This window comes from Euleptes europaea, chromosome 7 (assembly GCF_029931775.1).
Source record: "Euleptes europaea isolate rEulEur1 chromosome 7, rEulEur1.hap1, whole genome shotgun sequence".
In the NCBI taxonomy this organism is placed as follows: Eukaryota; Metazoa; Chordata; class Lepidosauria; order Squamata; family Sphaerodactylidae; genus Euleptes; species Euleptes europaea.
Window position 1 is genome coordinate 86,804,630 of NC_079318.1, and position 140,624 is coordinate 86,945,253.

The window sequence follows — 140,624 nt, forward strand, 5'->3', positions numbered from 1 at the left end:
TTCACACAGTGAAGATACTTGTTTTGTGGTGGCAGCTGCTGCCAAAGCAATTTTTTTAAAATGTGAACTGCCAATCAAATCTTCAACAGCCATTCAGAAGCCTTGCTAGGCAAAAGCCCCACCTGGCCCCACCCACTTTCTAAAAGCGTTTGGCAAGCAGCAGGAAAAGTGTGGGCAGGTGCCAAGCCAAACACAGGCACCACATTGGGGACCCCTGGGTCACATTGTTGGACTATGGTCCAAGAGGCCCAGGTTCAAATCCCCACTCTGCCATGAAAGCTTGTTGGGTGTTCTTGGGCCAGTCACACACTCAGCCTAACCTACCTCACAGGGTTGTTGTAAGGATAAAATCAAGGAACTGCTTTGGGCCCCACTGGGGAGAAAGGCAAAATATTAATGAAGTAAATAAAGTTGGTATCTAGCTATCATTACACTCCCATGCGCCATATTTTTACCAGCCTTTCCTCCAAGGCACCGAGACAGCACATGTGGTTCATTCTCCAAGTATATCTATCGACAACCTTGTAAAGGAGAGAGTGAGGGACCCTCAGCTATCCAAAGTGCTTCCTGGTGGCTAAGTGAGGATTAAGTCGCAGCCGACTTATGGCGACCCCTTTTGGGGTTTTCATGGCAAGAGACTAAAAGAGGTGGCTTGCCAGTGCCTTCCTCTGCACAGCAACCCTGGTATTCCTTGTTGGTCTCCCATCCAAATACTAACCAGGGCTGACCCTGCTTAGCTTCTGAGACGTGATGTGACGAGATCAGGCTAGCCTGGGCCACCCAGGTCAGGGCCTAATTCTAGTACCATATAACTTACTATCTGCTTTTCTAACAAGAAACCTTGCAGTTGTGGAGAAGTTTACATCGGGACCACAAAACACAGCATACAAATAAGGATAAAAGAACATGAAAGATACTGCAGACTTGGCCAACCTGAGAAATCAGCAGTGGCTGAACATGGACTGACACAAACAGGACACAAGGTCTTATTCCAAGACACTGAAAGACTGGACAATTCTACCAACTATTTTGTCAGATTGCACAGAGAAGCCATTGAAATTCATAAACATCAGCACAACTTTAACAGAAAAGAAGAGAGTTTAAGAATGAATAAGGCTTGGCTTCCTGTCCTGAAAACCTCCAGACTAACAAAGACTACAGTCCACAATAGCCATGCAGATTAGCTTTGGATTTCACACATTAACAGATCACTTCAGGATAAAATGGCTCCATATTAACATACCACACCCTCATTAGCACATTATCTTGATACTTACAGGACAACGATTAGCACATTACCTTTGATACTTTTTGCAGGACAGTGATTCAGCTCAAACCCAGCCCCTTTCTGACTATATATTACTCTTCCTACACACTTGACACTGAGAGACACTGTCCTTCAGTGTTACTCCTCCGAAGATGCCGGCCACAGCTGCTGGCGAAACGTCAGGAAAGAAAATACCAAGACCACGGTCGCACAGCCCGGATAACCTACAAGAACCAAACCTGATAGTGCTTGAGGTACCTTAAAACTGTTATTTTAAAATCTCCGCACGCATCCTGTTTTTGACGCAAGAAGCCTTAAAAAGAGAGAGAGAGAACCTATAAATATACTTCCCTCCAGGATGGGGCGTTGCGAGCATCCAGCTCCTTGGCCTCAGCAGGAAGCGGAACGTTAGTGCCGGGGACTGCAGAACGCGGAGGGGACCCTTTTAAAGGACACCGTGCGCGGTCGGCTTTATGCTCCCCCATCGTTCAACCACTTTACCCTGCGCAGGCGCAGAAAGAAAGAAAAAAGGAACGGGGGAACGGATGCTTTCCCCGTTTCTCTCCCCCGGGCCAGCATGTCTGCTCTGTGCGATCCCGCGGGGGTTGTTGGTCCTACAGGGTCTGCCCCCAGCCCGAAACCGGCAGCCCCCCCTCCGTCGCTCAGGTATTCCTGCCAATAGGGAACTGGGACCCCACCCGCTCAGACTCGGGCTGAAACGGTCCGCAGGGTGGAACTTCACATCAGTGTATGAGGTTGGGGTGTGTGTGGGATCGGTGGTGCTTGAGATGCCACAGGTTGGGAGTGAGGAATGGCTAGCAGTGAGTCTTCTTGAGCCTGGGAGAAGCAGGCAAGACCCAGACGTGGGTGACGTGATGCTACTGTTGTTGTTTCGGTAGGGTGGCAATTTTTGAGTTCCACCGAATACTTTGTGCAGAGGTCAAAACAGAAGTATCTAAGACCTGCTTTGGTTCTTGTAGGTTATCCGGGCTGTGTGACCGTGTTATTTTCTTTCCTGACGTTTCGCCAGCAGCTGTGGCAGGCGTCTTCAGAGGAGTAACACTGAAGGACAGTTACTCCTCTGAAGATGCCTGCCACAGCTGCTGGCGAAACGTCAGGAAAGAAAATACCAAGACCACGGTCACACAGCCCAGATAACCTACAAGAACCAATGAACTCTGACCGTGAAAGCCTTCGACAACATTAAGACCTTCTTGTTTTGAAATCCAGTATTCTACCTGTGAGGCTGTGTCAACATGCCATTTGCTGGTGGTTTCTCCCCTTCCGTTTCAGTGTCAAAGGTGATTCTTTCACAGGACAACGTGCCTTAAAGACTTTTCCATGTTGTTCTCTTGTGACCAAGGTTTTTGCAAAGATAACTGTATAGTCCATTTATAGCTCACCTTCTAGCCCAGTCTCATCAGATTTCAGAAGCTAACCATGGTCAGCTCTGGGTAGTACTTGGATGGGAGAACACCAGGGAAGTCCACGGTTGTTACACAGAAGCAGGCAATGGCAACCACCCCTGTTCGTTTCTTGGAGTTGCTATAAGTCAGCTGCGATTTGATGGCACTTTCCATATATGTGGAAGTAGATTATTTTTAAAAAAGGAATAGAGTTGGAAGGAGCCATACAGGCCATCTAGGCCAAGCACATTCTCAGAATCGGTGTGCAAACTTTTGAGCTGCACAGAACTCATGTTTAGACTACATTTATTTTATTAAAATAATATAAAAATTGGAAAAGGTCAAAAATGTTTCTATGGGAGGATGTTCTATTTAGTTCCATCTACAACTCCCCCTCACCCCAGTTTTAATATAACCATGAAGACTTCTAAAGTAACAAAGTTACTTGTGCAACATACCTCTGGTTGTACAGACATGCTTAGAGATTCTCTCTTTGGACAATAGCAATTACTCAACTGGATTAGAACTCACAAACCCCTTGGAAAGTTGAGTGAGAACCAAAGTAAAAAGGATTATTTGCATTAGCAGATTTACACTACCACTCCAAGAACACTTTCCTGGGAGCAAGCCCCATTGAATATCATGGGACTTGTTTCTGAATAGACCTGTTTAGGGTTGCTCCCTTATTTTTGTAAGCGGCCCAGAACTGGATTAATTCTTAATCTGACTTCATCGGGCACCTTTGTAAGGAAACTGTGGGGGGGAAACAGGGAAAACTCACAAAAACCTTTCCTCTCAGGAAGCACTGGTTTTGTCAGCTCAAGACTGATGTTGTTTCCTTCTGCTTCAACAGTTCCCAGGAGCTGGCCCAGGAGATCAAAGCCTTCCTTAGCGGCGTAGACCCCGTACATGGTAACAAGCTCACCATCAAGGAGCATGCCCGATGTGCCATTCTGCTGCTGCGCAGCCTCCCGCCTGCTCGCAGCGCTGTTCTGGACCACCTTCGGGGTGTCTTTGATGAGTATGTGTGCACCTACTTGCTGGAACTGGAAAACAGCGAAGGCAGGCCAAGTTGCGTCCGCTCCCAGGGTCCCAACCTGGACGACGTGGTCCAAGAGATCCTGGCTGTGCTGTCAGAGTTCATCCGCATGAACCCCAAGGCGTGGGCAGCCTTGGTCTCAGCCTGGTCTATCGACCTGATGGGGCAGCTGAGCAGCAAGTATGCCGGACGCCACGGCGTGCCCCACGCCAGCAGCCTCAATGAGTTGCTGCAGCTGTGGATGTCTTGCAAGGCAACGCGGACTCTGATGGAGATCTACACCCAGTGCCTCTCGTCTATGATCAGCACCTGTCCGGATGCTTGCGTGGATGCCCTCCTGGACACTTCTGTTCAACACTCGCCGCATTTCGACTGGGTAGTGGCTCACATTGGGTCATCTTTCCCCAACACAATAATCAATCGGGTGCTCTCCTGTGGCCTCAAAGATTTCTGCATGCACGGGACAGCCTCGGCCGACCTCCTTCTCTTCCCAAGCACCACCGCTGCTGACAAGAGGGTTCCCAAGATTGCCTCCGTGGTGGGCATCCTGGGCCACTTGGCCTCTCGCCATTCGGAGAGCATCAAGCAGGAGCTGCTGAGGATGTTCCACGGGAGCCTGGGCCCTGCACGGGACCAGCAGCAGAAGGCCACCGTGCCCTTCTTGCTGCAGCTGGCTGTCATGTCCCCCACTCTCCTGGGCACCATCTCGGCGGAACTCGTGGACTCCCTCAAGCCTGGCGTGCTCAACCAACTCCACCAACACTTTGCTTCGCTGCCTCGGGAGGATCTGGAGAACATGGTGAGCATTGTGGTCCACCTCATCTGCCAGACGTCAGGAGGTGCCTACCGTACCCTCCAGTTCCTCATCAACACAGCCATGCCGGCTTCTGTCATCACCATCCCAGGCTTGGCCGTCCACGACAATGTGCGAGAAGCTTGTGACCGCGTCATCCAGCTTCTGCTCCTCAACCTTCAGAAGCTGGTGTACAACCGAGGGTTGGCCAGCTTGGCGGAGGCTCCTCCCCGGCCTGTGCCTTTCCTGGACGAGCTGAAGGGCCACGTGCAAGAGCTTTGCGTGGAGACGCTGCGGCTGGAGAGGAAGCGCTTCCTGTGGCAGCACCAGCTGCTCGTCCTGCTGTCGGTGTACTGTACCCCGAGCTGCGGCAGCGAGGCCCTCTTCCACTTACTGACTCTGGCCAAGAGCCAGGAGGAACTGAGTCTAGCGACGCAACTCTACACTGTGCTCAGCTCTTGCATGAGCAACCTTTTACCTGCCACAGTCAAAAAATGTGTTTGCCAGATCCATGCTGGCAGCCTGTCTGAACAGCACACAACTCAGCTGTTCCAAAATCTGGCCTTGATCATGCAGTGGGAGGATGAGGGTCCTGCCTCCATGGGTCACCAGCTGGGCCAGGTGGTCTCGTCGTACCTCTCTGACTTTGGCCAGCTCCTGCTCCATCATAACCCCGAGGTCGCCCAGGCAGCTTCCTTGCTGCTTTCCGTTTGTCCCATGCCCAAAGCCATCCACCCGGCTCACCTGCTGTTCCTCATCCGCTCAGCCGTGCACCATTTTTTCCTGGTGTTGCGCTACAAGTGCCCCACAGGCATCAGCTATGGGAGCCGCCTCCTCTGTTGCCTGAGCGGGGCCTCGCCCACGGCTGGCAAAGCCATTCTCCAGTACTTGGTGGAGGGAGCCCTGCACCCGGGCAATGCTGAGCTCTTTGGCGGAGTGGCCGAGCCACCTGCCGCCGGGAGCAGTGCAGGCTTGGAAGGCGCCATGGTCTCACTGCTAGACATCAACAGGCGCTTTATGACCACCATGAACTTCTCGGGCAGCATATGGTCGGTGTTCCACGTTGGGGTGATCGGGAAGGGGTTGAAGCCGCCCCACACTCCCTACCATCGGGAACCAGAAGAGATCGCCCACAACGTTCAGACCTTCCTAAGCTTGCTGCTGCGGTGCTGTGGGGCGGGGAGGTGCAGCTCGGAGCCCTCACAGCGTACAGTGGCAGCCATCAGTCCCGAGGCAGCCAAGACGGTGGCAGTGGTCTTGGTGGAGAGCGTCTGCCCGGATGTCACCAACAGTGAGCTGGCGTGGCCTCCTGAAGAGCACACCCGCAACACCGTGGAGCGGGACATCCAGATAGGGCGGTGCTTCCACGACAACCCCCTGCTCTTCCAGCTTTTGAACTTGGTTGCGGCAGGGAGGCCTGCTTTGTGTTACTGCTCGGTCTTGCTCCGGGGCCTCATGGCAACACTCATGGCCCATTGGGAGGCCTCGCGGGAGAATGATACAGTCAGCTCTCCCTGGCACTTGCAGGCCTCCTGTGCCCTGGTGGCCTGCATGGGGGAAGGCCACCTCCTGCCCCCCGTTCTCAGCAACATGCACGAGATCTTTGACCAGCTGGCCCCTTTTGAGGTCCACCTCTTGCTCCTCAGCGTCTGGGACTACATGCGCGATAACAGCCCACTGCCCCAGAAGTTCACCTTCGATGCCGGAACAGGGCTGTTCTTTCGGGACTTTTCCAGAGACACTGATGTCGGCAAATACCTCTGTGTTTTACACAACGTCCTGCACAAGAACATTGACCGGCTGGGCCTGCTTTCTGTGCGATTCCAGAATTAGCTGCTGCCTTAAGACTCTGCCTTAGCTTGGCATGCGGTTGTGTTTTAGGGGTTGGCGGGGGAAGCTTTCCAGCTTGTCTAAAACCCTGCTTGTAAATGAACGGAGAGCTATAGCAAAATTGTCCAGCTGGGCATCAGATGGAAGGGTAGGGTTTTTTTAGGGGGGGGATGTAGCAGGCGATGTTGGCACTCTTTCCCAAACCCTGGTAAATCCAACATTGCCTGAAAAATTACCCCAGCTGTCTGTAGTTTAGTTCATAGAAGGTGGCTTTTCCTCCTTAAATAAAGAAGGATGAAGGTGTGCTCATGCTTTGGCTATAGCCAGTCAGTGATAGTCAGGCCTGATCTACGCTGCTGTGTGTCATGTGTCAGCTGACATAGCTACATCTACATAGCCTGGTGTGATGTAAGCTGAAGCTTCTGGGGTTCTCTTCCTAGTTGGTTCAGGCCACAAAACAAGAGACATCTGTTGTTTCTACTGACTGAACATGAGCAGCTTTTGATTGTCTTGCCATCAAATCCAGATCACAGCAATTCAATTGAGGATCTAAGAAAACCTATAAGGGTTGTGCAGAAATGTGTTCCCCAGTGTACAAAAAGGAGTATGTGTGTGAAATATTGTGATCACTCTCGCTGTATTTAAAAAACAAAACAAATCGGACAAGAGGTCTGTTCAGTTTTGTTGAAAACTAGATGAAGTAATAACCACTTATTTGCACTGATCTCTGTTGGTGTGCGTGTGTCCGTAGCTTTCTGGATCCCTCTGAACTCGTGATGTTTTGCTTTGCTGAAGAGAGATGTGTGAGTTGGGAAGTTTGCACATCACCAGGTTATACAGATCTCATTAAGGAGACACAAGCTACATCAGCTCTGAAATAAGGCCACCCTTCTTCTATAGTGCAAAGATTTCTAAATGATGTTACCTTGCCTACTATGGCTTATTTTTCTAGGACCCATTTCTTTCTTGGACTAAGGATTTGCTAATGTGTTCTGCCTAGGGTTGCCAGACCCCTGCCAGAGGCAGGGGATCCCCCACTTTGGGCCACTTCTCCCTGGTGCCATGGGTGGGGGATTTTTTACCAGGCTTAAAATGAGGCCTAGGCCTTGACATCACCATTGTGATGATGTCACTTCCAGAAAGCGACAATGTGGGAAACGCTCTGCTTTTTGAGCAAAAACCTATGGTGAAAACAGCTTCTACCGCAGGGTTTTTGTCCAAATACCAGAACGTCTCCCACGTTGTCAGGGACATGATGACCTCACTTCCTGAAGTGACATAATCATGCAGGTGACGACGAGGCCTAGGCCTCATTTTAAGCTTGGTAAGATCCCTCCACCCACCCCTCCCCCGCTGGTAGCCGGAGGGGGGGACCTGGCAACCCTAGCCCTCCCCTGACGTGAGATAGCAGCTCCCTCTTTGGTTGGTTCTTGTAGGTTATCCGGGCTTTGTAACCATGGTCTTGGTATTTTCTTTCCTGACGTTTCGCCAGCAGCTGTGGCAGGCATCTTCAGAGGAGTAACACTGAAGGACAGTGTCTCTCAGTGTCAAGTGTGTAGGAAGAGTAATATATAGTCAGAAAGGGGTTGGGTTGAGCTGAATCATTGTCCTGCAAAAAGTATCAAAGGTAATGTGCTAATACTTTTTGATACTTTTTGCAGGACAATGGTTCAGCTCAAACCCAACCCCTTTCTGACTATATATTACTTTTCCTACACACTTGACACTGAGAGACACTGTCCTTCAGTGTTACTCCTCTGAAGATGCCTGCCACAGCTGCTGGCGAAACGTCAGGAAAGAAAATACCAAGACCACGGTCACACAGCCCGGATAACCTACAAGAACCAATGAACTCTGACCGTGAAAGCCTTCGACAATATCCCTCTTTGGTATTTGTTAAAGTGGATCTGAGCAGATCATCACCTCACAGTAGCATTCTTGAATTTGTGGTGTTCTAATTTGGCATTACAGGTGTAGAATCAGTTTACTTCCCCCCCCCCGCATTTTTGCACCCACACAAATGCAGCAGGGGGGGGGTTAGCAGTGGAGTCACACCTCAGGAGTCACCTGTCTTTGTCACTGGCTTGTCACTCCTGATGAAGAGAGCCGTGAGAGGGCTCTTTGTGATTCTGCTGAACAGCTAGATTTGAGTCCAGTAGCACCTTAGAGACCAACAAGATTTTCGGGATATCAAAGAGAGTCAAAGCTCCCTTCATCAGATACCTTCATCAGGTATTGTGATGAAGGAAACTTTTACTCTTAAAAGCTCATACCCTGAAAATCTTGCTGGTCTCTAAGGTGCTACCAGACTCTAATATAGCTGTTCTACCGCGGGCCAACATGGCTACCCTCTGAAATTGATAATCCCGAGTGCCCTTTAGCCCAGATGGCCTCTGGGCCGCTCCTGCTTTTCTCTCAGGGCTGACCCAAGTACTCAAATTATTACTTGGCCGAAGCAGCAAAGCAGGCACTGGTGTGCAAGTCCTCAGCCCCAGCCAGCCTGAGCAACACTAGAGAGTTGCTGGCATTTCTTTCTTTTTACATTGTTAAAGCCTAGTGTGAATGGGGTGGTGGTGGGTTAGTTTTTTTCTAAATTAAAAAAAATAAGAAAGAAGGAACTTGTATCTTGTGGCTTTCATTTACGAATTGAGGGCTGATAGTCAACTATATTTCCAGTTATAAGCTGGATGGAGAAAGGAGTGGATGTACAGAATGATCCAGCACATAATGTTCCTGATATTAGAAAGGGGGAAAAATAAGCAGTACTCCTCTGCAGCTAAGCTTGGCACACTAGTGATGTGGGTTTTGCGGCATAGACTGTTCAGACACAACATTCCAGGGACTTCTAGAGCCAAAGCCCTTTTTCCAAGTACTTGATGCCCTTAATAGAGGAAACATAAATAGACATGTGGGGGGACTGTAAAAAGTTTATGAGGAGTCCGTAGGAACACTGCAGTTGTGGTTGATTTTATGAGTTACATTTTTATCCCACTTTCTGTGATTTGGGAAGTTAAGGCAGCATGGAGAGGCTCTCTGCCAGTCAGATTGCTAACTGGAACAGCTTGCCTAGATTGCTGGATAAGGTGCCTTCAGACCACATCTTGCCTCTGTTGGATGGTGGGGGGCTGAGAAGGGGGAGAAAATCAACCTGTAAGAGTAACACTGCAATTGCACTGTAAATTATCTATACCTATGTAATTATTTCAACACCAGTCTTGTGTGGGGGTGGTCTTTCCTGCTGACTTGCACCACAGGTTTTGTCCCGGAATCTCTGCTGTTCTTCTGCAGCTAATCCCTCACCAGTGGCGCTAGGGGGATCTCTGTCCATTTCACTTGTTTTCTGTAGGAAACCAGGTGAAATTTACAAAAGGCTTTCCTTAAAAACCTATTTTGGGGAAGATGTGATTCAGTAGCAGGGATTCCCAGCCCCCGAACAGTAAACTGATGTGGTATTGTAAATGTAACATATTTGCTCTTGCCTGAGACTCTTTTATATATAACCTCGGTAAAGGCACCTCTCTGTAAGTTCTGAGGTGACAAGTGTGATGCTGCCTTCCTGCCTTTCTTAGGGTCTCCGACTTAGATTTGCTGCCACCAAAGGCTTTGGCCTTAGAATTCTTAACTGGACCCAAAGAATGGATGGCTTAGTCGTACATGGCAGACCTGTCAGTGCGTTGGTGTGACTGTGTGGTAAAGGGGATTCTTTACCTCAGTTGTTTTCACGTAAACTTAATAAACAGTTGTGTTCACTTAAGCAGTAATAGTTTATTTAGAAGTGAAACAGAGTAACAGTTTCAGATAGGTGCATCAGCATAATGGTTTCAGATAGGAATAGTTCTCCTTTTTCTAAAGTTCCTTAAACAGACCTAGCCAAAGATCTTGTTACTCTCTTGTCATGCTAATATAGCTTAATACTGATCAGGGCTGACCCTGCTTAGCTTCTGAGATCTGGTGAGATCGGGCTAGCTTAGACCATATATAAGAACAGAAGAAAAGCCCTGCTGGATCAGACCGAGACCCATCACGTCCAGCAGTCTGTTCCCACAGTGGCCAAGCAGGTGCCTCTAGTGCCAGACAAAGAGTCCAGTAGCACCTTAAAGACTAACAAAAATATTTTCTGGTAGGGTATGAGCTTTCGTGAGCCACAGCTCACTTCTTCAGATACAGCTAGAATGTGAATTCATCTGTCTTTAAGTAGAGGAGAGTGAATTCAGACAAGCATTAGTATGTCTGTCTGTACCTGTGCAAGTTTCTTCACAAGGTTGATGAATTTCCATTCTGTACGGCTAAATGTGGTGCCTTCCATTAAGACAATTCACAGTGGGTAGCCCTCTCCTCCAGGAACATGTCCACTCCCCTCTTAAAGCCTTCCAAGTTGGCAGCCATCCATCACATCCAGGGGCAGGGAGTTCCACAATTTAACTAAGTTTTGAAAGAGAAAGGACAATTGTGGACCTGATAGTGAGATGTGGTCATGCTGCTTCAGACAGTGCTGGCTTCGAGTTACAGCCAGCTCTTTCAGGCATCAGGCAGTAAATAAATTACATTCCACCGACATTGACTAATCCCAACGAGTGCCTCTAATTACTCTTTACACCAGAGGAGACTCAAAAATCCCTTTTCAGCAAGGAACCTCACAAAACGTTTGCCAGACTTCATCCTAACCGAAGAGATAAATTTAAGATGTTGCCTCCTGACCGGAAGTCCCAGCTTCGACCCTCCCCCCCCCCGCCTTCCTCGGTAAAGAACCCCGGAGTCCGAGCAGGTCGCCCCCCTCATCCCCGCCCGAGCCAGAAGGAACGCCCCCTCATGAATAATTACGCCCTCCCGGGGGCACGCCTCTCGCCGCGCCATTGGAGGAGCGGGGCAGGCGGAGCCGACCCGGAGGAGCCAATGAAGCCGCCGCGCTCCGGCAGGGGAGGAGCCGGCCTGCATCCAAGATGGCGGCAGCGGGAGGGCGGTGAGTGCGGGGCCCGCCTGGGAGGCGGCGGGCGGCGGGGAGGAAGCGCCGGGACCGCCGCCCTGCCCGAGATCAGGGACCCCCCCCCTGCCCTTTGTATCCAGCCCGTCCGCCAGCCCCGCCACGCCCCCGCCCCACGTGGCCCCCGCCCGCAAGATCCCCCTGCCCTGCCTGGCCCGCATCCTGTCCTGCCAGCCTGATATCCCCACCCCACCCCCGCCACGTGCTCTTTACTGTCTCCCTGTTGCTGCTCCCTGGGCTTCTCCCGGTGGGTCTGCAGTAGTAGAAAAGGGCAAGAGTCCAGTAGCACCTTAAAGACTAACCAAAATATTTTCTGGCAGGGTAGGAGCTTTCGTGAGCCGCAGCTCACTTCTTCAGATACAGCTAGAATGTGAATCCATCTGTCTTGAATACCACACCTAATCCCATCACGCCTGCTGTTCACATTTACATACTGTTAACATTTACATACTGATGCTTGTCTGAATTCACTCTCCTCTACTTAAAGACAGATGGATTCACATTCTAGCTGTATCTGAAGAAGTGAGCTGTGGCTCACAAAAGCTCATACCCTGCCAGAAAATATTCTTGTTAGTCTTTAAGGTGCTACTGGACTCTTGCCCTTTTCTACTACTGGGCTTCTCCCAGGTTCACAATCCCCGCATGCACGCTGGTTCCCCATCACCTCCCCAAAGCCTGTCGTTTCTAGCCCTTCCCCAGCTCTCTTCCTTCCCACTCCCAGGGTGTTCCCCTAGGCTCCCTTCCTAAATCCCTGCCGAGTTCCGGATCCCTAGCCCTTTTCTTTCTCAGTTGCTTGATTCTCGTTTGCTTGTCCAAAGTATTTTTTTCCCCTTCCTCCTGTCTCTTCTCCTACCCACCAAGTCCCATAAATCATGTTGTTTGCTGAATTCATTGCTGTGGCTCACGAAAGCTCATATCCTGCCAGAAAATATTTTGGTTAGTCTTTAAGGTGCTGCTGGACTCTTGCCCTTTTCTATTACTCTTTGTTCGTCTTTGCAATAGCTCTGTTGAAAGGCTTGCCTTAGGCCATCTAAGTGGGTTCCCGAGAGAATTGAGATTTCTAAATCTCTTGCTTGCTGCTTTGTCTGGCACTTTTTGTAGATCTCTATTATATTCGTGTTTTAAATTATTTGTTTGCATTCGCTAGGGCTAGGTTCTCTCAGCAGCAGTTGAGATTCACAAAGACTGTGTCTCAGGTGTTGTTGCTTTTGAACCATGTTCATTCTTTGAAGTGGACCTGCACGTTTCTGTTGTTATAGTTCTCTGAATAAAAGGACTTTCACCCTTTGGCAAGAATTCTGACCACATCTTGCCTTAACTACTACAGCAGCGTCAACGGTGCACGCACCATTGTATTTTTTGACATTTTCATAGAATCATAGAGTTGGAAAGGACCACCAGGGTCATCTAGTCCAACCCGCTGCACAATGCAGGAAATTCACAACTAGCTCCCTCCACACCCCCACTGACCGCTACTCCATGCCCAGAAGGTAGCCAAGATGCCCCCTCTCTCATGATCTGCCTAAGAATCAACATTGCTGACAGATGGCCATCTAGCCTCTGCTTAAAAACCTCCAGGGAAGGAGCACTTACCACCTCCCGAGGTAGCCTGTTCCACTGAGGAACTGCTCTAACTGTTAGAAAATTCTTCCTAATGTCTAGACAGAAACTCTTTTGATTTAATTTCAACCCATTGGTTCTTGGCCGACCTTCTGGGGCAACAGAAAACAACTCCACACTATCCTCTATACGACAGCCCTTCAAGTACTTGAAGATGGATATCATATCACTTCTCAGTTTTCTCCTCTTCAGGCTAAACATAACCAGTTCCTTCAACCTTTCCTCATAGGACTTGGTCTCCAGACCCCTCACTGCCTTTTGTTAGTCCTTAGCTTTGCTTCTCTGTCTACTTTGGTGTCGAAACAACATCCTCTGTACTTCATAAAATAACTGAGAAAATCCTACCCACAAGAGTGTGCTATCTGCATTATAGAATCATAGAATCATAGAGTTGGAAGGGACCACCAGGGCCATCAAGTCCAACCCCCTGCACAATGCAGGATATTCACAACTACCTCCCCCCTCCACACCCCTAGTCACCAGAAGATGGCCAAGATGCCCTCCCTCTCATCATCTGCCTAAGGTCACAGAATCAGCATTGTTGACAGATGGCCATCTAGCCTCTTCTTAAAAACCTTTAGGGAAGGAGAGCTTACCACCTCCCGAGGAAGCCTTTGGCACAACTCTCCTGTAATGTCTTATTACAATGGGGGAGACAACAGAAGTGAGGGCCTTCTCAATCATCGTTGTTTAGCACCATAAATGTGCACAGTGTTTTATAGCAAAGTCATAAGACATTGCAGGAGAGTTGTGCCAAAGTTTTTGCAACAAAAAAAGATGTTTCAGAAAGAACTTGAAGGAAGTGAGGTGACATCATGCAAGGGTTCCCAAGAGGTCATCAGAAGTATATAGGGCAGCAAGGGCAGAACTTTGAAGAAATGAGGGTGGTGGAACCGGAGGAGAGACAGTTGCAGACTGGGGTGTGTGGGGGACATAAGTGCAAAGTATACCTATTCTCTCCAGGATCAGAGGAGCACGCCTATTATATTAGGTACTGTGGAACACAGGCAGGATAATGCTGCTGCAATTGTTTTGTTTGGGCTTCCTAGAGGCACCTGGTTGGCCACTGTGTGAACAGACTGCTGGACTTGATGGACCTTGGTTTGATCTAGCATGGCCTTTCTTATGTTCTTAAGTGCAAAGTTTTAGGAAAAGCTGTAGACGTCTTGGAAGGTAAAGATACTTCTCCTGGTTCTGGGAGCAGACAGGAAGCTTCTGGTGGGCTTTAAGGATGGGCATTGCGGGAGTTAATGGCTTTGCGGCTAGAGTACAGGGGAGAGATGAGGGGACTGGCATATGACAACAGAAGAGCAGAGAGGCTGCAATCTTATTTGCTCTGTGTGGAATGAGGAAGTGAAATGGCAACTTCCCGGATGTGAGGAATGAGGGGGAGAGGAGAATCTAAAATGTGGCTAAAGCTTCATATCTGTTCTGTGGCACTATAGACAAGTATGGGGGAGTATAGAAGGAGAGGGACACATAGGAAAGATGGGGAGCTCGGTCTCGGAGAAACTGGTTTTTGAGACAATAGAAATCTGAGACTGTTGTGGTGGAGAGGGGAACCTTCTGGGACAAGAGGCGGAGCTGGGTGCCAACAGCAGAAGAGGATGGAAAGGTTTCCAGAACCTGATATTTCCAAGTGACAGGCCCTGGGCAGGCTGTTTCTATCCCTGGCACGTGGCACCCACTTTGTGTCTACAAACTGCTGGTTGTGGCCTGTGTGGAGTTTGGATCCGGCCTTTGCACTTTCAGCAGGTTTGCTTTTCTCTTTGGCACTTAGTTCTGGTGTCTGCCTTGGGCTAGAAGCTATGCTGGACTTTGGAATAAAGCAGCACATGGCTCCGGTACATCCTGGAGTACTTAAAATATGAGACTCCGTTCTCCAGAGACGGAAGGAGAGACCTCCGAAGCTGACTTCTGGCGGCGAGCTTATGAGTCGGCCCTGTCTTTAAAATCCTTGCTTGTAGTAGTGTTTGGCCCTCTAGAAATCGTTAAAGGGCTTGTGAAAAATCTTGGGGGAACATGATGGAAATGTTCCAGATGCACAGACACAAACATGCTCTCTCTCTCTCTCTGGGTTTCCAAAGCTCTCAGGAGCTTGAACGGACACATTTCTCTAAAAAAAAACCTTACAGCTGGTGGTTTGTTGCTTTCAGCAATCTGTCCCTTCTGCAGCATTTGTCTGTTCTCACCTGGCCTTGTTTTGTTCCCTCTTGGTTAACCTGTAAAATAATATCTTTCTGCATACCTGGGGAGCTGCTCAAATATAAACAGGCCCTTGCCTTGTTTGTGGGTAGCGCTGTTGTGTGGCTTTTGCTATCAACCTAGGGCCTAGACAGTTTATTAGACTATTAGACAGAGTGATCATTCTTATCCCCACTGTTACTGGTCTCTTGGTAGCTCTGGCTAAGCAGAGCGGCTATAGTGAGTCAGCCTGGTGGCCCCCCGTTTGAAATTGTTGTAATCCTCGCAATCCCTCCAAAAGCAGGATTTTGGGGGAGCCATTTCTGGCTGCCACAGGAAAGGGGAGGTGCTGCAAAAGTCTTGTTTTCCACTCGCAGAAACTTGGCATTGGATCTACCCCATTTACTTCTCCCCAGTGGGGACCTAAAGCGGTTTACATTGTTGTCTTTTCCATTTTTTCCTCACAAGAACCCTGTGAGGTAGGTTAAGCTGAGAGTGTGTGACTAGCCCAGGATCCGTCAATGGCAGAGCAGAAGTTCAAGCCTGAGAGGGTTTAAAAAACAACAACTTTTCCCTTATCATACTGCATTGGAAAGTTTGGTATGGGGAGAACTGGGGTTTGGGAATGGATGTCTCATGGCATTCATCCCACCTATCCCGTTTTCCCTCTCCAGGGCCCTGTTAAAAGGGCTCAATCAGACTAATTTCCCATCCCCCTTTGTACATCTCCCCCCCCCCCCCAGTAATTGGTGCTCAATTGCCCTCAACATTCCCTCCAGCAAGCAAGGTCAGTTCTCATCAGACTGGTGGGATTGTTTTTGTTGGGAGGTTGGGTCATCTTTTGTTCCGTTTTAAAACTAATATATTTCCCCAAGCTGAGGAAGACCCTATGCAGAAAACCGTTCTTTGTGGGCGGACCCACCAAATTTGTTGTTGACAGAAGTGATATTACAGAGAGAGTGACTCTTAGTAAATTGATGGCAGACTTGATAAATCAGGTTGGAGGTTTCCTTATTTGTCTCCAAGTCACCACATTCTGATGGTGTTATTGTTTATTCGGGGGGGGGATGGGGGTTAGAGCTCACCAGCATCCCCAGTGCATTGCTTATCTTAAAAAAATACACTCCCTGGTTTTAAACTGTGCTTTGCAAATACAAATTCTTAATCTGTATATCTTTTAAACATACGGACACTATTAAAAAAAAAATCATTTGAATTCCACATTTTGGTATGTCGGGATTTTTCCTGCCCTGTTTGTGTCACCTTTGGTGATAAAGGTCAGAAATCCAAACAGATAAATTGGGGTGTGTGTTTAGTGCCGTCGCTTCTGACTTATAGCGACCCTATGAATTAATGTCCTCAAAAACAACCTATTATTAACCGTTCACTCAGGTCTTGCAATCTGAAGGCCGTGGCTTCCTTGATTGAATCAGTCCATCTTATAGCCATCTCAGTTGCGGGGGAGGGGGTAATTTTTCTCCTTAATTTTGTCCTTTGGGCCTGTTCTTGGGTGGGGTGGGGGTCAAACAAAGTCCAGTTGTGTGTGTGGCCTTGATTGTGATATGGGATTCGATGCCGTGTCATCAGCCCTCCTGCCTGTTTTCCTCCAAAGCATGTGAGAATTGCTTTGCTGGATTGTACCAAAGTGATGCCTCACCTGGCAGAGTCCCGCCAGATGCCAGAAGCGTTCTGCGAAAGGTGGTGGCTCTCCTTTCCTGCCAGCAACTGGTGCTCTAAGGTATCCTACCTTTGCACATGGGAGGAGCCACAGCTGTTAGCTGTCAGTAGACTTCTCCATGTCCTTGCCCCATCCTTTCTTAAGAGCCCCTTCAGATGGTGCGCCCCGTTGCCGCTTCCTGTGACAATGAATCCCATAAACTAGCAATGCATTGTGTAAAGAAGCGCTTCCTTCATATGGAGAGTCAGTGTGGTGTAGTGGTTAGAGTGTCAGACCAGGAGCTGGGAGAACCAGGTTCGAATCCCCGCTTTGCCCATGGGAACTTGCTGGGTGATCTTGGGCCACTTGGTCTTAGCCTAGCCTACCTCACAGGGTTGTTGTGCTTTGGGTCCCCGCTGGGGAGAAAGGCCGGGTATAAATGAAGTAGGTGCATTTTTAATAAAGGGACTTATTTCTTTGTCCTCTTTCCCACCAGCTCCATGATGGTGGCTGTTGCTTGCTTAGCGCTTTTGTTGGGGGTGGCTTGCGCCGTGGACAGAAGCAACTTCAAGACCTGTGACCAGAGCTCCTTTTGCAAGTAAGTGGGGGGGGGGCTGTCAGCTGAGGAGGAAGAAGCGGCGGAAGGACCAGTTCATTTCCAGAGCAAGGTTCCTAATTCCTAAGGAAGCCTCTTTTTTTAGTTAATATAAGGCTACCATGTGTTTCTTTACTACTGCTCCCTGTCTTACAAGGGGCTTATAGGTTCCAGTTAATGCTAGAGGAGAACCAAGTTACTGCTAGCTTTTACGTTCTCCAAGGCAGAGCCTCGCTGTTGCTTGCTTTTCTGTCTCGGCATTTCTGGGTGTAGTTTGAAACCACTTTTTACAGGCTAAGCTAATTAAGTATGCAATACCTGTGGAACTCAAAAACTTGTCCACTAATCTTTGATGGTGTAGCTGGTCCTAATTAAAGGTACTGTGTAGCTACTTTTGGATGTCTTCTATTCTAATGGACCCACTTGGGGCTGCCTTCAGTTTTTTAACTCAGGCGTAAGGAGGCGATGAAAGAGAGCCATTCTTTGGCATGAACTGAGCCCGAAACTTTCCCCCGGTGGCCAATGGTATGAAGACAAACAAGCTGCTGCTCTCCTGAGGCAGGGAGGATGGTGCTGCTTCTTTTTTTGTGTCTGTGTGCCTAACCTTTATTTGCCTTTTCAGGCGCCAGAGAAATGTGAAGGCCGGACACTCGCCTTACAGGGCCTTGCTGGGTTCGTTGCAGCTCAGCCAGGATTCCATGAAGATACAGCTTGTCAATGAAGCCAACAAGGTAAACCGAAGGGCAGAGCTGAAGGGGGGAGATGAACAAGTCACACGTGCACACATGCAGCCTACCGCAGAGGGTTGTTGCGCAGATAAAACGAGAGAGTGTCCCTACTCCTCCGCCTTGAGCTCTGTGGAAGATAGGTGAGATAAATTATGTAATTATAAATATGTTGAGAGCTGTGTACTTCAGAAAATCTTAGACTTTGCTCAGACAATCTGTGGGCCAGGTGGTAAATTCTGGGTCTGGAGCGTATCGCTTCAAACTAATATGGTAGAAGGCTACCTTGTATGAAACACCCCCAGAGAGAAAAGTAGATGTCTAGGTGAAGGGTTCAAATGAAGCCTTCTTTCTGATGTGCTAATTTTCTTGGTGCATGGTATCCCACCCCCCCACACACATACACACACACACACACACACACACACACATTCAAACCATGCAATTTCCCCAACTTCACACATTTACCACCTCTTCCTGCTGCTCTTGTGAACTAGGTCTGAGCACTTTGCTGGACCATTGTGTGGAAAGCTATTATAACCAATCGTTTCCAATAATAATTTCTCAAAATCTGACAATATGGTGGGGGGGGGAGAAGAAGAGTTGATTTTTTATATGCCGACTTTCTCTGCCACTTAAGGGAGAGTCAGACTGGCTTAGAATCACCTTACCTTCCCCTCCCCACAACAGACACCCTGTGAGGTAGGTGGGGCTGAGAGAGTGACTTGCCTAAGGTCACCCAGCTGGCTTCATGTGTAGGAGTGGGGAAACAAATCCAGTTCACCAGATTAGCCTCTGCTGCTCATGTGGAGGAGTGAGGAATCAAACCTGGTTCTCCAGGTCAGACTCTGCTCTTAACCACTACACCACACTGGGGGACGTGTTGAAGGTTAAAACTGAACCCTGAGCCCTTGGCAGAAGAAGATTTGCCTTGTTCTCCCTCTCTAGGTGCCTCTCCTGCTTGAAATCTATGGCTTGAAAGGGAACATGACCCGTATCCGGATCAACGAGTTGAACCCCCTCAAACCCCGCTACGAGGTACCGGATGTGTTAGTTGGGGACCCACCCACTACCAGGTATGCCCATGCAACAGGGCTCACTCATTGAATTGCGGGGGAGGGGGTAGAAGAAAGAATTGCGAGACAGCTGCTGCATTTGGTTGATGGGATTTTTAGTCTGGTTTTTCCCCCAGCTGTTTTGGGCACCAGTCTTCAGCTAATCAGCACTTCAGTGCAAACTGAACTGTAGTGGGAAATACTTCTTAAGGAGTGGAGATTCTACCTCCACCTGAATGTAGGTATGATGGAAAGATGAGTGGGGACACGACTGCTCTCTTTAAGTATTTGAAAGGCTGTCAGTTAGAGGAGGGCAGAGAGCGGTTCCTGGTGGCAGCAGAGATAAATCTCACAATGGATATAAATTAAGGCCAGCTGGATAGTAAGATTTTTTTTTTTAACAATAAGAGTAATTCAGCAGTAGAATTGGCTGCCTAGGGAGGAGGTGAGCTCCCCCTCACTGGCGGTCTTTAAGCAGCAGCTGGACGAACACTTGTCAAGGATGCTTTAGGCTGATCCTGCATTGAGCAGGAGGTTGAACTAGATGGCCTCCATGGCCCCTTCCAATTCCATGATCCTGTGGCTGCTGCCTGCCTCTTTGCAATTGAGGGGTTGGCCTATTGAGGGGATCCAGCACACCCTTGTTTGCCTTTTTTCTGTGCTAAGTGGCTCAGCATGTGGGGAGGGGAGAAAACATTGCCCTGTGGTGCAGAGCCAAGCAATCACATGTGGGTATATCGCAGATTGAGCACTGCTGTAGAGAGGGATAACCGATGCCGGGCGGATATTGCTGAACACTGTAGAGACTCACGGTACGTTGCTTCCTCCATCTGTATTTTACAAGCAGCAGCTGTTTGGGGGTGCTGGGAGATCAGTTGTGTGTGCTACTCTGGTCTCGTCTTAGCCCTGTGTGCAAAGTGTTTGATCTGCATACAGAAGATCTCTGGCTCAGTCTTTAGAACCTCTGCTGGCGGAGCTGGAGATGTCTGCCTGCAGTTCTGGAGAACTTCTGCCTGTCAGGGTAAACCGTATTGTGATGGGGGGAATTGTTGGTTCAGTTTTCAACGGCTCCTTCTGTAACGGGAGAGGAAAGGCAGGAGATTGTCTTGCCTGCAGGCACGCGGAGCTATCTTACGCAGCATCAGACTTTTTGGTCTGTCGCAGTTGGTTTTGTCTACTTTGACTGGCAGCAGGTTTCAGGTTGAGGGCTTTTTAACTGGAGGTGCCACTGCTTGAACCTGGGGCTTCTGCATGCAAAGTAGTTGCTCTGCCTCTGAGCCACGGCCCCTAGGATCAGACCCAGCAGGTAGACTTCATTTGCTTTAATGATGGATTGACAGGAGAGAGAGGGGGGGTGTTTGGAAGGCCGCTCTTCTAAGAAAGGTTGAAGTTGAAGACTTGGGTGATGGTGGACCCTGGTCCTCTTGGTGGAAGAAGTTTCTTCTGCAGTAAGTCTAATAGTCCATGGGTGTCAAATATACAGCCCATGGGCCGGCCCCTTAAGAGTTCCATAAGCCAACCAAGGCAGCCATACACACTGATCTGTGCTGGTGAGCCTAGTGCGGGCTTGCCAGCTGAGGCAGCCACCCCCAGTCCCAAGGTGTCAATTATCAAAGACTGTTAAATAAAAGAAACTACTGTAAGAATGTTACTTCTTTAAGCATGTTTGCATTTTAAATAAACAAGAAAGTCAAAAAGTAATGAATGGGCTTCGCCTGGGTCTTCTATAAAGTTTACATCTCCAATACCTGGCATGAATATTTATGGTACACATGACTCGGCCCGGCCAAGTGACATTTGTTTCATATCCGACCCTCGTAACAAAAGAGGTCGACTCCCACGTAAGCCAAATCACAGTCAGCTCAGATGGAGAATTAAGAGTCTCCTCTGGGAAGAGAATGCCCAGATGGCAAAACAGGTAGCCAAATTTTGTGCGATAGCGTATAAAGTTCGACCCCTAATGTTGGGGCATTGCAATTAGGTTAAATCATAATTTGGTCCATTTTAGTCTGTTATGAATTATTTGGAAATTTTAATTAGGAATGTTTTTGGCTGAACTGCTATAACTTTGTACCTTTTGTATAAACAACGCATGTGTTTTACTGGCTTATGCTGTATGAATAATAAATCTGACGCCCGTCTTTAAGGGGCCACCAGTCTCTTTGTTCTCTCCCCTACTGCTGGAGCTTCTGTTCGCTCATCCCAGCCCTGGCCGTTCTTTTCTCCCGCTCCCAAGGTTATCGGTCATGGGCCGGGACGACAACAGCGTGGAGCTGTCCCTGGGTGAAGGGAGCCACAAGCTCATCCTGACGGCCAAACCGTTCCGCATGGACCTGCTGGAGGGGCGGGAGCTGGTGCTGAGCGTCAACTCCCGGGGGCTGCTGGTCTTTGAGCACCTGCGCCTAAAGAAGGAATCGTGAGTACCCGGGCAGCGTGCTTCGGGATGGGGCGGCTCTTCATGGTCACAGCTAGTTACCCATCTTCCTCCAGGCTGAACTTGAGACACTCTTAGGGTGGGGGGGGAGAGGCCACTGGTGGTTGTCCACCTTCCCTCGTTAAGTTGGAGGGGAGCCTGCCTGCTAGCGTGGGGCAGTCTTAAGACATTTGGGTTAGCATTCATGGCTTTTAGCCTTCTGGAGAAGATGGCTGACCGAGCCTCTGTAATCCGCACAGTTAAATTGTGGAACTCCCTGCCCCAGGAAGTGGTGATGGCTGCCAACTTGGAAGGTTTTAAGAGGGGAGTGGACATTGTTCATGGAGGAGAGGGGTATTCATGGCTACTAGTAAAAATGGGTGCTAGTCATGATGCATACCTATTCTCTCCAGGATCAGAGGAGCATGCCTATTATATCAGGTGCTGTGGAACACAGGCAGGACAATGCAGCTGCAGTCGTCTTGTTTGTGGGCTTCCTAAAGGCAGCTGGTTGGCCATTGTGTGAACAGGCTGCTGGACTTGACGGACCTTGGTCTGATCCAGCATGACCTTTCTTATGTTCCGCTTACTGTCCCCATGGAGGCCAGCCTTGCTGTTCCAGAAGGGAGGGTATTTTATGTAAGGATCACCAGGGTTTGGGAAGGGGGGCAGTCCCCTTTTTCTCCAGCAGAGTTCTGCTGAGAGCGCTACTCTCAGTGAAGCACTTAGCTTCTTTGTCCCATGCAAAGGGGCAGTGCTGAAAAGTCCTTGCCCATGGGAATATCAATGAGGCCTCGAAGCAGGGGGTAACTTTAACAAAGCCTTTGGGGGAGTCCTCTCCCACCAACAAGCGGCATCATAGTATCAAGTCTGAATTTAGGTAAGAGCAAGCAATTGGACCGGCCAACAGTCCCCTTTAAGCTTTTTACCTTTGGACATTGGGTTGGGCTTTGTTTTCCAGGGGTGAGAGCTTTAGGAAAGCAGCAGGCTATCCACAGAGGAGTGGGGGTGGGTTGGTCTGCTTATCCTGCCATCCTTCTGCCCTATTTCCCCCCCCCCCCCAGTTCACATGGTGCCGGGCAGGAACAGGGCTGGCGGGTTCTCAGCGTCTCTACGATTCCGCACACTGACTCTCGTTGTTGTTTTCTGTTTTTGTTGGTTTGTGCCTCCCCCACCCGCTCACCCCCCCAGTTTCTCGGATAAAGTTAGTAGCACGGTCGTTAGCATGTGGGATAGGATCAAGAACCTTTTCTCTAGGTAAATCTGCAGCTTCTGCTACTGTTTCTGAATCCTTCCCCCCTCCCTTTCCCTTGTGCCTAGACAGCGATTCCATCCTTCCCTACCTACTCAAATAGCTTGGGAGGTTTACTTTCTCGCCCTGTGTCCGGATTTAGGCGCTCCAGGGTTATCCTTTGTTTTTGTTTTGCTGCCTTCCGGATCCCTGGGGGGGAGGTGATCTTGAAATCTTATGTCTCCTAGATCGACCCAATCTTTGTGGGTCTATCTATGTAGGCTAATGGGGGAAATAATTCCTTGAGGCCCAACAATGCAAGCAGAGGCGCTCTGGGGAGCAGCCAAGTGAAAACAGTGTTTGTATAAAAAAAAAAAAGTTTGGCCATGATCCAGCCACAGGGAAGAATTCTGTGCATCACGCTGATATCAAGAACAGTTAATGAACTCTTCTGGGTTGAAAAGATGGCACGTAGCACGGGCTGGATTGTGTCCATTTGTCCACTTGATCTGTGTCTCTGTGGTGGAGGGTATTCAGTAATTGCTTGACTGTGGGCCGTTCAACAAAGTGGATTGAATCCTGTGGATTGGATCCAATCCTTGAACAGTGGTGCCTTTCCCCAATGTAAGAGGTGTGTCTTGCATGATGGAAGGGCTCTGCTGTTAGAGGATACGATCTACAGGATTCAACTCATTGCATTTTTCTTGTTGAGCATATAAGTGTGTTTCTGCGATTTTAAAGTATTCACCAAGAATGTGTGAATGCGAATAAGAAAAGTGTACTATACAGTCAAGAGAACCAGGATTGGCTCCAGTTCCACAGAGCATTTACTCTCAGGGACACAACAATGTCTATTGGCATATAATGTGTAGGAAGGCCTTGTGATTGAGGCCACACAGGATGTAGTAATCTTAAGGTTCTTAACAATGGCTCATTTCTGGCAATAATGGTTTGCATTATTCATGGAGCTGGTTTAAACCATGGTTTGATGCTACCTAATTAAACCTGGGGAATTCTTGAGCTGACATGCCACCCCCTTGCTCATAGTCAGATAATAAATTATCACAATTGGCCATTCCACTTGCAAACCAGGCAGGGTTTTGATGCTGGAATCTTGATTTGTGTGAAGCACCCAAACAATAGTTCACCCATTTGGCTACAATAAGGAAAGTCTATGTCTTACATTGAAGTACTGCATTAACTAGCCATACTGGAGGAGGGAGTTGAACCATACATGCCCAAGGATACCCCTGGTTGATTTGCTTAATTTGAGTCACAATTTGGAGCCTAAACCATGGTTTGAGCTTCCAGATGTAGACCAGGCAAACCCTGGTTTTGAGCTGCTTGTTTGCCCTAAGCTCAGCTTTCCCTATTTCTGCAAAGCTGCAGCCTGTGGAGGCAGAACCGTGTCCACGACTGTGGTTTGTTAATACAGTTAGCATATGGTTTCTGGACTCTGCTCGCCAGCAGTAAAGGCTGGCTTCTTGATTTGGACGAGTCGCACCAAGCCACAGTTAAGCTGCATTCAAGCTATGGTTTGACGTGATGCATGAACTGATCCTTCAGAAGGCATTGAGAACCAGAACCAAACCCTGCACATGTAACAGACAAAGACTTATTGGGCATCTTGATCGCCTGGTGCATTTCCAGGTTTAAAATGTTGGGGTTTTCTAGTCCAGCTTTATGGTTACACCCAAAGCAAGTGGGTATTGAGAAGGTGGAATAGATTATTTCTCAACCATGCGCTTTTGAGGCCCGGTGGATCTCAGCTTGGTGGTGGGGGCTGTGTGGGAATGGCATGCCCCATGCAGGAGGGCAGCGGGCACGAGCTATCTTTTCACCCTCTTGCGGGAAATACTCAAACTGGTGGGCTGCTGGCTACGGTTTCCACTTTCTCTGTCACGCAACCCTAGGGCTAGAGGAGAGCTGGCATCCTTCCAATTCCCTGTTAAACCATGCAGCACATCTGCTTTCTCCAGTTATCTTAATTATGGCCAGGGCTCTGTGGATTTTCCACCAGGAAAGCAGCAGAATTCACCATCTTGAGAATGTGTTGCAGTTGCACATTTCTAGCCCTTACAACAGAAGCTTTAAAATTATGCTGTGTAGTTCATGGTGACGTCTCTGAAGCCACAAGTGGGGCTCAGAAGAGCTTTGTTGCCCTTTGTGATACCTTGCTGCAAGCAACAGAAGCAGAACGAACGACACACAGCCAGCAAATTTGATGCTACATAATTCAACCAGGGGAATTCTTGAGCTCTTTCAAAGAGGCAGGCACCAATGGCAGATGTAAATTTCTGTCAACTGGGAATTTGCTTTCCTGTGGTTTTATTTGACATACGCAGAACCCTGACAGGTTGTAGCAGAGTGACAGGCACCACTGAGATTCCCTCTCTGCCAGTGTTGGATGCTCAAAGCCCCATAGTTTCCAGATTATCTTCTGAGGACCATAAGAGGAGAAGATGGTTTCTTACTGGGGGAGGGGGGGCTGCAACATGGAGTCAGTAAACTGGAGCAAGGAGCATTCGCTGAACGCACAAGGATCTTTACCCAGCGAAAATGCTGCTGCTAGCGAAGCTGACCTGCAGTTAGATTCAAGATATGAAAAAAATAGAATTTTAATTTGTTTCCATTTTTTAATCAAATGCAGGACACAAGTACAGATTGCTTTAGTATGCTGAGCCCAAATTCATTCATGATGATGAAGTTAATGTCTAAGCCTAATATTTATTGAGTTCATTGTGCTTTAATGAAAAGGCCTTATCAGACACATTGATGTTTACATGGTGGTTATAAGAAAGAATTGATATTTCAGATCAACATAGAAAGTCCCCTCTCTTCATAAAATGCCTTTCAGGTCATTCACACATTTCAGCTTCTTCCTTTCAACTCACTGTATGATCCTAGCTGTGAAAAGAAAATTGTTAATCGCATCTAGGATCTCAATATAATTTCTTTTTAATGGTTGTTGGATTAAAACGGTGCCCTTGATTGATCAGGCAGCAGATTTAAAAAGTGCAGGCCTGATCAGAAGAGGCTTTTTCCCTCTTCTTTCCCTCACGGGGAGGGAATACCTCTTCTGAGAAACTGGATATCCCCTGAGGCCCAGGTGGCTGGCATTAGGCTCCCAGCATGAACTCAGCTCTTGCTCCCAGAATCCTTTGGAACACCACATGGATTCTGTGGCAGATGAGCAGTGGGTTCCTCCACAGTCATTTGATTCAGCAATGGTTCCCGTGGTGAGCCTATATAGGAAGCTTTTTTAAAAAGGTTTCCATCCAGAGGCATCAAGAAGGTGTGCACCTACCTCTCAGGTGAGGGAACGCCTGGTCAGGGTTTCCTTTCTGTTCCCAGAGGCCCAGCAGGGACTCCCCTCCCCTTTCTTCTTGGGGCCCAAGAAGCTGTGGCGGCCGTTTTGTGTGGGCATTCACTTTCTTCATGATGAAGCCGCAGTGGCATTTCCAGATTAAAAGATCAATTTCCCCCCAGAAGCTTTCCCCCCTCACACACACATGCGCACAATTGGGGAACGCCACAGCCAGCCCTTGTGCTGTTCATTTGCCCCACAGCTGCCCCTCCCCTTCCCCTCGCTCTGCTAACTGGCTGGGCTGTGAGCTGGTGTGTGCCGCTTGTAGTGACTAATGGGTCCTGCTGTTGGTTGGGGTGGGTGGGTGAGGGAGAAGGCCTACGTTCCCTTTTCTTGTGTGTGAATGGGGCAGGGGGGGATCCGGGGCTGAGTCTTCCTTTTCTCCCTCCTTTTCTTCCAGAGAGGTGACGAAGGAGCCAGCGTCCGAAGGGGAAGGGGTCGCTGAGGCCTCGGAATCCTCTTTGCCAACGGAGCAGGAATCCGCCGAGAGTGAGAAGGTGAGGGTGACGGCGCCCCTGCAGCCAGTGAGCAAAGGGGGCAAATGAAGGCGAGCTAAGGGGCCTGACCCGCTGTTCCCATCTAGGGATGCAATTATGCATGGGAGGCCTCGGTATTTGTACGGCACTTGTTTTTCAAGGGTTCAAAGCCGGTTAAGTGAAGCATTAAAAAAAGGTAAAGGTCCCCTGTGCAAGCACCGGGCCTTTCCTGACCCATGGGGTGACGTCACATCCGACGTTTACTAGGCAGACTTTGTTTTACGGGGTGGTTTGCCAGCCAATGCCTTCCCCAGTCATCTTCCCTTTACCCCCAGCAAGCTGGGTACTCATTTGACTGACCTCGGAAGGATGGAAGGTTGAGTCAACCTTGAGCCGGCTACCTGAAACCGACTTCTGTCGGGATCGAACTCAGGTCATGAGCAGAGCTTTTGACTGCAGTACTGCAGCTGACTACTCTGCGCCACAGGGCTCATATAAAGTGAAGCATAGTGGCTGAGAAAATGATCTGTGATGGCGGTTGGGAGGTCCCCTGGTTCAAATCATGCCTCAACTACAGATTAGGTGGATGGTCTTGGGCAAGCCACTGTGACTCAGCTTCAGTTTAGTATCTGTAATACGTGGGTATTACCAGCCTGTTTTAAAGGGCTGTTGCAAAGGATATGGAGGGGTAACATTGTGTGAAACAAGTTGGTTACAGTTTTCCCAAGTCCATGTAAGGTCAGGCCATAGAAAGCAGTTGAGGCCTGGAGAGTAGCCTTTTCCTCAGTCTCGGTGTTGGTCTGTCCAGTTCAGTATTGTCTGCTCAGATTGGCAGCAGCTCTCCGGCAATTATGAGCAGAGAAAGGTCTTTCCCAGCACCGGTTCAACCCCCGCATCTTGAACATGTGAACACAGGAAGCTGCCTTATACTGAACCAAACCCTTGGTCCATCAAAGTCAGTATTGTCTACTCAGACCAGCAGCAGCTCTCCAGGGTCTCAGGTAAAGGTGTTTCGCATCACCTACTTGCCTAGTCCTTTAACTGGAGATTCCGGGGATTGAACCTGGGACCTTCTGCATGCCAAGCAGATGCTCTACCACTGAGCCACAGCCCTTTCCAGCCAAAGGATCTCTGGCAGCCAGTGCTGGGGAAAGCCTTTCTCAGTCTGACACCCTAATGAGCTGCTACCAGAGAATGCCGAGATAGATGGACCAATGGTCTTAGTCGGCACAAGGCAGCTTCACTTGTTCCCCCAGTGAGTAAAGGGCTCAGCTGTGATTCGAACTGTGGGCCCTGTGACATAGATACAGTTTTCTCTGACTTGGTACTTTTTGTCCTTGAAGTCTGAGGAGGCTTTCAAAGAGGCAGATGAGGCTGAGGAGGAACCGGGATCATGGGAAGAAACATTCAAGACCCACACAGATAGCAAGGTTCATGGTAAGACCCTTGGAGGAATCGGATGTCCATTGAGCAAATTTTCAAAGCATCTAGACAAATGCCTTACTGAGACCCTGAAGGAAAGACATAGGTTGTCTAAAGTATGTGGATTTAAAATTTAATAAACCAAAACTCATTGTTAAAAAGCAGCAGGCAACCTTGATAGTTTTTCATCGGTTTGAAAAACTCAGTCATGGAATACTCCTATTATGATATGCTGCTTAGTGAAAATGCGATGCAAACAAGTTCAGAGTCCATCAGTATAACGGGAGGTCCAGCTTTCGGCATAGCTGGCTTCAGCGGGCAATGGAGGGAGAGATGGGTGCTTGGCGGGGGTCTGCACTGGAGATAGGTATTGCCAGCAGTGGTTTAAGAACAGGGGCTTGGTGCGTCGTGTTGAACCGTTTTCCCATTCCCATATCTGATTTTTCTGTTTCTTCTCTTTCCACCCAGGACCAACATCAGTGGGGCTAGACTTCTCACTCCCAGGTGTGGAGAATGTGTACGGCATCCCGGAACATGCAGAAAACCTCCGGCTACCGACGACTGAGTAAGCAAGGGGGGTGCCTGCAGTTTGGACTCTCTTTCAGTTGAACTTGTGGTGTTGGATGCACGTGTATCTTCTCCTTGCCCTCGCCTCAATTATAGCTAGAAGGATAATTTCTCCCAGTATGAACTCCCATCTTTGATTAGATTCCTTTGGTGCCATCCCAGTTGCCTTCAGAGGGTGTTACATGAGCCCCTTCTTCACTCTCCAAGGCCTTCTAAGTCCATAAACGAATTTTTATGAATCGGCTTACCCTGGAAGCACACCATTTCTGACTATTTTTACGAAAGCCTGTAAAAACCCTCCTCCCCTTTTCTTAAGAGGGCTTTCGGTCGAGGTGGCTGTGTCTGGTACATTATGCAGTGGACGTTAGTTGAGGCTGAAAAGAGTCTGTTAATCCGGGCTTTCTTTCTGGATTAGTTGTTTGGCTTTCATTTTGGTTCCCTGGTTTGGCGTTTTGTTGGCTGCCTTGAGTCCGTGTTGAAGAGTCATGACATAAGCCTGGGTTACAAACCTTTTTCCGCCTGTGGGCGCCCTGACAAAATGGCTGTTGCAGGAGGTGGCGCCAACCACAAAATGGCTACCTCAGGAGGTGGGGCCACAAACACAAAGGAAGCCCAAGTGCAGGGGAGATGAGGGGTAATTTTTTTAAAATACACTGGAAAAGAGAGAATAAGACTAACACTGTGCTGGCAGCTGTCGTCAAAATAACTTAATTTTAATCTGCACTTCAATCAGATTTCCAGTGGCCCATTAGCAGCCCTGCTAGGTAAGGCCCCCACATGGCTCCACCTACTTTTTAAAAAACCTAGACGGGGCACCAGGAATGGTGTTGGCGGGCACCACGGGACCCCTGAGTTAAGGGATGGGTGGTGTGGAAGTGCTGCTGGTAAAAAGGACTTCTTCCTCCTGGCGTTCCTAACTTGCAAAACCTTGGCAGGGGAGGAGACCCCTACCGCCTCTACAACTTGGACGTCTTCCAGTATGAGCTCTTTAATCCCATGGCCCTCTACGGCTCGGTTCCTGTCCTCCTGGCCCACAATGCCCAGCGCACCCTGGGGATCTTTTGGCTGAATGCTGCGGAGACCTGGGTGGACGTCACCTCCAACACAGCTGGCAAGGTATTGGTGCGGGATGGGATGTTGTTACGGCGGAGCTGGGTGAGAATCTTGGCATGTACAGAGGAGGGACGTGCGCCCTCCCTTTCCTCTGTGCAGTCATGGGCGGTCGGGGACGTGGTCTAGTGGGTGTCTCTGGAACACCTTGGGAAGAAGGGGCGATGGGGAAATTACAAATTGCTAGCCGAGTTCAGAGAAGGGGTCCAAATCACTGCTGGCCACTGGAGTAGAAACTCCTTTTCTTTATTGATTGATTGTGATCAAGGGAAGCATCTGCTCCTAAGAGTTCAAGCTGCTGACAACTTTACAGGGAAAAGCATCAGCATGTATAGAGGAAGAAGAAGAAGAATAGTTGGTTTTTATACGCTGAGTTTCTCTCCCACTTACGGAAAAATCAAAGCGGCTTACAATCACCTTCCCTTCCCCTCCCCATAACAGGCACCCTGTGAGGTAGGTGGGGCTAAGGGAGTGTGGCTGGCCCAAGATCACCCAGCTGGCTTCATGTGTAGGAGTGGGGAAACCAACCCGGTTCACCAGATCAGAGCCCACCGGAATCCAGACTGACATCAGGTTACACGAATTGCACAATGACAACTCAATATCGCACAACATTGTAACCAGTAGAAAAGCAATCTGTATTTCCTTCTCAACATACCTTTAGGAATACTGCTGCGATATCTCACTCTACTAGCATAAGGAGAATTGCTGACTGCTATACATGTTAAAGGTTATTTTGCTGTATGAGGTGAGGAATGCAGACTTCTGGAGGCTTCTGCCGAAAGCACAGATAACAGTGCTGGATCAGCACTAGGTCAGACGTTCCCCTCAATTCTTTTCTTGGCCTTCACTGACATGGCTACACTACGGTTCATTCACATTTCACCTTTTTCCTTCAGGGGCATCACATGTTCCCATGTTAACAAGTGAAAGAAAGCCGTAGCGGAGGGCAGCCCATTGAGATGGGTGTGTGTGTTTTTACTGGATTTCTTGGTGTAAAACTTGTGGGGGCAATTAATTGCTTCGTATTCACCCTGTAATGGGCAAGAGACTGAGCTACAGATCAAACCCAAATTCTGTGTGATGATATCACCGATGTGCTCCCTGAACTAATGAAGCTTATCTATGGAACTCCTGTGCTTTTGCAGACGCTGTTTGGAAAGATGCTGGACTACATGCAAGGCGGAGGCGAGACCCCTCAGACGGACGTCCGCTGGATGTCGGAGAGCGGAATCATTGACGCATTCCTCTTGCTGGGGCCATCCCCCAAGGATATTTTCAGGCAGTATGCGTCCCTCACAGGTGAGTGCGGCGGAGAGGAGGTTTACGTTACTCTGCTTCTGGGAGAATGAGCAATGAGCGTGTTTGTGACACCTGCTTATTTGCCTTAATTCTGCTGCTGCCAGCCCCAAGTTTAGAACCCAAGGTGTGTGTGCTTCATCACCAGCCTGTTGGGCACGCTACAATTAAAATGTTTTATTTGGCGTGCCCCCAATTACTGTTGTTGTCTCTCCCTGGTTTTGGTGTTGTGTATTTATGTGTTTTTATTGAATTATTTTATGTATTTTAAAAAATATTTTTTATTGATTTTTTAAATGTAGTATAAGAAAATTTAAAAAGGGATATTGGGGGGAAGAGAGTAAAAAAATCATAAACATAAGCAAGGTAAAACAATCACCTGAAGCATTATAAGAATCCCTGCTATATTTACTACTAGGATATTTTCTATCAATGTTAAAGATTATTACTAAACAAAAACATAAATTCCATTTTATACCAGTTACTGTATTAGTTTAAACTTTAAATACAGTATCACATTGCTATTATTTTTTTAAACAGTTCTACCTTTCTGCCCCCAATTACTGTTGTTGTCTCTTCCTGGTTTTGGTGTTGTGTATGTGTGTGTTTTTATTGAATTATTTTATGTATGTTTGATTTTAAAGGGTCTAATGTTTATTTCCAAAATTAATACCCTGCCTTTCTGCCCTCATAAGAGTTCCCAAGCTGGCTGACAATTTCAAACATACATGCTCAGACCAAACCACATTTTCAAACCATTAGAATCAACCCCCCAAAAGCACACATCATTAAAACAATTTTAAAAACAGAGTTAAAATACGTGTGTGTGTGTGTGTGTGTGTGTGTGTGTGTGTGTCAAGTGCCATCAAGTCGTTTCCGACTCATGGCGACCCTATGTATCAATGTCCTCCATAGTGTCCTATCCTTAACAGTCTTGCTCAGATCTTGCAAATTGAGGGCCGTGGTTTCCTTTATAGAGTCAATCCATCTCTTGTTGGGTCTTCTTCTTTTCCTGCTGCCTTCAACTTTTCCTAGCATGATTGTCTTTTCCGGTGACTCTTGTCTTCTCATATGTCCAAAGTACAACAGCCTCAGTTTAGTCATTTTAGCTTCTAGGGTCAGTTCCGGCTTGATTTGATCTAAAACCCACTGATTTGTTTTTTTGGCGGTCCAGGGTATCCGTAACACTCTCCTCCAACACCACATTTCAAAAGAATCTACTTCCTTCTTATTAGCTTTCTTCATTGTCCAGCTCTCACACCCATACGTAGTAATAGGGAATATGATGGCATGAATAAACCTGATCTTGGTTGGCAGTGACACGTTCTTATACTTCAGAATCTTTTCTAGCTCCTTCATGGCTGCCCTTCCCCGTCTCAATCTCCTTCTGATTTCTTGGCTGCAGTCTCCCTTTTGGTTGATGCTGGAACCAAGAAATAGAAAGTCTTCAACAGTTTCAATTTCCTCATTGTCAACCTTTGTCAAAGTTGTGTAACCTTAAAGTTGTGTAATGTAGTCATTACAGGAGAATTACACAACTTTTACATGACTAGTTTCCATTTTGAGCATTTTAAGATGGGAATGGACTTGTTCATGGAGGAGAGGGCTAGCCATGGCTACTAGTCAAAATGGACACTAATAATGATGCATACCTGTTCTCTCCAGAATCAGAGGAGCATGCCTATTATATTAGGTGCTGTGGAACACAGGCAAGAGAATGCTGCTGCAGTTGCCTTGATTGGGGGCTTCCTGGAGGCATCTGGTTGGCCACTGTGTGAACAGACTGCTGGACTTGATGGGCCTTGGTCTGATCCAGCAGGGCTTTTCTTATGTTCTTATGACCCATCTCGTTACCCTCCTCATGAGCAGCTGCAGAAAAGTAGCTTGTGTGGATCCAGAAAATGCACGCAAATTAGCTGTTGCGGTGCAGAATTTTGGAATGTGCTAAGCCCAGAGCAGGTGAGGTGGATACTGTCTGAAGTCCGATCTGATCTCCGCTTGCTCAGGCACCCAGGCCCTCCCTCCGCTCTTTGCCCTGGCTTATCACCAAAGCCGCTGGAACTACAACGATGAAGATGATGTGAACGCCGTGGACAGCGGCTTCGACGAGCACGACATCCCCTACGATGTCATCTGGCTGGACATTGAGCATGCTGACGGGAAGCGCTACTTCACGTGGGATCCAAACAAGTTCCCCCATCCCCGGGAAATGCTTCAGCGGCTGGCAGCCAAGAGGCGCAAGGTAGGAATATATGAAGCTGCTCTGTGCTGGGTCTGCCCATTTAGAATGGGTGTGGTTACCTCTGACTGACAGGAGCTTCCCAGAATCCTGGGCAGAGAACGGTCTTTTCCCACCTCCTAAGATCCTTTTTCAATACACGCCATCATCTTTCAGATCACCGTTCTGTCTGTTCTAGTGATACCAACTCTGATTGGTGTTGCTTTCCAGGGGGAAGAGAGATATCTCAATGGTAGAGTATCTGCTTTTGTGTGCAGAGGGTCCCCGGTTCAATTCCCGACACCTGCAGTTTGAGCATCTTAGATAGCCGATTTTAAGAAAGGCCCTTCCCTGCTGAAGAGCCGCTACCAGACACTGAGCGGACAAATGCTGAGCTAATGAGTCTTTATGAACGCATGAGGCTGCCTTCTGCTGAGCCAGACTCTTGGCCTATCAAGGTCATTGTTGTCTGTCTCGATGGGCAGCAGCTCTCCAGGGCCTCCGGAAAGAGGTATTTCTCATTGCCTGTTACTTGATCCTTTCTTACTGGAGATGCTGGGATTGAACCTGAGCCAATATGCAAATAAAGCAGGTACCTCTACCACTGAGCCACAGCCCCTCCCAGCGTGGTGTAGTGGTTAAGAGCGGTGGTTTGGAGCGATGGACTCTAATGTGGAGAACTGGGTTTGATTCCCCACTCCTACACGTGAAGCCAGCTGGGTGACCTTGGGCTAGTCACGGCTCTCTTTGAGCTCTCTCAGTCCCCCCTACCTCACAGGGTGTCGGATGTGGGGAGGGGAGGGAAAGGTGATTGTAAGCCAGTTAGAATCTCCCTTAAGTGGTAGAGAAAGTCGGCATATAAAAACCAACTCTTCTTCTTCTTCCCCATATAATAAAGCTTCATATATACAGGTTGAGTATCCTTTATCCAGAGTGCTTGGGACCAGAAGTGGTCTGTATTTTGGGTCTTTCTGTATTTTGGAATATTTTGGAATTTTTGCATATACATAATGAGATTGCTTGGGGATGGGCAGCCGAGTCTAAACACAAAATTCATTTATGTTTTATATATGCTTTATACACATAGCCTAACTGTAATTGTAAACAATATTTTTAATTTGAGTACATTGAACCATCAATGGCACCGCTGAGGGCCTGTAATATGCCAGCTCAAAAGGTTTGGCTTTCGGATCAGTCCAGATAAGGGATACTCAACCTGAAATATGTATGTGTCTTAGGCAGAAATGCTGGAGATGTATATGCGAAAAGCATATGCTGTGCTGCTGAGCTTATAGCCCTTCCCCAATAACACATGAACCTGCCTGTCTCCTCCAGTACTGCCTCTTCCAGGCAACGGGTATCCAAAGACTTGAACGGAGAAAGGTATTTCTTAGTCTTGCTAATTCAGAACTGGCACCGTCTGCTTGCAAATCAAGTGTTCTACCATTGAGCGATTTGTGTAAATAGTTATGTTACTTCATTTATACCCTTCGTTCCTTTCATACGGGGACTCAAAGTCGCTCACATCATTCCCCTCGCCTCCATTTTACCCTCACAACAACCCTGTGAGGAAGGTTAGGCTGACTGGACCAAGCTCACCCAGCAAGCTTCTATGGCAGAGCAGGGATTTGAACCTGGTTCTCCCAGATTCTAGTCTGACGCTCTACCCACAGCACCACGCTGGCTTATTCTGGGCTCTAGGAGCTTCTTCGATGACCTTCAGACCACAGAGCTGGCAGAGTATAAACTGGGTTATGATAATCCCTGCACAGAAAGAACCGAGTATGAAGCACAATCCATGGCGTGAACTTCCATCTGTGTTTTTCCAGGCAGAGCTCAGACGCAGGCAAGATAAACCCAAGTTACTACACACTGACATAGGTGCAGATATGCTTGGCAGCGCAAACTTTCTTGTTTACATTGTAAGCTGCCTTCAACTCCCGTAAGTTGGAAAGGTGGCTAATAAATGTTTTAAATAAGTAGCCGTGAAGGCAACTTCTGCTAAAATCTCAGAAAGGAGGGGGGGCGTTGGCTGTGGTTGGAGGCCAGGGTTTTTGTGCTCTGCATAACCTATAGCTCTTCCTGCTTGGTTATTAGAACCAGAATGAATTGGACAAAGTAAGAAGTCAGAGGTAGACATAGCTAATTTGCTCAGTCTGGTCTTAGGGGAAAGGGGTGTGCCTCCACATTACCTCTCTGTCCCCTAACCCCGCACATTTTGTGCTTCCTTCCTTGACCCAGATGGTGAGCATCGTGGACCCTCACATCAAAGTGGACAGTGGCTACCGCGTCCACAATGAGATCCGCTCTCGCGACTTTTACGTCAAAACCAAGGACGGGAGCGACTACGAAGGCTGGTGCTGGCCAGGTGAGGGAAAGCAGCTGTGTTAGGCCGGGATTTGGGAACTTCTGTGGTTGTTGGGTTTGATGACTGGGGCTGACCTTGCCGTAAATATACGAAGTCACCTTAGGCCATTGGTCCTCCTAGCTCAGAATGGACTGCTTTGACCATTAGCAGTCTTCCCCAACAACTCCTACCTAAGAACCTTTAACCAGAGATAGCGGGTACTGGACGTGGGCTCTTCTGCATGCCAAGCAAGTTGTCTGCCACTCAGCCACAGCACCCTGGGGAATGAGAGGCAGCAAACTTTGGACATCGTTAAAGGGCAGGGAATTACTCTGTTTAGAAAAGCCATCCCATGTGTGTGTAGCCCGACCCAAGGTCCTGCGAAATGGCAATGGGCTGGATTCTGTAGATCTGGTCCAGTTAACGGCACTTTCCTTCCGCGCAGTGGGCTCATCTAGGTGTCCCATTAGAGCAGTGGTTCCCAAACTTTTCGGGCCACCGCCCCCTTGGTTCCACAAACTCAACCCCAACGCCCCCTACCCTATTCTATAAAGAGCATTATTCAAAATAGAGGCTTGCATAACACACTAAAGAAGATAATAACAATAAAATTTCAAAATCAGTACCAATTAATTGCACATCTATTCAAAACAAATTAAAACTTTTTACTTGAAATGTATTCAACAAAACTGATGAACTTGATCCAGTGGTACCAGCTCTTCAAAGTCTGGGGGAAAATTCTCATAGTTTCCACCCAATTTGCCATCATGATGCCATGATCTATTGTAAATTAGTGAACAACACAGTGGAAGGGGCCCACCTCTAGCACCCCCCTGCTGCCCCCTTGCCTCTTAGTGCCCCCCTAGGTAATCCCCCCCCCAGGGGGTGGTACTGTCCACTTTGGGAACCACTGCATTAGAGAAACAGATCTGCAAGAGCCAGTCCAAAGATTTGAATGTTTCAGTTCCTCCCAAAATGCCTGTCCTTTCCATCACTGCACATCTCCAAGGCAACTTTTTAGAGCTGGCGTGGCTTAGTGGTTAGGGTGTTGGCCTGGGGAGATCCAGGTTCCCCTCGCCATTCCAGTCTGACATGATAACCGCTAGACCATACTGGCTGGCTGCTCCCAAGCTACAACAGAGAAGCAAGAGAAGGAGGAGAGAGATGCACAGGACCACGTGTAGTGACTCCTAACTGATAATAACTGTTCAGGATCCTTGGTGTACATGGCAATTCATGGGGTAAGATAAGCCAAAGGTCTCTGCCCCAAGGAGCCTCCTCTCTAGCCTGAGACTTGAGAGAGGACAGACCTGGGTATGAGCTAGTGCAGAAACCCATCGGCAGCGGGGCCTAAGGAGTTAAGCCCAAGGTTTCATGGAAGTGTCAGCCCACATCCCTAATCTGTGCTTCCCTTTCCTTCTCTCTCCCCCTCCCCAGGCTCTGCAGGGTACCCTGACTTCACCAACCCCGAGATGCGGGCCTGGTGGTCCAGCATGTTTGCCTACGACCAGTATGAGGTAGGGCGATGGCTGGTCCCCTTGGGGAGGGGGGACCTTCTTTTGGGCTGTGGGGTGACCCTCGCGCTCCCCCCCATAGGCTCTACTCATGCGAGGGCCTTGCTTCCTTCACTCCAGGGCTCCATGGAGAACCTCTACACCTGGAACGATATGAACGAGCCCTCCGTTTTCAACGGCCCGGAGGTGACCATGCACAAGGATGCGGTACACAAAGGGGGCTGGGAGCACCGCGATGTCCACAACCTGTACGGATTCTACGTGGTGAGTCTGTCTTTCCTCTGTGCCCAGGAATTTGGGGTTCTGGGGCCCCAAATCCTGTCTCCAAATAAACTAGTAAGGTTTGAAGCTGCAGCGTTGTCGGACTTAAGCAGGTGGAAGGCTTGGTCTGGATGGGAGACTCTTGTGGGCAGGATATTGGTACAATCCAACTGTTTTTCTAAAATTGTACATGATGCCTGTAACTTCTCTTTATTGTTTGTCCAGAGCCTGGGTGGTGTAGTTGTTAAGAGCAGTGGTTTGGAGCAGTGGACTCTGATCTGGAGAACTGGGTTTGATTCCTCACTCCTCCACATGAGCGGCGGAGGCTAATCTGGTGAACCGGGTTGGTTTCCCCACTCTTACACATGAAGCCAGCTGGGTGACCTTGGGCTAGTCACAGCTCTCTCAGCCTCACCTACCTCACAGGGAGTCTGTTGTGGGGAGGGGAAGGGAAGGTGATTTTAAGCCGGTTTGATTCCTCCTTAAGTGGTAGAGAAAGTCAGCATATAAAAACCAACTCTTCTTCTTCCTTCTGAAACATGCATAACTTTATACAGTTTACTGTTAATCACAGGGAGAAGTTAAAAAGGAAGGGCAATGTAACCAGCTAGGCCTGGGGCGGGATTCTGTGGTTCCATTCCCAGCTTGGCCTCAAAGTTAACTAGGTAACTTTGGACCAGACCGATGCACTCAATCTGGGCTGCCTCACAGGGTTGTTTGCATGAGTCGAAGAGGGTGGGTGGGAGAGGGAGGTTTCTTTTGCCACCCCGACCCCTTTTAGAGGAAAAAAACTCTGCCAGGCATTGAAATCCCATCCCTTGACTTCTGGAAATAACTAGTTGCTGATTCTTTTAGTTTCTGAGATTTCCACAGGCACAGCTTGCACCCATCCAAGCATGCCTTGAGGACTAGAAACATGTTTATTTAGAAAAAATAATAATGCAAGCTGATCTTCTCAGGAAGCTGATCCATGGACCTCACACGCTGTACTTTTTTTCTGCGATCCTCTGAGATGACAGAAGTAAAAAAGAGGGGAACGAAACCCAACCTAGAAAACAGAAGCTGGGTACCCAAGGTTGGGTGGAATAAATACAATATATAAATAATGAAAATATAATTTATTTAAAGAGCTATATCAAGATAAAAATTATTTAAAAACACAAAAACAGCACAATGGCATTTCCTAATATCAACCTTGGGAAATGCCATTGTGCTGTTTTAACGTTTTTTAAATAATTTTTTTCTTGAGATAGAGTTTAAAATAAATTATATTTTGTTTGTTGATTTGTTACGGCCAATAGCCAGCGTAAAATTAGAAAACAGTACAGGTGCGTGTGTGTGTGTGTATATATATATATATATGTATGTATACATACAAACACACCGATAACTGGTGATAGAAAGTTGAATAAAATATCCTAAAATGGGCAAGTTAAAATACATTTGTCAGCATATTAAAATACAAAAGAAAAAAGAGAAAAAATACATTATACCATGCTTTACCCATCACTCATCATCTGGTGCATTGCAAAAAGTGTAACCCTTTTTATTTTGAGCGTTCCTTTTAGTAATGGCCTTCCAGCAAAATTTAGCTACATCGTAAGATATAGCGGGATTTTTATCCTCGAGCAGAAATTGAATGATTGAACTCTCATTGGTTATAGATTGATCTAAAAGGCCAAATTGTTGTAACCAGGGGTCGATTATAGTTCTTCTAAATTCCAGGTAAAATTCACAGTGTAATAAAATGCCAGGGATTCTTCCTCTCCCGCTGTACATAAACATTTTCTCAGCTCTCTAGGTTGATTTACAAATCTACCTAGGAGAACAACCGAGGGGAGGGCATCAAATCTATATATTTTATTTATCTCACCCAACCTTGGGTACCCATCATCCTCTGAAATGTCAACAGAGACCCAGCCCTGTGTACAAACTCTATTCAGGGAGAAGGAAGGAACAGGAGAAGTACAAAGAAGGGGGCTGCTGATGCTCACTCTTGACTCTCTCCTTAGCTAAGATCTCTTTTCTCTCTTCCTCCATCAGCAAATGGCAACGGCGCTCGGGCAGGTGCAGCGGTCAGGCGGTGTGGAGCGGCCTTTCGTGTTGACTCGCGCTTTCTTTGCCGGCTCACAGCGTTTCGGTCAGTTGGCCAGGTTGCCCGTCAGCGTGCGAGAGAACAAGGAGATTTTTCAGCAGGAGGAGAGGGGAGGGCTATAGCTCCGTGGTGGGTTTCCTGCCAGCCTCAGTCCCCTGAGTCATGTTCCAAATGTACCAAAAACGGTGCCAAAGAGGAGCACAGAGTATAGAACTAAATGGGGGGGGGGTACGACAAAGTACCGCACTGTGTAATCACAATGGACTAGATATTTCTCTATTAACGTATGTTCTTAAAAGCAGTGATTCTTAAGGAAATGATTATTAGTGGAACAAAATTACATTCACATGGACTTAGACAGAGCTAGATTTGAGTCTAGGGGTACCTTAGAAGTCCACAAGATTTTGGAGATACGAGCTTTCAAGAGTCAAACCTCCCTTCATTAGACTTTGACTCCCTTTGTCAGAGTTTTGACTTGAAAGCTCATACCCCCAAAATCTTGTTGGTCTCTAAGGTCCTGACCTGGTTAGCCCGAGACTAGCCTGATCTCATTAGATCCCAGAAGCTAAGCAGGGTTGGTCCTGGTTAGTATATGCGTGGGAGACCTCCAAGGAACACCACGGGTCGTGACATGGAGGCTGGCAATGGCAAGCCACCTCTGAACATCTCTTGCCTTGAAAACCCTACGGGGTCGCTATAAGTCAGCTGTGACTTGACAGCACCAAAAAAAAAAGGTGCCGCTGGACTCAAATCTAGCTCTTCTACTGCAGACCAGCAAAGCTGTCCTCTGAAACTGTGTGCTAGATGCATATTCAAAAACAGTCCATCGCTACTGTCCATACCGTATATTGTCCTGTTTTGAAATTGATCTTTGTCAGGAGAATGCAGGATGCGATACCATATATTGGATTTTCAAGCTACAGATCTCCTACATAACTGAAACAAGTAATACACATGGCAGTCTTCAAGCAGCGGCTGAAACGAACACTTGTCAGGGATGCTCTAGGCTGATCCTGCATTGAGCAGGAGGTTGGCCTGGATGGCCCCTTCCAACTCTATGGTTCTATGGTTTTCTGTGGTTCTGCATCTTTAATAGGTCACATATCCTATCCAATTACGATTATAAAGTGTGGTGCTCTGTAGTACTTTTTCATTCTGCTTCAGTCATCAGCAGCTCCAGTTCAAGCATCCCAGGTGCTGGAGAAGACCGTTCTCTACCCGGGACTACTGCCAGTCAAAAGAGAGAGCCCTGGGCAAAAACAGACCCTCTAGCTTGACTGTGTAAGGCAGGTTCACGTGCTCTGTGTTAGCAGTAAGGTATAAAATGGCTGTCTGCACACTGTTCCTTCACCACCTCACCATCTTCCTGTTCCTTCTCTGCAGGAGCCGCTTGGACAGGGGACAACGCAGCTGAGTGGGATCATTTGAGGATCTCCATTCCCATGTGTCTAAGCATGAGTCTTGTGGGCATCTCTTTCTGTGGAGGTAAGCGCTGCTGGGGAACAGCCTGCTCCAAACAGGTTAGGCCTCCCGTGCTTGTGGGTGTGAGTCTAGTAAAGGAACTGCAAAAGGAGTATTAGAAGCAGTTGCCACCCTGCCTTCTCATGAAGTGGTTAAGTGTGGTAGTGTAGAGTGGTGGACTCTGATCTGGAGAACCGGGTTTGATTCCCCACTCCTCCACATGAGCGGTGGAGGCTGATCTAGTGAACTGTATTTATTTCTCCACTCCTACACACAAAGCCAGCTGAATGACCTTTGGCGAATCACATTCTCTTAGCCCCGCCAACCTCACAGAGTGTCTGTTGTGGGGAGGGGAAGGGAAGGTGATTGTAAGCCGGTTTGATTCTTCCTTAAGAAGAAGAAGAGTTGGTTTTTATATGCCGACTTTCTCTACCACTTAAGGCAGATTCAAACCGGCTTACAATCACCTTCCCCTCCCCACAACAGAGACCTTGTGAGGTAGGTGGGGCTGAGAGAGTGTGACTCGCCTAAGGTCACCCAGCTGGCTTTGTGTGTAGGAGCGGGGAAACAAATCCAGTTCACCAGATTAGCCTCCGCCAGGCATGTGGCAGAGTGGGGAATCAAACCCGGTTCTCCAGATCAGACTCCACCGCTCCAAACCACCGCTCTTAACCACCACACCACACTGGCTTAAGTGATAGAGAAAGTCAGCATATAAAAACCAACTCTTCTTCTTCTCTCAACCCACTTCCAGCCGACGTGGGTGGCTTCTTCAAAAACCCAGAGCCAGAGCTGCTGGTGCGCTGGTACCAAGTGGGAGCTTATCAGCCCTTCTTCCGGGCGCATGCCCATGTGGACACCGTCCGCCGGGAGCCCTGGCTGTTCGGCGAGGAGAACAAAGCACTGATCCGGGACGCCATCCGTGAGCGCTATGCCCTGCTGCCCTTCTGGTACACTGTCTTCTACCACAGTTATCGTACGGGCCAGCCTGTCATGAGGTGAGCAAACTGGACTCTCCACAGAAAGGTACAAAATAGTTTCAGTAACCCAACTGTCAAGTAAGTGTAGGATGGAGAAATGGAGCACTTTGTGAAAAAATTGAGAATTTTTGTTTGTTTCCACAAGGGCTAGAAACTTATTTTTCCGCTTATGAAATCTGAAATTCATCAGATATCAAATTTCTGCACTTAACCTTAAAATTCTCATGGGTGGGGTGCGGCAGGACTATGTGGGCAAGGGAGCCAGTTTTGAGGAAGCTTTTCTCCCTCATAATACCAGATTGCGGGGTCATCTGCTGAAGCTGGAGGGTGAGAGATTCAAAACAGATAAAAGGAAGTATTTCTTCACACAACATATAGTTAAATTGTGGAACTCCCTGCCCCAGGGTGTGGTGATGGCTGCCAACTTGGAAGGCTTTAAGAGGGGAGTGGACATGTTCATGGAGGAGAGGGGTATCCATGGCTACTAGTCACAATGCATCCCTATTCTCTCCAGGATCAGAGGAGCATGCCTGTTACATGAGGTGCTGTGAAACACAGGCAGGAAGCTGCATCAGTTGTCTTGTTGGTGGGCTTCCTAGAGGCACCTGATTGGCCACCATGTGGTCCACAGTCATAGCTTATAGTTTTCAATTCAGACATCCTGCCCAACCGTGGTTTCTGATTCATAGTTCTATTCAGACACCATATTAAATTTAATTTCCCCACTACGGGTTGGTGTGATGTTTGAACTGAGCCTCTGAAACACTTCGCACAAAATGCAAGGTGGCACCACAGGAATGATCTGGTGCTCTCCTGTGCCCTCTGCCCTCTTGCGTGTTGTCAGAAGCCCTCGTTTGGCACAAGCTGGCAAACTGTAGCTCGCGCTTCCTTTCGGATTCAGGATTTTCCAAGCCAACTTTGAACCGGTGCTTTTCAATCCTGGCTTGCAAGGGAAATACAAGCCACAATCACCGGTTTGGATGTACCAGCAGAATCCACATTGGATCCTGTGGATCAGTTTTCCTAACAGCACTTTTTGCAAAAGGCTCAAGGCAGTTTTGGCCAAAGCAGGAGTCAGTAACTACATAAGGGCGGGGCTCGTTCAGCCACTGCCAAGCATGGTTCGACGTTACGTGTGAACCAACTCACTGTGTAGGGAATTGTGTTTCCTCTTCTGTCTCCCTGTTATCAATCCCCTCTCTGTTTTCTCCTACAGACCCCTCTGGGTGGAATATCCCCAGGACTCTACCGCATTCAGCATTGACGACCAGTATCTTCTTGGTGAGTTCGATGTATTGCATTGGTGGAGAGGCCAAAATATCATTGTCTTGCTCTCTACCCTCCTTAATCTGTTATCTGCTGTCTCTCATGTTTCCTGAGCTTTTGGCTGAGAATTTAATAGCATGGTTAAATTTTGAAGCCATTTAGGTTCTGGTCTATAATAAAGGAATGAAATGGCAAATGCCCTGTCTAACATGCATGTGCCTAGTATCTCCAGTCCTTTTATGGTTGCTTCGGTAGGTATTGAAATTGAACTGTTAATCATTTGAGAGAGAGCATCAAATTAAATTTCTTTGATCAAATCTTCTAGTGAAATGAGAGAGTGATATCCTTAAAGCCTTAGCCCCAGATAACATACCACAAGGTTGTATGCCAGTGTGGTGTAGTGGTTAAGAATGGTGGACTCTAATCTGGAGAACTAGGTTTGATTCCCTGCTCCTCCACATGAGCAGCGGACTCTTTGTCTGGGGAACTGAACCCAGTTCTCCTCCGCATGAAGCCTTATGGATGACCTTGGGCTAGTCACAGTTCTCTCAGAACTCTCTCAGCCCCATCTCAGCCTCACAAGGTGCCTGTTGTGGGGAGAGGAAGGGAATGTGATTTTAAGCCGGTTTGAGTCTCCTTAAAAGGTAGAGAAAATTAGCGTGTAAAAACCAGCTCTTCTTTTTCTATACGTGCTTTTTGGTTCCACAGAGTTCTCTTTTCCAGCTGGACATTAAAAAAGCCCAAAAAATGCTGTTTTAAGATGGAGCAGAAGCACAATGCTGTGTTAATTAGGTTAGACTGAGCTGGGTCGGAAATTAAAAAAGATATTAAGTTGCCCCCAAGACAAGTGAAAAAGGCACAGTTGCTGCTGTTCCTTTGAAAACTTAAACACCAGCATTAATTTGTGTCAGTTTCCAGGAACTAATCAGAGATCTTAAGGATTGTTACAGACTCTGAGCCATGCCCCGCAACTTCTTTTCTGCGCCATTAGCTCTTGATGAAGAGTTCTGTGGCTCTCAAAACCTTTCTCACTGCTTGGTGGTGTTTTTTTCTTGGTTCTAAAAAAAAAAAACCTATGTCCCTTCTGTTGCTTTAAATTATTTTTTTCAAAATGGACTAGCCCAGCTGCCTGCAGTGATCCATTGTGTGTGTAAAGTGCCGTCAAGATGCTTCTGACTCATGGCGACCCTATGAATGAAAGTCCTCCAAAATGTCCTATCTTTGACAGCCTTGCTCAGATCTTGCAAATTGAAGGCTGTGGCTTCCTTTATTGAGTCAATCCATCTCTGCCCTCAACTTTTCCTAGCATGAGTGATCCATTATATTGTTCCAAAATGCTGTCGATTTCTTCTGGAATGATAAATGGACGCCCGTGTGCCTTGAGAGCCAGCGAGGTGTAGTGGTGAAGAGCGGTGGACTCTAATCTGGAGAACCGGGTTTGATTCCCCACTCCTATGCATGAAGCCAGCTGGGTGACCTTGGGCTAGTCACAGTTCTCTTCGAGCTCTCTCAGCCCCACCTACCTCACAAGGTGTCTGTTGTGGGGAGTGGAAGGAGATTGTAAGATGGTTTGATTCTCCTTAAAAGGTAGAGAAAGTCGGCATATATAAACCAACTCTTCTTCTTGCCAAAACCAGTGTAATGTATTTTTGGATGGTGTGTGCTTGCATGATTACATGGTTAAAAAACATTATTTAATTGCTCATTGGCTCCAGCACTGCAAAAATCATCAATGTTAACTTTTCAGTCCATTAACTGAGGGGTAAAAAAATTTTTTTAAAGCGTTTCTTCACTGTCCCCTGACATCAAGCCAAGTTCAAGACCCACTGCTCATACGCTGCTTTCTCCCTCGTAGGTGACTCGTTGTTGGTTCACCCAGTAACGGCCCAAGGGGCCCGGGGCGTGCAGGTCTACTTGCCTGGCAAAGGAGAGGTGAGCGGGGCAGGGAGGATGAGGCACAAACAGAAGCAAAGGCTTGATACAGACAGGATGCTCCCAAACATCACTGGTGCTGACTGTGACTTAGAACCTGGACCGTGGTTTGTGCTTCCAGGTGTGCAAGAAAACCGTGGCATAAGGTTGTGTTCCTGATGTCTGAATCGAGTCACGGAGACACATACACACACATGGTCAGACAGCAGCACTGGTACATATCCTTTTGCACTGTCCTTACGTATACCAACTCAGGCTGAAATGGATTATACCATGTTTTAACAAATGGTCCACATCTTCTCTAGCAACTTTGGAGCAAAAGGTTCAGTTCCTCTTAGAGGACTCTAACCCTCCGCGTACTTATTTTGCTGCTTGTTTTTGGAGGCTGCAGAGAAGTGACAAAGGGAGGTGTTTTTAGAGATGGGTCTTATTTAAATTTTATGGTTTTATTGTTCAAGACCTTGGTCTAAGAACAGGGGGAAAGAAAAGAAAGCACTGGGAGTGTGGAGTTTATGGTTCTGTATGAAGGAAACAAATTCTATGCTTAGGCTGAAGGGTGCGAATCAATAAGAATGCATGCTGTGTTCGTTAATGTACATTAACCAGGATGTGGTGATGGCTGCCAGCTTGGAGGGCTTTAAGAGGGGAGTGGACATATTCATGGAGGAGAGGGGTATTCATGGCTGTTAGTTAGAATGGATATTAGTCATGCTGCATACCTATTCTCTCTAGTATCAGGAGCATGCCTATTATTTTGGGTGCAGTGGAACACAGGCAGGATGGTGCTGCTGCACTCGTCTTGTTAGTGGCTTCCTTAGAGGCACCTGGTTGGCCACTGTGTGAACAGACTGCTGGACTTGATGGGCCTTGGTCTGATCCAGCAGGGCCTTTCTTATGTTCTTATTTATAGATGATGAACATTGATGCAGAATAGGTGTGTTGTTCAAGGATTAATAGGAAGACCTTCCTGGTTAAAGAGAACCCGAGTGTGTTGTCCATCTATCAGTGTAGGGTGGGGACTGTTAATGGTAGGAAGGGGGAAATGGTGCCCTTCCTTGCTGGGAAACTCCCTTAGACCAAGGGTTCCCTGGAAAGAACCCTAGTAACCAGCTGCCACCGCTCAGGACTTTATGAGAACATCTAGACTGACCCTCTGAGGAGGTAGTCTTTCAGCGCAGAACTAGAGCAATAACAAAATAACTTACAACCAATCTGGCAGCACCCATGCAGTCTAGCACATGAGGAAGAGGTTAAGAGAAATACCCCGGAGAATTAGATTTTACTAAATGAAGCAAAAAAAAAATGTCTTTATAAAAAGGTTTATTGTAAAAGAGAAAAAAAGGGAAAGGGCGGTTAGTTTCACAGAGGGTTGGGAAAGGCAAAACTAATTATAGGGGAAAGCAGAAACAACAAAAAGAGATATTCAAATGAAAAGGAGTGGGGTGGGACATAGAGGGAGAGAATAAACTAAAGGAATAGTGGCAGATGAGGAAATGACTGGTGTTATGTAAGGCAAGACAGAAATTGGGGAGCCCATCGTAGACGAGCGCTGAAGGACTTTCATACGTTTGTCATGAGAGCTAGGAATTTGAATTCTTGTAAATGAGAGAACAGTGTGGCAGTCCCGATTTTGTGCCTTCTGTGAGATTGTGTGTCTATGACAAAAAACCCTGCTCTGTAAAGTCCTGTTCCTCTCCCCCTCCAATTGTTTTTTATAATGGAAAACTTCTTGCTGACGTATTCCTTTATCCTTCCAGGTCTGGTACGATGTCCGCACTCACCAGAAGCTCCATGCTCCTCAAACCCTCTATTTAACCGTCACCATGAGCAGTGTAAGTCAGAAAGGGGGCTGTGTTTCATTGGGGAGAGGCCATGGGTCAGCGGTAGAACATCTGCTTTGCGTGCAGAAGGTCCCAGGTTCAATCCCTGGCACATCCAATAAAAAGGATCAAATAGGAGGGGATATAGAGGACCCCTGCCTGAGACCTTGGAGAGCTGCTGCCAGTCTGAGTAGACAATACCTACCTTGATGGACCAGGGGTCTGATTCAGTAAAAGGCAGCTTCATGTGGGTGGAGGAGATGGCAGGGTTGCCCTGCTCTCTGATAGCTGGAACTGTTATTCATATCCCCCCAGGGCATAAATATAGAGCCCCATGGTGCAGAGTGGTAAGCTGCAGTACTGCAGTCCAAGTTCTGCTCCAAGTTCTGAGTTCGATCCCGACGGAAGTCGGTTTCAGGTAGCCGGCCCAAAGGTGACTCAGCCTTCCATCCTTCCGAGGTCGGTCAAACGAGTACCCAGCTTGCTGGGGGTAAAGGGAAGATGACTGGGGAAGGCACTGGCAAACCACCCCGTAAACAAAGTCTGCCTAGTAAACGTCGGGATGTGACGTCACCCCATGGGTCAGGAATGACCCTGTGCTTACACAGGGGACCTTTACCTAAGGATGTAAATAATTGCTCCCCACAAGTACTGACTCCAGTCTCCCTTTGCAGATCCCCGTGTACCAACGTGGCGGCAGCATTGTGGCCCGGAAGGAGCGAGTTCGGCGCTCTTCGGATTGCATGCAGAACGACCCTTACACCCTCTACGTGGCCCTGGGCCCCCAGGTACGCATGGCAGCGGCTGAAGTTGGAGAGCTGCACCGTACGGTTCAGATGGCAGCATTTCCCATTATTTTTTCTTCAAAATTTCCCACCCCAGGGCACCGCGAAAGGGGAGCTCTTCGTCGACGACGGGCACACGTATAATTTTGAGACGAAGGGGCAGTACCTGCATCGCCGCTTCAGTTTCTCTGGCAACACCTTAACGGCCAGGTACCTTTCTCCCACCCCTCCAATCAAATTGACCTGTCGGGCATGGCTAGTTCACACTGAGGTGGTACTGAGGTCAACTGCTGATATTTAATTGCACTGTGGCACCTAGGTATATTTATGGCCATCTCTGTTATAAGTGATTTATTAAGAATATGGTTTTAACAATGTTGATGATTTTATGTATTTTATATTTAATGTTTTTAATTGTTGTTACCCGCCCTGAGCCTGGCTTGCTGGGGACGAGGGCGGGCTATAAATTTGAAAAATAATGATAATAATAACCCTGGGCTGTGCTACCTCAGACTTGCATGGCTGAATATCAAGCTGTACGCTTCGTGGTTGGTGTACGGAGAGTCCCGCTTCAGTTCCCAGCGTGTCCAGCTGGACGCTTTCTGGCCGTGTGTGTCGAGAACAGTCTTTTCCCTTCCTGAGAGCCACTGCCTGCCACAGGAGACCTTACTGAGCTAGAAGAACCAAGGGTCTGACTCTGTATAAGCAGCTTGTGGGTTCATACCTTTAGCAGCCTGTCACTTCTATGCCATGTAATGACCATGTTGTTGCTAATTGTTATCCCTTCTCTGTTTTCGCCCTCCTTCCAGCTCCACAGACCCTAAGGGCAACTATGAAACTCCGGCCTGGATCGAAAGGGTAGTGATCCTGGGAGCTGGGAAGCCAGCGGCTGTGTTCCTCAAACAAGCCGGTGAGTGGTTTGCCCTGGGCTTAAAGCAGCCACGTTTCCTTCCACCGCTGTTCATGTGCCACCTGCATTCCGTGCACAGCGCTATAAAAAAACCTCAAAGCCGGGACTCAGCACTGAAAGAGTACCAGCTGACTTGATCATAAGAAAGGCCGTGGTGGATCAGACCAAGGTCCATCAAATCCAGCAGTCTGTTCACACAATGGCCAGCCAGGTGCCTCTAGGAAGCCCACAAACAAGATGACTGCTGCAGCATCCTGCCTGTGTTCCACAGCACCTGATATAATAGAAGAAGAAGAGCTGGTTTTTATATGCCAACTTTCTCTACCACTTAAGGGAGACTCAAACCGGCTTACAATCACCTTCCCTTCCCCTCCCCACAACAGACACCCTGTGAGGTAGGTGTCTGCTCACAGGGATGCTCCTCTGATCCTGGAGAGAAGAGGTATGCATCATGACTAGTATCCATTTTTACTAGTAGCCATGAATAGCCCTCTCCTCCATGAACATGTCCACTCCTCACTTAAAGCCCTCCAAGCTGGCAGCCATCACCACATCCTGGGGCAGGGAGTTCCACAATTTAACTATGCATCGTGTGAAGAAATACTTCCTTTTATCTGTTTTGAATTTCTCACTCTCCAGCTTCAGCAGACGACCCCGCCTTTTAGTATTATGAGAGAGGGAGAAAAGCTTCTCCCTGTCCACTCTCTCCATACCATGCATAATTTTATAGACCTCATAATTCTATAAACCACAGTTCTAAAGCTGAAGAAAGCGGCTTTCGTGTCAGTAGCCACTTGAGTGGTTTTCCAGGAAGCGTCCTGTGTTCTTATCCAGCCATTGCGCTGCTTCCAGAGAGGGTTGATGGTTTTTGCACAGATCAGCTCTCTTGGACAGATGAAAGACCGTCTACCAGACACTGCCTCCGATTTAAGTAAATTTTCTAAAAGACAATAGACTGTGTATGTTAGAAACGCCAAATCTGGCATCATGGCAGGGTTTTTTTTGTTTGTTTGTTTTTTTACAGACAGGCTAGAAACGGCTGGCTTCAGATCAGACTCAAGAGAGCCAGGTCAAGAGACGCACATCTTAAAGATGAAATGTGAATAAGAATATAGAGCAAAAAAAAAAAGATAATAATCCAGATCTATACTCCACTGCCCCTCCTCCAAAAGAGCTCAGAGCACCTTTGGAAGGGTTTATTTACTTCATTTATACCCCACCTTTCTCCCCAGTGGGGGCCCAAAGCAGCTTTGCATTATTCTCCCCTCCTCAATTTTAGCCTAACAACAACTTTGTGAGTTAGGTTAGGCTGAGTGAGAGATGGGGCCTAAGACAACCCAGGAAGCTTCCGTGGCAGAGTGGAGGTTCGAACCTGGGTCGTCCAGATCCTGTAAGCACTACACCACACTGGCTCTCAGGTTTGCTGGCAGGCTTCCATTCAGACAAATTCCAGAGGAGCTGCCATGTTCTTCCATTTCAGCCCAAACACGATAAGGAGTTTTAAGGTACCTTCATGACTTATTGTGGCAGAACATTTTATGAGCTGGAGCACACTTACTCAGCGGCATGAAACCTCAGTGTGAGTTGGCAGATGACCACGTGTGTGCCTGTGTATACAGTGACTATAGAGAAGCATAAGTGTAAAATGTGGAATTGTGAGTAGCACATGATACTTCAGGGCCACATGCGTTTGTCTCCTTCCCCCCCCCAAATGCTGCTTACCTTTTTTCCTCTCTCCTTGTGTATCTGCCTGTCAACTGAGGACACACTTCCAGCATCTGATGAAGTACACTCATCTGTCAAAGCTATGCCACAATAAATCTTTTTAAGATGCCACAAGAGAGCTTAGAACAGCATGGTGCGTGACTTCAGATCTTTTTCTGGGGAAACATTCTGTTGGCTTGTAATGTTCTTCTCTTCCCCTCTCCCCAGGTATAGCTGAGACCCGCCTGGACTTCACGCATGAGGCCGAAACGTCCGTCTTAACCCTCCGCAAGCCTACAGTCAACATTGGGGCAGACTGGACCATTTCTTTGCGATAATGCTACGAGGCGGGGAGGGGGGTTGGATGGGGTGGGGTAGACACTGGCAGTGTTGGGGCACTCTAGGCCAGCCCCTTTCACTGTGGAAGGGTGCCCTGAACTTGGCTGGTAGCTCCCCTCCTGCAGTGTCTTGGGTCCAGTGTCTCATAGAAGGCAGGAATTTTTGAGGAGGGGGCGATCCAGTTGCTCCCTCCTCCTTGCCCCTTCAACCCTAGCTCAGACTCGGATTTTTGGGTGGCTCCCATAGGTTAATTTTTAGCAATATTTGCTGTAGAGTGAGGAATATCCGGGTCGAAGTTAGGTTGGTCTTGGTTTCCCCCTGCCTCTGTTTGGGTGGGGGTGGGGGTGAAGGAAGGAGCCCCTTTCTCTTCCCCTTTCCTGGACAATGCAGTACTGGGACCAACCTTTTGAGTGGCACAGCCTTTCCGGGGTGGAGGGTGGGGAATAGTTTATTCAAACTGCTTCCCCCCCACACCCTTATCTCCTTTTTTCTTTTACCACCCCATCCCCAATTCTGGCTAGAGTTCCAGGCTAGTGTATGGACCGATTAAAAAAAAGAAAAAGATGATTTACCTAGGCAAGGGCTGCCTTTAAACTCCTTTCCTTGCCAACAGGTAAATGTATAGGGAAGTCCCTCTTTGATTATTTCCCTTATGCCTCCTATGCCAGCCACACCGTAACAGATACAGCTTGATCATGACCCTTCTTATCCTCCCTAGTCCCTAAATCCCCAGAGGTTCTTAATTTCTCTCTCACACACTCACTCACACCACTTCTTCTCAAATCCTTTATGGTGTAGGGGAGGAGGAATATTCTTTATTTGGGGGGGAGGGGGAGATGTTTCTAGGTGTCAGTGAATCACTGTCACTTCTATTTATATTGGGAGAGGGATGGAAGATGGATCATGTGAAAGGAACGGATGTTGCAGGTTGGCTGCAAAACTGTACCCTGGAGTGGGGGAGAAGTGGGAGGAAGGGAAATCATTAAAAAAATTCCTGCACCAAAATTTAAGAAAGAAGGGGGAGAAAAAGTGGGTGTACACAAGCTGCTAAGAAAATGGGCCCCTCCCCTGCTGGAAAGAGAGAAGAGGGGCCATCCTTGAGAGGGAACTGGCAGAGATCTTTCCTCTGTTGCTGCAGCTTCTCTTAAACCCCTTGCTTCTGGCTGTCAGCTCTGCCACCCTCAGATCAGGCCGTATGAATTTCTTTGGCCGACTTCTTTGTGTGTACGTGAATTTAACATTCCTGGTTCTGGCCAGTTCTCCCTTGTTGTATGTTTGCAGGCAAAGACCCAGAGCAAGGCTTTTAAAATTCTCAAAACTGTCGTCTGTAATGTACACACCCACACAACTTTTTTTTCCCCTGCCCCTCTTGATTGTGATTTCATCTGCAAGTAGTGCTTTTACTGACTGGGTGTTTTGATAAAAAGATGGACAATTAAAACAAAACAAAAAAACCCTGAAGGATTTTTTTCGTCTCCTCTTCATTCAAGTCCTGTATAGGAGGCCACAAGTAGCCGCTGCTGGGAAGGGCGGTATGTTGCTGTCTGCATTACATGTGGGCTGGTTGGTAGGGATGGCGTGATCTAAATGAGCAGAAACGGCTGTTGCGAGGAAGGAGCTGTCATGAAATTGCAGAACTTGGTTTGAGAGTTTGGCTGCCAGTGGTCTCAGAAAAGTCCTATATTTCTGCTTGAATGTAGGCATAATTGCCACAGATAATGTTCCAAGGGCCGTTCCTGTACCCCAAATATACAACGGATGTCTCAAATGCCCATCCTGTCTCTCTTGGATCATCTTGTTGATTTTCTCCTTTAGGAGGAGAGGGGCCAGTATTTGAAACACTATAGGCTTTGAATATGTGTGGGTCCACATTCCACCTATTTGCATGTATTGCAGTTTGGGAAGGGGATTCTTTATTCTTGCTGCTGTCTGTTAGAAGGGAAAGCCTCTGTGCTCCCCCTCCTCAGACATGTTGTTGCTGTTCCAGGTTTTTTTTTTTGGGGGGGGGGGCGTTGGTTGGTTAAAGCTGCGATTGTCAGAAAGGTATTCTGCATTGGCCTGGAGGCATTCAGTTGAAAATGCGCTGCCTTGCAATTGCAGAGCTTGTTTTGAGGGTGTGGAAATAAATTTTAAATGTCAGATCCCCATATTCTCACATCAGGGTCTCACTAATCATTACAGCAGCATCAAAGTAATACTTGCCTCTGTTCCCACTGAAAGGTGGTATTGTGGCAAAGTGGATGAGCAGCAGTGTGTGAAGTTGCTAACCCCAATCTCATTTCTGCCATAAATGCAGTGGGTGCTTTCAGACAACCTTCTCCAACACAATCCTGCATTTGCAATATGACCATAATGCTGGCCTACCTTGCAGTAATACTGTAATAAGCTGACCAAAAAAACAAATTGAATGTGTTACCTTTCTATAATCGCTGGAGCAAAAATGCTTTCAGCTATGCTTAGTATCTGAATATTGCTCTGGGTGGGGAAAAGCTAATGCAACATGTAAGCAATACCTAGGGACGACAGCTCCGGGTTGGGAAATACCTGGAGGTTTTGGGGGCGGAGCCTGAGGAGAGCGGGGTTTGGGGAGGGGAGGGACTTCAATGCCATAGAATCCAATTGCCAAAGAGGCCACTTTCTCCAGGTGAACTGATTTATATCGGCTGGAGATCAGTTGTAATAGCAGGAGATCTCCAGTTAGTACCTGGAGGTTGCCAACCCTACGTTGGCGTGTATATGGCCTTTTAATAATTGTTTGCAGTAGTAGAAAAGGGCAAGAGTCCAGTAGCACCTTAAAGACTAAAATATTTTCTGGTAGGGTATGAGCTTTCGTGAGCCACAGCTCACTTCTTCAGATACAGCTAGAATGTGAATCCATCTGTCTTTAATACCACACCTAATCCCATCATGCCTGCTGTTCACATTTACATACTGTTAACATATGCTTACTGATGCTTGTCTGAATTCACTCTCCTCTACTTAAGGACAGATGGATTCACATTCTAGCTGTATCTGAAGAAGTGAGCAGTGGCTCAGGAAAGCTCCTACCCTGCCAGAAAATATTTTTGTTAGTCTTTAAGGTGCTACCGGACTCTTGCCCTTTTCTACTAATAACTGTTTGTTTGCTTACTGCCTAGCCTCATTGCAGGGCTAGTAAAAGTCAAAGGCGGGCTAGGAATATGTCAAAAACAAAACAAAGCGAGGAACCGAAAAAACAGGGTCGAAGCGGAAACAGCTGCAAGGGGGGACTCAAAGCGGCGACGGGCCACTGGCGGGCTATAAAAGCGGTGGGACCGGAAGTGGTGCGATGGCAAGACGAGGGTGGGGGGGCAGAGAGTGCGGGGACGCCGGCCGCGATGGAGGGGCGCTGAGAAGAAGCTGAGGATTTCCCCGGCCACCCCACCCCACCCCACCCCACCCCACCCCCGGTCGCCAGGAGCAGAAGCGCGGTGAGCCTCGGCCTTTGCCCCGTCGCCATGGCGACGGTGTCACACCGTCTCCCCGCCGCCGCCGCCGTCCCTCCTAGCGCAGCAGGGGGCGACCCGGTGGCAGGTGGAGGGCTCGCTACTGCGCTTGCGTGGAAGGGGACGGGGGTTGAAGGGGTCTGTGTGGCGTCTTGCGTTGCTAGAGAGGAGGAAGGAAGGAGAGGCGTCGCGCGGCTTCGCGGCGCGACCCTCGTGCATGCTTACTCAGAAGTAAGCCGTGATGTTGAGACAGCAGGGTAGACTTCCCTTGACTATGGAAGATCCACTGATTTAGCAATTTGCAATAATCCCTTTTCCTTTCTGTAAAATGTATTGAAATGTATTAGGACAGGCAGGGAATAGCTTGTTGCCGGGCAGGGTATCTCTGTGTGCTAAGGAATTGGGGCAAGAGTCACGGAGGGTTGCAGTAAACCATAACAAGAACTGGGTGAAACTGTTACTATACTGCCGCCTCCACGTCTGTAGTGCTGTCCGCTTTACCCTGAATGTTGATGGGTTGTCATATCTTGAATTTGGATAAATATCCCTTCCTCAGTAGGATCGGGGCTCAGAGATTTTTACTCGGTGGAGTGCTCTGGGTAGCAGCTGCTCCGAATAAATAACTGTTTTCTTTCAAACAACGGTCTTGGGTCTCCTCCTCCTCTACGAACCTCTGGTTTTACCATATCAATGTATTCCACGGAACTGCCAGGGAAGCGTGCGCAAGGCTGCAGCCTAAATCTTTTAAAAGAACAAGTGGTGCCTGGCCGCGGTCCGTGCTTCCTAAACCGGCAAGCCTGGCCATCTCATGAACACATGAAGCTGCCTTATACCGAATCAGACCTCAAGGTCCATCCAAGTCAGTATTGTCAACTCAGACAGGCGGCGGCTCTCCAGGGTCTCAGGCAGAGGTCTATTCACATCATTTTACTTGCCTGGTCCTTTTAACTGGAGATGCTGGGGATTGAACCTGGGACCTTCTGCATGCCAAGCAGAGGCTCTACGCTGAGCCACGGCTCCTCCCCATCCTAATTCTAAACAGTTGGGAGAACTTTCTGTGTATGCACAGAAACAATATCTGCACGTTTCAGACTATGAATAAAACATTGTGGGTCCTGGATCAGACAGATCCAGGGATGGGTGAGAATGCAGGGCAGGGTATGTGTTGTGGTACTGGGGGAAGGGGGTGGTGGGAGGGATAACAGGGTCATGCGGTGTAAATGCGTCCTTGTCCCAGTAGATAAGTGCTGAAATACGAACCTTTCAGTCTCCATGAATAGAGATGGGGCAATACAGTTGGCAATAGCAGCCTTTATCCTTTGCTCATTTGGAATCCAGCTTCAATCCCATTTTACAATATGGGACCCCTTTACGCAAGCTGATTTTATTTATGGTTACTTGGAATGAAATCTCACTGTATTTAACAGAGTTTTACATAGGATTACAGCCTTAATTTTTACCAAATTTTTTCCTGTTCTTTCTGTATGTGATAACATAAGTGTGCAGCTTTGGGGGAGCTTTTGCTCTGCATTGTCAAAGGAAATTCATTGGCATGGCCTAGGGTTGCCGGGCCTTCTCTGGCCACCAGCGGGAGATGCGGAGGTAGGTTTGCCAGATCCAGGTTGGGAAACTCCTGGAAATTTGGGGATGGAACCTGAGAAGGGGAGGGACCTCAGTGGGATACAATAACATAAACTCCACCCTCCAAAGCATCCGTTTTCTCCAGGGAACTGATCTGCGTAGTCTGGAAAGGAGCTGTAATTCTGGGAGATCCCCAGGTCCCACCTGGAGGCTGGCATCCCTAGCAGGGCCATAGATGCTATCCTGCCATTTGATGGAGGAATATAAGACAGATCTGGGTACACATGAACACATGAAGCTGCCTTATACTGAATCAGACCCTTGGTCCATTAAAGTCAGTATTGTCTACTCAGACCGGCAAAGGCTCTCCAGGGTCTCAGGCAGAGGTCTTTCACATCACCTACTTGCCTAATCCCTTTAACTGGAGATGCCGGGGATTGAACCTGGGACATGCATGCCAAGCAGATGCTCTATCACTGAGCCACGGCTCAGTGATAGAGCATCCTTTGAGGGGTATGCAGATCTTCCCTGCAATGCAGTGATACTAGACAGGGAGAGGGATATTATGCTTTGGCATCAGAAGCTGCACAGAGATTCCGTGTGGTTGACGGGGAACAGAAGGACCTAGTGGTGCTGTGAAGAGCAGAGCACATTAAGTGCTTAGGAATCTTTGGATGTGTATCCCTCCAGCACACCAACACACCAGACTATGCCCCACCCCCAGCTAGCACACTGATAGTTGCCAAGTACAATGTAGGAGAAAGAATGGTACATTTTGGGTATGCTCAGCTTCAGGTTATACTAGTACAAAGCCCTGCAGCTTGCCTTTGGGTGAAATTGATCCCTTGGACTGAAGGTAGCTAACTGTGGCCCCTGGTGCCTTGGACAACAAGAGGACAAGAGAGCAGCTTTCTCCCGTCAGGATATTGCTGTTATAGAAGCTTCATGTTGCAACTATCTTCTATGGAAGCCCAGCTGTGACCAGTTGCATGTCCCCCCCTTCCCATCCCTGCAGGTTCTGCCATGAAGGTGAAACTGAAGAACGTTTTTGTCGTCTACTTCCTGGTGTCTGTCATTGGCCTGATGTATGCACTGCTCCAGCTGGGTGAGTGGCAAACAGAGGGAGGGAACTGGGTAGCGCCGTGGCTAGAATGCTAAGAACATGAATGTTCCCTGCTGGGTCAGGCATTGATTTATCCAGCTCAGTATTCTATTTCCAGCAGAGGACAACCAGGTGCTGAGGAGCTCACACTGTGACAGTGGTAGATGTCCCTGTTGGTGGTCCTGCTGCATCTAGTACTTGGGGGTAAACTGCCTCTGACCATGGAGGTGCCATTTAGCCATTTTAACCAATCTATTCTTCATGAAGCCCTGACCTGGCTGGCCAGGCTAGCCCAATCTTGTAACTGCTTGGATGGAAGACCTCCAAGGAATACCAGGGTCATGACGCAGAGGCAGGCAATGGCAAACCACCTCTGAACAACTCTTGCCTTGAAAAAGCTACCTGGATGCCATAGGTCAACTGTGACTTGACAGCACTTTCCACATTTTCCATGGGGGATGTGGAGTGGTATGGTATAGCCTGATCTCAGAAGCTAATCAGGGTTGGTACTAGTTTGGGATCCCACCAAAGAAGCATCTGCAGAGACACGCGATAGCAAACCACCTCTGCTTCTCATTTGCCCTGAAAGTCTCTTGCTGGGATTGCCATGTCAGTTGCTACTTGGCAATTGAGGTACATATTGTCTGTGGATTTTGTAATCCTTTTTTTTTTTTAAATCCTTTGCAGAATTGTAACCGTGGCCCTCATTCCTAACCAAATTGAAGCTTTATTTTGAATTGCATTTGCTCATGTTCATTCCATCCCCCTCTTTGGGTCCAAAATTTAGAACGCAGGCTCCTCTCTGGGCATGGGCATATCTCTGTATTTTTAGATTGCTCGATATGGCGCTATATATAAACAAACAGCCATTTTCTGAGGCTCCTTCTTCTGACCTCAGGGCAACCCTGTGACTGCACCCAACACCTGAAGTCAGCCAGTGACCTCATCCACGCCAAAGAGAAGAAGGTCTCCCAGTTGCAGAATGAGCTAAAGAGGCTGCAGGGACGAGAAAAAATACCAGAGCCAGCATCGCCAGCACTGCCCACCATCTATGTCATCACACCCACCTATGCTAGGTAAGCAGCCGGATCCCTGTCATGGAGCTGCCGCTCTAGAAGGTGGCATTACCACCACCTACGCGACAGGGTGTGGCTCGGTACCAGCACATCTGCTTTGCATGCAGAAGGTTCCAAGGTCAACAGCCAGAGTCTCCAGTTAAAAGGATCTCGGGCATGCGTTGGAAATGTCCTTTTCCTTCCCAAGAACCTGAAGAGCTCCTGCCAATCAAAGCAGATAATACCAAGCTAGATGATTTGAGAGCCAGCGTGATGTAGTGGTTAAGGGCAGTGGCTTGGAGCGGTGGACTCTAATCTGGAGAGCCGGGTTTGATTCCCCACTCCTCCATATGAGCGGCGGATGCTAATCTGGTGAACTGGGTTGGTTTCCCCACTCCTACACATGAAGCCAGCTGGGTGACCTTGGGCTAGTCACAGCTCTCTTAGAGCTCTCTCAGCTCCACTTACCTCACAGGGTGTCTGTTGTGGGGAGTGGAAGGGAAGGTGATTGTAAGCCGGTTTGATTCTTCCTTAAGTGGTAGAGAAAGTCGGCATATAAAAACCAACTCTTCTTTTTGTGTGTGCAAGACAGCTTTGTATGAATTCTGAAATTTGTGGGGGGGGGGGTTAACACAGTGGGAAAGCACCTGCTGTGCATGCTAAAGGTCCCAGGTTACATAAGAAAAGCCATGCTGGATCAGACCAAGGCCCATCAAGTCCAGCAGTCTGTTCACACAGTGGCCAACTAGGTGCCTCTAGGAAGCCCACAAACAAGACGGCTGCAGCAGCATCCTGTCTGTGTTCCACAGCACCTAATATAATAAAGTTCAGTCTGCTGTTAAATGGATCACAGTTTGGAGAGCTGGGGATGAATGATCCCTGCCCAAGACTTCAGAGAGAAAGTCAGAGCTGACAGAATCGCACCTCTTGTCTGACCCCAGCATAGGACAGCTTCATATGCTCTCTAAGTCGCTGCCTTTCAGTTGGCCGGTTCCTTTCCTCTCCCCTCCCATCTGTAGGCTGGTGCAGAAAGCAGAGCTGGTGCGCCTCTCCCAGACCTTGATGCACGTGAAGAACCTTCACTGGATTGTGGTGGAGGACTCGCCGGTGAAGACCCAGCTGGTCTCAGAACTGCTGTCCCAGGGCAACCTGCGCTTCACGCACCTCCACGCGGAGACGCCCAAGGAGCACAAGCGCAAGGAGAGCGACCCCAACTGGCTGAAACCTCGGGGGGTGGAGCAGCGCAACCTGGCCCTGCAGTGGCTGCGGGAGAACCGCGAGCTCAGCGATGAAGGGGTGGTGTACTTTGCCGACGACGACAACACTTACAGCCTTCGCCTCTTCGATGAAGTCAGTATGGGGAGAGGGGGAGTGCTGTTGGGGGCGGGGTGGGAGCAAAGGCTATCGCAGGGCGCCCGCAGCAGAGTCTGAGCTGAAAACCTTAACAGATAGACAGGTTCACATGGGAGGGGCCGTGGCTCAGCGGCAGAGCTCTGCTTTATGCAGAAGGTCCCCGGTTCAATCCCCGACATCTCCAGTGAGAATGAGCAGGTAGTGGGTGATATGCAAGATCTCTGCCTGAGATCTTGGAAAGCAGCTGCCTGTTCAAGTAGACTGTGCTAAGCTTGATGGACTGATGCTTTGATAGAGAATAAGGCAGCTTCATGTGTTCCTGTGGCCCACGTTATTTGCAGTTAGAATCATAGAATAGAATCAGAAGGTGCCATCTAGTCCAACCCCCTGCTTAATGCAGGATCATCCTAGAGTTGGTAGGTCGACCAGCACTGTGAACTGTACACAGTAGCAAACTGAAAGCCAGCTAAGTTGTTAAAACAGATGAACTGTTGCACTAAAGGGATTATTAAAATGATGTATACCAAGAGCTTTGAACTCTTGATAGGCATGTGAATGCTCAATGTTAATACAATCGCTGTCTTGTGTAGTAGCAACTATGAGCTATATTGCGGAGGCTGCACCTATCCTACAATACAGCTTGATTTAGCTTCTGTTCTGCATACTTGGTCCTATTTTTCTCTGAGACCATGAGAGCTAGAAACTTTCTTTATTTAAACTAATCTTAAAAGATTGGGGGAAAGGAGTCTGGATTTCTAGAGACCATGTTCTGCCAAGTATGTGAATTTCAGCAACTATAGGCCCCTTAAATAGCAAGACCCAGAGTTCTCATCAGGAATAAACAGATGGGGAAACAGGTGTGCAGCACCTTCCACACTGTGCCCTCCCAGGCTCTCACCTGTCTCTTTCCCAACTAGATCCGCTCCACCAAGCGAGTCTCCGTGTGGCCCGTCGGCCTGGTGGGCGGCCTCCGCTTCGAGCGCCCCCTCGTCGAGGGCGGCAAAGTTGTGGGATTCTACACTGCCTGGAAGCCCAACCGACCCTTCCCCATGGACATGGCTGGCTTTGCCGTGGCCCTCCAGCTGCTGCTGGCCAATCGGGAGGCCCGCTTTGACTTGCTGGCCGAGCGTGGCTACCTGGAGAGCAGCCTGCTCCAGTCGCTGGCATCTATCGAGGAGCTGGAGCCCAAAGCAGACAACTGCACCAAGGTGAAGGAGACGGCAGCGACAGCAGCTGCACAGGGGTGGGAGGCGAAGGGACAGAAGTCTCACAGGGTCGGTTTGTCACTGTGTGGGATGGTGGGAGCTTAAGAGATGACCAGAGACAGTGTCATGTGTTCGTGTTCAGTAAGATGTTGTTTTTCACTTCCTCAAACAGGAGGAAGTTCAGGACCTTTACTTTGGCAGTCCTGGCGCAGGCTAGCCCTTGAGAAACTCCGGTTGAGAAGCAAGGAGTTGAACCTTGCAGATCTGTCCCATTCACTGTAGAGCTTTCTCTGAGAGCCTCTTGCATCAGAAAGAAGCACCCAGTGCCATGGGAAAACACTGCTCTTAGCGGGACAGATTTGCAGGATCCAAGCCCAATGCTAGGGAAGAAGCAGCAGAGCCAGAAGTTCCCCCCCACACACACACACACAAAAGGATCGGGGGTGGTTCCAGTATGTGACTTATAGCCTCTCTTCCCAGAATCTAACCAGCTAACTGTTCCATGCCCTCACCTGCAGCCCTGGCTGTGACTTCAGGGAAAGCGTTTAAGGCTTACTTTGGGGCAGGTCTGAAGTGAAGAGTTCTTCTACATGGCAATGCCTGGGCATTCTCCATTCGTTCCTTTCATGCATCTTCATGTTAGATTCAGTGTAAATATGATGTGCTTTTGCCAGTGATATTGTAGTAAGTTACCAGCTGAATAGTTCCAGCTGTGACTTCTAGGCAGTTGCTTTTTTTGAATGTGGAGTCTTAAAGGTCATTTAGGGCTCCGGTAGGGGCTGTTGTTGAGTAGCCTGCATGCAGAACGTCCCTGGTTCAATCCCTGGCATCTCCAGTTTAAAAAATCTGGTAGTAGGTGATGTGAAAGACCTTGACTTGAGACCCTGGAGAGCAGCTGCTACCCTGAGTAGACAATGCTGAGCCTCATGGACCAAGGGTCTGACTCAGTATAAGGCAGTTTCATGTGTTGCATATTTTGGGGAGGGGCCCATAGCTCAATAGTAGAGCATCTGCTTGGCATCAGAAGGTTGAAAGGATGAAGTAGTAAATAGTGTGAAGGATCTTGACCTTAGACCCCCAGAGAGCAGCTGTTGGCCTGAGTAGACAGTCCTGACCTTGATGGACGAAGGGTCTGATTCAGTATGTGTGTGTGTGAGTGTGTGTTAAGTGCTGTCAAGTCGCTTCCGACTCATGGCGGCCCTATGAATCAATGTCCTCCAAAATGTCCTATCTGACAGCCTTGCTCAGGTCTGGCAAATTGAGGGCTGTGGCTTCCTTTATTGAGTCAATCCATCTCTTGTTGGGTTTTCCTCTTTTCCTGCTGCCCTCAACTTTTCCTAGCATGACTGTCTTTTCTAGTGACTCTTGCCTTCTCATAATGTGACCAAAATACAATAGCCTCAGTTGAGTCATTTTAGCTTCTAGGGTCAGTTCAGGCTTTATTTGATCTATAACCCACTGATTTGTTTTTTTTGGCAGCCCACGGTATCCGTAACACTCTCCTCCAACACCACATTTCAAAGGAGTCTACTTTCTTCTTGTCAGCTTTCTTCATTGTCCAGCTTTCACACCCATACGTAGTAAAAGGGAATACGATGGCATGAATTAACCTATCTTGGTGGCCAGTGACACATCCTTACACTTCAGAATCTTCTCTAGCTCCTTCATGGCTGCACTTCCCAGTCTCAATCTCCTTCTGATTTCGTGGCTGCAGCCTCCCTTTTGGTTGATGATGGAGCCAAGGAATAAAAAGTCTTCCAACAATTTCAATTTCCTCAATGTCACCCTTAAAGTTGTGTAATTCTCCTGTAGTCATTACTTTTATAATTCAGTATAAAGCAGCATATACTGGGGGCCAGCGTGGTGTAGTGGTTAAGAGTGGTGGTTTGGAGTAGTGGACTCTGATCTGGAGAACCAATTTTGATTCCCCACTCCTCCACATGAGCGGCGGAAGCTAATCTGGTAAACTGGGTTGTTTTCCCACTCCTACACACGAAACCAGCTGGGTGACCTTGGGCTAGTCACAGCTCTCTTAGAGCTCTCTCAGCCCCTCCCACCTCACAGGGTGTCTGTTGTGGGGAGGGGAAGGGAAGGTGATTGTAAGCTGGTTTGATTCTTCCTTAAATGGTAGAGAAAGTCGACATATAAAAACCAACTTCTCTTCATGTGCAACCAGGTACTGGGTTTTTTTGGGGGGGACACGGGGCAGTATGAACAGATCTCTGAAGCTCCCCCCCCCCATTGGCTCTTTGCAGGTGCTCGTCTGGCACACCCGGACCGAAAAGCCCAAGATGAAACAAGAGGAGCTCCTTCAGAAGCAGGGCCTGGGCTCTGACCCCAGCATCGAGGTTTGACCTGGCCCCCACTCGGCTGTAATGCTGGAACCAGCACCCCAGTAGGGTGTAGGGTAGAGGAAAGGTGAGACCCTGCTGAACTGCATGGGCCACTGATGCTGGAACTCGTCCCCCTGCCCCCATTCATCCATGGGCACGATGCACTGGAACTTTTTTTATTTATTGAGGGCGGCCTCTCCCTCCTTCCACCCTGGACATGGGGGACAAGCTCTGCTTCCAGCAAGAAGAGACTTTCATAAAGTGCTGCTAACTCCCTCGTTGGGGAAACGTCTCCATTTCAGCCTTCCCTTCCTTTACGTGTTTCTTCCTGGAATGCTGCTTTCTACTGGGAGAAGAGCCCCACCTTCCTCCACCCTGCTACCCAGAATTCTCCCTGCTTCGCTTCGAAACAGATCCCCGCCGCCAAGTGTTGTGGTTTGACGTATTACTCTCCAGTGCTGTCTTCTATGACGGTTCTGGATCTCTCTGTCAGATGCTTGGGGCTGGATTTGACCCGCAGTCAGGATAGCCGGGGCAGAGGGAGGGCAGAACTGAGAACTGATTAAAGCAGCAAAGAAAGGACACCTACCCTCTCCTTTGCCGATCTGCCTCCAGGTCGTTGTATCCTCATTCCCCATATGAAGGAGAGCGACCCTCAACTAGCCGAGGGCCCAATTATGGGGAGGGGCTGGTTCCCATTCCCCTGCGCTGTGAATGTTTGTGTCACATCTGTCCCCAGCTGCATGTAGCGGGTGGGTGTTACAGCAACATGCATGTGAACTGGTCAATAAACATATAAAACGCCATGCTTTTCATAGAATCATAGAGTTGGAAGGGACCACCAGGGTCATCTAGTCCAACCCCCTGCACAATGCAGGATATTCCAAATGACCTCCCCCCCACACCTAGTGACCCCCTACTCCAGGGGTGGGGAACTTTTTTCCCGCCAAGGGCCATTTGGATATTTATAACATCATTCACGGGCCATACAAAATTAACAACTTAAAAATTAGCCAACCAATACATTTCTCCATGGCCCGGGTGGGAAAGGGTTAACATAGTTTCTTGGGCGGTCCTAGCAGCTCCTTTTCTTGGCAAAACAAACTCATATCTGCCTTGAATAGTGGCTATTCCTGTCCGCAGGAGGGTGCGGATCGCCAGTCTTAGATCCTTCTGAGCTAGAGATCTGCCAGGACCCACGAAGGGCCGGACCAAATGATTTCCCGGGCCTTAATTGGCCCCTGGACCTGACATTCCCCACCTCTGCCCTACTTCATGCCCAGAAAATGGCCAAGGTGACCTCCCTCCCATGATCTGCCTAAGGTCATAGAATCAGCATTGCTGACAGATGGCCATCTAGCCTCTGTTTAAAAACCTCCAGGGAAGGAGAGCTCACCACCTCCCATGGAAGCCTGTTCCATTGAGGAACCACTCTAACTTAGAAAATTCTTCCTAATGTCTAGACAGAAGCTCTTTTAATTTAATTTCATCCTGTTGGTTCTGGTCCGACCTTCTGGGGCAGCAGAAAACAACTTGGCACCATCCTCTACATGGCAGCCCTTCAGGTACTTGAAGATGGTTATCATATCACCTCTCAGTCTTCTCCTCTCCAGGCTAAATGTACCCAGCGCCGTTAACCTTTCCTCATAGGACTTGGTCTCCAGACCCCTCACCATCTTTGTTGCCCTCCTCTGGACACGTTCCAGCTTGTGTACATCTTTCTTAAATTGCGGTGCCCAAAACTGAACACAATACTCTAGGTGAGGTCTAACCAACCTGTGTCTTTCCTGTGTGTGAAGTGCTGTCAAGCCGTAGCCAACTCATGGCAACCCCAAGACCATGGGGTTTTTAAGGCCAGAGACAGCTGGGTGCCACTATTAAAAAGCCCTGTCTCTGGAGGTGGGGGCAGAGAGCAGGGCTTTTGGGGAAGATCGAAACCGGTGGGCTGGACAGCATGGGAGGAGGCAGTCCTTCAGGTACCCTGGCCCCAAGCCATTTAAGGCCTTAAAAGAACCAGCACTTTGAATTGTGCTAGGAAACAAATGGGCAGACAATGCAGATCTCTCAGCACTGGAATGATATGATATGAACACTGTATCCAGCCCCTGACAGTAGTTTGGCTGCTGCATTTCAGACCAACTGAAGTTTCTGGACTGTTTTCAAAGGCAGCCCCACATACAGCACATTACAGTACTCTAGCCTGGATGTAATCAGATCACGGATCGCCATGGCAAGAGCATGTACGTTCACATCAGAGGCCAACCAGCCAACCACTCCATCTTGGGCCTCTGCTGCTTCCTGCTCTGCTGGCCCCACATCCGGGGAGACCTCTGTGTACTTTGCACAAAGCAATGAGAGTTCTGTGTTGTATAAGTGTGCAAAGCAAAGAAATGGCGACAGCAGGCAAATATAACTGCCTCCCACCCACCCTGGATTGCCTAAGAGCTGTCAGAGAAAGTGATGAATTTCCCTCCACAAGGAGTTCCGTAGCCCAGGTGCCTCTGTTGAAAGATTCCTGTCCCACACAGTCATCTTAAAAGTGCAGTGCGCTCATCTGGGAGCATGCAAGCCTTACACAGGGTTGCGTAATACTTCTACGAAATACCTGTATGCTTTGACAATGCATACTTGCACACACCCAAGCAAGGATAGCTTCTTAAATACATGTGACTTGACAGCGTGGTATAGTGGTTAAGAACTGGGTTCTTAATCTGGAGAACCGGGTTTGATTCCCCGCTCCTCCACATGAGCAGCGGACTCTAATCTGGCAAATCGGGTTGGTTTCCCCACTCCTCCATACGAAGCCTGCTGGGTGTCCTTGGGCCAGTCGCAGTTCTCTGAACTCTCAGCCCCACCTACCTCATAAAGGTGTCTGTTGTGGGGAGAGGAAGGGAAGAAGGTTGTAAGACGATTTGAGACCTTGAAGGTGGAGAAAATCAGGGTATAAAAATCAACTCTTCTTCTCTTCTTCTGAATTTAATGCCCTTGCAACCTTCTCTCCCTCCTACAGCAGAAACCACCCCCAGAGGTGATTCCGAGTAGTTATGTTTCCTCCAGCTAGTTTTGATGGGAGAATATGAAGCAGGAAGCAGGGCCAGCATCAGAGATTGGCATGACTAGGCAACTGCTCAGGTCCCAAGAGGCCCCGCTGCTGATATCTGCCTGGAAGTGTTGGGGGCTTGAAGGAGAATGAGGGAACATCTCCCAGCCAGAAACCTGAAGGGCCTCAGAGGGCCCTGCGACATCACAGAGGCCTCCGCGACATCACAGAGGCCTCCGAAGGGCTGTGAATGGTACCCAAGAATGGCTGTTGGCCCTTTCATCCTCCTTCGAGCATAGCCACATGAATATGCCACACGAACACATAAGCTGCCTTATACTGAATCAGACCCTTAGCCCATCAAAATTGGTATTGTCTACTCAGACCGACTGGCTCTCCACGGTCTCAGGTAGAGGTCTTTCACATCACCTACTTGCCTGGTCCCTTTAACTGGAGATGCCAGGGATTGAACCTGGGACCTTATGCATGCCAAGCAGATGGTCTACCGCTGAGCCTTAGCCCCTTCCTGTTACCAGTGGGGCTTGAAAGAGCACCGAAGAGTCACCAGCGGTGCTCTGCTGCCTTCTCTAGGAAGGAGAACAGATACACATGTGCATGGGGGAGGGTCACAGGAGATCATTATGCCTCCAAACCTTGAGCTGGCCCTAGTGCTAAAGGTTGGGCATTTTTAACCAGCCTGTGCCAAGCAGGGTTGGACAGCGGGTGCTTGATTATGGCACCAGGTGACATTTCCTTCCTCAAAGAATAAACCACACCCTGCCTCTGGACAGTTAAGGCTAGACACCAGGGCTGCCAGCAAAGAGGGTGGGCCTTCAGACAGGCCTAAAGCAGTTAATCCTTTTCAGCCTCAAATCCTGCAACCAGCATCTCAGGAACTGGGTTTCCGGTGACTTAAGATCTGTTCCCTATACCCACAGAATAGCGGAGCTCAGCCCTTCCTGAACATATTGCTTGCCCCTCCAGCCTGAATAGGGCTGGGGTCAGGAGCCCCATTGTGGAAGAGGTTAAATTCACAAAGAATCCCAGGTAGGGCTGCCAGCCTCCAGGTAGTATAAGGAAAAAAAACAGCACACAGGCTCACTATGTTGTAACGACTGCTCTAACCTGAATAGCTGGAGAATTCCTTGTGAATCCTGCTAGAGAACCAGAATTTTGGTCTGTTGAAAATCACATTCTTTGAGAAGCTGGCTGACAAAGCTTTTTGGCGAAAACGTTTCCGGATAAAGCGTTCCCTCCCTGTGGAGCCGGGAGCCTCCCGGCTTCCGCCCCGTTTTACGGGGTGAAGACTTCTATCAGCCCTCGGGCTATTGCTGTGAAGTAGGACGCTCTTCATTGATCACACAGTGACGTTATCGCTCTTGCTTTGGCGTCTCATCCCAGCGTTCATTTTCAACATCCTTTGGGAGCTTAATATATCTTGGTCTCTTTCACTTTCAGTTACATAAGAGCCTTTTATATGTATGATGCACTTTGCTTGCATATCGTTCTTGATTAATGTAAATATATGTAAAAAAAATACAACGAGAATTGTTCGTTGCAAATATTTATTATAACACAGTGTGTTACAACACAGTGAGCCCGTGTGCTGTTTTTTTCCTTATACTTTGTGATACAGCACTAGTGTTTTTTTCCTTGGTTGAACCTCCAGGTAGTAGCTGGAGATCTTCCGCTATTACAACTGATCTCCAGCCAATAGAGGTCAGTTCCCCTGGAGAGAATGGCTGCTTTGGCCAATGGACTCAATGGCATTGAAGTCCCTCCCCTCCCCAAATTCTGCCCTCCTCAGGCTCCACCCCAAAAACCTCCTGCTAGTGGTGAAGAGGGACCTGGCGACCCTAATCCCAGGGCACCTGGAGGCACAGAAGCTGGTGAAGCAGTCTATTATTTTCATAGGTGCCACAAGATGCTTTGCTGTGACTGCCTGGCACAACAACACCCCCCCTCCCAGTGGCAGACTGGCCAGGGTGTCAGCTTGCCCGATGGCAAGTAGGCCCTGTGGGCCCCTGATGAAGCTGGGCCCCTTAAACATTGGACAATATGTTTAAAATGTTAATGACTTTTCAGTAGCTTGAAAATATAACAGAAGTTCCAATACTATTTCTGTATGCAACTACAATTTTAATTGTACCTTTTTTCCACTTATGTATTTTTTTGAAAATTTTATTTATTTCTTGTAAAAATTAAATGATAGCCTTATAGTGGCGGGTGGGTCCCCTTTGTCTCCTGGCAACCAATATTTTTAGACCCAGTCTGCCACTGCCCCCTCCCATACACACACAAACATCCCCTGGAATGAAAAAGGTTTCTTCCCTTGTTTATAGTGTAATCCTAACTAGAGTTACACCTTTCTAAAACCCTTTGGTTTCAATGGATTTAGAAGGGTGTTGTTTGGGAACGCACTGTTCGCTTCTCGAACCAGACTTTTTCGTTTTGTTTGGAATTCCTGCAGCAATCCCCTTCCTTCCTCCCCAATATTTTAATTGTTGCTTTTATTTATTTTCTCAAATTTCTAGCCTGCCCTCCCCAGCCAAGACCAGGCTTTTATGTTCTTGTATTTAGTTTAGCTCTGGCTTTCATTGTTTTAATTATGTGTTCGTTGGTTGCTTTTAATGGCTTTTAAGATGAGATTTTATTACGTATGTTTTAATTTGTTAGCTGCCTTTGGGTTCCTTACGAGGGCTGAGAGGTGGGGTGATTTTTTTTGGGTACAATAAAGCAATGAAATAACCCCCCACACCTTTTGATCTCATCTAAATCTCTAACATGGGGCAGAATAGAAACAGACTAGAATTAAATGTGGTCAAAGTCTTGCTGTGTGATAGTAGGAATTTTTAAATCTGTGCTTGCTTTGGGATGGGAGGGAATCCCTTGCCAATTCTGCATTCTAATCTTAGAGCCAGAGTTACTCTGGCTGAAACCCACTGATTTTTAATAGGCCTGTACTACAGTAATTCAGCACAGGATCGTCCTGTTAATTTCCCAGCTTCCAAAGCTGCTGGCAATCACTGACAGGGCCAGAAGCCAACAGAAGCAGCTTATCAGAATGAAATGTTCCACAGACTTCCTCCTTTGGTACCCGCTGGGGAATTCAGGATTGCTAAATTCTGTGTTCCCCATCCAAGAGAAAGTAGCTGGGGAAAGGAGGCCAAGACTTCTCGTCTTTGTTCCGAATACGAGAGCCCTGCTGGAAAGGGCCAAGGGTCCATCTAGTCCAGCATCCTGTTTTTCTACAGTGGCCAACCAGGTGCTCCGGGAAAGCCCGTCAGCAGGGCCTTGCCCTGTTGCTTGTCCTCAGCACCTGGTATTCAAAAGTAGACTGCTCCTGGACATGGGGGTTCCATTTAGCTCTCATGGCTAAAGCTTGTTGATAAGACCTATCCAATGACTACCCGGGGACCATCAGAAGATCCTGCGTTAGCAAATGTAGTAACTTATTTACCAAATATTTTTGTGCAGCCTTTCCACTCAATTAGGGTCCCCAGGTCAGTGATCATAAAAACATCTGAACATTAAAACAGCATAAGATATAAAATAATGCAATAAAAACATGTAAACCTACAGCACCAAAATCAGGGAGGAGGGCCAGTAACAGTTATTGGGAGCATGCCAAACAAAACAAAAAAGTCCTCCCTTGCTGGAAGAAGACACTGATAGAGGGAGACAGAGGGAATTATGGCAGGAAGTTTTTTCTGGTCTCTCCTGGACCTAACTTGCTGGCCAATTTAATGAAGTGATTGTGAGTTCTAATGAGACGGGAGTAGGAGAAAAAAAACCATTCATGATATTCTAGTAGTTAGCAAAGGAGTGAAAAGATGTGAATTATGACTAGTGATCTGTTTTATGAGGAGTTAATGGAGAGGGTAAGTGGCAATGAATCCTGATTTACAGGAGAAAGGAAGTAGTTATTTGCAAGGCCTTTCTGGAGCATTTACCTTCAGGAGCGTGGATACTTGGGTTTTATGTTATCGGGGGTGATGAAGGAGACCACTACTCATGGGTTCTGGCTCTAGGCCTGCAAAAATTCTTTCCCCAGCTCAACCGTAACAGAGGAAGCAGGGCTTCAACAAGAGAACGGGTCCGATAATTCCAGCCTTCAAACCCCACCCCCTGTAGGTAACACAGAATTGCTGTTGAAAGAAACTGGACTCAAGGGGCAACCCCAGGGTTCATTTTCACTGGCAGGGCTGAGTTCTGAAGTCACAGGCAGTGCTTCTGAGCATGTGCAAAGTGCCCTTCCCCACCCCAAACACTGGGATTAGAGCTGAAGCAATTTCAGGTCCAAGGCCTTGTGGCTAAAGGAAGCAGGAAATCCCTAGTTCCATCTGCATGGTCGTCATGAGCTTGTTTGGATGGCTTTTGGCAAGCCCTGCTCTCCCTGTGTGTTCAACCCTGCATCTGCAAGAAGAGGATAATAACCCTGACCTACTTTACAGGGTTGTTATGAAGATTTCTGAGATGTCTGTGATGCGCTTTGAACATTGGAAATACAATACGTAAATGCCCGGTTTTATTTTTATTGCTTTATGCTAGCTAAAGGTGCAGAACTGAACTTTTCTTTACAGCACTAGGAGCCCCCAACTCCTTCTGCAGAGATAATAATATTGGCCTGCCTTACAGGACTGTTGGAGTGATCACAGAAATATTGTGCCTCAAGCATTTAAGAAAAACAAGGTTGGAACAGAATGCAAGGAATCCAGCTTCAGTCTGCAGCCAAGCTACACATTCACTAGTGGGGGCTCTTAGGTAAGGTCGCCAACCTCCAGCTGGGTCTGGAGATCTCCTGGTAATTACAGCTGATCTCCAGACCGCAAAGGTCAGTTCCATTGGAGAAAATGGCTGCTCTGGAAGGGGGGGACTCTATGGGATTATACCCCGCTGAGGTCCCTCCAGACTCCACCCCCCAAAAAAACCCTCCAGGGATTTCCCAACCCGCCGTTGGCAGGTATGCTACCGGCCCCTCGGCCCCTGCCTTGCCAAGTGGGAATAAAGCCTCCTACCTTGCAGGGCTGTAGCAAGGATTGCTGCGAGCGTGCAAGTGAAGTGGTTCGACGTTATTAGGCAGAAGAGCCCCGGCACCTCTCCGAAGCCCAAGAAGCCAGGCGCTGACCTCCTTCCAATCCTCCCAGCAGCACCACCCCCCCGCACACACACACACCACGCGACTGCAACTGGGAAGCTTCCCACTGAACTTGCATCTCCTGCCTCCTTTGGCCCCCAAAGTTCTCCACACACACCCCTCCGCCCCGGTTTTCTATTTTGGGCCAGGCCCCGGGGGTTGGAGAACTTAAAGAGAGAAAAGAGCAAGAGTCCAGTAGCACCTTAAAGACTAACACAAATATTTTCTGGCAGGGTATGAGCTTTCGTGAGCCACAGCTCACTTCTTCAGATACAGCTAGAAAGTGAATCCATCTGTCTTTAAGTAGAGGAGAGTGAATTCAGACAAGCATTAGTATGTAAATGTTAACAGTATGTAATGTGAATAGCAGGAGTGATGGGATTAGGTGTGGTATGCAGAAGAGTCTGTGATGTCCAGGGGAGAGACGGGTGTGGAGAAATCAGCATTGGTAATGAGCCATGAATGCAAGGTCTTTATTCAGCCCAGGTAAATGCATTGTCTTTCGTTTGAACAGCAACTGTAATTCAGCAGTTTCTCTTTCCAATCGCGAAAGCTCATCCCCTGCCAGAAAATATTTTTGTTAGTCGTTAAGGTGCTCCTGGACTCTTGCCCTTTTCTACTACTGCAGACAGACTAACACGGCGACCCACTGGGAATTTCCTTTTTAAAGTAAGCGAACAGCATCAGATAAGAAGAAGTGAGCTGTGGCTGACGAAAGCTCATCCCCTGCCAGAAAATGTTGTTGCTAGTCTTGAAGGTGCTCCTGGACTCTTGCTCTTTTCTACTGCTGCAGACAGACTAACACGGCGACCCACCGAGAATGAAGAGAGGGAAACACCCGAGCGAGGAGCGAGCGCAACGCGATGCAATACCGAGATGGGTTTTTTTTTTTTTGCAAGGGAAATGACATACGGCGCTCCTGCTTCCTGGGGGTGGGGGGAGCCCGGCCCCAGCAGCGCGGTCTGGACGGGGCGGGCGCTGCCGCCTCCTCCCGCCAGAGCCCCGGGACCTTGCCGCCCTCTCCATCCCCTGCCCGGCAGCCTGGAGGAGCCGAGGGAAGCCCGACCGGCGGCAGGAGCGCATGGGAGCGAGGCGCGCCGCCGCCCCCCGGCCACCATGGACGGCTCCCCGCAGCGCAGCGCCGACGGTGAGCTCCGTCCCACGTAGTTTGTTTTGCCCACCCCGGACCGGCTGGTCTGTCTCCTCCCCACCCCGCGGCTAAACTAGGTTCGGGGGCGCAGAGAGGCCCCCTTCCCCTCCCCTGGCGCAGGGGGGCGCTGGAGAGACGCGGGGCGACGAATCCCGGGGTGCAATCCGGGCTGCGCAATCCGGTGCGGACGGAGTCGGGAGGCGGTCCCGTTGCGACGCAGCCAGGCTGTCCCGGTCGACGTCGGGCTGCCCTGGCTTAAAACCCCCGAGCCACGGCCTGACCCTGGGTACATGTCTACCCCGAGGTTTACTCTTTATGCAGGGGAGGCTTTGCCTTGAATCTGTCACTCTTTAGATGCACGTGTTTCCCCATCCGAATTCTCAGAACTCAAAAATAAGCCCCCATGCGGAGTTTTGGGGATTCGGGTTTGGGGGAACACGCGCATCTAGAGAGCAGCAGATCCAAGCCGAAACCTCCCCTGCATAAAAGGCCTCGTATTATTCGAGTCGCTGCAAGTTGGCTGTGAGTTGACAGCACTTTACACCACCAGTAAACAGCGCCCTGCCCTGGGTGGCCCAGGCTAGCCTGATCTTGTCAGATCTCAGAAGGAAGTCCAGCTTTGCAATGCCATTAAATTGCCATAAGTCGGCTGCGACTTGAGGGCGCTTTGCACACATTATTGGAGGTATGGGGTGTGTTGTTGCAGAGGCGAAAATGGACCAGTCGCTGTCCCCGAGGAACTTACAGTCTAAAATAGAAAATGGAGATAACAGCTGCCCTGGTTTAAAAATCCCAAGCCATGGCCTGATCCTGTTTACATGTTTACTCCAAAGTTGTTATTCGAGTCGCCCTAAATTGGCTGCGACTTGACTGCACTTTACACCACGGGTAAGCAGCGCCCTGCCCTGGCCCAGGCTAGCCTGATATTGTCAGATCTCAGAAGCTAAGCAGGGTCAGCCTTGGTCAGTACTTGGATGGGAGACCACCAGGGAAGTCGAGGGTCGCAATGCAGAAGCAGGCAATGGCAAAAACCACCTCTGTTCGGCTCTTGCCTTGAAAACCCTACTGGGTTGCAATAAGTTGGCTGCGACTTGACGGCACTTTACGCACATTATTGGAGGTACGTGTTCCCGAGGAACTTACAGTCTAAAATTGAAACAGCTGAGAGGCAAGGCTAGGGGGGAGTTAAAGGTGCTAGCAAATACAGCTTATGTCTGACTCTAGATGCTAAAATGACTAAACTGAGGCTATTGTACTTTGGTCACATTATGAGAAGAGTCACTGGAAAAGACAATCATGCTAGGAAAAGTTGGAGGCAGCAGGAAAAGAGGAAGACCCAACAAGAGATGGACTGACTCCCTAAAGGTAGCCGCAGCCCCCAGTTTGCAAGATCTGAGCAAGGCTGTTGAGGATAGAACATTTTGGAGGACGTTGATTCATAGGGTCGCCATGAGTTGGAAGCGACTTGACGGCTCTTAAGGCACACGCACAAGAACCTGGTTGTGGTGTGGATGAAGGGTTAAGCCAAAGGCCACGTGGAAAAAGGCCACGTGGGTTTTGAGTAGGGAGTGGAAGGAAGGGAGAGAGGAAGGAGTACCTTGTATATTTGTATTATTATTGAATTTACAAGCCTGGGATGTGTAGTGTGTGAGTTTGCGGGGATCCAGGGGGTGCTTTGCTGCTTAGAGCGGCTGCCCTTGTTGGTGTGGTTAAGGAGTGTTATGGTATAATACAGAAAGGCACATGGGTAGTGTATGGTTCATGGTTACAGAGGAGGAGAGAAGCACTGCATGCGCATGAGTGCTCACCTTTGGGTGAAACAGGACAGTTGCATGCTCATGGACCATTAGCAGAGTAGGAGAGCATTTGTGTATTTGCCTGGAGTATGTATTTCAGTTATGTTTGTACAAGAATTTCCATACAGGCGGTTAGCGTGCAACCTGTGTGTGGTGCAGAGCTGTGTGTGGGACAATTAGCACACTGCATGTGCACAGTGAGAAACTTTCCATTTCCTGTTTCACACAGCTGACATACTAGGGGTAAGATTTTCACTGGTGACAATCTACCAGATCAATTGTGGTTTGTTCTCTCTTTGTCTGTCTCTGTCTGTCTCTCTCTGGAACTTCGGTTTCCGTAGTGCTCCAAAATCCCTCCAAATCCCTGTCTCCCCACTCTTTTTGCTCTTTATCGAGCAGCAAGAGGCAGAATTATAACTTCCCCTGTTTTACAGATGTGAAGCCCCCAGTTTTTTAGCTAAAAGGTAATCCAGATTTATTAGTGCAATACCCACTGTGTCTGTTCTCCATCCCTTTTTGGACAAAGATACGTCAGGGTCTTGTTCCTTCCTTGGGATAGGTTTTGCATGCAAACATTCACGCCCAGAGTTCTTATCTTTCCTGAGGCTTAGTGGAAGCCAAATATTACATCTGAAGCCAAAGTCAATACGCCAGGGTGTGACTAATGCAGATGTGGGGCAGGAGCTCCCAAATTCTTTGCCTTTGCACATTTGGCCCTTGATCAAGTTCTGCTTTTGTTTCCCTTCCTGCCTGTCAGTGGGCCATTGTTTCTCTTTCTTTTCCGGTCTCACAACAACCCTGTGATGTAGGGCTGCTTTTTATTTCCATTTTACTATGGAAATTTACTCAGTTTATCAAATTTGTGCTCTGCCCTTCCTCCAAGGAGCTACAGCCCACTGACAGGGGTTTATCCCACACAACAACCCCAAGAGGTAAGTCTTGTCCAGGACTACCCAGTCAGGGCCCAGCAAAGATTTGAATCATTTCTCTTTAACCACTCTTTAGCCAAATTATGAATGCAGCAGGTTTAGAAGGGCCAGTTCAGATGCATTAAAGAGGTCTTGCAGATGTGCTTTAAATTTAGATCAGTGGTTTGCTGACTGGGTCCTTCAGGCAGCCCAGCCGTTCCTCCGAAGTTCAGCAGTGAGATTAGTGTTTGCAGATAAGATTCCCTGACATATGTCTTGCCTACAGTCCATCGCGACTTCCTCTGAAACGCTCAGTCACGGAGGAGCGTCGTGCATGTCTAGGGTGTGCTCTCCACTCATATGAAGCAAGAGTGAGGCCGAGTAATCCTGACATGAATGTGAACGTTTCCCCAGAACCCTTTGCAACATTCCTTGATTCTGTGACAGAAAACTAAATATACAAATGGGGTTTCTGAAGACAGAAAGCTTCTTCTTAAAAAAAAAAAAAAAAAAACTGAAATGTTTTGGTGTAGCTCAAAGAAGGACTTGTACTCCGGAAGGTCTTGGATTTGAATTTCACCGCAGACATTGCCTCACAACATGGCTTTAGCCACTGTTCTCTCAGCTCATCCCCCTCCCCTTGCCTGCCATGTGGAGACAATAATGAAAGCTTACCTTACTAGCACATTGAAAAGGTTATGAAAATAACTCAAGGGAAGTGCTTCGGATATAAAAATGATAGTAGGTATGATTAGCATTATCCAGCCTAACCAGAGTATCAAAACTGACACATCTTTTGCTGATGCGATGAGGCGAGAGTTCTAGTTTTGAGCTCGTCTGCAGACGCAACGTTGGTTGTGTGCTGTCTCAAGTGGTTTTGTCACCTGACGGGCTCAAAGATGGGCTCCGGCTTTGGGTTCAAAGGTTTTGTGTGAAGCGCTTCGGTTCTTTTCCAGTTTGCTGCTCGGAAAAGAGGAAGTGTGTTTGGCTGTCACACTGGTGTTTGTTGTTTCTGCTTATTTCCATTTCTGGGACTTTGAGTCACTGATTTTGAATCCCTCGCTCTTTCTCATAGCCATATTTCAGACAAACGAGCAATTTCAGAAGGAAAGAGGATGGGGACGGTGGAAAAACCCAAGTTTGATCATCAAGGACAGTTGACTCACATGTTGGTGTCTTGCAAGCAGAGTTGTGAAATCTAAGGGGCTTAGCCTCCTGATAGCATCGTTCTTCACCCTGTAGCCTACTTCTTTTCGGCCTACTCTGTTGAGCACAGTTTGCAAAATCACATTCGTTATTCTGGATTAGCAAAAATCCAGAATCGTTTTACTACCTCCTGACTCTTTCCTCAAAGTTACGAGCCTGGATTTGGATTGTGGGTTTTCATGTTAACGTGCCTTGAAAGAAAGGAACAGTACCCCTTTAAACACTAATAAGTAGCCTACCGCTCATGAAGCATGGACAAAATAATTGTGTTAGTTTGTGTGTATTTCAAATATTTCTATCCTACCCTTCCATGGTAAGAGGTTTATGGGGAGACAAAGAGATACAATAAGAGGTAAAAAAACCAAGGTTCCTGTTGTGTATGTATATAGTGGGGTAGTAAGCAAAGGGGAGACTTGGGAGCTTGAGTTCTGCACAAAGGATCCTAAACCCTGCTTGCCCTATTGGTTAAGCAAACGGACCCTATTGGCCCTAAGCCAGCATGTTCCATTGGTCACCGAGAGGGCATTCCCCCCCATCACGGATCGGGGGGGGAGTGGCCGCAGGTGGCCAGGGGGGCACATAAGAAGGGCCAGTTCAGTGTGTTAAACAGTTCTGTGCTGAAATCAAATAAAGCTGTGTTGCTGAACTCCATCTCTGATCTCGTGAATCCTTCCCACGGGGACTTAACAGTTCCTTCTACGTGGAGAATTTTCTCCTTGACTTCCAAACTGGAGTGTTTTTGTGGGGGAGTTTCATGCTGTAACTGTCCTGTTTCCAGGTTTCCCCTATCCTGGGGTTTAAAGGGGTACATACACTCTTTCCAAATCCTACTAGACCGTTTTTTAAAGGAACTTTATCTAAGCACGTTAGCACGCCATTTGAAAGTAATGCCGCGCATTTTCCTCCTCACATCAGTGCCGTTTCTCCACCACCAGCCCCCTCACAGGCATCGTTTTCCCCGCAGTCTAACATTGGGAGTCCCATCACTAACATGCATTCTTTACCATGTGGAAGCACCCAAAAACAAGAATAATTAAAAGAAGAATTTGATAATTGAGCCAGAATCAGGTCTTTGAGGCTTGTCAACCCCACATGGAACACATGGAAGCTGCCTTCTACTGAATCCATCAAAGTCAGCATTGTCTACTCAGACCGGCAGTGGCTCTCCAGGGTCTCCAGTCTTTCACATCACCTACTTGCCTAGTCTCAACAGGAGAAGCCGGGGATTGAACCTGGGACCTTCTACATGCCAAGCAGATGCTCTGCCACTGAGCCACAGCCCCTCCCTCATCCCTGCCTTAGAGCCTCCATACACTGTGGAGGAGTCTATGGGAAGTTCTCCAGAGTGTAGTATCAGGTCACAAAGGGCACAAGCAAGACCTCAGAATTTGAGTTAGAATGGACCAAATCTCCTTTGCGTACTGCAAAGGCCCAGCGGCCTTTTGAGAGAGAAAAAAGGCACATTCTCTTTTGGGGCCTTACCCTGCTGTATCCCCACCCTTGGACTCCTTTTGAAATGTTCCAGTTAAAAAAAGAAAATGGAGACAAATTTAGTTAAGTCCCTGGACCCATATCTTCACCCAGGATGCCCACCTACTCCCAGCTGTGTTGTATGTGTACCGAGGGAAATTGTGGGCATCTTGGCCCCCTTCTCCTCCTCCTCATTTGCAGCCTAGCAGCCGGAATTCACTGAACCACACGTGGGAAAACCCCAGTCAAGCCTAACCCAAACTTCCAGAGGCAAAGATACTGCATGTGAATTTTAAAACTAAGTTGGGGGGGGGGTGGTAATCAGCAGTGCTTGAAGTAAGGATTGGGATGTTTACAGTGCTGAGAAGTGTAGGGATTGAATGTATAGCAATTAACAGCATTCTGTTCTAAAGTACTGAGATGCTTTGGAGACTGGAAGGGGTGGGTGGGAAATACCCTCTCATGAACTTTTAACAATATTGGAGAGCTGCCAACACTCAACCTGACTCCACTTCCGTTGCATTCACTTTACAGCTAGGGAGAGGCCTGGGAAGCGCCAGTCCCAAAGGGTTCGTTCTTACGATGAACACCTTGCCTAAAAATGTCACCTAACGTGTTTAGTCGTGGGGGGGAGTGTGGATATTTCCTATGGAAACTACGAGACGCAAGATGGAGTCAAAGGATGCCATGGTGTTTGAGTCTGCCCCCTCCCAATCTCTAGGGAGAGCCGTGATTGGCCGATTCAAATCCTTTCTTGGTTTTGGGTGTGGAGCAGGCAAGTTGAGGTGTTTAAGCCCCCCCAGGCATTGTCAGGAGTTAAGAAGGTTAGCAAGGAGGTGCAGACATCATGTAAGGGGTGGAGGTGAGGGGAGAAATAGGGAATTAGGTGTGTGAGTCATTGCATAGAAGCGTGGGTGAATTCCGAGAATAATCCTAGAATAATTTCCTTCTATGTACTCATATATGTTGTCTTGGCAGTCCTTACAACAACCCTGCAAAATAGGCTGATGCTTAATAACGCTTAGGGTTGCCAACCTCCAGGAGGGACCTGGGTTCCCTCAGAATTAGATTTCTAAACTACAGAGATCAGTTCCCCTGGAGAAAATGTAAGCTTCAGAGAGCAAAGTCTATAGCAGTGATGGCGAACCTTTTAGAGACCGAGTGCCCAAACTGCAACCCAAAACCCACTTATTTATTGCAAAGTGCCAACACGGCAATTTAACCTGAATACTGAGGTTTTAGTTTAGAAAAAACAACTTCCCTGGACTCCCAGCTGGGCAGCGGGGAGTCCAGGGAAGGGGGCAGGGCCTTTGAACTGCTCCACGCTGCCTGCAAAAACTGCATTAGAACAAAAACTGCATTAGACTTAATATAGCTGGGAACCAGACATCCATAGTGGTACCTTCACATTCAGAGGCAGTCTACCAGTTGTGGGAGGGCTGTATTCTCCATTCTTGAGGAAGTCCTGGAGAGACCTAGCAGGCATTTGCTGGAATCAGGAAAGTTTTCAGGGAGGGACGGAGGGAGGGAAAGGAAAGGAAGGAAGGAAAGAAGAGCTTTCTGGCCAGGGAAGGAAGGGGGCTTCTGGGCTGGTGAGTAGGGCGGCAGCCACCTCGTGCGCCAAGGAAAGGGTTTTTTGGTGGGGAAGGGGGCTTCTGGGCCAGCATATGAGGCAGCTGCAGCCTCGCAAGCTGAGGAAAGGGGCTTCTGGCGGGGGGGGGGGAATGAGGCTTCTGGGCCAGCGCGCTGCCACCTTTCGCGCCCAGGAAAGGGATTTTGGAGGGAGAGGGGAAAGGGGGCTGCAGGGCAGCTGCCTTGCAACCCAGGAAAAGGGTTTTTGCCCATGGAAGGCACCGAGGGAGAAAGGGAAGGGGGCTGGAGGGCCGGCTCGCTAGGCGGCAGCCGCCTCGTGCACCCTGCAAAGAGTTTTTTGGCCAGGGAGGGGGGGAGGGAGAGATGTACAGTGTACTATAGTGGTTGGAGTATTGGCCTAGGATCTGGGAGATCTGGGTTCAAGTCCTCACACAGACAGGGATGTCACTGGATGATCTAGGGGAGCCCCCATCTTTGCTGCCCTGAACTCCTTGGATGAAGTGCAAAATAAAAATGTACCAGACATTGGGTAAGACTGTTCTGGGTAATACATAGCTGAAAATGAGCATTTGAACTGAGGGACTCTTGACGTCCCAAGTCAAAAACGTATTTTTGGACCACTCTGACGTCTGGATAGCAAGCAGGCTGTCCAGTTGCGCATTCCGGTGATCTCCTTTGCTGACGGAATTAGCTGAGCTGGAGTGTGAGAGGGCATGAATTGAAAAGGTCACTGAAAAATGCCTTTTTGTTCCATTTTTTGTTGTTGTTGTGCCTCCCTGGATGTGCATGTAAAGGAGGGGGGACCAGACAAAGCAGAGTCTGTTCAGGGGTAGCGGGGGGTAGCGGGGACGGTATTATTTGGTCCCAACTTCTGTCCAGTTTCTGTGCCTCTTGGCGCAGAGGAGGAAGGCAAAACCCACCCTTGGGCCCTTCTTCCCAAGATTTTTTGTTTTGTGTACTAGGCACTTAGCTCTAGGCCTCTTAAATCCTCACATCCTCTGTATGTTGGATGGAGGCCTTCTGTATCACCCACTTCCCAGTTTGGTGGGTGGGTGAGGGGATGGCAGCTGTGCCCTGTGGTTTCGTCATGGGGGGGAAAACAGCCCCAGTAAGGTTGTGGTTGGCTCAGACCTGGAATATTTTGGTCAGCTTTGTTGCAGTCAAGATTGCCAGCTTGCTGTGTTTTCTTTGTGTAATTTCCAGCTATTTTGGTACCTTTTCCTTTTCTCCCCCCCCCCCTTTTGGATGGCTGCATAATAGGCCGTGAGTTATACATATGCTTTTATAAACTAAAATGTGCATGTGAAAAAGTTTTCTTTCTTCCAAGTGGAAAGACTGGGGGTTAGGGTTGCCAGCCTCCAGGTACTAGCTGGAGATCTCCTGCTATCACAACTGATCTCCAGCCAATAGAGATCAGTTCACCTGGAGAAAATGGCCGCTTTGAAAATTGGACTCTATGGCACTGAAGTCCCTCCCCTCCTCAAACCCCACCCTCCTCAGGCTCCGCCCCAAAAACCTCCCGCCAGTAGCAAAGAGGACAACCCTACAGGGGGTGCAGATCTTTACCCATTATCTTCCTATTGCTGTTGATGCATTCCCTGGTGCCAGATTCTCCCTTATAAGGTTGCCATGCTCCAGCTGGCACCTGGAGATCTCCTGGAGTTACAACTGATCTCCAGACTACAGATATCAGTTCCCCTGGAGAAAATGGCTGCTTTGGAGGGTGGACTCTATGGCATCTTGAGGTCTCTTCCCAAACCCCACCATCCCCGGTCTCCATACCCCCAAATCTCCAGGAATTTACCAACCCTAACATGGCAACCCTACTTACCCCCCCTGAGCCAATCAAGACCCTTGGCCTTCATTCAAGCATTTAAACAGGACATATTAAAATATGCAGAAATAACATAGTAAAAGAATACTTACAGAAAGGGTCGATATGTACTATACACAGCAGCATAGTCTGCAGTCCCCATGCCTTTACCAAAGCATCTTTCTGAACATTTTGTTACAGTACAGCCTGACTACCTGTGTAAAAACAAAGCCCTCCTGAATAATTAAGTTTTGCATAGTTTGCAGAAAGCAACTGGCGCGGCCCCCAAACAAACCTAGATTAGAATCCCTACCACCCACAAGTAGGGTTGCCAACCTCCAGGTGGTAACTGGAGATCTCCTTCTATTACAACTGGTCTCCAGGTGACAGAGATCAGTTCACCTGGAGAAAAAGCCTGCTTTGGAAGGTGAACTCTATGCATTATACCCCACTGAAATCCCTTCCCTAGGGTTGCCAACCTCCAGGTAGTAGCTGGAGATCTCCTGCTGTTACAACTGATTTCCAGCCGATAGAGATCAGTTCCCCTGGAGAAAATGGCCGCTTTGGCAATTGGACTCTGAGGTACTGAAGTCCCTCCCGTCTCCAAACGCCACCATCCTCAGGCTCTGCCCCAAAAATCTCCAGGTATTTCCCAACCCAGAGCTGGCAACCCTCCCCTCCCCTGCTGAAACTCCACCCACCTCAGGTTCCACCCCAAAATCTCCAGGTATTTCCCCACCTGTGGAGCTGGCAACCCTACCCACAAGCAATACGTACACCCACCCAGTGTACATAAATTAACAATCAGTGTTAGGTTATATGGAACAACTGCCACTCTTTAGTTCCTTGATCACAATCGGTAATCCAGATTTCTTGATTTTAAGGCCTCCAATTCATAGGGTTGCCAGCTCCGGATTGGGAATTACCTGGAGATTTTGGGGGTGGAGCCTGAGGAGGGTGGGGTTTGGGGAGAGGAGAGACTTCAATGCCATAGAGTCCAATGGCCAAAGTGGCCATTTCTCCAGGGGAACCAATCTCACCTGGAGGTCAGTTGTAATAGTGGTAGATCTCCAGCCACCACATGGCAAGTCAACCCTACCAATTCACCCATTAGCATGCATTGAAAAGGAAGACCCTTTCACCCATTCAGGAACCTCCTTGGTTCTGAAATGGTTTTTAAAGGGTTACTGCATCGGTGTGAAGGGATCTTGGATAGGCACACTCTTCTCTTCCCCCTCAGGTCAAAAGTCCTTGTTGCTCGGCTATTCCGGGCCCCATGCTCTGCGGCTTGCAGTGGTGTCAGGAATGTCTGAGGCGGGAGCCGTTTCCTCCTAACGGCCACTTTCCCTTCGCTGCCAGCACAAACAAGGCTGCCTGGGCATGAGGCAAGACCTGGGCTCTTTGCCCGCAGGAGGGGGCCAGAGGTCCTGGCTTGAACCAAACTGAGTTTTCCCCTCTCTTTCTTCTTCTGGGAACTGTGGTGCCTCAGGACAGTGCCCAAGTGAGAAACCTTACCTCTTCCCTCTCTGTTTTAATTATAGGCAGTTGGGACCATTGTGTATTAGGGCAAAAATATTTTTTTAAAAAAGTTTTAAATAAGTAAGGACCATGATGTAGGAACATGCAGGCTTCTAAATTACAAAAAAGGCTCCTCTTTAGGTGGTTTAGAAGCACAGGGATGCCTAGTCTGGGATTCTATCCCCAGCTCTGAAAGAGGGCCGTAGTGTGTTTAAAAGCACTGTTTTCATTTGGGGTGGTGGTGGTGGTTAGGCTTTTCAGAGAGCCATCCATGAATGTACGTAATGCTTTATGCAGTGACATAATCAAGTCCCTGCCCCCGAAGATCATGCAGTGTTGGAAATCTGATGAAATCATTTGGCAGAAAATTCAAGGTGTACAAAATGAAGTATCCCCCATCCCGTACTAATGCAAACTTACAGAATTAGTAAGAGATGGCAATGACCACTAGTATTGAGGGCGCTTTGAAAAGATTCTGTTATTCCATAGAGGCTGTATCTACAAAACCATGATAACCCAAAACAAGAACTTCCATATACAGAGGCAGTAGCCATGGAGTAACAAATTTTATTTGCTGCTTGAGAACTTCCCAGAGGCATTTGACCAGCAGCTGCTAGAGACAGGATGCCAGATCCTTTGCAGAGGTCTGCCCCAGTTCCTGTTGACCAGATGTGCATTTGGAGTTCCATGTTGAAACTTAATTCCTAGGTGCACAGGGGCCCGGTTTAGACGAGGCCCTCTGTACGTGGAGGCACCCATGCAACAACTCTAGCCTTCACATTAATTCCTTGTTGTTGACCTCTCCTGCAGATCTATTCGAATGCCCACTGTGTGGTTTTAGGCCTTCGTTGCTGTGGCTCTGACTCTGGGGAAGGCTTTCCTGAAAACATAAGGAAGGCATCTTCCCTTCTGTCATTCAGGAAACTTTGTAAGAGTTGTTCAGAAGAAGGGCCTTAGAGATCCATGAGAGGCAAAAAAGAAGGCGTGTTTTGCTCTGGAGGCTACCTTTTGGTGTCCAGCTTTGTGTTTTTCTGGCAGCTGTCTGGAAAAAAATGTTTTGCGTTAAATAAGTGTAAATGCCTACTGCGTTGAAAAATGCCTCACAGTCTGGGTGTATCTTCCTCATTAGGTGACAGCTTCTTGGGTAGCAACAGTGTCCTGGATCATCCAGACTGGCTCACCAGACTTGATTCCCGCCTGCGGAGCCAGGAGGAGGAGCTGACCCTGGTGAAGTCGGCCCTGGCGGATGCACTGCGGAGGCTCAGCTTCTACGACCAGCAAATCCCTCTGCTCAGGCGACAGGTGCTTGAAGGTGAGGCCCGGGAGGCGTGCCAGAAGGTGGACTGCCCAGGCCAATGGAACAGGCTGTAGGGTGGGAAGGAGAAGACTACTGCAGCTCCAATTCCCAGAGAAGTAGGCATTACGACATTACTGTCTGCCACAGGTGTAAGTTCCCTTCTGGGAACTCCTGATTCGGATTGGGACCATGGCATGACATACAGAGATAAGAGGGTTCTGTGTGTAGCCCCTCACCCAATGGGGCTAAAAGTGCCCCCAGGTCAATTCTGAGTCAGAAAAATGGTGCTGGGGGAAGCAGAAACCTCTTCTCGCTGTGCGACATGGCCCTGATCCAAATTGCCCCCCCCCCACATACTTGGAAATGATATTCTCAGCAAGGAACTCACAGCTGACATGTTACTGACCAAATGACACCTGGGCACAGCTAGACTGTAGCTAGTCCTTTGGTGCTTAGTCTGTTCCAGCAAAACAAACTAACAAAAAGAGTCTTGCTTTAACAGGGATACCCCTACTGGCTCCCCATTTCTCCAAACAGTGAGAAGTTCTAGAGGCAATCGCTTCCTAGGTTGGTTCCATTTAGAGGAGAGAAACCCATATACTTATGGCATTTTTCTAGTGTTTGAGTAGTAAAAGGCCCTTCGCGATGCAGCACTTCCGGGACTAAACCTGGCAGTTATGTAAGCACGTAATGTGTGACCGCTGCTCCAAGCAGGCTGCTGGATTGGCGGGAAATTTCCTGCCGGTTCCAGCAACCTGGCAACCCTACTTATTGTGTGTGTCACTTCCTAATAAAGGACTCACAACAACCATTATCTGGGGCTACAGAGACTTGATGAATTATTAGTCAATATGTCAATTACCAGTAAAGTTAAGTTGTAAGATCATTAATTCATGCCATAGTGTTCCCCATTACTATATATGGGTGTGAAAGTTGGAGAATGAAGAAAGCTGACAGGAAGAAAGTTGATTCGTGTGAAGTGTGGTATTGGAGAAGAGTTTTATAGATACTGTGGACAGCCAAAAAGACAAATCGGTAGGTTCTAGATCAAATCAAACCTGAACTGTTCCTAGAAGCTAAAATGACTAACCTAAGACTATCGTACTTTTGGTCATATTATCAGAAGACTAGAGTCAATGGAAAAGTTGAAGGCAGCAGAAAAGAGGAAGACCCAACATTAGATGGACTGACTCTATAAAGGAAGCCACAGCATTCAGTTTGCAAGACCTGAGCAAGGTAGTTAAGATAGGACGTTTTGGAGGTCAATCATTCATAAGGTCGCCATAGGTCAGAAGCAACTTGATGGCACTTCACACACACACACACACACACACACACACACACACACACACACACACACACACATTTTCAGTTATGCAAACAGTCTTTCTTATGCTGGCTTTTTGTTGATATCTTGCTCTGAAAGTTGATGTAGTTTGGCTCTTATGAATAGTTGCTGACCCCTGAGCTAACAGGTTTATTGTGGTATAAGCTTTCCTGAACTAGACCCAGATGCGTGAGGTGTTATCCTCACTAGAGGATCTGGAAGGCGCAGAGAAAGCCCTCCCTTTCTAAACTCTTTATCCTCCCAGTTCTGATACCAGAAGGGAGCCAAGCTGGGAGAGGAAAACTGGTGCAATGGATTGTGGGGAAAGTGTGTTGGGTAGTAGGGATGTTCATCTCACCCACATGTTAAGATCCTACCAGCCACACATCATATGTAAATGGGGCAGGTGTGTGATTAAAGAAATGTGTCTGCTGCCATCCAGGTTGGCAGTTTTGTCCTTTGTAAAAACAGCATTGGGAGGTTCAAAAGTGAAGCCAAAGGATTGCTCATAGGGACGAATGCTTCATTTAAATTCCTGCTTCTCTGCAGCAAACTCCATCACTTCGGAAGCTAGAGACCGTACAGCTCTTCCACAAGACAATGGATCGTGGATCCTGCCTCCCTCCCTCTCCAATGATTCCAGGTATTAGTCCAGGCTCTTGATGAAAATTTTAGACTCAGGCAAAGATACAACTTATATGGCCTCCTACTGCCCATTCTCCACCATGGCCCTCTAAATATTTAATTGGCAGTAAGGTGCAGTTTTTCTTCAGGCAATTAATAATTAGCTTATAGGACTCACTGCCACAAGATGTGGCTATATGACCACTAGCATATACGGCTTAAACACATTCAGGGGTAAGGGTAGGTAGCTTTTTCCATAGCTAATATTTATGCTAGCTAAATTAAGCCTCCAGGTATAGCTCTGAGTCACAGATGCTGGGGTGAGCCATTGCCTTTATGCACTGCTTTTACTCTTCCAGAAGCATCTGGCTGGTCACTATTGGAAACAGAAAGCTGGGCTTAACGGCACCTATGATGTTGCCTGAGCAAGCCACTTGTCATTTGTTTGTTTGTTTATTCCAAGAATCTATATCCCATCTTTCAGTACGAGAATTTTTGTCTTTCAAACAATGTTAATTACTAAAATGGTAACCAATACAATACAGTTTAAACCACAGAGCAGAGTCTCTGAAGATGATCTTGCAGAGCAGGCGAGCTCATATTAGAGCAAGCAGCCCTTTCCTGATATTGGAGATACTATCCAATAGATGCTCACCTCGCAGATACTGTCCAGTAGGTGCCATGCCTTTTACCAGTGCAATTGATATCCTAGATTGGAGGGTGGCGGTTGGGGCCTTATTGCCTCTTCCCAGGGGTTAAATACTGTGGTTTGAAGTGCTGACAAAGGGTTGCATTCCTGCAGCCAAGGTGCTTCCTTGGGACAAAAAGGCATTTGGAAATTATTCCACAGTTATTGTTCAGAAACCTGTTCTGGATTACTCTGGTCAGGCCTGATTCAGGTATAGACATGCAATTAAGAAACCCTAGTTAGCTTTCCTGTACCAGATCATTTAACTCCTAGCCAGAGGTACACCTCAGTAACACTATAGTATAGTGTGTATAAAGTGCCGTTGCAGCCGACTTATGGCGACCCCTTTTGGGGGTTTTCATGGCAAGAGACTATCAGAGGTGGTTTGCCAGTGCCTTCCTCTGCACAGCAACCCTGGTATTCCTTGGTGGTCTCCCATCCAAATACTAACCAGGGCTGACCCTGCTTAGCTTCCGATATCTGACGAGATTGGGCTATACCATGCTGCCTCTACTTAGGTTCTAAGCTTTTTATTAAAGCATAACTACTGTGTTCTTAATGTAAATTAACAAAGCATATACTATCCAACCATCATTATTACATAGAATTTTGTATCATTTACAGTGTCATGTTAATACTTTGCTTCAGTTCTGTTTTAGACTTCTGATTGGTTCTGATTAATACCCTAATCCTATAACATTGTTTATTGAATGCCCCATCCATCAATTGTATTGACTCACTCTGTGTAACATGCCTTGGGTCCAAAGCGAGAAAGATGGACTACAATTAATGTAAATACAAATTAAATTAAAGGAGAGCTATTACATGAGTCCATAAGTGTTTCTTACCCCAAAAGTAAGCAGGTCACGGGCGAGGAGTCCCTTCTGAGAAGAAGCTCTCAATCAATCCATATTTGTAGGATTTTAAAGTTATTTCCTAACAATAGCTAACTATCCCACTTGATTAGGGCACACATTCTTGGCTAACACATTATCTTATAACTTCAAACACCATACAATGTTATCTATACTTAAAATAACTTTTTAGAATATATATACAACATTAGTTCATTTTCAAAACTTTTTATCTTAACAACGTCTATTTAAAAATAATGATTACAAGTTTCTCGCATATATTAATATCTTTTGGCTCTCAACCAGTATTCCCCTCCTTGAATCTTATCTTCACTTCTGTGAAGCTGGACATTCTTGCAATTCTCAGATGCTTCTGCACCTGGGCCTAAACAAATGGTATCTAGTGGTAGTGGGTTAGATGTCTTCGAATCTACATGAAGAGCCAGCATGGTATAGTGGTTAAGAATGGCGGATTCTAATCTGAAGAACTGGATTCGTTTCCCCACTCCTCCACATGAAGCCTGCTGGGTGACCCTGGGCCAATCACAGTTCTCTCCAAACTCTCTCAGCCCACACGGAGGCAGGCAATGGCAAACCACCTCCGAAGGTCTCTTGCCTTGAAAACCCTCTGGGGTCGCCATAGGTCAGCTTGTGACTTGGTGGCAAAATCACACACACACACACACACACACACACACACACACACACACACACACACACACACAAATACATAGAATCATAGAGTTGGAAGGGACCACCAGGGTCATCTAGTCCAACCCCCTGCACACTGCAGGAAATTCACAGCTACCTCCCCCCTACACCCCTAGTGACCCCTACTCCATGCCCAGAAGATGGCCAAGATGCCCTCCCTCTCATGAACTGCCTAAGGTCATAGAATCAGCATTGCTGACAGATGGCCATCTAGCCTAGTGGCACAATGCGAGGCACAATGAAGCAAGTTGGTGTTCTGCAACTAATTTTGTTTTGATGTGCAGTTCACCTACCAGCCAGCAAACAGGAGGCCGTCTGGAGCTGCTGCCTGGAGCCAAAAGGACGCAGGGGTCAAGGATCAGCGTTGGGACACAGACGGAGGAGTCGGCTATGCTGGCGCAGAGACAAGGTCAAAGCCTTATCAATGGACATGACCGGGGAGAGCCAGCCCAAGTGCCCATTGACACGGGAGAAAGAGACTTCACCGGAGGCCCGACTAGTGGCTGTCACCGAGACCTGGTTAAGAACTCTTTTGGAATACAAGGTGATGGAGCAGACCCGGGCTTTGCCACAGGGGAGCAAAATGTTCCGAAGGAACCCCAAACCCAAGGAGACAGTTGCTCCCTCCTCGATGCTTGCTCAGACAAAGTTGAAGACGTCGGAGAGTCTCCCTCCGAAGACAGCATTGACAAAGCGCCAGGCATGGGACAGTCCCAACCCTCGACACAGCCGCTGGGGCACGAGACGCCGTCCCCTGGATCTCCATCAGAAGGGAGCAGCAACAGCAGCACGCCTGCCTCCCCAGTACCAGCCGTTCAGAGCTTGATGGCCAGCAAAAAAGAACTGTGAGTTGGGCCGATAGGGTGAAGGTGGACTGGGAGACAGGGCCGGGTGACAAATTATTTATTATACTTACAGCCTCGTGTGGGGCTCCCAGTGTTCCCTTACTTGGGGTGACTGATCTGAACCACCCCTGTGTATCCTCAGTAGTGCTGAGGGGCTGTGGCTCAGTGGTAGAGCCTCTGCTTGGCATGCTGAAGGTCCCATGTTCAATCCCCGGCATCTCCAGTTAAAGGGACTAGGCAGGTAGGTGATGTTTAAGACCCCTGCCTGAGGCCCTGGAGAGCCGCTGCTGGTCTGAGTAGACAGTACTGACTTTGGTGGCCCAAGGGTCGGAGTCAGTATAAGGCAGCCTCATGCATTCATATGTGTTCATGTGGAATGTCAGGTGCCTCCAGACCATTAAATAGGCCCACAGAGCACAAATGTTTTCTAGAAGCTGGGGCTGAGCCAGTTCCAGGTTTTGAGGGGCCCCGAGCAGAGAGTTCCCAGGGCCCCCTCCTCTCTTCTACTCACCACCAGGCTCTGCACTTGCCCTTCTTGCCTTCCTCCCACCCACATGCCTCCCAGCTGTCCATGTCCTTCCCCTGCCCACTTGTGAGAGCCAGCATGGTGTAGTGGTTAAGAGCGGTGGTTTGGAGTGGTGGAGTCTGATCTAAAGAACCCGGTTTGATTCCCCACTCCTCCACATGAGCGGCGGAGGCTAATCTGGTGAACTGGGTTTGTTTCCCTTCTCCTGCACACAAAGCCAGCTGGGTGACCTGGGGCTAGTCACAGTTCTCTTAGAGCTCTCTCAGCCTCACCTACCCCAGGATGTCTGCTGTGGGGAGGGGAGGGGAAGGTGATTGTAAGTCGGTTTGATTCTCCCTTAAATGATAGAGAAAATCGGCGTATAAAAACCAACCTTCTTCTCCCACTGCCCATGGTCACCACTGCCTACGGCCCTTTTCCTGGTGGCACTGGGCAGTGAGTGTATCTGGGAGCACAGTGGAGCTTTTGCAAATAAGCGAGCAAGGGGGTTGACAGCAGTGGGCCCTGCCTGAAGCACTTGACCCTAGCAGCTGCCCCACCTCAGGATATGTTGACGCTGGCCCTAACTCGGAATATGGGGCATCTGGATTCCTTTGTTGTTCTGAACAGAATGTGGCATTTAACGTTGAGCAAGGCCAGGGAGTCAAACTCTTGAACTCTCTTCTTGGATCCAAGATCAAGGTGGCCATTTCAGATTTGGAATGCGGGAGTCTAGACTCCCTAGTTTTGTTTTGGTTTTTTATCATGTCTAAGTCTGGGTGAGGGAATAAGGTTTGGTAAGTTTGGGCAGAAAGGCAGGATTCCTGGATTCTGAGCCTGGCCCTTGGTAAAGTCTAGAGCAGGCTTGTCCAAACTGCGGCCCCCAGGCCGCAGGTGGCCCAGGACGGCTATGAATGCAGCCCAACACAAAATCGTAAACTTACTTAAAACATTATGAATCAGCTATCATTAGTGTTAGTGTATTTTACGTGTGGCCCAAGGCAATTCTTCTTTTTCCAATATGGCCCAAGGAAGCCAAAAGATTGGACACCCCTGGTCTAGAGAATGGGTGCCAGCACTCCTGAGATCGAACCCACGTCCAGGAAGGGAATTGGAGGGTGGTGATGTAGGGGGCTAGCATCAGGCTGGATTCGTGGATTGTATATTTGGGTGGGAGCCAAAACTCTTTGGTTCAGCCACCAACACTATGGACAGTTTAGGGCAGGGGTGGGGAACCTTTTTTCTGCCAAGGGCCATTTGGATATTTATAACATCATTCGGGGGCCATACAAAATTATCATCTTAAAAATTAGCCTGCTACATTTGGTCAAACATTTAGCCAAGAGGCATGACCGGAGATGGCTCCAAGTGTTTACCACATAGAGCGACTTGCTTTTGAGCTCTGCTGTCCCCAGCTGGGCCCAAGAGATTCAGGCAGGGCAGTATCCTTCTGAGCTAGAGATCTACCAGGACCCATAAAGGGCCAGAACAAATGATTTCGAGGGCCTTATATGGCCCCCGGGCCTGATGTTCCCCACCCCTGGTTTAGAGGTTTAGAGCAGGATGTAGCTGAGAGACAGCCCACGCCACCAACACCTTAGTTTTTATTTGTTTGGGTTTTTTTTTTAGTGGATTTCTGCCCCCACCCTTTCCCTTCCTCATTTTCTTAGCTCCTTTCCTGCTTCGTCTTTATCCCGCTCCTTTCTTGGCTGAATTGAGGGTTTAGTAAAACCAGGCGCTATTTGAAGCTTTGGGCAGAGCGTAGCCCCCACGCTGCAATCCAGAAATCTGCTTCGAGTATCAGAAAGCAGTCCCTGAGAGCAAGGGGTTGGTTGCTACTTCTTGGAGGGAGGGAGAGCAGGGAATGGCTGGAGCTGCTCCATCCCCATTACTTAAAAACCCAGGGGAGAAAAAGTGCAAAGATGCCACGTGATCTCCGGGACCAGAACTCCAGGCCTGTAATTTTGCCAGAAAAAGCCACTGTATGTATGGGGACAATCTGGATCAAGGCAGCAGTGCTGGAGAGGGGGGAGTAATTCTTTCCTGCCCCACCACATGCTGTTTTCCCCAGTTGGAAATGCCCCCTTCCCTAAGTAGAAGAAACCCATATAGAACACATGAACACATGGAGCTGCCTTATACTGAATCAGACCAGACTGGCAGCAGCTCTCCAGGATCTTAGGCAGAGGTCTTTCACATCACCTCTTTGCCTAGTCCCTTTAACTGGAGATGCTGGGGATTGAACCTGGGACCTTCTGCATGCCAAGCAGAGGCTCTACCACTGAGCCACAGCTCCTTCCATGCTTATCTTTCCCTCCCCCCTTTTTTTAGTTGGGGAAATGATGCAAATGAGAATTGTTACCTTCACACAGACACATGCATGGAACTGCCTTGAGTGAGACCACTGGTTCTGTTAAGGGCAGTCTTGTCTGCTCAGACTTGCAGTGGCTGTCCGGGGTCTCAAGCAGAAGTCTTTCACATCACCTCCTATCAGATATTTTTAATAGGAGATGCCAGGGTTAGAACCTGGGACCTTCTGCATGCAAGGCAAATGCTTTACCACTGAGTCACAGTCCCTCCTGGAGGGGGTTAAAACAATCAAGTTGTAGGTGGAGTGAAATATCTCTACCCGAGTCTCAGGAAAACTGCTGCCAAACATGTGTTCGAGCCCTTCTCCAGTGCTTGTGGGTATCTGTAGTAAGGCGAAATGCACCCTCCATTTCCCATGGGGCTGAACCTGCTCTCTGTTATGTCCTGTGGTCCAACTGGCCCCATTGCTACATACCCCCTATTTCCCATGCAGTTTGGACAAGCAGGTCTGGTTTCTTTTACACAAGAGTGCACTGAAGACCTACAGAGAGCCTATGATATATAAACAGAAGCATTCTGCTTATATAAGCAGATATATAACCAGAGGCACTATGATATATAAGCAGAGGCACTCCTTCACGGCAGATCCATTCTCCCACATCCGAGCCTTGAGAGAGAAAGAGAGAGACCCTACGCTCCTCAAAATTTCACTTTCAGCCAGTTCTCAAGAGCCAAATCAGACATGATGGTGGGAGTTTCAATGAGCTCTTTGCAAGTTTTTAACTAGCAGACATGTGATTTATATCAGGACTACCTCCCCCCAGCCATTTTCCCAAGTTGAAAAGGCCACATGGAGTCGCTCTTCGGGAAAATATACCCACAGGCTCTTAGACAAAGATGCCATGGTAGCTGTCCCCTTGAAAGCCAGCAATAATGCAGATGTTCTTCAGCAGTGGTGTCATTGTGGGAGGGGAGAGAGATTGCCAGGCAGCAGTTCCTGCTGTGAGATTAGAGGAGTTGTTCACAAGACTGTCCCTGTGTCCTTTGAAATATTGGAGGGCACGATACGTTCACATATTGTTCGCCGGTCCTCCTGCGTGCAGTTTATTTGTGCACGTACATCCACAGCATTATAAAGAGCCAGTGTCATGTAGTGGTTAAGAGCAGTGGTTTGGAGCAGTGGACTCTAATCTGTAAAACTGGGTTTGGTTTCCTACTCCTCCACATGAATGGCAGATGCTAATCTGGTGAACCGGGTTGGTTTCCCCACTCCTACACACGAAGCCAGCTGGGTGACCTTGGGCTAGTCACAGCTCTCTCAGCCCCACCTAACTCACAGGGTGTCTGTTTTGGGGAGGGGAAGGGAAGGCGATTGTAAGCCGGCTTGATTCTGCCTTAAGTGGTAGAGAAAGTTGGCATATAAAAACCAACTCTTCTTCTCCCTCCTCCTCCTCCTCACTATGGTATATCCTTGGTCTTCCAGGCATGTATTCATTGTTCACTTGCAGTCCCATGATTAAGTGCGTAATATTTCTTTTTAATTCTAATTTTGCTTCTGAAAAGCCCCAAGTTTTTTTACTGTCACGAGAGAAAATGATAATAATCAGGACCAGCTTGGGCAGCCTTTCCAGATATCAGTTTCCTGTAAGCACTTTCTTATCTTTGTTTTTCTTAACAAATATACAAGTTGAACAGGAGGGATCATGTGCACTTCTGGACAAACATTGCCGGTCTACAAAGTGCCATCAGTTTTCCCCAAAAGCAAAAGGCTCGGCCTTAGACCCTCTCTTCTTTGGCAGCCAAATCCAAATACTTCTGTTATCTTCACTGATTATACTTCAGCACTATCCCAAACCATTTTTCTCAGCAGCCCCCTCACCCAAGCGTGTGTTCGATAATTAGTCACCACCAGCTATCAGACCATCGTCGTTCCTTGGAACAAGGATCTGTCAGCCGTTGGTGCCTGAGAAAGAAACGTCTTCAGGAAAAAAGGCTAGAGGAAATATCATAGAATCATAGAGTTGGAAGGGACCACCAGGGTCATCCCTGCACAATGCAGGAAATTCCAAACTACCACCCACACACACCCAGTGACCCCCTACTCCATACCCAAAAGATGGCCAAGGTGCCCTCCCTCTCATTATCTGCCTAAGGTAATAGAATCAGCATTGCTGACAGATGGCCATCTAGACTCTGCTGAAAAACCTCCAGGGAAGGAGCGCTCACCACCTCCCGAGGAAGCCTGTCCCACTGAGGAAACCGCTCTCTGTTAGAAAATTCTTCCTAATGTCTAGACAGAAACTCTTTTGATTTAATTTCAACCCGTTGGTTCTGGTCCGACCTTCTGGGGCAACAAGATCATCTTTTTTTTCCCCACAGCCACAAGATTATTGTGAGATGTGTTCCTTGTTACCCTTTCTTTTTAAAAAAGAACTCCTTTGCTTTCTAGGCTGCGGAGAAACAGCTCCTCCGACAAACCCACCAAAGCCAAGCAGCGCCTCACCAAAAAGGCTGCTTCCTCAGCAAACCTCTTGAACCGCTCCAGCAGCCTTGAGAAGTGAGACGAACTCTCCCTTCCCCTTGCCACGTGTTCTTCTGGAGGGTGATAACGGGGAAGTTCTTTGTGCATGTGGTTGGGGGGAGAGGGGAAAGGCAGTCTGCACATGCTCAGGGGCTGTTAGCTACTTATAGTACACGCCCATACTCTGGCCTGGTCCCTTAATGCTCCGTTTTATCATTGCAGCCGAACCAAGGATCCCACTCTGAGTCCAGGTGAGCTCTGGAAAGAAATGATACACACTTGATCTCAGCCAAAAGGCCGAGAAGCGATGGAAAGAAATGATGGTAAAGGTGATGCTGAGAATGTTGTGAGGCTGGGGAGGGTTGTCGCTGGATCCCATGACAGGAAATCCAGTAGCAGCTCTGGCCAGGTCCAAAGCAGCATGTTGGTTCTCAACTAGAAGGTGCCAAGGAGAGGTCACCTCCCATGTCCTCCTGAGGAAGGAGGCAGCTGGGCAAAATGACAGCTGGGACCAGGGGTTGGTCTAGGGGCCAGCATGGTGTAGTGGTTAAGAGTGGTGGACTCTAATCTGGAGAACCAGGTTTGATTCCCCGTTCCTACACTTGAGCGGCGGAGGCTAATCTGGTGAACAGGGTTTGTTTCCCCACTCCTACACATGAAGCCAGCTGGGTGGCCTTGGGCTAGTCACAGTTCTCTCAGAAATCTCTCAGCTTCACCTACTTCACAAGGTGTCTGTTGTGGGGAGAGAAAGGGAAGGCGATTGTAAGCCACTTTGAGACTCCTTAACGGTAGAGAAAAGCAGGGTATAAAAACCAGCTCTTCTTCTTCATGGGAGACAGCATTCAGAAGGGCGACCCCTGTAAATGTGCTAGTCCAGGCATAGAGAGATGGGCTTTAAAGGTACAGCCTCCTTTCTCCACCATCAAAAGATCTAACACTTATCTTCTTTCTTTTGTATCTCTCTGTCTCTCCCCAGGGCCATTGAGCACTCGAAGGATGAACTATAACCAAGGTGAGGCTTTGGAAAAGGTAGCCCTGGAGTAGCATCAAGTGCATTCTGTCTGGGGGTGAGGTATGGGGAAGTGAAAGCGTGGGAGTTTTGGGTGTATTGAAGGGATTCAGATGGTAGGTTTTCATGCCTCTGGGAAAAGAGCCCAGCAGTGGCCTTCCTTACCAGACTCTCCACACACACACCCCATTCCACCTTACTGTGGGTTTTTACAGGTGACAGGAACCCTCTCAAAGAGATGGTAACTGCAAAACCAATAAGTGAAAATTCCTTCTATCCCCCATTCCCTGCCTTACAAAGGGTCACCATTTGAGTAATTGCATGTGTACACACACACATCCTATTGAGTAGATCATAGAGTTGGAAGGGACCACCAAGGTCATCTAGTCCAACCCTCTGCACAATGCAGGAAATTCACAACTACCTCCCCCCCACACCCCCAGTGACCCCCTACTCCATGCCCAGAAGATGGGGGGGGGGAACCCTCTAGGATCGCTGGCCAATCTGGCCTGGAGGAAGATTTTATATTTATGTTATTCAATTTTATATTTTTCTTAAACAGAATCAATCATTTTTGCTGCATTTGCATGCAGAACACGTTTCTACTATTTTGTAACATTTGTATCAATCCTTTAGAACGTTTGTATCAATCTTGAGCTGTATCAATTTTGATGTCACAATACATTTAGGTTTAGTCAGATAGGCAATAGAATATTTGTTGTGATTGATTCTGTTTAAGAAAAATATAAAATTGAATACACAGCAAGTGGTTGATGTTATTGAATGAGCCTACGTGCTAACATATTTTTGATAGTACCTGGAGGTTGGCAACCCTGCTGCTGCAGGCGGCGGGGTCAGCTGCCAAATGGCTGCCCCAGCTTACCTTCAGTCACACAGTGACATTCCTTGTGCGGTGGGGTGGCAGCTGCTGCCAAAGCAATATTTTTAAAAATATGCACAGCCAATCAGATCTCCACTGGCAAATAGAAGCCTTACTGGGCAACAGCCTCACCTGGCCCTGCCCACTTTCTAAAAACACTTGGCCGGCAGCAGGATAGGTGTTGATGGGCACCACGTTGGGGACCCCTGGATTAGAGTCTCAGGGTGGCTTAATCCGGCCCTGCGTTGCTGGCGCCTGGCTACTGTCTCCACCCATTCATTTCTCCCTCTCTTTAGAAAAAAATGCCACCAAAATGTTCCTGCGTGGCCGGCCCATCACCATGTACATCCCTTCTGCTTTTCCAAACTACGACGAGCTGCGCATGGAACTGCCGTCTGAGAAGTTGCAGCTGGACTGGGTGTATCCTTGAGGGGCTGTTGCTCATTGGCGGCTTCAGAAGGGGTGCAGCTCATGGTTGGGAAAGATCCTTATCTGCCTTGGAGATCCGTTCCCAGTCGAGTGTATAAAGCAGCATATTGGATGACCTAGTCATACCCCTCATGGGTTACAACCCGCCCCCACTTTTTAATCACTTAAAATAGTTTATTACTTATTTTTATCTCAATTAGTGCATCAGATTAGGTTTCGGTTCAGGACCTCGCTCCGCCATCAAGCTCACTGGGTGACCTTGGGTCAGTCACTGTTCCTCGGCCTAACCTACCTCACAGGGTTATTGTGAGAATACCATTGGGAGGGGAGAACTATATATACCATGATAATGGACAGCTGCAGATTTCTGCCCTTAAAACTTGGTTGAAGTTGGAAGTGAAGATACAGGGGAATAATCAAAAGGTCTGTGCAAAATGCAGGTTTTGAGGAGGAGTTTGAAGGCAGGGAGAAGGGTGACATCTTGTGCGGATATCACATGTAGAGGTCTTTAATTGGTTAACTGTAGTTGGTTAATTGCTGACAAAACGCATTAAAGCTTGTAGCCTTATAACAAAGATTATGATGGCCTACCTCAGAGGGAAGGCCATGAGGTTGAACTTGTTAGATATTGAGGGCCCCTGGATTGTGACTGTGGTTAGAAAGTCAGGTCAGATTACACAATAAAACAGAGTCAAAGACTTTTTCTTAATCAAACAAAAATCCTTTACTTTCCTAAACAGGGTAGGTTACATGGGATGAAAACAAATAATCTTTCTATCTAGTTCCCTATAAAACTTGCTAGAGATTCTAGCAGGTACTATGGCTTAAATTCCTTTGTCTGTGTCCCAGCTCAAGAAAGCTGAAACAAGCATCTTGCATCTATGAGATTCAAAAAGCATCTACTCATCCTGCCCTAAACTTTTACAACCTTAACAAAGGAATAGAGCAATAAAACAATTCTGACTCCGTGCCTTTCTGCACGTTTGTAATGGCGATTTGCTAGTACTGACATCTGTTATTTCATCATCATCTTGAGACTATCTAAACTGTTGATATAAACAAGTTAACCCTTTAACTGCCTTGACAGAATGGAACTCGCGTTGAATCCCCAGCAGAACTTAGGGGTGCCAGCCTCCAGATGGGATCTGGGGATCCCTGGAATTACAGCTCATCTTCAGACTACAGAGATCAGTTCCCCTGGGAAAAAAATGGATGCTTTGGAGAGTGGAGTCTGTGGCATTGTACCTCCACTGATGTCCCTGTCCTCCCCAGGCTCCATCCCCAAATCTCCAGAAAGTTACCCAACCTGGATCTGGCAACCCTACTCCCCCCATCCCCAGCGGTGGCCAGAGGGAACCTGACAGACCTAGTTGAACACAACAAAGTTGGCACTGGTGGTTTCGTTGTCAGTGACGCTGAGTTGGCAGGTCTCAGCAGCCTTTGCTTTCTCTGCTTTAGAACATAAGAAAAACCATGCTAGGTCAGAGCAAGGCCCGTCAAGTCTGTTCACACAGTGGCCAACCAGGTGCCTCTAGGAAGCCCACCAACAACAGAAATGTAGCAGCATTGTCCTGCCTGTGTTCAACAGCACCTAATATAATAGGCCTGCTCCTCTGATCCTGGAGAGAATAGGAATGCATCATGACTAGTATTAATTTTGACTAGTAGCCATGGATAGCCCTGTCCTCCATGAATGTGCCCACTCCCTTCTTAAAGCCTTCCAAGTTTTGTATTTGCTTTGTATTTGGGCTCCTTGACAGCAGTCCCAGCTATGGTTACCGCGGTCGTGATTGCCGCTCCAACCTCTATGTGCTGACCTCCGGAGAGCTGGTGTACTTCATTGCCTGCGTGGTGGTCCTGTACCATGTGCAGAATCGCACACAGCGCCACTATCTACGACACACGGACTGTGTACGCTGGTGAGTTGCTGGGGGTCTGGGTCCCATGTTCCTCCCACCCACCCCCATATTGGTGTGCATCCAACCAATTGTACACACATGGATTTTTCCTGAGTTCCTCTTGATCCCTGCAGTCCCTTCTGATCCCCAGAAAGATACTGTATTTTTCGTTCCATAAGACGCACTTTTTTCCTCCTCAAAAGTGAGGGGAAATGTCTGTGCGTCTTATGGAGCAAATGCCGGCTCGCGCCGTCCGAACGTGCACGCGCCCAGCCGGCTCTGTGCGTCTGCCCACCTCCCAGTTGGCCGTTGGGGTGGGGAACGCCTCCTGGACGCGTGCGCGTCTGGACGGTGCGAGCTGGCGTTTCCCGCCCCGACGGCCAGCTGGGAGGTGGGCGGGGCGTACAGAGCTGGCTGGGCGTGTGCGCGTTGGGGCGGCGCAAGCCGGCGTTCCCCGCCCCGACGGCCAGCTGGGAGACGGGCGGGGCGCACAGAGCTGGCTGGGTGCGTGTGCCGTCTCGCACCATCCCGACGCGCACGCGCCCAGCCGGCTCTGTGCGGCCCCGCCCGCCTCCCAAATGGCCGTCGAGGCGGGGAACGCCGGCTCGCGCCGTCCCAACACACACGCGCCCAGCCGGCATTTGCTCCATAAGACAAATTTTTAGAGGAGGAAAACAAGATTTTTTCTTGTTTTCCTCCTCTAAAAACTAGGTGCGTCTTATGGTCAGGTGCGTCCTATGGAGCGAAAAATACGGTAATTCTTGTCATGAACACATGAAGCTGCCTTATACTGAATCTCTTGGTCCATCAAAGTCAGTAACGTCTACTCAGACTGGCAGCAGCTCTCCAGGGTCTCAGATAGAGGTCTTTCACATCACCTGCTTGCCTAGTCCCTTAAACTGGATTGAACATGGGACCTTTTGCATGCCAAGCAGATGCTCTACCACTGAGCCATGGCCCCTGTGCAGATCATGGGATCTGCACAGAGGAAAGGCCATGCAGAGTGAGGAGAAACAAATTGATGAAATTAAACCCTTTCCTCAGAAGAGGAAGCAGGAGTGATTTCACACCCTTGTTGTTCCTCTCTCCAACCCATATGGCTGTTTCTCCATACAGTCCTGCAACCCCAGGAATAATCTTTCTGCTGGTCAGTAGGGGCTGCGAGAACAGAGGAATGCAGGAAAATGCAATGTTCCATGCACAGATGGTAAGATGAACACATGAAGCTGCCTTCTACTGAATCAGACCCTTGGTCCATCCAAGTCAACATTGTCTACTCAGACCGGCAGCGGTTCTCCAGGGTCTCAGGCAGGAGGTCTTTCACAGTCTTTCACCCTGCTTGCCTAGTCCCTTTAGCTGGAGATGCGGGGATTGAACCTGGGACCTTCTCCATGCCAAGCAGATGCTCTACCACTGAGCCATAGACCCTCCCCTACACTACTACACTACTTGACTTTGGCCCCCGTTTTCTCATGACACATAAAACACTTACCATGTTTCACTCACACTCCTAACAGACACACACACACACACGACCTGCCTTGTCGGGCCTAATTCTCAATGTAGTAACCAGGTTTTGTCTGGGTATTTCAGGTTGCAGGTGGGATGCTCCTCCACTTGTTTATATATAACATGTGGCAACTAACTTCTCCTTCCCAATAGTTGCAGCACTTCATGTGTAGATGCAGACTCTTATGGTTCTGTATTTTTATGTTTCCTCCAGCCTGGCTGTACATCCGGACAAAGTTCGTGTTGCCTCAGGGCAGATGTCTGGCGTGGACAAGGATGGCAAGGTAAACCCCTAGACCTGGAACGATTCTGAGGTCCTGATCTCCCATTCCTGATGTATGGATTAAAACTTTGGCCCAGAGGCAAGTTAGGTTGCTTTTCCGTGACTTTTAAGTGTTCAGTTACCCTTTTTACAAAACTGAATTAGCTTGCCTGGAGCCAACGATAAAGCACGATTACATCCTCTGTTAGTCTGGCTATCTCCTCCGCTGTGCAGGGTGCACATGAAGCAGTATCTTTCTCACTGTCTCAGTGGGGTGCAAACAAAGCAGTATCTTTCTCACTGTCTCAATGGGGTGCAAACAAAGCAGTATCTTTCTCACTGTCTTAGTGGAGTGCAAACAAAGCAGTATCTTTCTCTCTGTCTCAGGGGTGCAAACAAACCAGTATCTTTCTCGATGTCTCAGTGGGGTGCAAACAAAGCAGTATCTTTCTCGCTGTCTCAGTGAAGTGCAAACAACAAACATTTTTCTTTCTTTAAAAAAAATAATTCTATTAAAGAAAATAAATTACGAAATCAAACACAATATACTTACACAACATACATACAGTATATCAAATCTTCCTAAAGGAAGCCTATTACCTATCTTCTGTATCTACTAAGGTAATAAAATATCCAACATAAGAGATCCCGTTGTATAAGATTTTTCAGACCCTTTATGCTGTCTTATAAACTGTAGCATTACTTATTTCACTACTCTCCCACATCCAATCTCCCACTTTTTTTAAGTATTCAATTTTTTCCCTTAACAGCACATTATATATAACTACTGCAAAATTATTTGTTTATACTTTATAACCCTATACCATAAGCATGAAACACAACTAACATTTTTCAATTAATAATATGTAGAGTACAAATTAAAAGTCCAGTGTTTAAATAAATTGGTCTGTAATAGTTTAGATAATTGGTTAGAATTATTTGATCCTTGCAGTATGGTTTCTGCAGCCTGGCCTGTTTTGCCCTCTATCCTTTACCTTTAATGTCTAGGGTTTGCTGACTTTTTTTTTTGCTTCTATTTCCCCCACTTTCCGTCTCTCTCTCTCCCTCTCTCTTGCAGCCTCTGCAACCCTTTGTTCATATCTGGGACTCATCCACCCTTCTCCCACTGCAGCAGATTGGGTTGGGAAGCTTTGAGAGAGGAGTTGGTTCACTTGCCTTCTCCACTGCGGTAAGTGCCAACTTTCTGACTCATCTTACCCTAAACTGGAGGGGAGGACGACAAATCACCCCTGGGGGTTTCATTTGTAGCAGAGCGAATCTTCAGCTGCTGTTTTCAATGCTAGGCTCAAACCTTGGAGCATACAAAGTATGAAGAGATGGTAGTTCACCTGAGCAGGTGCAGGGTACATTTCTCTCATCCACTAAATAACGGGCAAAAGAGGGACTTGGCCTGTGACAGTTCCCATAGTTTTTGTTTTTTTTAAGATAGCAGGGTGAGTGGGGCATGATTCTGAAATAAGAATATAAGCAGAACCATTATGGATCATGCCAAATTCCACCTAGTCCATTATCCTGAATCCCAGAAACCCAGAGAAAGGCTCGCGGGCAGAAGAAGAGCTGGTTTTTATATGCTGACTTTCTGTTCCACTTAAGGGAGAATCAAACTGGCTTACAATCACCTTCCCTTCCCCTCCCCACAGCAGACACCCTGTGAGGTAGGTGGAGCTGAAAGAGTGTGACTAGCCCAAGGTCACCCAGCTGGCTTCATGTGGAGGAGTGGGGAAGCAAATCCAGTTCACCAGGTCAGCCTCTGCCGCTCAAGTAGAGGAGTGGGGAATCAAACCCGGTTCTCCAGATCAGACTCCACCATTCCAAACCACTGCTCTTAACCACTACACCACACTGGCTGTGGAGGTCAAGGCCTCACTATGTCATTGGCCATTTAGGAAGCTCCTAAGCAGTCGGCAGGGTGACCGTGAGGGAATGGCTATTGTTACCCAGAGGGAACAATGAAGATTCCATATAACCATCATGGGTAATAGCCATTGATAAACACATCCTCCATGGTGGTGATGGAAAGTGCCATCAAGTCGCAGCCAACTTATGGCAATCCTGAAAGGTTTTCGAGGCAGAGGAGGTGGTTGCCATTGCCTTCCTCTGCACAACAACTTTCTTGGTGATCTCTCATCCAAGTACTTACCAGGGCTGACCCTGCTTAGCTTCTGAGATCTGATGATATCGCGCAAGCCTGGGCAAGCCTGTTCAGGCCAAATTCTCTATGAATTTCGCTAATTGTCTTTTTGAGCTATCTGAGCTATCTGTCTCTCATTACATCTTGTGGCAGTTAGTTCTGTAAGTTAACTGCATTGTGCGAAGAGGTACTCTATTTTGTCTCTCCTGAATTAATAAGTTCATTGGGTGAACGCAAGTTTCTAATAAGGGAGTAAATGTTCTCTCTCTTCATGTTCTCCTCACTGGGCATAATTTTATAGACTTCTGTCATGTCCTATCACGATTCATTAATGTATTCCCCTGCCGTTCCCTTCATAATTCAAGCTCTGGAAGAAAAGCTGCATACAGATTCAGGAAAATTCTCTCCAGCTATTTTCAGATATAATTAAAAAAAAGAAAAAGAAATGCTGAAGCAAACCAGTTCAAAGAATACACGCAGGAAAAAAAGGATGTTTGCGTATCATTTGTTTATTTTGCATAATTTATTCTGCGTTAGGAGTGAGCAACTTTGAAGGGTACCAAATTGAGCAGTAGAAGTCTTATGGACTCTCAAAAGATTTCAATGCAAACTGTCCCCGTGCTTCTTTGAATGTGTCTTTTATCATAAGGGCCAGAAACTTGTTTTTAAAAAAAAATGAAAATTCAGCTGAATTCTTGCACCCAGTACCAAAGCACTTTAGAATGCTGGGTTTATGCGGGTTTCTTGCTTTTTTCCCTTTCCTTGCTTTGAGTTCTGGAGTGTACATGGCCCTAAGTTTATAACCCTGCATATTCGTCTGATGCTTCTCCAGGATGAAGGAATGTACTTGTGCGTAGTGGACGAGTCCAACGAACACATGCTGTCCATTTGGGATTGTTCCCGTGCTACCAAGCAAGCTGAAATCAAGGTGAGTGCAACGAAGCCTTGGGCGTGGAAAAGTGGAACTGTTGTTCCGCTTTCCAGCCCCAACCTGGCTCCTAAAACAGCCCAGACAAATCAAAAACCTATTAAAAATGACAAAGTTGAATACAAATGCCTCTTGAACTGGGGATGAGGTGTATTTGGGCACAAAGGAGGGGTCCTTGGTTGCTTCCTCCTCTTCCTGTGGTAGCCCCATCAGTAGCAATAGGAAGCTGGAGGGGATGCAGAGCTAGTTCAAGACCAGAGCAGGTACTTGAGCTGCCAGATGGGGGGGAGGGCAGCTAGGTGGGAGGGGGCAAGAAGTGTGGCTTATATCTGTTGTTGCCGTCTGTGTTGGTATTGCTGGGGTCCAGGCTGCAGAGGAACGGTTTCCTTGGCTTCTGCTTTCCACTTTGGACCCTGCTAGTCATGTGGCACAGAATGGTAAGCTGCAGTACTGTAGTCAAAGCTCACGACCTGAGTTCAATCCCGACGGAAGTCAGGTTCAGGTAGCCGGCTCAAGGTTGACTCCGCCTTCCATCCTCCCCGAGGTCGATAAAATGAGCACCCAGCTTGCTGGGGGTGAAGTGTAGACGACTGGGGAAGGCGATGGCAAACCACCCTGTAAAAGTTTGCCTAGTAAACGTCATGATGTGACATCACCCCATGGGTCAGGAATGACCCGGCACTTGCACAGGGGATGACCTTTACCTTTAGGGCAGCAGGAGAGGAGGGTGCATGGGGCAGCTTAGTAGCTTGAGCCTGCTATGGGTGGAAACTCTCAGCTGGAGCTGGATCCTGGCTTGCATTACAATGCACGGGAAACAGACGGATCACTCAGAAGTGTAGAGTGAGAGCTGGTGCAGTGTATGGTTGGAGTGTTGAACTAGTATCAGGTAATTAGGGTTGCCAACTCCTGGTTGGAGCATTCCTGGAGATTTGGGGTGGAGCCTAGGAAGAGTGGGGTTTGGGGAGGGGAGGGAGCCACAGAGTCCACCCTCCAAAGTAGCCATTTTCTCCAGGGGAACCTGATTTCTGTAGTCTGAAGATCGGTTGTAATTCATTGAAATCTCCAGGTACCAACTGGAGGTCATCAACCCTTTCAGGTACAGATCCTCACCCTGCCGTGGAGTTAATGGTTGCCCTGGTGCCAGCCTCTTTCTCTCTGACTGCTTCCACGTGGGGATTTTCTGCTACATAGAAGACAGGATGACCCTGCACTAAGGGGGAGCATTCAGACAACGTCTGGGCCCAATCTGTGCACAACTCATCTGGCTCCTATTTATTCCCCCCCCCATTACTCCAAACCAGTAAAGGAATGGGGATAGCAAAGGGTTTGTTTAGTGGGCATAATTCCAACTCAGGTCATGTTCCACAGCCTGGTGTGTACCAGTAGGAGGGCAAAGCAGACCGCTGGGCGCTGCCTCTAGGTGTGGACATTCCCACATTGCAAAACACACCCCTTGTGACCTGGCTTGTACAAAGCCGATAACATGACAGATGATGAGAGGGAGGGCATCTTGGCCATCTTCTGGTCACTGGGGGTGTTGTGGGGGAGGTAGTTGTGAATTTCCTGCATTGTGCAGGGGGTTGGCCTAGATGACCCTGGTGGTCCCTTCCAACTCTATGATTCTATGACAATCACCCCTGATTGCCCCGATCGCCCTGATGTCTTCTCCCCCAACTTGCGCGTTCCACAGAGTACCAACGAATCTGTCCTGACGGTGGAGTTCAACCCGCAAGACAGCAGCAACATCATCACCACTGGAAAATCTCACGTCTATTTCTGGACTTGGAGTGGAAACAGCTTGACGAAGAAACAGGGCATCTTTGGGGTAAGGAAGCAGGGAGGGAGGCCCCACTCCATAAGCAGATCTTGTTACATACAAGCAAGCATGTCATTTTTCCCTCTCATAGAAGCTACATGGCTTCTAGCCCATGATCTAATATCTGTGCTAGCGTTACTTAAATTGAGCATGTCACTCGAGATGAAATTCCCCAGGGTGTGCTGCCACGAGGTCATATAGTTAGGTCCTCAGCACTGAAGTTGATTGGCTGACTCTGGGCCAGTCGCACCATCTCAGGTAGCCTACCTCACAGAGTTGCCGTGAGGAGAAAGTAGTGCAGGGAGAACCACATACGCTGCCAGAGTGGTGTAGTGGTTAAGAGCGGTGGTTTAGTACGGTGGACTCTAATCTGGAGAACCGGGTTTGATTCCCCCGCTCCTCCACATGAGTGGCGGACGCTAATCTGGTGAACTGGGTTGGTTTCCCCACTCCTCCACATGAAGCCAGCTGGGTGACCTTGGGGTAGTCACAGTTCTCTCCGAACTCTCTCAACCTCACCTACCTCACAGGGTGTCTGTTGTGGGGAAGGAAAGGTGATTGTAAGCCGGTTTGATTCTCCCTTAAGTGGTAGAGAAAGTCGGCATATAAAAACCAACTCTTCTTCGAAGAGCAATAATGAGATAGAAGAGGGGTCCCCAACTATTTGGAGCCTGCAGGCAACTTTGGAATTTTGAGAGGGTGTGGCGAGTGCTACCCCAAAATGGCTGCCCAAGGACACAGGGCCAAACACAATACCTGAATGGAAACACAAGACAGGGAGCTTACTAGTCCTTCTGATCCTACAGTGGCTGTGGCTAGAATGGCAGCCACCGAAAACCCTTTCATCTGAATGATGGCAGCCAGAAACAAGCCGTACCTTACAAAGGCCCTGCCCGCTTTCTGAGTGGCTCAGCACCCGCCGGGGGAAGGTACTAGGGTTGCCAACTCTGGTTTGAGAAATACCTGGAGATTTTGGGGTGGAGCCTGAGGAGTTCGGAGTTTGGGGAGAGACCTCAGTGGGGTATAATGCCATGGAATCCACATTCCAAAGCAGCCATTTTATCCAGGGAAGGTGATCTCTGTAGCCGAGAGGTCAGTTGTAATTTTTTGAAATCTCCAGGCCTCACCTGGAGGTTGGCAACCTTAGGAGGTACTGGTGGGTGCCTTGGTGCCCTCAAACATCGTGTTTAGGAACAACTAGATGCCCCTGTGAGAGCCCCTGTGAGAACCAGGATTCTGGATTAGATAGACCCTTGATCTGCCCCAGCAGGACTCTTCTTATGGGCACAACTTTGCACTTTGGGGGATGGGATGACCTTGCCACATCTAAAATGCCTGGGCAGATGAGGAGAGCTGATAATGACTCACTTCCCACAATTCTGAGGTTTAAAAAGCCCAGCAAAACCCGATTCTGCCGTTGCTTGTCCCATCCTCTCCCCTTTCTCGTCTTCCCAGAAATACAAAAAGCCCAAGTTCATCCAGTGCTTTGTGTTCGACACCAACAGCGATGTCCTCACCGGCGACTCTGAGGGCAACATCCTGACGTGGGCCAGGGTGGCGGCTGATGTCCGGACGCTGGGCAAGGGAGCAAAAGGTATACACAGGCCAGAGACAAGAGACATGCAGATCCGGACAAAAGAGCCAGGAAGCGGTCTAGTTGTGATCCACTCCTATAGATTAAGGAATGGGGTGCCGCTCAGAGAATTTGGCTTCCTACCCCTGTAGCTAAAAAGGGCAGACTGGACACCAGTGCAATGTAAAGAAAACTAAGGCCGTTTATGCATGGCTATTTCCTCGCGGTCTACTTCAGGGCTTTGCATTGATTATGCTTGCATGTCCCGTTCGTAAGAGTCGCCTCGCTCTCCCCACACATTTCCCCCCCATGTTTTCTGGATGTTGGCTAAACACAAATCCAGAAAATGCAGGCAAAACATGCAGAAATGTGCGGGGAGAGCACGGGAGAGAGCGACCTCTGACGGTTGGAAAATGCAAGCATAATCAAAGCAAAGCCCCAAAGCAGTGGGCGGCGAGATCGTGAGGAAACAGCCATGCATAAATGGTATGAGAGTTTTATGGGCCCCTTAAAGACATAAAGTGTTTATTACCGTGGAAGCTTTTGTGGGTTAGAGCCCATTTAATCAGATGCACAAAATGTTGCCGTTGAATCATAGAATCATAGAGTTGGGAGGGGACATACAGACCATCTAGTCCAACCCCCCTGCTCAATGCAGGGTCAGCCTAGAGCATCCCTGACAAGTGATCGTCCAGCTGCTGCTTGAAGACCGCCAGAGAGGGGGAGCCTTACCAACTCCCTAGGCAGCTGATTCCATGGCTGAACTACTCTTACGTAAAAAATAAATAAATCCTAATATCCACCTGGTACCTTTCCTCCCGTAATTTAAACCCATTATTGCAAGTCCCATCCTCCGCTGCCAATAGGAACAGCTCCGTGCCCTCCTCTAAGCGACAGCCTTTCAAATACTTAGTTGGTAGATAGACAGATGATGGTTGTAGACATGAAAATCGTAAACAGTGGAGTCAAAAGGCCATGAAACGCAAGCGGTCCAGCCTGTGAACATGTATAGAGATAAATGTAGTGAGTATTTACGACAGTAGTAACTGGTGAAACACAGTCTTCTTTATTTAGCTGGGTTCACGTAACCAATGTAATGGGGACGCAAACCCCATCCCTCAGTTGAGTCCTACATGAATCAGATTAAAACTGTGGATAAACTGTAATTCAGCAAATCTCATGCTGGAGTCTCCCTTTCGACGTTTTTCATCCGTTGATAAAGACTTTCAGGCCAGCGGCGGAGCATCTTCGCCTAAGGCAGCAGTCCCAAGCTGTCTTCTTGCCTGTCCTTGCAGAGACGTATCAAATCAGCAAACAAACGCGGGCCCACGAAGGCAGCATCTTCTCCCTGTGCCTGTGCTGCGACGGCACCGTGCTCAGTGGCGGTGGCAAGGACCGGCGTCTTGTCCAGTGGAGTCCCAGCCTCGCCCTGCTCCAAGAGGTGGAGGTAAGGGAGATTGCAGGTTCAGGGTGGGAACTCCCATCGTTGTTATGTATGCAGCAGGAAGCTGGAGTTGTGTTGAGCTTGAGTCCTCGCCAGGGCACCTGACTTGCGTGTCCCCGATTGGACCCTGGGCAACAACCGCCCAATCATGGCGTGGGTGGGTGTGGCTGAGCGGGGCATTTAAGCAGGAGTCTGGGCACAGTTCAGCAGTTCAGTTCTGTTCACGCAATAAAGCAGCTGTTGTTGGAACTGTCTCCGGTCTCGTGTTATCACCCACGCGGACTTAACAATCGCTTTCCCCTGTGTGCTTTCCAAGTAAGGCGGTTTTCTGAGGGGGACACCTAGAACAGGATTTAGCCATGACAGGGTTTAACCGTGGCCCTGGCTAGCCCAATCTCATTAGATCTCAGTAGAGTCGGCCCTGGTTAGTATTTGAATGGGAGACCTCCAAGGAATACCAGGGTCATGACACCGAGGCAGGCAATGGCAAACCACCTCTGAAAGTCTCTTGCCTTGAAAAACCCTACAGAGTTGCCATAAGTTGGCTGCAACATAGCGGCACTTGACACCACCAAATGCCAAAATCGACATGTCATTATTTACTAGTTTATTTGTTTTATTTATTGAAAACATTTTTATGCTGCCTTTCCACCTGATCAGGGTCCCCAAGGCGGCTCACGTAATAGCATTTAAACAGTTAAAAACAACATTTAACATTTTAAAAATAATTCAATAAAACACATAAACAATACCCAAGCAGGGAGGAAGGCCAATAACAATTATTGGGGGGGCATGCCAAATGAAACAAAAAACTCTTCACCTGCAGTGTGAAACAGACGAATCTCCCTGGGGAGGGAGTTCCATGTTGAACTGGGGTTTTCTATTTTGGGGAGGGGTTATGGCTCAGAGGCGGTGCTCCTGTGTTGCTGCGTGCAGAAGGTTGTTTTTATTTGTAAGCCACTTTGGAGACATTTTTTTTCCTGCATGGAGAAGCGGCATATAAATATTTGAAATGAGCAAATATTATTACTTTCTTCCTGTGCAGATCCCAGAACAATTTGGTGCCGTGCGCACCATCGCCGAGGGCGATGGCGGGGAGCTGCTAGTGGGAACCACGCGCAACGCCCTGCTGCGGGGGAGCTTTGCGGAAGGTTTCCGACCCATCATCCAGGCAAGCCAGGGCTGGCTGGCGGCAGGCCCACTCTATTCCTCCTGGGCCGCTCCTGTTCCTAATGCAAGCTGCTCACCACTCTTTCTTTGCAGGGGCACACGGACGAGCTGTGGGGGCTGGGCACACACCCCTCACGAGAACTTTTTGTCACCTGCGGCTACGACAAGCAGCTCTGCATGTGGGATGGTGGGGAGCACACGCTCGCTTGGAGCGTCACGTTAGAGGTACCGTATGCAAGAGGGGAGGAGTGCGCAGCATGGCCTGGTGGGGGGGCAGAAGGGATAGGCAGGACTGTGGGCATGGTGTCTTTCTAGGAAAGCACAGAATACGTTACCGGGCACAGGATTTCACTTCCAGAGGAATCACCTTTTCCTTTTCTTGGAAAACAAGGTTCTAGTCTAGTTCTAAAGATATGCAAATGCATTTTTGAAATCTCACCAAAATCTCAGGTGCTAGAGAGGTAATGGTTTTCGTTTCAGCTCCACATAACTCTTTGCAGGATGGTCCTGCGGGAATAACTCTCCCACTAACCTTTTTCCTTTTGAAACAATATATTGCTCCAAAATTGACTAAATGCAGTTGCGCTTTTCCTCTCACACATTTGCCCAAACAAGCTTAATCTGCATAAACAGCAGGTCCTCTCTTCCTGGATAATATCACTTCAGACCTCAGTGGAAAATCTCATGTTTGAGTATTACCTCGGGGGTGGAGGGGACCCTACACATAAAAAAAACCTAACATTTGAGGGAGAACAATAGGCTAGAAGCCTTAACATCCAGTTTTCTACGTGCTGAGACTTCTCTTTTGAAAATATGAGAGCATTCAGTCATGAGAAGAAGAGTTGGTTTTTACACCCCAATTTTCTCTATCTTTAAGGCGTCTCAAACCAGCTTACAATCTCCTTCCCTTCCTTTTCCCACAACAGACTCCTTGTAAGGTGGGCGGGGCTGAGAGAGTTCTGAGAGAACTGTGACTAGCCCAAGGTCACCCAGCAGGCTTCAGGTGGATGAGTGGGGAAACCAACCCGGTTCTCCAGCTTAGAGTCCACCACTCCTAACCACTACACCACCCTGGCTCTTGTTCTGTCTCCCCTCACACACACACAGTTATAGTTTGAAGTGGCCCAATCCAGAAACAATTCTAATGTTCTGCACTTCGGGTATACAAGGCCTTAGGCTGGCTAGTAGGGAGGGAATGAGCAGAAAGAATCCCCCCCCCCCGAGAGTATTGTCCTTGTATTACATAACTGCTTGAGTTTCGATATCCGCTCAGTGGCCTGAGTGCCAGTTACTCTTTTCTCCATTGCAAATGCCCATCTGTAATATGGGAATAATAATACTTGCCAACCTTGCAGAGTTGTTGGGAAGGATTTCTGAAGACATTTACATTGGATATTACGATATCTATTTATTTATTATTTTATTTAAAACATTTGTGTATTTCTGCCAGGTCCTTCCCTGCCATCGGCAGGAGGTTTTTGGGGCAGAGCCTGAGGAGGGCAGGGGCTTCAATGCCAATAGAGTCCAGTTGCCAAAGTGGCCATTTTCTCCAGGCGAACTCATCTCTATTGGCTGGAGATCAGTTGTAATAGCAGGCGATCTCCGGCTAGAACCTGGAGGTTGGCAACCCTACTTATGCCCAGTTAGGGCCCTGAAGGCAGTTAAAAAACAGTTTTAAAAGACATCGACTTTAAAAACAATACATATGTGTGAAATAGCAAATAAAACAAACACAAATAAGGGTCGATAAGGGAATGTCCAAACGAAACAAGTTATTTATTTATTATTTTATTTTACGTGTCTCTGCCTTTAGATATAGACAAGCTCTAAATAGGTCCAGTCAAGTACTTAAAGCCCCCTTGGATGACGTGGCCGCAGTTGTGCGTATTTAAACACAGAACTGCTCCTGTGACATAGAGAAAGTGGGCTTTGGGGACCTGAGTTTGGAAGCAAAACAGGCAGGCTAGAAGAGGAGATGGGCTCCTCTGTGGTCTCTGGTTTACCTCCCTTCAGCCCATCTCACCATTCATTTTTCTCCCAACCAGAGTTGATTGCGGAAGGCCTGCAAGAGAAATGCTCCGGGGAGAGGGATTGTGGTATGGGGAAGCTATAATGGGGGTGGAAAGGGGGGGATTTCAGCTGCTCTCACCTGTGTGTCCTTTTGCTTTTCAAATCGGGCACCCGTTCCCCCCCCCATTTCCCACACACTTTGTGCAGTCCTGGGTTGGCCACATTCACATCTGTTGTGTCCTCAAGTAGTGTTATTGCCAAGGGAACTAACGGGGGCCTTTCTCTGCTTGTTCTCCAGGAAACGGGGCTCTGCGCCGACTTCCATCCCAGCGGGAAAGTGGCCACTGTGGGGCTGAGCACTGGACGGTAACTGTTTCCCTCCTCCCCGCCCCATTTTTGTGCATTTGGAAAGGCAGCCCTACTCTGAGTCCATAGGCTTGATCACAACTGAGTGACAAACAGAAATTCAGTGGGGGAAGTGGCTCAGTGGTAGATTATCTCAGTAGTAGAGCGTCTGCTTGGCATGCAGAAGGTCCCAGGTTCAATCCCTGGCATCTCCAGTTAAAGAGACTAGGCAAGAAGGTGATGTGAAAGACCCCTGCCTGAGACCTTGGAGAGCCGCTGCCAGTCTGAGTAGACAATACTGACTTTGAGAGACCAAGGGTCTGATTCAGTATAAGGCAGCTTCATGTGACCAATCCGTCCGACTTTATTCCTTTATTCTGTTTTTTTTTTGCTTGCGGACCAACAGGTCATGAACAAAACAAATTCAATAATACGGAAATAACCAAACATACAGAAATACAAAATCTGAGCAGTTAAAAGGAAGTATACTTAAAAACCACAGATTAAAATTTTGCCACGGCGACTTTCCCACCCCCTTCTGCCTGGCAAGAAGGTGCAAGGTAGAGAGAAACTTTGCCCAGTGAAATTTCGGAATGCCCCGCAGCTGTTAAAGGCCAGAAAAGAAGGCAACATCTCGACTTTACTGCCCTTGGGTCCACTCTTTGCTGAGACTCTCTTTTCCAACAGCTGGGTGGTGCTGGACACGGAGACGCAGCAGGTCTTATCGGCTTACACTGATGGAAACGAGCAGCTCTCTGTGGTGCGTTATTCGCCAGGTGAGGCCCTCCTTGCTGCCTGTGATGGCTTGGTTGGTTTCTCTCATCCAGACTGTTCACTTCCTCACGCGACCTCCACCGCCACCCCCCCCAACTTTGTTTCTGTCTTTTATCTTCCAGATGGGGAGTTTTTGGCCATTGGCTCCCACGACAATTTCATCTATATATACAGTGTAGGGGAGAGCGAGCATAAATACACCCGCTTTGGCCGTTGCATGGTAAGAAAGATATGGAATGGATGCGTATCTTGTGGGGGGGCAGGGACCTGTTTCACAGGGTTGTTGAAGGACAGTGAAATTCCTGATAAATGATATATACTTTTCCTCAATTAGAACTGGAGATAAGTCATTTATGTTCAGAAAAAGTAATTTTTGAAAAAGTGTAAGAACTACTCTGACCTGCATAGCCCATAGATCTGGGAAGCTAAGCAGGGTCGGCCCTGCTTAGTGTTTGGATGGGAGACCACCAAGGAATACCAGGGTTGCTATGCAGAGGCAGGCAATGGCAAACCCACATCTCTTACCCTGAAAACCCTGTGGGGTCGCCATAAGTCGGTTGCAACTTGATGGCAAAAAACAAACTACCCACCTGCTGAAGAGTGCCCTCACCCATATCTCCGCATGAGTCACTGTTCTGTTTGTGCTTTCTGAACGAAGAGAGACGAATCCAGAGCACTGACTTATGCAGAAAGGCAAAGATGAAGCTCTTCCACGATTAATTCCACTACGTCTCTGCATCTGAAGAGACTGAATGATCCAATTATATCTGCTACATAAACACAGCAAAATTATTCCACACCTCTCCATGAGGCTTTGGAAGGAGATGAGGCACAACAGGCAGCCTCCTGTATGGTTGCGTGCCCTGGGTTCACAGCAGTCTTGAAATAAGAAGAAGAGTTGGTTTTTATATGCTGACTTTCTCTACCACTTAAGGCAGAATCAAACTGGCTTACAATCACCTTCCCTTCCCCTCCCCACAACAGACACCCTGTGAGGTAGGTGGGGCTGAGAGACCTGTGACTAGCCCAGGGTCACCCAGCTGGCTTTATGTGAAGGAGTGGGGAATCTAACCCGGTTCTCCAGATTAGAGTCCACCGCTCCAAACGACCGCTGTTAACCACTACACCATGCTGGTCAATTAACATTAGTAATCAACTAGTAGTTCTCTCATGGCACACGAAGGGGCCTCACACAAAATATCAATTTTTATAATATCCATAACCACCTTAAAAATAATTAAGGCAGTATAAGATAAAAAAATCTCAGGTAGTCATAGTGCAACCAGACTAAATGCATCCAAGGCAAGACTAGAATCCACCACCTCCATCAATCCCCCCCCCAAATAAACCTACTCACCTACCAAAACCACAGATAAACACAACAAACTTCCTCTTATACCAAAAAGATGGTATCAGGTGAGCATCTCTCAGAATAGACTCTCACAGATGGGGCACAACCATAGAAGAGGTCCTCTCTCTGGTGGACTCCACTTCTGAAGGTGAGGGGGGTGTCTAGAGAATGGTCTCCGATTATGATCTCAAGTGATAGCCAGCTTGCGTGGGAGCAAATAGTTCATTAGGTACCCTGGTCTGAAACCATTTAGGCTATAACCAAGACTGAACCTGTCTGCTGTTATTCTGGACCACTTGAATTTTGTTCCATAGACTTTTCAAAAGCAGCATCACATCCAGTAACTTTGTAGTAATCTGGCCAGTAATTGATCCGCACTCCACTCACCATCTATAGGATTAGATGCTTCCTAATCTGTACATTTTTCTCTTTCCCTTCACAGGGACACTCCAGTTTCATCACACATTTGGACTGGTCCAAGGATGGAAAATTCATTATGTCCAATTCAGGGGACTACGAAATCCTATATTGTGAGTGGTGGGCTTTAGTGGTAATGAGGCTGTGAACATCTGGAGCTGCCTTATACTTAGTCATCCGTTTGGCCTGTCTAGGACAGTACTGCATATCCTGACTGGCAGTAGTTCTCCAGGGTCTCAGGCAGAAAACCTTTCACAATCCGACTATCTGAGATAGGCAACTAGAGATAAACCTGAGAGTGTCTACTTACAAAGCAGATTCTCTGCCACTGAGGCATGGGGGGATGGGACATAGTTCATAGAATCATAGAGTTGGAAGGGACCACCACGATCATCCAGTCCAACCCCTGCACAATGCAGGAAATTCACAACTGCCTCCCCCCACCACCACCAGTGACCCCTACGCCATGCCCAGAAGATGGCCAAGATGCCCTCCCTCTCATGATCTGCCTAAGGTCATAGAATCAGCATTGCTGATAGATGGCCGTCTAGCCTCTGCTTAAAAACCTCCAGGGAAGGAGAGCTCACCACCTCCCGAGGAAGCCTCTTCCTCTGAGGAACCACTCTGTTAGAAAATTCTTCCTGATGTTTAGGCAGAAACTCTTTTGATTTAATTTCAACCCATTGGTTCTGGTCCAATCTTCTGGGGCCACAGAAAACAACTCGGCACCTATATGATAACCCTTCAAATACTTGAAGATGGTTATCATGTCCCCTCTCAGTCTTCTCTTCAGGCTGAACATACCCAGCTCCTTCAACCTTTCCTCATAGGACTTGGTCTCCAGACCCCTCTGTTGCCTGTCTGTTGCCAAAGCAACCCCCCCCAAAGTCCAAGATAACCACTGCTGAGTCCTCATCCTTTAAACAAGCAGTCACTGCCTTGAAGCACTTAGTATGCCTGTTTCCTTTAAGCACCAGCAGATGGAGCAGCAGCTTTATGCCCACAACAAGCAACATTTCGCTGTAAGGGTAAATAAACCTGGAATGGCGCCGGCTAGCCTGCTCTCGTCTTGCAAGCTAAGCAGGGTTGGCCCTGGTTTAGGGATGCGAGCCTCCAGGTGGGATCTGGGGACCCCCCAGAATTACAGCTCATCTCCAAACGACAGAAATCGGTTCCCCTGGGGAAAAGGAATCCTTGGAAGGAAGATTCTATAGCGCTGTATCCCACTGAGGTCCCTGTCCTCCCCAGACTCCATCCCCAAATCTCCAGGAGCTTCCAATCTGGAGCTGGCAACCCTACCCCACCACCACCCACTGGTGGCCAGGGAGGACTTGGCAACCCTACCCTGGTTAGTACTTGGATGGGAAACCGTCAAGGAAGTCCAGGCTTGCTATGGAGGGGCAAGCAATGGCAAAACCACCTCTGTTTGTCACTTTGTCTTGCAAACCCTACGGGTTCACCATAATTCAGCTGCGACAATGGCATTTCCTACCACCAAACCTAGGGAGCGTCTGTGCAACGGCGGAGAAAGAACGGTGAATTTGGTTAGTCCCAGTTGTAAGAACTGGTTGTCACTGTCGCGTGGCAGTCTGGTCTCTCTCTAGGAGCTGCCTGCTGATGATATTCACACTTGCTCCTGCATTCTATTTTGCCAGGGGATGTGGCTGGGGGTTGCAAACTGCTGAGGAATCGCTTTGAGAATAAGGATCGTGAATGGGCCTCATACACCTGCGTGCTAGGCTTTCATGTTTTTGGTGAGTTTCTGGGGGCAAGATCGGAGAACAGCCTCCATCTCTTGGTACTGGTGGGAAGCTGATCAGCCTGTGGGCATCAGGACAGGTAGCTTCAGCCAATGAGCCACCTGGGGAGACTTTTCTAAGCCACTTTAATCATTGAATAATTCCACTCTGTCTGTCTCTCTCTCTCTCTCCACTGCCTGCAGGCGTGTGGCCCGACGGCTCGGATGGCACCGACATCAACTCCCTTTGCCGGTCCCACAACGAGCGGGTAGTGGCTGTAGCGGATGATTTCTGCAAGGTCCACCTCTTCCAGTATCCCTGTGCCAAGCCCAAGGTATGCAAGAAGTGGGGAAAAGTGGAGTGTGATAAGAGGATAGACATAAGCAAGATTTAATTCAGCTCTGATATGGGGGGACAAAGATAAAAACCTCATTGCTTCCCCCCACCTTGTTTGCACTACACCTGTGTGCTGTAGTGGTTAAGAGCAGTGGACTCTTAACCTGGAGAACCGGGTTTGATTCCCCACTCCTCCACATGAGCGGCAGACTCTAATCTGGTGAACTGGGTTGGTTTCCCCACTCCTCCACATGAAACCTGCTGGGTGACACTGGGCCAGTCACAGTTCTCTCAGAACTCTCTCAGAACTCTCTCAGCCTCTCCTACTTCACAAGGTGTCTGTTGTGGGGAGAGGAAGCGAAGGGGATTGTAAGCCGGTTTGAGACTCCTTAAAGGCAGAGGAAATTGCGGACTCTTGGCCCTCCCAACCAATCCTTTCATATATGCTACCACTGCCACTATATTTTACCTGAAGATAGTTTCAGAAGGTAACCGTTGGTCTGCTGTAGAAGAGCTAGAATTGAGCCCAGTAGCTCCTTAAGAGACCAACAAGGTTTTCAGGGTATAAGCTTTTGAGAGTCAAAGCTCCCTTTGTCAGATCTGAGTAAGGGAGCTTTTACTCTTGAAACCTTTATACCCTGAAAAATATTGGTCTCTAAGGTGCTACTGGACTTGATTCTAACTCTTCGATTGTTTTCCTGTGTATGTGCAACTCAGCTGGCTTCATGTGGAGGAGTGGGAAAACAAATCCAGTTCACCAGATTAGCGTCCTCTTCCTCATGTGGAAGAGTGGGGAATCAAACCCGGTTCTCCAGATCAGACTCCACCACTCCAAACCACCACTGGTAACCACTACACCATGCTGGCTCTTGTGGTGGAAGAAGTTCTTATGTCAGAACTTTCTGTTTTTAGACTTCTAGTTGGTTCTACAACCCTAATTCCTATTGCATTGTTCACTGAATGCCCCATCCTGTCAATTGTATTGACTCACTCTTTGTAGTCCGCCTTGAGTCCCTGTGAAAAAGGTGGACTATAAATAATACAATATAATCTAGGAGTAAGTTTAACATGTTAGCAACCTTCCAAAACTGCTCTTCCCCTCTTTCACAGGCACCGAGCCACGAATACGGGGGACACGGAAGCCACGTCACCAACGTGCGCTTCACGCACAACGACGGCTACCTCATCTCCATGGGTGGCAAGGACACCAGCATCTTCCAGTGGCGGGTGTTAGGCAGCAGCCTTCCCCGTAGTCGTTCCCTCTCCTCTGCCTCCGTCTCCTCGCAGGATGCAGGGGTCAGCACCTGAAGCTGTGGGGCAGGACAAGTACGGTGACTTAAGTCTTCCTGAGACAGGATAATGGGGGGTGACCTCCCATCCCATGACTGATTCCTTGGGATTCAGGTTCTCGGATGGAGCTGTGGGACATCTGGAGTCTCCTTCCCCTCCCAACACGATTTACTTGGGCTAACAATGTGATTTGCTTTATTAACATAAGGGCGAGGGGGGAGTAGCCAGACCGACCGGCCCTCCTGAGCACAGAAGGACTGGCTTCGTGGCGGAAAATGTCTGTGATGTTAAGTGTCGGATGGTGGAGATGCATCGTCTCTCCAAAGGGAGATTTTTGTAGAGAAGGGCTGCTTTGTGGGAGGAACAGTAAGATCAAGGGTTGTTTCAATGAACCCACCTGTGCCCCCTTTTGACTCCGCTGGTATAGCCTTGCCTCTTAGAAGCCTGAAAGCATCTGCATTCCAAATGATGGGGAAACACAAGCGCCTCCATCTCCATGCCCCTGCGCTTCCCTGGCCGCAGCTACAACTTTCTGCACTTTGTTTACATTCCTAGTGACTCTTGTCAGAGGCCGGATCCACCGCGTAAATAAGCGAGAGTGAGGAAAAGGCCTTAACACTGTGAGCAACGCAGAGAAATAAACCTTTGCATTCAGTATCCTACTGTGTTGTGACTTTTCCCCCCTCCTGGTCTTGCATCTGGAAGAAAAAGGGCAAAGGCAACAGAACCAGGGTTTGTGGCCAAGCTGGTAACCATGGTTACCCAACACCACAAGGAAACCAGCAATATAATGCTTCTGTTCCCAGTGACACCAATGATGTCAGAACATCTACTGGTCTTTTTTTGTTCGTTTGTTTCAGGCTGTGGAAGAAAACAATTTTTTTAAAAGCAATTCCATCTCAACCATCAACTTTTAAATGGGGCATATTGTCGAGGGATACATGTAGGCAATTCCCCCTTCCCTTTGAAGTAGGTGCCCTAAAAGGGGACAAAGAATTTCCCTTGTTTTAAATGTGAAGGGGAGGTTTCTTCGGAGGGGTTTGGGGGAAAAAAAGGCATGGAGCAGTTTCAAAAATGGAGAATTATAGTAGGGGTTGTTGGCATGTTGGTCCAAAGACGTTTATCGTATTTTTATCCCAGCCATCCTCCAAGGAACTTGGGGGCTGCATACATGGTTTTCCTTCCTTCCATTTTAATCCACACAACAACCCAGTTAGGTTAAAAGAACTCAGTCATCACTCAGTGAACTTCATGGGTGAGTCGGATTTTGAACCCAGGTCTCTCCAGTCCTCAGGCATTCTACCACTTCACCACATATGAGGCACCTGATAGAGAGTCGTAAGCAAAAAAATAGAAGATGTACCTGTTCCATAAAGTTTACAGTCAGGACCACCCCGAACTGAAGCAGCCTGTCTCTCAAGCAAGGAGATAACAGATTTCATTTATTGTTATATTTTTACCACTATGGGATGTCTTCAATGGATTTTCTCCCTCAGGCAATATCTTTTGAGCTGTCTCTGCTTAACAATCTAAATTTCAACAAGCGGGGGAGAGGAGAAAAGCAGAGGAAGGTAATGAAGAGCAGAGACAGGTGACCGCATTTGCGTGGAGCGACACAGCAAGCTTTTCAATGCAACTGTACTTCAGAAGGATACTGAAGTACACCTTGCGAGCCATGCACTTCTCTTTTTTACCAGGAGCGCTGTTAAATGTGTTTTATGTGGACTACTAAGAACCCCAAGCACAGAGGAGAGACTTCATCACACTTCAACCCAGACTTCATTAAAATGCTATTTTGATTTTGTGTTAGTTTGTAGTTATGGGAAGCTGCTTTGGGAACCAGACTTTTTGGGTTGAAAAAAAATGATGGGGGAAACACAATTCACTGTACAAATTGCATCAGGTTTGATAGGAGAGTGTGTCAGCCAATGGTTCAAGAGTAGGGTTGCCAATCTCCGGGTGGTGGCTGGAGATCTCCTGGGATTACAACTGATCTCCAGACAACAGCGATCAGTTCAACCTGAAGAAAATGGCTGCTTTGGAAGGTGGACTCTGGCATTATACCCCTCCAACCCCCAAACCTCCAAGGTCTTTCCCAACCCGGAACTGGCAACCTTTTTCAAGAGTCACTGGGAGGGTCTCCCAGGAAGAGCCCATCTTCAGTGGAAGAGGAAGCAGCAGTCACACAAAGCCTGCATCTTTCCTTTTCTGAAGTGTTAGTTGTCCAGGCCTCATAAACCTGACAGAAGGGATACTGAGGCACTGCTGAGTAGGCTTTGAGGGGGAAACGTATTAATTTTGTTGTTTGTAAGCTGCCTGCTCATTTCTTCAAAAGTTTGCCAAAATCTTTCAAAATCAATGAATAAAACCGTGTATAGATGTAGATGTAAAGAGCCGGTGTGGTGTAATGGTTAAGAGCGGTGGACTCTGATCTGGTGAACCGGGTTTGATTCCCCACTCCTCCACATGAGCGGCAGAGGCTAATCTGGTGAACTGGATTTGTTTCCCCACTCCTACACAAGAAGCCAGCTGGGTGACCTTGGTAGATAAGAACAACAGCACGTGGCTCAATCACAAATACAACTAGAAAAATGTATGGTACAAAAACATTTGTTCATGTTCATATAATAACCAAAAAAATAGTACACATCAAACCAAATACACCAAAGCAATATTTCAAAAGGAATTCAAGTTCATTCCCAGTTCATAGGAGAGTCCAATGTAAAGTTCATAAACCAAAAAGAGTCAAACCCGACTTCCATGAAGAAAAACTCCTATGAAACCCAACTTTCCCACGATGGCCGTGCTTCAGACCGACCGTCTCTCCGGGGAGAATGCAAGGAAGGCTCCAATAATAAATCAAAAGACGACACCTCTAGATAAGTGGTCGTTTCGCCTGATTGGCTTCTTCAGTTGTACTTAATATCCATAAATTCTTCAGTTATACTTAATGTCCATAAATCATATTTTTTCACGGGGCATGTAGCCTCTAAGGATACATTAAAAGATGCATTTGTTATGAAATTACATTATTAGTGAAACTTAATAAATGTACACATTTACATATAACAATCCTTCAAAAAAATATTTTCTTACCCCATAATATTGTTGACCTGATATGGTTCAAGACCCAAGGTTCCTTGGGCTAGTCACAGCTCTCTTAGAGCTCTCTCAGCCCCACCTACCTCACAGGTTGTCTGTTGTGGGCAGGGAAAGGGAAGGTGATTGTAAGCCGGTTTGATTCTGCCTTAAGTGGTAGAGGAAGTCGGCATATAAAAACCAATTCTTCTAAAAAAGTAAACTGGTAATTATAAAGCAAAAATGGGTGATTGTGAGTGCAGAAAAAAATGCTTTCTTCTGGCTTAATTAAATTAGGAAGCTGATTCCCTATTTGCTGGTGCCGTCTGGCCATTCTGATCCATGCTTCAGTAACTCATGGCTAGATTAGTGTAATACATTCTCCATAGGGCTGCCCTTGAAGATGATCGTGAAACTACCTGGTACAAAATACAGCAGCCCATTTGTTATTAGGGACCCACCATGGGGACCATAGAGGTCCTTCACTGGCTGCTTATTTATTTACAAGAGCTGGTTCTTACCTTTAAAAGCCATAGCTAGGGCTGCCAGGTCCCTCTTCGCCATTGGCGAGAGGTTTTTAGGGCGGAGCCTGAGGGTGGGGTTTGGGGAGGGATTTCAATGCCACAGAGTCCAATTGCTAAAGTGGCCATTTTCTCCAGGAGAACTGATCTCTATTGGCTGGAGATCAGTTGTAATAGCAGGAGATCTCTAGCTAGTACCTGGAGGTTGGCAACCCTATTGGGGCCTTTGACTTATTGTGTAGCTTATATATTATTGCTTTTTTTACCTGTCTTAGGCCCTGAGTTTCATCAGGGGGAGGGGACATATAAATTAGGCTTGCCAAGCCCCAGATGGGACCTGGAGATCTGGAATTACACTTTAGCTACACTGCAGAGATCAGGTTCCCTGGAGAAAATGGCTGCTTTGGAGGGTGGAGTCTGTGCATTACACCTGACCAAGGTCCCCCCCCTTCCTCAAGCCCCACCCTCCCCAGTAGGGTTGCCAGGTCCTTCTTCACCACCAGCGGGAGGTTGTTGGGGCAGAACCTGAGGAGGGCGGGGTTTGGGGACTTCAATTTCTTAAGAGTCCAAAGTGGCCATTTTCTCCAGGTGAACTGATCTCTAGCAGCTGGAGACCAGTTGTGATAGCAGATCTCCAGCTAGTACCTGGAGGCTGGCAACCCTACTCCCCAGGCTCCTCCCCCAAATCTCCAGGAACTTCCCAACCCAGAGTTGGCAATTCTTTTAAAAATAAATTAATCTGCAACAGATCCTGTGTAGAATGATGAAAAAGTTAAAAGATTTATGCATAAACGTGAGTTGCACAGCAGACATCTGTATTTGAGGCTGTTGGGGATGGGAGACAAAGAGTTAAACTCTGGTTCCGGAAAAGAGCGCCGTACATCGAAGAGAGGTGAGACTCACGGCCTCGTCGGTTTTCCGAAGATTGTCGGAAAAATCCGAAGAGGTCTGGGGCACCCTCGGGACGTTCCCCCATCTCAAATTGTAATCGGAAAAATTATTTTACGGAACGACCCGAAGACAGACGAAGATTTCCGGAAAAGCGCGAACTTCCTCCCGTGTATTTCCGAGTTCAGGAAAAGGCGGGGGTAATTCTGAATTAGCCGAAACCGGAACATTAAAACAAGGGGCAAGAAACTCTTGAGGCCCTGCGACCAAGTCCCTGAAAAAAAAAAAAAAAAGTCCACCGTATTTACATTGAGGAGGAGCGGGGCGTTTATCGCTCCCCCCCTTTTCCCGAAGCTGACCGGAAAAGGCCGAGCCTTTCCGAAGATCCCCGAGGGGCTTCCGGAAACTCCCGAAGTGCTCGAGGCTCGGCCGGCGCCGGCGCTCGCTGCGTGAGGGGGAGAGACGACAACGGCGGCGGGAGGCGATGAAGAGCGGCCGGGCCCGGAGTTCCTGAGGGGGCCGAGCCGGGCCAGAAGCCCCCCGCCGGAGCCATGGCGGCTAATATGTACCGGGTGGGCGGTAAGGAAAGGGGGTCCTCCCTTGCGGGGCGGGGGGAGGAATGGCGGAGAGGCGAGACACGAGGGGGGAGGGGCACGGTGGGGGTGCTCGGGGGAGGGGGGGAGGGGAGGGTCCTTCAACGGGGTTCAAACAGGGTAGGGGAAAGGGGGAGTGGTGATAGGGGAGGGGGCTCAAGGGGTTTCGCTCCTGCGGGTGGGAGTCAAAGATTGGGAGGAGGAGGAGGGGGGGGGGAGGCTAAAAAAGCTTGATCTGGAGGTGGGTCAGGGAAGGGGAAAGGGGTCGGTGGAGGGGGGCTGGCTGAAATGGGTCTGGGGGCTGAGGGTGTTCGGGAGTCTGGGAGGGGGAGCGTATGGGAGGGCTAGTTCCAGGTAACGTGGGGGGGGGATTAGGACTAGGGGAGGGGACGCATAAGGAAGTGCTGGTCGTGGGAGTTCATGTTAGGGAGGGAGAGGCTGGGGCCGTGTGTAAGAGGAGCGTGTGAACGGAGGGGCTGGCTTCAGTGGGCCTGCGGGGATTAAAGGGGCAGGCTGGGCTAAGTAGCTCGGGCAGGGTTTTAAGGGGATAGGTCGAGGCGGCTGGTCGCAATATGGGAAAGATTTTGGGGTGGGGGGGAGGTAGAAAAGAGGTTTGGTCCTGGTAGTGGGAGAAATAAGGTCCAGGGGTGGGGGGTTTAAATCATGGTCGTGGGGGGGGGATAGGTGGCGGATAAAGAGGGAGTTTGGCAAGGCTAAGTTGCTGGGTTGAAGGAGTAGGTAGAGAGGCCGGGTGTCAGGGGTTTGGGGTGGTTAAGGAAATTGGGGGGGGGGCTAGGCTGAAATATGGGAGGAGTGAATGGAGGCTGGACAGGGGCCTGGCCTAGATAGCCGGGTGGGGGAAAGGGAGGCTGTGAATGAGAATCAATGGGCTGCCTTTTTCATCTGCTAAAGGTTACCTATGAAAGATGAGGTGAGGCCATGATCAATTTAAATGTGGGAGGGGGAAGCTGCAGTCCAAAGGATCTGAGAAAGAGATGCGGAGGCAGAACCAGAAGTGTGAAAGGGGTGTGGGGGGTTATAGATCAGGATTCGGCTGTTTGTGGAGGGAGACGTGAGGACAACGGGCTTGGTTATAGGGGAAGGGGGGTTAACCTAGACAAAGTGACGTGGATAAGAAGCTGGCTGAAGGGCCTTGTTGAGTTTTAGCTTCAGGGTAGCGAAAGACTCATGCCTTCTAGAGAAGGGGGTGCTCTGTGTGAGAAGCTGAGAGCAGGGTCTTGGTGATTCTGGCTTCTGAGCCAGGACATGAAAGGTAAACGGAACCTCCATGTTCAGAAGCAGTATACCTCTGACCACCAGAAGAGAGAGTCCCAAAGGGGGGGGGAAGCCTCTGTGCCCTGCTTATAAACTTTTCTGGTGGGGTGGTGCTAGAAGTGGAACGCTGGGCTAGGACCCTGGTCTGATCCAGCCACACTGTCTACGCTCTTCCGCTTACGTCACTTCACACATTCCCACTGCTAAGATCACCTTGTGCTCATGTCATCTGCGCTCCACCTCCTTGACTTTTTCTCTCCATTACCTTCAGGTTTCTTTTATTTTTTTAAAAAAACGGTGCCCTTCTTCCCTTCTACTTCCCTTCTTTCAAGCTGTTGAGCCCCTTAGTCACCTCCTCCCACTCTTATCTGTGCTGCTGAAGCCTCATGGCTCCCAAGGCCCAGCCTGTTCATAATTAGCCACTCCTCTGGAGGACTTGCTTCTTCGGAGAGCCCTCTTTGGCTCGCCCCTGAGCTGCTGTCCTATTGCCAGCTAAATTCTTCAACCGTGCCCATGACCCTGAACTTTCTCTACTCTTTTCTTGTTTGATGTCTGTTGTAAACGTTCTGGGTTTTGAAGCGCAGAACTCAACAGTCTCTCCACTTTTTAAAAATACTTTCAAAAAAGTTAAGTCTTTAAGCCTAAAATGCAGAGCTAGAAAGCATGGGGCAACATCTTCAAGTACTTGAAGGGCTGTCATATGGAGGATGGAGTTGTTTTCTGTTGCCCCAGAAGGTAGGACCAGAACCAATGGGTTGAAATTAAATCAAAATACTCAGACTGAGTCATGTGTCTGTTTTGTATGGTGCCTTGTGTGCTTGCAGGGGGCTGGGGGGGGGGAGAATTGTCAGCAATAATGGAAGCGGCCCTTGTTGAAGGAGCTTCTCAGGCGGGCCCTGGTATTCCATCCTTGCCTATATTACTGACAGAGGGCTGTCCTAGCAGGAGGATAATCTGTGGCTTAACTTCTTGGCTGTGCATGTAGCATCATGGTTTGAGAACGTGTGCGTTGGGCTGATAGACTCCAGCTTCAGGTCGACATTGGCCTGAACTCTCTGGGAGGGTTTCTTTCTGCACGCTGCCCTCTTTCACCATGCATTCCCTCCCGGCCCCATATAAGATATTGGAGCTAATATTGGCTTGCTTTACAGGGCCATCGTAAAAATGACTGAGAGAATGAGCGGGGGCTAAATCTTAGTGATAGGGCCGCGTACAAAGTCTGGACGGTCCCAGGCACCTTCAGTTAAAAGCATCTCGGAGAACTGAACTGGGAAAGACCTTTCTGTGCCCTGAAATCCTGGTGAGCTGCTGCCCGTCAGAGGAGTCAGTACTGAAGAGTACAGTAGACCAGCGGCTCAACAGTTAAGGCAGCTTTATTAAGTGACTCTAAAATGGAAGCAACCTGGCTTTTTGTGTCAGGACGACCTCTCCCGATAACCCTTTGTGGGCTGGGGCCATGGCTTGGTGCTCAGTTTATCCAGCAGTTTGAGGCAACAAGTCCAACCCCCTGCACAATGCAGGAAACTCACAACTACCTCCCCCCCCCACACTCCCAGTGACCCCTACTCCATGCCCAGAAGATGGCCAAGATGCCCTCCCTCTCATGAACTGCCCAAGATCATAGAATCAGCATTGCTGACAGATGGCCATCTAGCCTCTTCTTAAAACCTCCAGGGAAGGAGAGCTCACCACCTCCCGTGGAAGCCTGTTCCTCTGAGGAACCACTCTGTTAGAAAATCCTTCCTAATGTCTAGATGGAAACTCTTTTGATTTAATTTCAACCCGTTGGTTCTGGTCCAACCTTCTGGGGCAACAGAAAACAACTCAGCGCCATCCTCTATATGACAATCCTTCAAGTACTTGAAGATGTTGCCCCATGCTTTCTAGCTCTGCATTTTAGGTTTAAAGGCTTAACTTTTTTGACAGTATTTTTAAAAAGTAGAGAGACTGTTGAGTTCTGTGCTTTAAAACCCAGCTGCAGAAACATGGGGTGCATGCATCACTGATGTCAGACTTCTGGTGGAATGGAAAGAGGACAGCGTGGAGGGGGTATGTCTTGAATCTGGCCCAGAGGGGAGAAACCGCTTTTCCATGGCCTAGATAAAAGGGGCTGTATTGACACAGGTTAGGGAAATCATCACATTTTTGCTGTGGTGGATTGATAGGCCTAGAGCATGCACTGTATGTCCGCTCTGGTGTATTTATGGGAACTAGTCATGTGTAGGAGGTAAGAGTATGTTTCTGATTTGGGAAGTCCCAGGTTCAGACCGTAACTCTGTTGAGCTAACCAGAGGCAAGCAAAACTCTGCTCTCTGTAAAAATGCTAGCATGCCTTACAAGGTGGTTGCAAGAGTGATTTTGTGGTGGTGGAAAGTGCTGTCAAGTCACAGCTGACTTATGGCGGCCCTGTAGGGTTTTCAAGGCAAGAGACTTTTGGAGGTGGTTTGCCATTGTCTGACTCTGCATTATGCACCTGGTATTCTTTGGAGGTCTCCCATTGGAATACTAGTCAGGGTGAGGGCTGAGAGTGTGTAACCGACCCAAGGTCACCCAGCAAGCTTCTGTGGCATGAGTGGGGATTTGAACCTGGGTTTCCTGAGTCCGAATCCAACACCTTAACCACTACACCACACTGGCTCTCTAAGAGTGATTTAGGTCATGTACATTTAGAGAACCATGGGGGGGAAATTGCATAAAAACACATCACATCCGCCAGCAGCTCTGAAGGGTGTGATCCTGCTCCTACAGCCTCTTTTTCCATTTCTCATTGGCCCTCCTTCCACCCCTCTTTCAGATTACGTCTACTTTGAGAATTCCTCTAGTAACCCCTACCTCGTGCGCCGCATTGAGGAGCTCAACAAGGTAAGGGTAGTACTGGGCATGGGGAGGGGGCTAAGCTCTGTCCTGTGGGGGGCTGTTGGGCCCATCGTGGCTTGGGCAGCCAGGGGACATGAGCAGGGTGTGGGTGAAGCGAGAACCCGTTGAGCGCAGTAGAGGCAGTTTAGGTTGAGCTCCAGGTCTTGAACCCGTAGCCGCCATTCACTGGCGAGCTGCCCATCCGTCAACAGCGTTGTCCCTCCTCTTTCCCCTGCAGACGGCCAATGGCAACGTGGAGGCCAAGGTGGTCTGTCTGTTTCGACGGCGTGACATCTCCAGCAGCCTCAACAGCCTGGCCGACAGCAACGCCCGTGAGTAGCGGAGGGATCGGGTCATGATTCTAAGCAGCAAACTCGGAGCTCTGTTCAAGGCTGGCGGTTACAAAGGGAGAAATTGCCTTTTCACCCCTGTGCAGTGGTGGGGTGTTTGGTTAGGAATGCGTCCCGCTGGGTAGGCCTTCTGTGGCAAACCTGGGAACGGATGGTTTGGCAACCTACCTGGTGACTCCAGCTTTGTAGAGAGAAGGCAGGGGAGAAGAGAACAGGTGGAGAGGGGGCAGAGCAGGACGGAGCTGTTGCCCTCCGGGAATAGTGGTGGGAGGAGGGATTCCGCCCAGGAAGAAGAGAGCAGCAAGGGAATGGGTGAAAGGCTACCCCACCCTCTCCCTGGGGCACCAGTCTCCTTCCGAGAGCTAAGGCTGGCTTTTCTTTTCTGCCCAGGCAGAGGTTGTGGGCACCAAGCTCAGGAACTGCCTTGCCTGCAAGTTCTGTGTGGGGGTCTCGTCGTTCTGATGTGCGTTAGTTAACGTCTGGTTAGTTACTGTCTTCCATTGGGGTGAGGAGAGTTTTAAGCTTTTCTCTTTCATGCCCAGAGCAATAATGTATGCGAAGAAACAGCTGACTGGTTGTAAACGTTGGCAGGTGTTGAATGGTGTGTAAGCAGGGAGACAGAAGCAGCGTCGCCGCAGAACACCTGGTTCCTGGCCATTGCCAGACATAGGCGTCTCTGGCTCTTCAGTGCTACAGGAGAGTCCTCAGCGACTGAAGGGTTAACAGGAAAGGGATAGCAGCTGGGGGAGGGGAAGGGGCATGCGTGACTCTGCATCGGGCTTCCTGGCCTCTTGAGCAGGGGCTGTGACCTTGACTGTGCCCAATCAGACCCGGCTGGTTCTTTAACCCACCCACCCATTTGAGGCAAAGGGTTTTCTGAGCTGCAAAGCAGGCAGGGCGGAGCCAGCGTCCCTCTCATGCCTCCAGTCCCCACCCCCCTGGGACGCTGCCAAGTTCTTGAAGCAGCTGGGGGGGATGGGAGAACAATGTGCTTCTTGGTGGCCGCCGCTGCTCGGCTGCTTCCGGGATAGTGGGTGACTGTGCGTGGCGGTCCCTGTTGCTCGCTGCTGTAGAGGGCGAGAGCAGAAAGGATGACCCTCGGCAGCAGCCGCTGGCAATTGGAAACAAGCCCCACGCTGCATTCTGGATGGAAAGGGAAACTAAAATGATCATGGGGTCGGTGCATCTTCACTCTGAGGAAAGGCTACAGTAGGGAGGGGCCGTGGCTCAGTCGCAGAGCATCTGCTTGGTGTGCAGAAGGTCCCAGGTTCAGTCCCAGGTATCGCCAGTTCAAGGGACTAGGCAAGTAGGTGATGTGAAAGACCTCTGCCTGAGACCCTGGAGAGCCGCTGCCAGTCTGAGTAGACAATACTGACTTTGATGGACCAAGCGTCTGATTCAGTATAAGGCAGCTTCATGTGTTCATTTAGGGCATTTTAGTTCAGGGGGGAAATGAAGGCCAGTAAGGAAGGGAACCTGATCAGTGTTGTAAACTGCGTCAGGGTGGGGAGACCCGTTCCCCCTCGTATTTCTGTAAAACTCGGTACCCCTCAATGAAGCTGATTGGCAGAAGGGACGGCGTAAGAAAAGGAAGCGCTCCTTCAAACAATACTTAAACAAAATATGGAATTCACTACCATGTGAGCTGGTGATCACTACTAGTTAGCGTAACTTCAGAAGAAATTACGACAATTCACAGTAGCTCTATCCTAGGCATTAGCTGCAGGAACTAAAAGAAACCTTCATGTTCCAAGGAGGTATACCTTGAGATTCCGGGTGCTGGGTGGAGGATCACCTTCCCATCCTGCTGGCTTCTGGATACATCTAGCCACTGTTAGAGACAATTCTGGACCTGCAGATCAGATCGGGCCGTGAGCGTGATCACTGACTTGGAGGAGGGATGAGATCTTGCAGTCTCTGGAGGATGTGGTGGGCCTAGAAATGAGCAATGAATGAGTGGAAAGACGCTTCACACACTTTTCCTCCTCTATCTTCCCCTGCCCAGGAGAGTTTGAAGAAGAATCCAAACAGCCTTCGGTGTCAGAGCAGCAGCGGCACCAGCTAAAGCACCGGGAACTTTTCTTGTCCCGGCAGTTCGAGTCCCTGCCTGCTACCCACATACGGTAAGGAGAGGCAGGAGGGGGATGGGTTCCATCTTGCATGCCCTTGGCTCCTGTGCAGCCCAAGAAAAGCAAGGCCAGCTCTTCTAGGGCCACTTGAGCCAGCCTGCCTTTGAGCTCCGCAGCACCCGAGAGGCTGAGCCCAGGAGTATGATGCAGGGTCTCCCCCTTCATCCTTGCAGGGGGAAGTGCAGTGTTACCCTGCTCAATGAGACGGACGTCCTCAGCCAGTACCTGGACAAAGAGGTGAGTCAGGAAGGGAAAGGTGAGGAACGAGGAACTTCCGTGACCAACTCTGGGCTCCTGAAGTCCTGGGCTTGAGATCCAGTGGCTTCCCTTGGGCCCCGTCTACCAAAGCAGAGGGCGAGGCATTTTCTGTCCTTGAATCTGGGTTGTTTGCTGCTGGTTTGGCAGAACGAATCCAGAAGGGGTTGAGGATATCAGGGCAGATGTTATCAATGCTTTAGGCTGATCCTGCATTGAGCGGGGGGTTGGACTAGATGGCCTGTATGGCACCTTCTAACTCCATGATTCTAATACTCCCGACCCCTCTTTTGCTCCTAGGATTGTTTCTTCTATTCACTGGTGTTCGACCCTGTTCAGAAGACTCTCCTAGCTGACCAGGGCGAGATCCGAGTGGGCTGCAAGTACCAGGCAGAGATTCCTGACCGGCTGGCAGAAGGTGAGCAGGGGTCCCATCACCACGCAAAGCACACTTCCCTCGCCAGACTTCGTAAGAGGGAATCTGGCGGCTCAGTTGTGCCGATAGCGCCTCTCTGATCTCCCCCAGGAGAGTCCGATAACCGGAACCAGCAGAAGATGGAGATGAAGGTTTGGGATCCCGATAACCCCCTGACGGACCGGCAGATCGACCAGTTCCTCGTGGTGGCTCGGTGAGATCCGGCTGGGGGGCGGTCTGGCTTTTCTGGCTGGGTGGACTCTGACTCCAACGGGGTCGTTAACCTGCTCTTGTCTCTCTCCCGTGCCAGGGCCGTTGGCACCTTCGCGCGGGCCCTCGACTGCAGCAGCTCCATCCGGCAGCCCAGTCTTCACATGAGTGCTGCTGCTGCCTCCAGGGATATCACACTGGTAAGGGTGTGTGTGTGGAGAACATCAGCCATGGAGGGGGTATTAGGAAGGGCTGTATGTGATGAGTAAGTAAACAATAGCTGAGCAAAGAGAGGGACTGTGAACAGGGATTTGTTCTTGTATTTACTGGTGTTTGACCCTGTTCAGAAGACTCTCCCGGCTGACCAGGGTAAGATCCGAGTAGGCTGCAAGTACCAGGCAGAGGGGCGTGGCTGTGGCTCAGCGGTAGAGCATCTGCTTGGCATGCAGAAGATCCTAGGTTCAATCCCCGGCATCTCCAGTTATAGGGACTAGGCAAGTAGGTAATGTGGAAGACCTCCTCCTGAGACTCTGGAGAGCCACTGCCAGTCTGAGTAGACGATACTGATTTGGATGGACCAAGGATCTGATTCAGTATAAGGCAGCTTCATGTGTTCATGTGCTCATTTGAACCCAGGGTTCCTCAGTCCAGCAACACACTGGCTTTCAAGGTTATCTAATGTCTTAAGACACGAAAACAGAAATCAGTTTTTTTTTTATTTTATTGTTTATTAACAAAATTACAGAAAAGCGATAAAAAAAGAAGAAAAGAAGGGGAAACAAGAATATAAAACTAAAAACAGACAAACAAAAGGATACTTCCGCTTTTGTTTGTATTTAATATAAATCTGATTAAAGAGTTTCTACCTGTTCTCCAGTTACAAATATAGAATTTTTTTAAATTATTCTTGCAACTAAAAACCAAACTTTTCTCTGTCATGCCTAAATTCTTGTTCTTCTCATCTTCAAACCCACAAATCATGCATTCGTTTTTTTCCATTACGCAAAAAGTCAGTAAAGGGTTTCCAATTTTCTACAAAAGTAGCTAAGTTATTTTCTCTAATCAAAGCAGTCAGTTTGGCCATTTCTGCTAATTCCAACATTTTGACAAGCCACTCTTCTATTGTAGATATAGATGGGTTTTTCCATTTTTGTGCATATAATTTTCTTGCTGCTGAAATCATACATAAAACAAACATCCATATTTTTTTTCTAAACTAAATTAAATAAAACCCAGAAAATAAATTTCTGGTTTAATTTCATTTAAAATCTTCTATATTATAGAATGTAATTGTGACCAATTTTTAAAGCTTTTTTACGAGTCCACCATAAGTGAAAGAAGGTCCTTTTTGCTGTTCACGTTTCCAACATGTATTTGGCACATTTTTATACATTTTTGCCAATTAATCTGGAGTCAGATACCAACAGTCCATCATTTTATAAAAAAATTATTTCAGACTAGAACTTAAAGTAAACTTAAGATCCCTTAAACACATGTTTCTCCCATTGTTCCATTTGTATGTTGTATCCAAAATTTGTTGCCCATTTCACCATATAATCTTTTTTCTTGTTTCTCTTCTGTTTCATATCTCAGTAGGAGCTTATACAATTTAGCAGTGGCATGAAAGAAAACAAAAACCTGTGATGGGTGTAAATTATGCTAAAAGGAGGAATCACGCAAATACATTTAATTTACATAACACTGCAGCCTCTGCTGTTTGTCATTATTTGTTCTACTACTCAGGGAATGGAGAAATGTTGAGTACAGAATACTGAATCCCAGCCGTTGGACTCTTGTCAACCATTCTCCTGGCTTTTGAGGTTTTGTTAGACATTGGCTACATGCTTTCAATCATCTGTTTTGCAAACTTAAGGTCCACAAATGCGCATTATTTTTATGAAACTGAAGACTCAAATTCAGACAATGCTCCAAACCGCGGTTTGCACTGACCGTAGTTTAGAACTCAGACTGTGGTGTGAACTTCCAGAGGTAGAGGCAAACCATAGAAGCTTGTAGAGCCACAAAGATTAGCATAATAATGGTTTGAGAATTTAGACACGATGCCAGAATCACAGTTAAGTTCTTAGTTTGGCATGACAGAGCCAGCGTGGTATAGTAGTTAAGAGTGGCGGGCTCTTATCTGGAGAAGTGGGTTCGATTCCCCACTCCTCCACGCGAAGCCTACTGGGTGACCTCGGGCCAGTCACAGTTCTCTCCGAACTCTCGGCCCATGTGGAGGTAGGCAATGGCAAACCACCTCAGAACATCTTTGCTTTGAAAGCACTATGGGGTCGACATGAGTCAGCTGTGACTTGACGGCACTTTCCATCACCAGTTTAGCATGGTGGCCCAGGCTAGCCTGATCTAGTCAGATCTCAGAAGCTAAGCAGGGTCGGCCCTGGTTAGTACTTGGATGGGAGACCACCAAGGAATACCAGGGATGCAGAGTAAGTCAGTGGCAAACCACCTCATTTAGTCTCCTGCCTTGAAAACCCTTCTGGGTTGCTATAAGTCAGCTGTGACTCAACGGCACTTCATACACACAGTTTGGCATGATTATCAACATGGAAATGGGAGAGTATCAGCATGTGGCATTGGACACAGCTCCCCAAACCAGAGGTGACATGGCATGCGCCCTTTATTGTGGGTTTGCCGGTCTTGGTTCCAGCAAGCTTGTAGAGGTTAGTTTTCCCTCCTCCTTACTCTTCTCACGCTTTGTCCCTCCGTCTTGGCAGTTCCACGCAATGGATACACTGCAGCGGAACGGCTACGACCTGGCCAAAGCCATGTCCACACTGGTGCCCCAGGGAGGCCCTGTGCTGTGCAGGGATGAGATGGAGGAGTGGTCAGCTTCAGAAGCGATGCTCTTCGAGGAGGCCCTGGAGAAATACGGCAAAGACTTTAACGACATCCGGCAGGACTTTGTGAGTGGGGTTGCGGGTTGGGCGTGGAGTCTCGGGCTTGGCGGAGTTCCCATCTTGCCCGAGGAACCTCACTTTGTCCAGGGCTAGCTGGAAATTAGGAGGCAGGACTTCCAGGTTCAGTTGTCGGTGCCACTTCTCAGGAGTGGAACTGCCTGTGGGGATCCGGGGTGCACATTTGAGGTCCTGCTTTTTTTTTTTTTTTTTTGCCACGCTGACTTGGTTGGAATGGGCTGAAGGTGTGCATGCTCTTGAAGGTTTGTGTCCCTTGCAGCTGCCTTGGAAATCCCTGGCCAGCATTGTGCAGTTCTACTACATGTGGAAAACCACAGACCGATACATCCAGCAGGTAGGTGGGCCGATTTCTGCAGGAAATTGGGGGAGGTCACAGGGTGAGATGGCCGTTCCCCCCTTTACCAAGCAGCTTCAGTGCTCTGGAGGTAGCTCTGCCTCCCTCCCGATAACACGCTTCCATGCCTCACACGCACCTTCCCCTTTCCTTGCAGAAAAGGTTGAAAGCAGCTGAAGCGGACAGCAAGCTGAAGCAGGTGTACATTCCCACCTAGTGAGTATCCCTTCCCCTCGGCCTTGGTGGGAGGGAAGTGGGTAAGCTCTATGCCCAGGCCTTTGACCTCGTTGCCTCCCCCGTCCAGTACGAAACCCAATCCGAACCAAATCATCTCAGTGGGCTCCAAGCCTGGCATGAATGGAGCTGGCTTCCAGAAGGGGTTGACCTGTGAGAGCTGCCACAGTGAGTACCAGCTTGGGGCTGTAGTGGGGGGGACCATGTCTGCATGTCTCTGCCGTAGGGGAGCAGGAATCGGGCTGATCTGGCATCCTGGCTCATACCGGCTTACTTTTTCAGTCCTGGTGCTGAGGCGGAGCTGCAAGTTTGGATGGGGTGGGACCTGAGGACCAACCAGAGCCAGTTGCTCCTAGATCTTGGGGGACAGGAGCTGCTGGGAGACGTCCCTTAACTAAGGCAGCGACCCTCCACTTCTCTCTCACCCACAGCCACTCAATCGGCACAGTGGTATGCCTGGGGGCCCCCCAACATGCAATGCCGCCTCTGTGCTTCCTGTTGGATCTACTGGAAGAAATATGGAGGCCTGAAGACCCCGACGCAACTCGAGGGAGCAGCACGCAGTGTCACGGTAATGTCCCCTGAGAATATGCTCCCAGGTGAATCTTGTTCTCATTAAAGTCACCAATTTAACGTTTTTTGGGGGGGAGGGGTCAATGTATTTTTTAAGAGTGCCTCTTTCTATCCTTGCAAAGTCTCAAGGGCTGCGGCTCAGTGGCAGAGCATCTGCTTGGCATGCAGAAGGTCCCAGGTTCAATCCCCGGCATCTCCAGTTAAAGGGACCAGGCAAGTAGGTGATGTGAAAGACCCCTGCCTGAGACCCTGGAGAGCCGTTGCTGGTCTGAGCAGACCAATACTGTCTTTGATGGACCAAGGGCCTGATTGAGTATAAGGCAGCTTCATGTGTTCAAGTTCTCCCAGTTGGAGCTAATGGCTTTTAGTGTGGAAATGCCCAGCATACCTAGTAAGAAGCCGGCCTTTGTTTAGCCACACTTCCAGCTTAGGTCCCCTGCATCTAGCCAAGACAGCAGCTGTCCAGGGCCAAGCTGTGCGTTTTATTCAGCGTGCGGAGCTACGCTGGCCGCCATTAGTCACACGGGTCTCCCAGCCAGTCAAACCTGTTGAGAGATCATCTGTTATATTCCACAAAGCCAAGAAGACTACTTTGTAGGTAGCAGCTTCCCTCCCTCCCTTTGCACCACGATGGTGTCATTTGTTAGTAGAGGCAGGAACACGGGCTGCTTGTCCCCCAGTTTTGCAGCAGAGCAGAACTTGCAGGACTCTCTGGACCAAATCAAGGACACAAGCAGGCATCTGTGACAGGTCTGCCTAAAAGCACCCACCTTTCTTGCTGGAGGCGCCGTGTCATTTGGCCGTCTGCTCCGCAAAGTTCCTACTTTTGTAACTAGCCTGAGCATCAAACATAATAACATAATCTTTTTGGCTGCTCTACTAATGTTTTTTTAGAAGACTTGGCCAGTCCATTGAACAAATCCTTTTAGACCCGCCAAACGGCCATCCTTGCTTTCTGCTCAAGCAGTGTTTGTGCTCATGCTTCTTCCACCTCTTTCTTCCCCGCCCCCCCTCAATCCCGCATGCAGGAGCCACACTCCCGGAGCCACATGTCTCGGCCAGAAGCCCAGAGCCTCTCCCCGTACACCACCAGCGCCAACCGGGCCAAGCTCCTGGCCAAGAACCGGCAGACCTTCCTGCTGCAGACCACCAAGCTGACCCGCATTGCACGCCGCATGTGCCGGGATATCTTGCAGCCGCGCCGTGCCGCCCGGCGCCCTTATGCGCCCATCAATGCCAATGCCATCAAGGCAGAATGTACGTGGGGGTCAGGAGTAGAGAAGTGGGGAGAAGAGAGGGAGAGAAGCAAGAAACGGATGGCGGAGCTAGTAGATCTCGTGCTAGTTATCTGCTTCTTCCCTCCAGGCTCCATTCGGCTACCCAAGGCAGCAAAGACCCCCCTCAAGATCCACCCTCTGGTGCGGCTTCCGCTGGCGACCATAGTCAAGGAGCTCGGTAAGGCTGTGGAGCCCATGTAGGCCTGTTTCCGAAATTGCACTGGCTTGACTGCCAAACCCTGATTGGGGACATGCTGTTGGCTCTGGGCCTTGCACCTCCTCCCTTGCCCTCTTCCCTCGGAGTTTGTGATCATCTAAATTTACCAGAGTGGTAAGCTGCAGTGCTGCAGTCAAAAGCTCTGCTCACGAACTGAGTTCAATCCCGACGGAAGTCGGTTGCAAGTAGCCAGCTCAAGGCTGACTCAGCCTTCCGTCCTTCCGAGGTCTGTAAAATGAGTACCCAGCTTGGTGGGGGTAAAGCATAGACGACTGGGGAAGGCAATGGCAAACCACCCCGTAAACATAGACTGCCTGGTAAACATTGTGATGTGACGTCACCCCATGGGTCGATATTGACCCGGTTCTTGCACGGGGGACTGCCTTTACCTTTTAAAAATCTGCTGTGGCATGCAAGCTGGGCAAACCGCTGTTGGTGCTAAGCAGGGCCTGCCTCCAAACTGCGGTTTGGCAATTGGGCCTGTGTGATAGCCATAGACTGTTGTGGGAGGGGGCAGGGTTGACTATACTAAGCCCCACTGCATTTTCGCCATTGAGATCTTAAATAATCCAAACTGGTTTCCTAAAGGGAGAGGGGGGATTCTTTGGCTTTGTGAACCCCGGTCATAATGTTGATTTTTAACATTTTTCCTAGCTGCGCAGGCCCCCCTAAAGCCAAAAACTCCCCGAGGCACCAAGACGCCCATCAACAGAAATCAGCTAACCCAGAACCGAGGCTTGGCTGGCATCGTGGGCAAGCGAGCATACGAGAGTGTGAGTGCCAGGGGGCCGAGGAGGGGGGGGGGATCCAGGGCAGTGACGTGGGGATGGGTATGAGAGGAAGGGGAGAAGCGTGCCATTTTCAGAAGTGCCTGGGAGCTGATATGTGGTGGAGGTGCACGGCTTCTAGTGCATTGGTGGGGAGGGGGGGGAGAGGAGACCCACACATTGGACTGGTACTTGAAATGAAAATTTTGAAAGGGAGTGGTGTTTCTTTCACATTAAACCAAATTCCTGTAATATTCACTCTTGCCAGGAGTACTTTTGGAGCACTTCTCGCATTTTTCCAAAATTGTCATTCTTTTCCCTCCCCCCAGTTGGTGGAGGTGGGAATACACTTCTGAGGTTCTGAAGGCTTCTGGCATATGCATTCTCTCCCCCCTGCCCTTCCTGAGTCTCTTAGTCTTAGGGGAGGGGCTGTGGCTCAGTGGTAGAGCATCTGCTTGGCATTCAGAAGGTCCTGGTTCAATCCCCGGCATCTCCAGTTAAAGGGACTAGGCAAATAGGTGATATGAAAGGCCTCTGCCTGAGACCCTGGAGAGCCGCTGCCAGTCTTGAGTAGACAATACTGACTTGATGGACTGATTCAGTATGAGGCAGCATCATGTGTTCAACTCCCTGCAGTCAAGCAGAGAGCTCCCTCTCCTATGTTTAGGGCCAGGCAAGGGCTAGCTCAGGATAGATGGGGGGGCGGGAGCCAGCAAGAGGTGGACGCTGCTTTTGGGGGTTCCTCTCGCTGATAGCTCTGTGTGCGACCGGGTGCAGGTGGCAGGGGGCGGGCTCCCCTTCTCGGCCAACGGGCGGCCCATGACTTCCGGAATGAGGTCGAGCGCTCAGCCCGCCATCAAACGTCAGAAGCTGAACCCGGCCGACGCCCCCAACCCTGTCGTTTTTGTGGCAACCAAGGACACCAGGTACTGGGGAAGGGATTCTTCGCGATGCAGTGTGGGGGAAGCAGGAAGGGGTGGGGGGTGGGAAGAGACACTGTTAGCCTTATCCCTTCTCTGGCACAGGGTTGATATCTGACTCTTATTATCAGCTGTCCTGCCACAGAGATGGAGTTTGTGTCAGTATCCCTGTTGCAGCTTGCAAATTGCAGAAGGAAAGCCCACCCCCAATGGGGTTGATTGCTACCTCCTGACTTAAAAGCTCCCCACTCCCCCCCATTTAAAAAAATTCTGGGCTGGAGGGGGCTGTTCTGCTGGGCTTTGAACCGCCAGGGGTTCTAGGTCAAGAGTTTACTCAGGTTGCTGCCCAGGGGTAGAACCTCCCCCCCCACCTTTCTGCTATAAGTACAGGGTTCTTGATGCAAAGTAAAAAAATTTTTGTGAAAGATTGTACTTCGTGTGATGCCTGTCGAATACTTGGGTCTTCATAGAACTCTGGGCATTTCTGGCCGGGACTGGAGAGGAGGGAGTTGTAAAGGCAGAGAAAGAAAAGCGACATGGGGGAATGAAGGCTCACCCTTCATTGTAGGGCATATCGAGCCCCACAGCCAGGGGTTCCTAAACCCCAGCCTGCTGCTGGTCGTGTCTAGAAATAAGCCAGATAATTTGTGGCCAGAAGGGAGAGGGGGTGTTGAGAGGGGTTAAAACATATTGCCAATTGGGGCCTGCCCAAATTTTTTTTAAAAAGACAGGCCCAAGTTGGGTTCTTTCTGGTGCCAGCGTGCCAGGCTGAGCGCTGTGTCTTCCAGCATGTGCTGCTGTCCAAGGAGCCACCCTGTCTGCACGGCCTGTTGTCTGTGTGAGGTTCTCTTGTTTTGTTTTTTTAACTGCCTCTCTTTCCCTCCCTTTCCCTCCTTCCGCAGGGCGCTCCGCAAAGCCCTGAGTCACCTGGAGATGCGCCGCGCTGCCCGCCGGCCCAACCTGCCGCTCAAGGTGAAGTCGGTGCTGCCCCTCCGGCCTGTGGTGGCCCCCCTGGTGCCCGTGCCCCCAGCCCACCCCGCCAGCACCAGCGAGCCCATCATCCTGGAAGACTGAGCGCTGCCGCTTCTCTGGCGTCCCCTCTAGGATCCTTGTAGCCCTCTCATCTTAACACCCGCCTGCCCCTTTTTTTCAGTGTCCGAGCCCTGTCTGGCAAGGGGGGGGCCAAGCTTAAGAGCCCCGGTTTCGCCAAGCGTTTGCTGGGAACAGGCCAGGCAGGGATGGGGGCATCTCTCCCCCAAGGTCGATCCTGGACACCCTTCATTCTCCTTTTTTATATATATATATTTTTTAATTTCCACGTTGACTTTTTTTTTAACCCTCCCCTTGTTGAAAATTCAGACTTGCGCACAAAGTTGGCCCTCCCACTTCTCCCCCCTCCTGGGCAACACCTTGAATACAAGTTGCACCTTCTCGAAGTGGGCAGGAGACTGTAAGGGTGGCACGAAATTGGAGCCATGGCAGAAGCCCTTCCAGAGTTCCTCCCACTTCTCCTCTGCAGCTGTTCTTCCCTCCTTCTGTTTGTCTCTCCGCTTCTTGGTGTCCCCCCCCTTTTTTTTTTTAAGTTGCCCTCTGGTCCCATATACTCCCTGTGTATCTGGAAAAGAGGGACGATCCCATTGAGACCCTAGATCCCAGTCAACATGGCAGTCCTCTCCCCTTCTCCACCCTCCCCTTCCATTTGACAAGCCTCCACCCTTTGACAAGCCCATTTTTTGTACATGGTTTGAAAAAGAAAGTCAGGTTTTTTTAAGTCAACCTGTAACTGGTTCTTATAGCAACAAAGAAATAAATGCTGTTTTCTTCATACCTTCTTCGGCACCTTTTTTTGGGGGGAGAGGGCAGGGGGAAAGCAGTGTGAGCCACGCTTTTAAGAGGGGCTGTGCCTCAGTGACAGAGCATCTGCTCGGCATGCAGAAGGTCCCAGGTTCAATCCCCAACATCTCCACTTAAGATCAGGTAAGAGGTGGTGTGAAAGATCGCTACCTGAGCCCCTAGACAGCTGCTGCCGGTCTGAGTAGACAACACTGACTTTGATGGACCAGTGGTCGAATAAGGCAGCTTCATGTGACACAAGGTGAGGAATTATTTGATTTGGGGGGAACCATTTCTGGCTGCTCTGGCTTGTTACAGAAATGGCAACTGGTGTTCTGGTGATTCTCCATCTGCGGAGGAAGGTATCATTGCATTACGCAGCCTCCGTGCTCTGCAGGCAGGACGTACGCAAACTTCTTTGCAAAGTTTCCATGCCTAGTTGGAGGCCAGAGGCCGGGCCAGGCCTTCCCCACCGCTCTCCCCTTGTTTTCTTGTTACTGTGCCTTAACAACATCAAAAATGGGCAGCACTCTTAGTCTGCTGTGGCTATATACATACGCAGATCCCAGCTAGGATTTACTGAAGGATTTTTCATATGGGGGGGGAGGGATTTTTGTTGTCTCCCCTGCCTTGACACCAGCCAACTCTCCTCTCAGGCTGTTTCTGGGGGTTTTTCAGTGTCCCTGTAGCACCATCTCGAACTGTGTGGGCGAGCCTCACTCTGTAGATGGGAGTACCCTTCCGTACACGGAAACTTTTCAGTCTCTCTCCCTCTCCCTCTTAGAATCTTAGCTGCAAGTTGGTTTTTATCTGCCGACTTACTCTACCACTTCAGAATCAAACCGGCTTACAATTGCCTTCCCTTCCTCTCCCCACAACAGAGACCCTGTGAGGTCGTTGGAGCTGAGAGAGTTCTGAGAGAACTGTGACTGGCCCAGTGTCACCCAGCTGGCTTCATGTGTAGGAGTGGGGAAACAAATCCCGTTCACCAGATTAGCCTCCGCCGCTCATGTGGAGGAGCGGGGAATTGAACCTAGTTCTCCAGATCAGTGTCTACCACTCCAAACCACCGCTCTTAACCACTACACCATGCTGGGAGTAAGCCGTATCTCAGACAGTCTGACAAGGCAAATCCCTGCTCAGTCGACAGTTCTGGGCTAATCTCTCCTTCCCAGAATAAACGACTCCAATTATAGAAATGCCTCTTGAGCTCGCTGTTGGAAAAACAAAACACTGTGCTTTGGGGGCAAAATTTGGAACTCTTTCTGTTGGGGAAGATGCAGTGTGGGGGGAGGGAATCCACAGGAAAGATGTGTGGCTGATGTGAGAGGAACAGGAAGCAGAAGGACGAGGGGGATTCCCACCACCCTTGCTTTCTGAGATGCAAAAAGCCATGCGTGGTTCCTCCAGCTGCTGTCAGGCTCTAGGGCAGGAGTGAAAAGGACTTTGGCACTATGGCGATAAGAGCAGATCACGTGACTTGCAAAGTAGCATGATAACCCCCACCCCCCAAGGCATTACCTCTCCACACACTGTGTCGTTGTGTAGTGGGC

At 48.6% G+C, this 140,624-nt stretch overlaps 5 protein-coding genes across 6 annotated transcripts; all 5 read left to right on the forward strand.

The window, feature by feature from the left end:
- The first annotated feature begins 1,830 nt into the window (after window positions 1-1,830).
- INTS5 (integrator complex subunit 5) lies at window positions 1,831-6,338 on the forward strand. Its single transcript, XM_056852805.1, has 2 exons — window positions 1,831-1,933; window positions 3,527-6,338. Exons 1-2 carry the CDS (start codon window positions 1,845-1,847, stop codon window positions 6,336-6,338), a joined length of 2,901 nt encoding a protein of 966 aa, XP_056708783.1. The 5' UTR covers window positions 1,831-1,844.
- A 10,940-nt stretch (window positions 6,339-17,278) lies between these two features.
- GANAB (glucosidase II alpha subunit) lies at window positions 17,279-50,683 on the forward strand. Its single transcript, XM_056852414.1, has 23 exons — window positions 17,279-17,375; window positions 17,995-18,103; window positions 19,046-19,173; window positions 21,389-21,568; window positions 26,564-26,660; window positions 27,983-28,076; window positions 28,530-28,626; window positions 29,564-29,744; window positions 30,887-31,040; window positions 33,044-33,279; window positions 35,497-35,623; window positions 37,040-37,119; window positions 37,237-37,380; window positions 39,421-39,517; window positions 40,856-40,957; window positions 41,688-41,931; window positions 43,130-43,194; window positions 45,035-45,111; window positions 46,869-46,943; window positions 47,606-47,719; window positions 47,814-47,926; window positions 48,526-48,626; window positions 50,559-50,683. Exons 1-23 carry the CDS (start codon window positions 17,281-17,283, stop codon window positions 50,666-50,668), a joined length of 2,820 nt encoding a protein of 939 aa, XP_056708392.1. The 5' UTR covers window positions 17,279-17,280; the 3' UTR covers window positions 50,669-50,683.
- A 3,419-nt stretch (window positions 50,684-54,102) lies between these two features.
- On the forward strand, window positions 54,103-62,815 carry B3GAT3 (beta-1,3-glucuronyltransferase 3). Its single transcript, XM_056852413.1, has 6 exons — window positions 54,103-54,118; window positions 56,730-56,819; window positions 57,715-57,892; window positions 58,891-59,221; window positions 60,142-60,432; window positions 62,685-62,815. Exons 2-6 carry the CDS (start codon window positions 56,738-56,740, stop codon window positions 62,781-62,783), a joined length of 981 nt encoding a protein of 326 aa, XP_056708391.1. The 5' UTR covers window positions 54,103-54,118; window positions 56,730-56,737; the 3' UTR covers window positions 62,784-62,815.
- A 20,673-nt stretch (window positions 62,816-83,488) lies between these two features.
- Window positions 83,489-117,436, forward strand: EML3 (EMAP like 3). The gene is made up of 23 exons (XM_056853465.1): window positions 83,489-83,705; window positions 85,567-85,660; window positions 88,179-88,739; window positions 94,004-94,111; window positions 94,298-94,326; window positions 95,052-95,087; window positions 96,261-96,384; window positions 98,163-98,312; window positions 100,015-100,084; window positions 101,141-101,251; window positions 103,047-103,142; window positions 104,836-104,970; window positions 106,417-106,555; window positions 107,830-107,981; window positions 109,024-109,170; window positions 109,257-109,373; window positions 111,457-111,524; window positions 112,191-112,279; window positions 112,400-112,497; window positions 114,071-114,158; window positions 115,701-115,799; window positions 115,988-116,118; window positions 117,231-117,436. Exons 1-23 carry the CDS (start codon window positions 83,489-83,491, stop codon window positions 117,426-117,428), a joined length of 3,057 nt encoding a protein of 1,018 aa, XP_056709443.1. The 3' UTR covers window positions 117,429-117,436.
- A 4,875-nt stretch (window positions 117,437-122,311) lies between these two features.
- Window positions 122,312-138,407, forward strand: MTA2 (metastasis associated 1 family member 2). 2 transcript variants are annotated; one of them, XM_056852291.1, is made up of 18 exons: window positions 122,313-122,476; window positions 126,560-126,627; window positions 126,860-126,953; window positions 128,977-129,094; window positions 129,274-129,337; window positions 129,656-129,773; window positions 129,882-129,984; window positions 130,081-130,180; window positions 132,716-132,904; window positions 133,176-133,250; window positions 133,408-133,466; window positions 133,555-133,652; window positions 133,916-134,055; window positions 135,086-135,314; window positions 135,423-135,512; window positions 136,206-136,324; window positions 137,096-137,244; window positions 138,141-138,407. In XM_056852291.1, the coding sequence occupies exons 1-18, from the start codon at window positions 122,449-122,451 to the stop codon at window positions 138,310-138,312; spliced, it is 2,013 nt and encodes a 670-aa protein (XP_056708269.1). In that variant the 5' UTR covers window positions 122,313-122,448; the 3' UTR covers window positions 138,313-138,407. The 2 variants fall into 2 exon arrangements, with proteins under 2 accessions (XP_056708270.1, XP_056708269.1); XM_056852292.1 differs by lacking the exon at window positions 137,096-137,244 and having other exon boundaries at window positions 122,312-122,476.
- Window positions 138,408-140,624: the final 2,217 nt, after the last annotated feature.

Bases quoted from the DNA above. Each gene is read 5' to 3' on its own strand.
- EML3 (XM_056853465.1), top strand. From the start codon at position 83,489: ATGCCTCACAGTCTGGGTGTATCTTCCTCATTAGGTGACAGCTTCTTG. The intron at 106,556-107,829 runs GTATACACAGGC...CTGTCCTTGCAG, and splicing joins GCTGGGCAAGGGAGCAAAAG to AGACGTATCAAATCAGCAAA. The intron at 107,982-109,023 runs GTAAGGGAGATT...CTTCCTGTGCAG, and splicing joins CCCTGCTCCAAGAGGTGGAG to ATCCCAGAACAATTTGGTGC.
- GANAB (XM_056852414.1), top strand. From the start codon at position 17,281: ATGGTGGCTGTTGCTTGCTTAGCGCTTTTGTTGGGGGTGGCTTGCGCC. The intron at 37,120-37,236 runs GTAGGGCGATGG...CCTTCACTCCAG, and splicing joins TTGCCTACGACCAGTATGAG to GGCTCCATGGAGAACCTCTA. The intron at 37,381-39,420 runs GTGAGTCTGTCT...TTCCTCCATCAG, and splicing joins ACCTGTACGGATTCTACGTG to CAAATGGCAACGGCGCTCGG.
- MTA2 (XM_056852291.1), top strand. From the start codon at position 122,449: ATGGCGGCTAATATGTACCGGGTGGGCG. The intron at 126,954-128,976 runs GTGAGTAGCGGA...TCCCCTGCCCAG, and splicing joins CCTGGCCGACAGCAACGCCC to GAGAGTTTGAAGAAGAATCC. The intron at 129,774-129,881 runs GTGAGCAGGGGT...GATCTCCCCCAG, and splicing joins TCCTGACCGGCTGGCAGAAG to GAGAGTCCGATAACCGGAAC.
- B3GAT3 (XM_056852413.1), top strand. From the start codon at position 56,738: ATGAAGGTGAAACTGAAGAACGTTTTTGTCGTCTACTTCCTGGTGTCT. The intron at 59,222-60,141 runs GTCAGTATGGGG...TTTCCCAACTAG, and splicing joins GCCTTCGCCTCTTCGATGAA to ATCCGCTCCACCAAGCGAGT. The intron at 60,433-62,684 runs GTGAAGGAGACG...GGCTCTTTGCAG, and splicing joins AAGCAGACAACTGCACCAAG to GTGCTCGTCTGGCACACCCG.
- INTS5 (XM_056852805.1), top strand. From the start codon at position 1,845: ATGTCTGCTCTGTGCGATCCCGCGGGGGTTGTTGGTCCTACAGGGTCT. The intron at 1,934-3,526 runs GTATTCCTGCCA...CTGCTTCAACAG, and splicing joins GCCCCCCCTCCGTCGCTCAG to TTCCCAGGAGCTGGCCCAGG.